Below are 144,179 nucleotides of genomic sequence, written 5' to 3'. Positions count from 1 at the left end.
AAGGCAGGGAGGGAGGGGGAGAGAAGGAGGGAGGGAGGGAGGGAGGGAGGGAGGGAGGGAGGGAGGGAGGGAGGGATTCTTCCCTGCCCTAAGATGTGGGAGATAGGTAAGGTGCATTCTATAGTAACACTGCCCAAAGTGCGGTCCACAGACTAATGCGGTCCACAAATAGGTGAGGACAGAAATTGAGAGCAAATATTTAGAAACCTTAAAAACAATTTGACAGAGAAACTATATATCCATTGAATCTAATAAAAAGCAGGCCTGTGTTTTGCATGTCTTTTTATTTCCTTTTTCCACCAATCTATTTTCATTGTGTTGCATAAAAGTATCAGTTTACAACAGGTTGAAAATAAGAAGAGAAAATACAGGCCCTCCCATACAGATGGTTTAAGGAGCACTGTTCTATAGAACCTTGTTCTATGATGTTTTGAAGACAGAAATAAAATTAGGATGGGTGACGTATGAGTAAGCAAAGGAATAGAAGTTGGCACAAAGGGAAATTTTTTTAAGTTCCATAATCCAAAAGAATCTGTGTATTCCTCTCTGAGACTTACAAAGAACATTGACTTAGTAAAAGCATTTTCTACAATATTATCTTGGAACCCTAAGGTTTAAAAGAATCATTCTAGGCCTCAAAACCAACATCCACCAGCTAATTTTCCCAGCTAGTTCCTGGCATTTAGTAGGTATTCAATAAATATTGGTTTGAATAAACCCACTGTACAAATTGGCTTCCATTCTCTTGCTACATCACAAATCCCCTCAAAACTTAGTAGTTTAAAATAGCAATGTTTCATGTTTCTGTGGGTTGACTGGGCTCAGCGGGGTGGTTCTCACTTGGGGTCTTTCATTCTGTTGCAGTTACATGGTGGCTAGGACTGTGGTTATCTGAAAGCTTGACTGGGTGTCCAAGGTAACTTCTTCATTCATATGTCTGGCCCTCAGCTGGGGTAGCTGGAAGAGGCAAGGAGCGACCACCTGGGCATTTCTCTCCCACATGGCTGCTCCAGGGGGCTAGCTTGGGCTTCCTCATAACATGGCGGTCCCAAGATAACTGAAATTCTTGCATAGCAGATGGCTTTTCCCCAATGCACGTGTTTGGAGAAAAGGGAAGTAGAAGGGACCAGGTTCCTTAAAGGCTTGTCAGGCTCAGAACTGGCAGGACATCACTTCTTCTATATTCTATTTTTTCAAGTGGTTGTGAGGCTCATCACTTCACCTCTCAGCAGAAAAGTAACAAATAGTTTGCAGCTATCAATATCTACCACTGCCTCTCTGGCAATAACACAACCCCCAAGTGGCAAAGAGCAGGGAGAACAATTTTGCAGATTTTTAATTATAATAATTATTATTATCATCATCACCATCATCACCATCATCATCACTTAATGTGTACCAGGCTTACTATACTTGGTACTTAGAGAATGGGGACAGGAGAGAGAAAGAGAGATCCATTTAATCCTCACAACCATTATTCTCATTGTAGAGTAAATGAAACAGGTTTAGAGAAGTTAAATAATTTGCTCAAGATCACACAGTCAGGAAGTGACAGAAATAGGACACAAGCCCAAGTCTACATGGCTGCAGAGTTCAGTCTTGACCCAGCATCTCGGATCCATCTCAATTATTCCTCAACCCCAAATATTGTTTGTTCACACTTCACTCATCCTCAGAAGACACCTGGCCTTCCTGGCTTTTCATCGTGAAGCAAATCTAATAGCTCCTCCATGACTTTTTTTTCTTCAAAACAATGCCTTGTTCATCTGCAATGAGTTGGGAATAACCTGGAAGCTCAAGAACTGCAAGTCATATTTCTGCAGGGAGCCCAGGAGGGGCTGCCAAAGGACCAGAGTGAGCAGGTAATTAGATTGAATCCACCCTTTGGCTCGGTTTCCTTCCCAAGTAGACCGGCTATTGAGCAATCCATTCTCCAGACATTAATACATCACCTGGGAGCACCGAACCATGATGGATGAGCTGGGCCATCAGCAGGGCCCACGATGGATGGGTGTCATTCATCACTGCAGGGAGCCGATGGAGCCATGAGTTACTCAGGCCATGGCACCTTCCACCCCCATTGGGGCCAGAGCCAGGAGGAGGACAGAGGTGGGGGAGGGTGGCACAGAGCTAAGAAGACTTCTCTGGGAGATATGCCAGCAACCATGGGCACATTTTGTCTGAGCCACTCAAAAGTAGGGAGATGTTTAATGGAGTTTGCAGCTGAGACAAGGAGCATATAAGGGAAGAGAAATGCAATAAATAAGAACACGGGTTTTGGAAATCCTACTTGCCTGGTATGTGTCTCTGTTCTCTCTTTTCCTTGCTTCATAAGCTCGAGCAAGACATTCGCCTCTCTGAAGCTCAGTTTCCTTCTTTCATTCCAGGTGGTCCTTCACTATTCTCAGCCCCTTGTAGTTAGGGAGGGCCGTGTGAAAGTTCAAGTTAATGAACTATACATGCAAATAGCAAGAGTCACATTTCACTGAAGCAATGAAAGACCCCATGAGATTCTCAGCCATTCTCTTCCCCTGCCATAACAGCCAAGAGGCCTCATGTTAAGATATCAGAACCACAGAATCAGAATAGGCTGGATGGCTGATAACCTGGAAGATAGATGCCCTGGAGGGTTGCACAGACTCACACTGACTCTGAATCTGTGAGAGATAAACATTTGTTAGGCTAGGTCACTGAGGATGCGGGATGTTCGTTATCCAGCACAATTTAGACTATCCTGACAAATACTCTGTATCAGAGGTCTACAAAGAGCCAGATAGTAAATATTCTACGTCTTGTAGGCCAGATGGTCTCTTACATTCTTCTTTGTTTTGTTTTGTGTACTCTTGAAAAATATAAAAACACTTGTTAGCTTGTGGGCCTATAAAATAAGCCACAGGCTGGATTTGGCATACTGGCTAAAGTTTGCCAAGCCCTTACCCTAAAGTGTAAGGCTGCCATGAGAATTAAATGAAATGTAAACCTAGCATTTTTAAATGTTAGCTGCTATTTTTAACAGTAGTAATAGTAATTATCTATAAGTAGTATATTTTTATTCTAGGCACTGCTCTGCATAGTGATGATTTGCTATGAACGCAACATTATAGAGCTTCCCTGGGGGCGAGTTGTTGTTGTTTGCTGTGGTGGTACAGACATCTTTTCTTCCAGAATGACTGCAGCAGCCCCTCTGGTCTCCCTCCTTTCCATCCTTCATGCTGTATCTATGGGGATCTTTGCAAAATGGAAATAAAACCATGCTATTCTCCAAAAAACTTCTCATTACTCTTAACAGAAACTCCAATGCCCTTCATCACCTGCGAGGCCCTGAATGGTCTGAGCCCTGCCTACCCCGCTCATCACATAGGGTGCCACTCTACCCCTTCCCACCTTGGGGCTTCGGCCAGTGCCCAGAATGACCTTCCTTCATCCTCCATGCCCAGCCCCTTGGAGGTTGTTGGAGAAGCCTTCACTGACCCCAACCCCATTTAAAAAATCCTTCTCACCCCACCTGGAATCTCATCACCATGTTTATTTCCTTCTTAGCACTTAGCATAAGCAAAATAGTTTTTTAATTTACTTGTTTATCTTTTTGTTTATTACCCCTCCTAAGCTGTGAGCTCCACAAGATCAGGATCTGTGTTCGTCCACATCATGACAGTGCCCCCATTGTTCAACACAGTGCCTGCCACAGAGTAGAAACTTAATAAATATTTGTTAAATGCATAACCCATCGCAAAAAAACCGCCCACGAAGGTCCACAAGCTCTCCATGCCCACATTAACATAACCCTGTCCCACCACCCACCCAGTCGTGTGCTCTCACCACCCACAACTTCATGGGTGGGTGGTTGTCACTTCAGCTGCAGCTCTCTCCCCACACTGACTCCTGAGAAAACTCCAGAAGCAGAGAAAGCGCCCTCTGTGCCTTTGTGTCCTCAAGGCTCAGGACAGTGCCCTGTGCCGGGCAGGTGCACAGGACAGGATGATGATGATGCAAAAACTCCACTTCAAAGCAGCATTGCAGACAAGGCTGGAGGGGGAGGGGCAGCAGAACCTCACTGATGTCATCTCAGAGTCACATGAAGGACCTTTAAGAAATCAAGAAGAATACTAGAGGAGCCAAAAGATAAATAATGTATTGATTTTCCAAGCAAAAGAACGTCAGATTCAATCTCAAGAAAAATTCTAGACCTTCCTGTTAACTGGTCAGTTGGCAACTAATTTACAAAGAATGAGGCAATTACCAAGATCTAATGTCCATCCCTAGAGAATGTCAGATGAAATTATTCTAATTTTCTTTTTGACAAGGTGCCCATGCTTAAACTGATAATATCTGTATTTCAGACAAGTATCCACTTAACAAATATTTATGGAAGGGACATGCTAGGCAGGCTCTGTGCTTGTACTTCAGACCCAGCATGAATAAAACGGGCAGAACTCATGTCCTGGTGGGGGCTGCACGTGGGACGAGGCTCAGCCAGCATACAGCTAAGTAACATCAATGCCAATGAGCTCACGGAGGAAAACCAAGGCAAGCTAAGGAGATTTGCTGATGCGGAGGTCAGAGCATTGAGTAGGGTGGTTTGGGGAAGATGTCACAAAGGGAACATTGTGGCTAAGACTAAAAAAGGTAGAGGAGGGAGCCACGCAGATACCAGACTGAAGGAACAAGGGGTGCGTACCAGGCTGTGTGAGGGGCAGCAGGCCATGTGGTTGAAGCAGAGGGAGCCGGGGGGAGGTGAGGGAGAGGCAGGTGTAAAACAAGAATTTGGCTTTAATTAAGAATATGTAAGGCATAATCAGAAAGGATATATGCATCCCTATGTTCATAGCAGCACAATTCACCGTAGCTAAGATTTGGAAACAGGCTAAGTGCCCATCAACAGATGAGTGGATTAAAAAACTGTGGTACATCTACACAATGGAATACTGCACTGCGATAAAAAAAGAAGGAGTTCTTACCATTTGCAACAGCATGGATGGAACTGGAGAGCATTATGCTAATGAAATAAGCCAGTCAGAGAAAGATAAATATCACATGATCTCACTCATTTGTGGAATATAATGAACAACATAGGCTGATGAACAGGGATAGATCCAGAGACAGAGAAGCAGCGATAAGACTGTCAAACCTCAGAGGGAAAGTAGGGGAGGGTGGGGGTAAAGGCGAGAGATCAACCAAAGGACTTGTATGCATGCATATAAGCCAAACCAATGGACACAAAGAACAGGGGGGTGAGGGCATGAGTGGGGGAGAGGGGTTTATGGGGAGAATGAGGTCACATATGTAATACCTTAATCAATAAAGAAATTAAAGATTGAAAAAAAAAGATTATGTAAGGCATGTAGCCTGGGTCTACCTAAATGCAGTAACTCGAAATCAAGCAAGATAGGAGAATGTGCCCCTTAAATGTTTCTTGGAAACATTAGTGAAGTAAATAAGTGAATGGGAGACTATGGTAAAAGACAGTTTTAAAATTCAAAGACCTGGGCCCAATACACACTCCTATGACCCAACAATTCCGGTCCTAGATATATACCCAACAGAAAAATGAACCAGGCTCACCAAAAGGCATGGCCTCGAATGTTCACAACAGCACTATTCATAATCACCAGAAATGCCCATCGGCGGAAGAATGGTTAGGCACACTGTAGTGTACTCACACTGTAGAAAACGCCACAGCAAAGAGAATGAATGCGGCACAACTTCATGCCATAATATATATGCATCTTACAAAGATAATGTGAATGAAAGAAGCAAGAGTTTTATACTATGATTCCATTTACATTAAGTTTGAAAATGGGGAAAACCAATATGCTGTTAATGGGGAGGAGGGGCTTAGTTCTTGATCTGGGTGCTGATTACGCAAGAAGGAACAGTTTGTGACAACTCATTAAGCTGTATGTGTATGATCTATGTACCTTTTCTGTGTGGGGGTTGCACTTCCAAAAGTTACTCATGAAAATAAGTAGTTTAGACAAAAAACAATAAACTAGCCCTGGCCAATGTGGCTCAGTTGGTTGGGCATCGTCCTGTGCATGGAAAGGTTGCCAGTTCAATTCCCAATCAGGGCACATGCCCAGGTTGTGACTCAATCCCCAGCAGGGCGGGGGGGGGGGGGGGGTGGTTGGGGGGAAGAGGCGTGCAGGAGACAGCAGATGAATGTTCAGCTCTCACATTGATGTTTTTCTCTCTCTCTCCTCCCTTCATCTCTGTCTCTAAAAAGCAATTTTAAAATCTTTTGAAAAAAATAAACTAGCATGACATTTAAAAAAGAAGACTTGTGTTGGTTCAAGTTTTAACACTTTTTAGCAGAGTAACTGGGCAAATTACATAGACTCAGTTTTCTTGTCTCTAAGAGGAAGGCGGTCAATAAAACCCACTGAGTCTAACACAGAGGTGATGTGATGGTGAAATGAAAAATACACATGAAAGTCCTTTAGGAAATAACTCTCGTGATGCTAATGCTGGCTGTTGCTCTAGGATCATGGAAGTCTACGGAAGTGGACCATAGGCTCAGCTCTTGCCATGTTCTATTATAAATTTGTAAGTTACTTGGGTGAAGACCTAGAAGGTGAATATTTCCCTTCCAAAGGCTGAGAAATAACTGAGTTGGCAGAATCGAAATGATCTCAATAAACTGGAAGATTAGGTCAAATTCAACAAAAGAAAATCAACAGAGATCATTCTAGTGCAGTGGTTCTCAACCTTCCTCATGCCGTGACCCTTTAATACAGTTCCTCATGTTGTGGTGACCCCCAACCATAAAATTATTTTCGTTGCTACTTCATAACTGTAATTTTGCTACTGTTATGAATTGTAATGTAAATATCTGATATGCAGGATGTATTTTCATTGTTACAAATTGAACATTATTAAAGCATAGTGATTAATCACAAAAACAATATGTAATTATATATGTGTTTTCCAATGGTCTTAGGCGACCCCTGTGAAAGGTCGTTCGACCCCCAAAGGGGTCATGACCCACAAGTTGAGAACCGCTGTTCTAGTGTCACACATTGAGGCTCAAGACATGCATGGCATAAACAGAGGCTCCAGCTCAGGGGGAAGAACCTGAAGCCCTGTTGACCATCCTGTGAAACGTGGGGTTGTTTGGGCAGAAATAGGAACATGGGTCATAAGACGGGTTCCTCTTCAGTCCTCCATGCTGCCCAGAGCACACCTGAAGCCGCCAGTTCAGGGGCCTACCCTTTCCTTTCCCAGCCCAAACCAATGGCAACAAAAGCTGTGTTTGGCAGAACATTAACAAGGTGTTAGCAAGTGAGGTGGGTGTGGTTTATACTGCTCTTGACCCCAAGCCTGGGCCCCTGAAGGTGGTGATGAGGGCATCAGGCTTCTCCACTCCCTTTGGCCTGAGAGCCCAGTCGTCCACCACCAATGCCTCAGTGTCTCTCAGCAGACAGGGGCTGGAGTGAGCCCCAGGGCAGACTGGGAAGGGGGCTGGTTCTATTATCAGCCTCTAGTTCCAATCCCCAGAAATGACTCAGGGCCAATATGGGGCAAGGCAAGAGACATTAGTGGCCAATACCTAGAACAACCTTTCACAATACAAATCCCCTCCCTTGGACTAAATGTCCAGCTATTTTCACTCATGGCCATGTTTTTAGGAAGAAGTGAAACCTGAGTCTGCCTTTGAGATACACCTGCTGGAGGTTATCTCCAGACCCAGACACTCACAAGAGAGTGGTAACTGGGGTGGGTTCAAGCTTGAGGCTTGCTGAACCTCAGCAGGAGGCAGATGGGGGAAAAAGGAGGCTGGGCCTGGGGAGGCAGAAGGCTGTCCACCTGGCTGTGGCCCTGGCCCCGGAAAGTGAGGCCCGCAGCCCAGTGTCCAATGCCCAATGAGGTAGAGCAAATTCAGCTCGACTCAGCCTAGGTCAAATCCAGATGGGTCTAACCCAGATCCAGACACCAGATCTTACCTGGGGACAGAGAGACAGGGTCCAGTGGGATGAGCAAGTGCCAAGAGAGGGCCAGGAGTCAGGGCCCAGCCAAGCAAAATGGAGTTAGAGCAGGATATCAGCACTGGAGCTGATCCCTCCATCGGCTGGTAAGTTGTGAGTGCTGCCACAGAGAGATGGTGCTGTCAGCATCCATCAACTATCCAGGATAGTTGAGGAAGGCGAGGGCCTGGCAGACATTAGGTCACGCCAGGACTAAGGGCAGCAGGCTTAAGGCCAGGAAACAGAGACAGCGGTTCTCCTATCAGCCCTGTTCACATGGAGCCACGACCTGGGTGGGACCTGCCAGGTATGGCAAGGCTTCTAGAAATGGCAGGGACCCTGTCTCTGGTGGTGCCCACTACCCACCACCTAGCTATTGAAACATTGCTCCAGGAAGCTGACGGTTGCAGAGAAAAGCCGAGTTACATCTGTCTGCCAGGGGGAAGAATTCCTATGGCAGGAATCTTGGGAAGTCACTTAAAAAATGGTATTTCTTATAACCCCCCAACACACCACACACACACACACACACACACACACACACACACACACAGAGCCACCTGCCGCTGGCTCTCAGCCTCCCCCCCCCCCCCCCCCGACTCCAGTTCTCTGGCACCTCAGCCAATGGTCACTTTGCAAGTGATCCCAGTGAAAACAGAACTCTCCAAATGGTGGTCCATTGAAACCGCTTCTGGTGGGTGTTTTCATCCCAACTCTAGGACATTTCCAAAACTCAGCAGACTTTTCCACATCGGTTGCTTCTGACCCAGTTTTCCAGTCGCCCAATCAAAAGGGAAAACTCAAGACCCAACATCTCCCCTAGACATTAGGATTTGGGTGCCAGGCTGCTCGCCGGGAGGCGGACTTTGCCGCTGTGTTACTTCTGTGCACAATAAAATGTTCAAAATCATAACAAAGGTTGGCTTCTGTGGTTCCGCCTGCTGAGGCCTCACAATGCTTGCTGTCTTAGAGGGGCTGATTACCTAACTCCATTTATCAAAGTGTCACTTCTCTGACAGGCCCTAATAAATATCCTGCCAGAGACCCCGCACCTGGCAGCCGTGCCACTCGGCAACACGCCGCTAACCTAATTTGCTAATTGCTGCTTTCCCCATTAATTCTAGTCCTGTCTTGTTTGGTGTTGACATGGAGGAAAAAGAAATAGGGTGGAAAAAACAGACAAGAATGAAAATATCTCGGGGTCCCCCAGCATCCAGCCCGCCCCCCAACACCTTCACAAAGCCACTCACACTCACACCTAAATACCAACTTCCTTGCCCTCTTTTGCTCATCATGGCTGGAGGATGCAACATTTAAAGGTGCAGGGTCCAATTTTCCAAACCAAAAATCAAGGCCCATGCCAGATAATGGTTTAGGAGGCTGACAATGGGGCAGTCATAGAATTACAAGGGATCGATGGTCACTGTTCCTGGTCATTCTAATCAATATGATGTTTTTTGGTAGAGAAGAGATCAAATAAGGCATCAAGGGGTTAATGAGTCCAGCCTATAAGTTCTTGAATATGGCCACATCCCAGAGCCCTCCAGCCTTGACCCCTCATTCCAGCCTTTCTCTGTGTCACAGGGGAACTCTGCCTCCCTCTAGGTGTCATTCTAAGCAATGATGTCCAAGATCTGGCACAGGATAATGCCTATGGTCAGACCTTCTCAACCAGGACTGACTCTCCCAGCCACCTGGGCAAGCCACACCCCTCTTCCTTCAGCCCTTCAACTCCTGCTAGAAGCCCCCAATGATAAAGAGGTTCAGTGTGGGTTGTTTGATCATAGACCATTACAGATGAGCCCCATGGGCTCAAAGTCCTGTTGGAGAGGCAAGGGCAGGAATGGAGAAGATTCTAGCCACAGCCAAGGAGGATAGAAGGCACACTATCTTCTCTGAGATGAACCAGAGTTCCCGTCTGAAAATGAGAGATGGCTGTCTTACTCACCCAGCGGTCTAAAGATGACCTCCTTCTTGGTACGTGTGAACCTTGGGCATTCAGCTGGTAACCTAACTTTCAGGAAGTAGCTGCTAGAATCAATAATAGAAATTGTTCCCAGATGCAAGGCTATGTGACAAGTGAATAGCGCAGCCTTCCGGGTTCTCACCTCAACAAGTGTGAGTGAGCTCTCTGAAAGTTCCTATCTGGCTCCAGCCTGGATAGCGCACCCAATTCTTTGTCTCCTGTTCACAGCACAGACCATGTATCCTGGCCAAGAAGGGAGGATGGGCTGAGAGAGGGGAATGGAGCGGAGGATGGGTGGGAGGGGGCAGAAACTAGGGAGAGGCCACAACACAAGAGTAAGTCAACAAGTCCTTCATTTCTGGGCTCCATAGCCAGGTTATCACTGATGCGGTGGACGAAGTTTAGGTTACACACACTGTTGACAGAAGACCAAGGACAATATCCACCCATGCAGGGGTTGCATGTGTATATGTGCACACTCCAGGCTCAGAGTATCCACAGATGTGTCTATGTATATATGTTCAGCTGTGTGCACAAAACTGTGTGCCAGGCATGTGTGCTGGTGAACAAAGCTAATGTGAGTATGTCCCAGAATAGCTCTGTCCAAGCATGTCTGTGTAATTATCCATCTACATAATGACACGTGTTCCTGGACAGAGAAATGAAGACATATGTCTTTGTATATATGAGCAGACTTATAACAGCAGACATTAGATCCGGGTACCAACTTTTATGAATGTTTCCACATTCACACACTCAAGTCTCAGAGCAACTGCAACTACATCAGGACTGAGGCCATAAACTTGGAGTACCCTCAGCCTTCTGCATTCATCTAGAAAACTTCTATTCCTACTTCAAAGCCCAATTCCTTTGTCCCCCTCCTTCCTAATTTGCCTCCATTGAAGAGTCTATCACAGGACTTCTGTTCTATCATAATTTTCACAACACATTCCAGTTATCTGTGTGCACACAATTCCCTCTTACTGGTCCATGACATCCTCCTGTGTCTTACTTCTTTCTGTGCCACAGCATTCAGTTTCTGACACTCAGCAAGTGGAGTAAGAATTTGCAGATTGAGTTATTAAATATGGTTCTCATACCCCGGTTTGAGCACTGGGGTTACATGTCCTTGAATCAAATGCCAGCTGCAGTATAAAGCAAAGACATTTGGACACTCCTAATTCCACTAGGTCAGTGGCAGCAAGAAGAGAGGGAGGTGTGTCTGAGCTTGTTTGATCAAAGAGGCAATAAAAGCCCCTGGGGTCTCCAAAGATGTCAGTCAGAAGCCATCTCCTTTCCTTTCATCACAGTCTAGAGAATGAGGTGGTGGCTAACTGTTTCTTCAAAGGCCACATAGTAAGTAATTTTGGCCTTGAGGACTATAGGATCTCTGTGGCTTCTACTCAACTCTGCCATTTGAAAGCAGCCATAGACAATACATAAATAGATGGGTGTGGCTGTAGTCCAATTAAACACTATAGTCTACCAACTTCTGGTCTAGAATTCTGAAGTAAAGGGAAGAGAGGCTCAGACCCCACCAGTGACAGCAGTGGCCTCTGCTTACCAAGAGGACCTAACCCATTGGCACACATTCTGGGAACCACGTAGCCACACCCCACCCCACATTCAACATCAGGCTAAAGCAGAGACCAGCTAGGGGCTGAGGACAGGGCTGTGTGTGGTTGCCCAGGCCGTGTGCTGCACAAATCCATGAGGTACCATTCATGCAGACTGGGACATGAGTGGTGCCCTCCTTGAGTTGGACAACCTCACTGAGTGCCAACCCTGCCTGAGGGTCAGCCAAAAGCCCCAGATTTGTGTGGAAGATTCGCTGGCTGGTGGGGGCAGCATGCATGCTTGGGCTGCTATTTCACTGGTTCAAATACTTGATCGACAAGATAAGGGCTGTGAGCCACTGCTTCTTTGGGAACAGTTTGATGGGGGGCTTTCACGTTGCATAGACAGTTTGAGAATGGGGGGTGCCAGGGCTGGAGGAGCAGTAATATGGGGCGCTATGGGGACTAAGGATAAGCTGTTTATGTTGAAGGTTAAAGGGCAAGTGACTTGGGGACACAGGGCTGCTTGGCCCAATTGCCTATGCTGTGAGCCTTCTGCTCTTGGCCCAGGGTTGCTCAGGGAGCCAGGATCAGCAGAGGCCTCTGGAAGCATCCAGCCCCTCACCCACCTAAGGAACATGTATCAGGTCAGCGGAGGAGGTGAAATCCCCTGGCACCCTCACAGGCTACAGGGCCCAGCCCCTCTGAACCAGCTCAGGAAGCACCCCAGAACTCAGCCCACCCCAAAAGGCCCCCAAGCTGGCCACAGCTGGCCCCAGATCCTTCCCAGGATTAGCCTGCTGCCCAGATCTCAGCCATTAAACATCGCTGCGCTTCTTTCCAATAGCTACAGATGAACAAAATATTGCCCTGCTCCCAGTTACGTTAAAAGGACCTAGTAAAGAATAATGGCAAAGATGCTCGCAGCCAAAAGCTGCTCTTGATGGCCCTTTAAGCGAGATTTACGGCAGGCATTTAGCAGTGTCCCTGGAACATTTGCTGGCACCGATCGGTGGGAAGGATGTGCGTGGCGCCTCCCCGGGCCAGCAGGCAGGGCCATCCTTCATTCTGGGCAGCTCTGCCTGCCCCCTGCATCGTGCGGGCTCCCCCACAGCCCTGCCCCAGCCCATCAGGCCCCTGTCTGGGCTGCTTACTGATAATTCTGGCTGTCCGGTGCCTCAGGATGAGGCCAGCTAAAAACTGTTCTGACACAGGGGCTGGGGGGCTGGGAGGCTGGGAGATGTGCTGGGATCTGATAAACTGAGGCAGGAACAGGGGAGAACACATAAAAGGTAGTGTCAGGGGCAGGGCGATGACCTGGAGAACAGAGGGCCCTATTAACTTGCTCATTCAACTATTAAGCTCCTACTATATGCCAGGCAAATTTGGTAGAATGCACAAAACTAGCATGCTTGTTCTCTGCGCCTATGAAACATTACCTAGAGGGGAAGAGAACGATTAAGCTACCAATAACAATCAAATGCGGTCATTGTTTCGATAAGGAGAGCCCAAGGTGGGAGCAAATATGGCTTGGGGCCATTCCTAGGATGCAGGGTTTTTCTAAGACATGGGCCACGAGCCACATGTGGCTATTGAGTGTTCAAAGAGTGACGCCTGAAAACTGAAATGAGCTTTAAGCATAAAAGGCCCACCACATTTCAAAGGCTTCAAAATATGAGAGAGAGAATACGAAATATCCCACTCATAATTTTATATTGATTACATGTTGAAATGAGAAGATGGGGTATATTGGGTTAAGTAAAATGTATTATCAAAATTAATGCTACCTGTTTCTTTTTCCCTTTTATAATATGTCTACTAGAACATTTTAAAATATTGGACACCATAATCGAAATGATGAATAAGGATTAGCCAAGTGCGGGGATTGGAGTGCAAACCAGCAACTGGAGGCTTAGTCATAAAATTCACCCTATTAAGAGAAAGTCAAAAGTCTGACCCCAACAAATAAGTTGAGCTCCAGCAGAGAAACTGAGGCAGGAGCCCCATTGCCAGCTTGAGCAAGTATATTCATTTCCCAAATACAAAGAACATCTAGAACAAAAATATCAAATAGCTTTTATTTTATATGTAACCTCCAATAGATTTGTAGTGGCACCAAAGGCACTGTGTTGAGAAGGATTCAGAGGTACAACAGAAATGAGTAATCATGAGTGATTGCTATCTGCCGTGGAAGCATGTTTTGCTTGGTATTTGCCATCTGATCCAACTTTAGATCTAGGTTTGATCTAGATTTAGATCAAATCCCATAACCACCAGAAGGCAGTGTCCAAAGCAGACCCACATCCTGGAGCTGAATTTACATAGTCAGCAGCTCATGGGAGTATGCAGGGAACTCACTTGACAGCAAGGAGACATCATGGCATATCCTCAAAAAATATACCAGGATCTCAGGCTGCACTAAGGGAGGTTACAGGGGAGAGTCCTGCTGCTCCATGCCAATCAGACCACACCTAGACTACACACTTCTAAGGGACATAACTATCGGGTACACTCAGAAACTCATTGCCAGCTTGGAGAGGGGTCACAGAACTGCGTTGTGTGTATGTCATTAGGATGAACAAGTTGCTGAACATGGAGACCCAGGCGGCATGATTATTCTCTCCAGTATAGAACTGACTAGTTCAATAAACATTTAGTAAGCACCTACTATGTGCCAAGCACCAGGCCAGATGCTGGGCAAACAACAGTGAATGTGGGCTATCTTCCATCAGCACCTCCATGTCACTCACTCCCTTCTTCCTCCCCCTCCCCCCACAAGGATGACCTTAAGGAAATGCACCAACAGACTCCCTTCCTCTCTGGCTTCAAGTTGGACTCAGCCAATAGGAGATAAGAAGATAGGAGAGCAAGGCCATAGTATTTGCCAAGTTGCTTCGAATTGGCTCTACTGAGGACCTCAGCTCATGCCAGGTGGCCTCTCCTCACTGCTCTCCTCACTAACAGTCCCTCCCTCTGCCCTCGAGTCATTGGGTTACTAACAGCTTCTTAATGCTGCTAGCCCTGGGTGCTGCACCACCCTTTACTGATTCCCTTAAATTGTCCACGCCTTTGTAAATAGTCCCTTTATTGAACTAAAACAGTGGGATTCAAGTGTGACATCTATTTCTTGCCAGAAACAAAAGAGGCTTGGTCTCTGCCCTAGTGGAGTTCAGGCAGGTGATAAACAGGAAAACCAATTGTGATAAGTGTCATAAAGATAACAACTTGGAACCATAGGCAGAGGGGGTGGGGGCACCAAGCAAAATGGAATGGTCAGGGAGGCTCCTGAGGATGTAGCATTTAAGCTGAGATCTGAAGGATGAGAATTACCTGAGTAGAGAGCTGTTCTGATGTAATCTAGAGCCAAGGAAATAGGAGTGAATTTGGCCCCCAAAACTTCTCTAATCTGGAGTAAGCAGCCTAAGGAAATGACAAGCTCCCCCTCAGAGATGCTCTTGTCGAAGTCAGAGGGCTCCTTGGTGGCAGTGACACCAGAACAAGGATTCATCTCCTGGTGTCTGTAGCCACTTGTCCTGGGAGGCTCTCCCCACCCCTCTCGTGCCCAACCCGAATCTTGGTGCAATACCACACTCCTGCCATGAGTTGGGAGAACAAAGATATGAGTCCTAAATTGTGTGTGAGGGAAGGCAGGCAAAATTACCACCCTTCTACATCAGTTCCATGGAGGCAAGGGGAAGAAATGAATGTCAAGTCCATGAGTAAAAGGTGTTTTAACACACAGTAACTGTCTGGGATCTGCCCCAATCACTAAGACTTAGAGGGAAGAACAGGAAAATTCTGCTTCTATTGCAATAAGGAGAGGACGACAGATTCCTTTCTTCCTCCGAAGCTGGAACCTCAGGGATCTGTGGTTCTCAGCCCTGGACGCCCATTCAAAGAATCTAGAAGACTTTTGGAAGTACCAATGCCCCGCCTCAGAACCCCTGGTGTAATCGATCCAGGATCTAGTGTAGTCCAGATTGAGAACCATGGCTGAAAGCAATTGAAAGGGCTGAAGCCAGTAAAGACCAGGGCATCCTGGGGGACCATGGAATGGGGTCCAGCTTAAGGGCATTCTCTAAGTGATTGTCAAACTTCAGAGTGAATTAGAGTCACTTGGGTGCTTGAAACATGGATTCTCAGTCTTTACTCCCAAAGGGTCTGATTCCATCCCTTTTAGATGGGGTCTAGGAATGTGCACGATTAATGAACTCTCAAGTGGGCTACTTGGGAGAAAGTGCTAAATACCCAGAGTATCACCAGGTATCACCTCTAAAACTGAAAGCCCCACTTGAAAATTTGAGGGGAGTCAGCACCTGGGCAGAGAGGACAGCTGGGTAGGCACCAGCCTGGAGTCTTTGGTTTTGGAAAATAGAACCATATGAGTAGAGCGTGTATGGCAAGATTGAGGAGAAGCTTAGAAACGGGAAGAATTAATTCCTGGTGCGCAGAAAGGGGCAGAGTTTTGGAGGAGGAGAATGAGAACTTTAGAGTGAAGAAGTGAGGTCAAGGGGAGGAGGATGTGAAAATTCTTGCTTTCACCTCATTGCAGTTGTATGTGGAAGGGGAGGGAGGAAAGGTGGACTTTCGTCCTTGAAATACAGAAACAAACCAACTCTGAGCAGTTATGTTTTATGGGCATTTTAGATTCATGTAATCATGTAATTATCAGGACAACATGTGAATAAATCAGTATCATTTTCAAATTATATGAAAGACAACCGAGGCTCAGAGAAGAGCACTGACTTACCCAACACCACACTGCCAGGGCATGGTGGTACCCAGAGGTCTTGAGCATAGAGGTGGCTTGACTACAGGACCAGCACTCATTCCAGTACCACAGCCCCTCCCAAAAAGAAAGAGGGAATTTGACACCATCACTGTAGGCAAGGAGCCAAGGGATCCGAACTCCATAAAAAGAACTCTTCAGAAGAAGAAAAGACTCCATGAAGGATAGACTAGGAAAAGTCGAGGGAACTATAACTAGAAAAAATGAACAGAGGGACTTTCTTCCTTCCACAAACAATTGAGTGCTTAATATACGGTATTCCAGACTCTCTCTTAAACTTTGAGGACACAAACGTGAACAACTTTGAAAAACACAGTCCTTAACTTGATAAAGTTTACATCTGGACCAGGATGGCAAATCAATGACATTCATGCCAACACTTCCTGTCCCTGCATCTCTGACAGACATCACTAATCAACCACAGCATCACTGGCCCTAAATTTCTTTTCAGGTGGCTGCTGCCAATCAATTGAGGGCAGGCATGTGAGATGAAAGCTCTTTGCTATCCCTGGTTTGGACTTTAGGATTTCAACAAGGATTTTCTGAGTACCTACCTGATGTTAGGCACTCTAGGAATTTGTAAAGTGTGACGTCCCACGTTACAGCTGAGGAGACTGCTGCCCAGAGGCGACCGTGCAAGCAGAACTCTGTAACGACCCAGGTCTGCTGTATGGAGCCTTCATCAGCACTCGGAGCACAGCAGTATGAGTTTTGTTGGAGGGTTCTTCAGCTTTATGAAGGAATGATTGACAAATAAAATTGTAATGTCTGAAGCCAATGTGAAAGGATTCCCACCATCTAGTTAATTAACTCATCCATCACCTTTTTTATTTATTTATCCATCTATTTGTTTTTCTGGTGATAACATGTAAGTTCTACTCTCAGTACATTTCAATAACATAATAAAGCATTATTAACTAAGGTCACCGTGGTTCACATTAGATCCTCAGACCGTATTCATCTTAGAGCTGAAAGTTTGCACCCCTTCACCCACCTCACCCTCTCTTCCCCACCCCCAGGAGGAGCAGGAGTTTTAAAAGCCTGTGAGAGATCAGTGGTGAGAACCTGCTCTTCAGTCTCAGTGGGAGCCCTAGGGCCACGCCTCCCGGGCCAGGCTGTGCCTCCTCCCACCTCTAGCCTCTGCCCTGACTTCTCTGGTCCCACACTCCTCTGAGCATCTTCAGGCTACATGGCATGAGAAGGGAAGATGGGTTCCACTCCTGCTGTGCCCACCCACGTGGAGAAGAGGGCCCCTGATCAGGTGGGCTCAGGCCTTCCTAGCCACTCGCCAGGCTTCTGGGGGAGCCTCAGTAACTCCCACCACCCAGCCCCCAGCAACTGCCCTCAAACTGTGCTGCATGTGGGGGTCACCTGGGAAGCATTGAAAACTGCCATACCCCCAGCCCCATGCCAGACCAGGTACATCAGAGCTCCTGGAGGGAGTGGAGCGTGCCAAGTCTGAGACCACTGTCCTGGCAGGACAGGGCTGCCAGCAACCTGCTCAGAGTCGAATCAGCTCTGCAAGGTGGAGACAGGCAGCCAGCCTGCCAGCTGCTCACCCTCCAAACCCCAACCCCTGCCGGGCTCAGCGCAGAGCCAGGCCAGGCCTGCTCCCCAAGGCGCCGGGTCCTCCAAATAAAAACAGGCGGCCAGAGTTCAGGGCCCCTGGCGTTCTCCCGGTAAGCACCTTTTGTTCCAGGCTCAGAGCTGTTAATTAGAGAGCCGTGATTAATGAGGAAGCGCTCCTGGTCCCCATCTAGGATGAGAGGTCCTGGGGATGCTGACTTTGCTGGAAGAATCTGCAGTCGGATTCCAACTGGAGCTATTTATAGTTCAGGCTCGGGTTGGGTTGGGAGGTAGGTGCCCCTCCTCCTCCTCCTCTTGCTCCTCCTCCTCCTGTTCCTCCTCCCTGCTTCTCTCCATCCCCCCTCCCCCACCACACCAGGATGGAACATGAAGGTGGAAATATTTATTGAGGAAGAATTTTTAAAGGAGTAAACCTTAGTATGTATGCATTCATATTAATTCATCCGAAGATTCATCCCCCCAACATATATTTATTGAATGCCTACTAAGCGCCGGGCCCCAGGCCAGCTGACACGGTTGCAGCTCTGATTAAAAGTGGCCCGTCCTCTGTTCTGGTGGTTTCCACTCCAGGGGAGGAGTTATTACCATGGAAGTCTGCAAGTATGTGGACAATGGTCAACAGAGGCAGTGTTCGCAGGAGTGGACCACGGCTCCGTGCGAGTGTTAGAAAGGATTCAGTGACCCTCACCACGGAGCTGACCAGCAGACCACCACCATCCTCACCTTTAATGAGGAAGCAGGCTCAGACGTGCTGAGTCAAATAGAGTGTGCCAGGGCTTCCCAAACTCATGTCCTCGTCTTCCTGGGCACATGGCTGGGGGACATTTCCCAGTCTCCTGGGCTGACACCGAGCTGCGTGGCGGAGTCCGGGCCCACAGAATGAGAGGAGTGCTGTGCCCCACTCCCTGGGTGGTCCAGGCCAAACCTCCCCCCTCCCCCGCCCCCCCCCCATCCCCCGCCATGTGCTCTGGATGATGAGCTCCAGGGTGACCTTGGAAACCACGTGTTGAGGATGCAGATGGCTTTGCAGAGAAGACCCTCCGCCACCCTTCCACCAAGTGGGCTTCATTGTGCTGGAGCCCCGGAGGGGTCAGGGTTTACCGGTTACAGCAGCTAGCAGTCCCTAAGCCAGCGGTTCTCAACCTGTGGGTCGCGACCCCTTTGGGGGTCGAATGACCCTTTCACAAGGGTCGCCTAAGACCATCAGAAAACACATATATAATTACATACTGTTTTTGTGATTAATCACTATGCTTTAATTATGTTCAATTTGTAATTGGGGGTCACCACAACATGAGGAACTGTATTAAAGGGTCGAGGTATTAGGAAGGTTGAGAAACACTGCCCTAAGCTAATACGGCAGATCTGCTCCAAACACTGGGTCTACTGCCCCTTAGAAAGAGTCACTGGCTCCCAAAACACTTTATGAGTAGGCACCTTCACTGGGGGGTGAAGGGCGTGGAGGATCAATGTCCCTCACAGACACCTGCTCAGTGGGGTCTTGCTCACAGGTCACTGCAAATCAGCCCTGAAAGGCCCTGCTGCCCTGACCCTCTCCCCTCTTGCAGCTGGAACCAAGGTGGTCCATCCCTGCACTAGCTGGGGACGGAGGGGACAGAGGCGAGGGCAGAAGAGGTATCACTGGGCACTGCAGGGGGAGGGGCAGCCTGGAGGGGAAGGAGTCTTGGAATTAATTAGAGGAATAAGACCTGGCACACCTACTGGGGATATAGTGGGGGGTGGGGTGATGTGGCCTCAATTCTCTCCTCCATAAAATGGGCACCTGAAAGGCCCTGGACACAACGTCTGACACATGAACGACAAAAAGCTTTAAACCCACCTGCAACCAGCAAGTAGATGGGAGTGGGAAGTGTTTGCAGAAGAACCTGTGATCGTGAATAGCTGCTGGGCCGCTGCTGGATCGGCCAATTCCAGAACCAGTTTATGTTCAGACTTCTCATATCCAAGCCGATAAAGTCTCCTCATTGCCTAAGACAAGTCTAACCGAGCTTTTTGGTACTTGTAACAAAAGCATCCTGACTCATCTATAAAACCAAACACGTAAGGTCTCTGTGACTCTATTTCCTCAGCTGTAAAGTGGGAACAGGATTCTTGGTTTTTTTCAGTGGAGATTCCTACTAACGGGATAATCATAATAATCATGCCCACCATGTCACGAGCCTGCATTTTAAAGAACTATTCCAGCCTGGCCAGTGTTGCTCAGTGGTTGAGCATCGACCTATGAACCAGAAGGTCACAGTTTGATTCCCAGTCAGGGCACATGCCCGTGTTGGCTCGATCCCCAATGGGGGATGTGGGAAGCAGCCAATAGATGAGATTCTCTCTCATCATTGATGTTTCTATCTCTCTCTCCCTCTCCCTTCCTCTCTGAAATCAATAAAAATATATCTTTAAAAATAAATAAATTACTATTCCCATTCCAGAGCAGTTTGCAAAGCTACCTCTCTCCCGACACAGCTGTCAGTGACCACGGAGCTGATTTTGCTCTTTTATTTTACTCGTCTTTTGTAGACACCAGACTCTGCTGATGTGAAATGATATTCAAAAGCCAGTGAATGTAACGGGATAACAGGTTTGCTATTTCTAATCTCAGACGTTTTCTGAGGACACGGGTCAAGAGGCCGCCTCGCCCAGCTTTGTTCTGCTAAACTCTGTGCCAGGGTGGGTTAGGTGAGGGTTGGGGTTAGAGTTGGGGTTGGGGGTAGGAATAGGATTAGGAATTTGTGGGAATTAGACCAGAGAAGTAGAAACAGGAGGAGCTGTGTTTGATCACAGGCTGCGCACTGTGGGTGTGGCCTGCCCCCAGCTGTGATGGTGAATTTTGTGTGTGGACCTGACTGGGCTAAGGGACCCTCAGAGAGCTGGTGAAGCACCATTTCCAGGTGCGTCTGAGGGTGTCTCTGGAAGAGGTTAGCATCTGAATCAGTAGACTGAGGAGAAAAGGTGGCCCTCACCAATGCAGGAGGGCATCCTCCAACCTGCTGAGGGCCTGGGTAGAGCACAGAGTGGGAGGAGGGGTGGACTCACACTCTGCTTCAGCTGGGACATCCATCTCCCTCGCACATCCTCACGCAATCTGAGGGAACATCTCAGACAGGCAGAGCGTGAGAGTCTATGGGTGGAACCAGAATCGGGGAGGACACATAGGCAGGGCACCAACAGCATCTACTGGGCTCCCCTCCTCCCACACCAGCCATCCTGGGCCTCCCAGAGGGTCATCCATCCATCCTCACACTCCCCTGAGGCCCTGCCTTTAAGCTCATGGCTGGGAACCTGGACTCAGAGGCACACTGCCTGGGTTCACAAACCGCACACAAATGCCGTGTGACCTCCAGCAACACGCGGAGCCTCGGAGGCCCCCATTCCCTTCTCCGTAACCCGGGGTTAATGGTCCCGGGTCATACAGTCGGTGTGAGGGTTGGATGAGACACAGCCTATACCGCTTTAGACAGAGCCTGGCACACAGTGAGCACAGCCGTGTAGGCTGACCCCTGCAAGAGGGCACCTGGCTAACAGGGCGTCAGGGGCAGCTGGAGTCCCGCCTGGGCTCGACCCCCCAGCCACCCGCCTTGGCTCAGAGGGAGGAGCACCTCTTTCTCATTGGCCACCCAAAGGGGACCCTTTTAGCATCCATTTGCCTTGAGTTGGCGCCTTTTTCTAAATCTCATGAAGGTGCTGTTTGAGCTCCCTGTGGCCCTGATGGTAACTATCTCATGATTACTGCTCTTATTCAAAGTTCATTAATTCATTGAGTTCCCTTAAAGTGTAGGAAACATGGGCCCATGTTCAGATAACTGCTTTGCCTGACCTGAGGCATTTCCCTGGTGGGTCAGGGCAACTCTAGAAATTATCTTGGTCAAGGCCCCCCAGGCTTCTCTAGGGCAGGGGTCACGGCAGATCCACCTGCCTCGGGCCCTGAGGGACCCCCCGGAGCACTGGGGTCTGTGACTGCGTGCCACCCTCAAGTCCCAGCATCCAGTGGGGAGGCCAAGAAAAAGGCCATTTAGTGAGCTGCCAAAGAAACACTTTACCTGGGACTTCTGCAGAAGTATCTGCTCTCTTCTGGGACCTGCGTCTTTGGTTTCTAGTGAGGAGATGGGGCCCGGGGACTCCTGGGAAATGACCTGCACAGTGGAAGAGGGAGAAGGGACACATGAGCTGATCAATGCTTTCACTGTGCCAGCTTCTCCGTCAGTGCAGCTCACCATCGGCGGGCTCTGTCCACCCATGATGCTCTGTGAGATCCCAGCCCAGCCCCAGACACAGTCCGTCTCCTCTCCTGGGTCATGGAAGGCTCAGCACTCCACCCTCCAATCTCTCTATGTCCACCCGAGCTTGCCCTAGAAACCCCTGTTTGAGGGTTCAAACAGACTGCACTAGCTCTGCCAACTTCACCTTTTCCTTTACACCAGCGTGAGGCCCTGGGCTCATCCGGGATTTAAAACTTACAAATTCTGTTTGGCAACTGAAAGAGACCTTTGCAATTTTCTTCCCCTGACCCCCAAAAGCCTTCATGAAACCATCTCCATGAAATTCCACTGAGAGCTTCCTGAGTTCCCCTCTGTGTGCATACACGGAAATATACATCCCTCACCCGCCAGCTCCCAGCCCCAGCTCTGCATCACCCAGGAGACCAGAGCACAGAGCAGGAAGCAGTGAGCTCACCCTGGGAGGACTCATGCTGTCCCCATGGAGTTACCTGTGCCCCTGATCTGAGCCAAACCTCCCACTCTGCCCCTGGCAGGCAGGTACAGCACAAGTAAATGAGGCATCGGGGCAAGACCGAGCCTCTCGCTGCCAACCACCCACCCCACAGACCACCCCCAAAGTCAGCACACTCTCTCCTCCCTTGGGAAAAGCCTCTGAGAGCCCAGTCCAAAAACAGGTGCCACCTGGCTGGAGCCCTGTTGGCACATAGATGCTCACACACAGGAACACATGCACACTTGCATGATGACCAGGAACCATACACACACAATCACCAAAGGCCTAATAACAGGGAAAGGGAAAGAATTCTATGAGCTTCCACACAATGACACCACTAACACACATGTATATTTACCCACATACATTCATATGACCATGACTACACACGTGTGCCTGTTCCCAGATACCCACCTGCACACAGAGAGAGGCACAAACAGAAGTGCAAGACCCTGTCCCTGTACATCTGGCCTAGAGACACGGGGAGATAATGCACTTGTGTTGCTTTAAGCCACTAAATGAGTGGTAATGTCATACAGCAATAAGAAACTTAATACAGTAAGAATTTACCCCAAGATGGTGATGCACCAGGTACCTATTTTCTTTATCTCATCCATACATGTGTACATGCATGCACCGGGCTGCACACACAACCACCAACACTCACATGCAAGTGCATGGACACAGCCAGGTGCACACATACCTCCTGGGCATGCACATACCCAACCACACTCACGCGCAGCTCTGAGAGCCCAGGTGACCAGGGAGTCCTTCTCCAGACCGACTGGGGGCTGCGGACACTCCAGTGCCGTCACAGTAATTAGTTCCTTAATTACTAAAGTCTTCTCGCCACTCATCGGCCACAAGGACCTGCACACCAGCACTGAGTTTGGATCCTGGGCATCTCGGAGGCTGCAGATGGGCCAGGAGACACGGCCCGGAGGCTGGGCCTGGGTGGTAATTAGGGATGGGACTCACTGAAGAACTCCCGCCGACCAGCCGTTTCATTTTTCTCTTCCAGGGAAGAAGGTCTTGCCAACTCCACAGCTCTTCCTCTCCATGTCCTAATTATGCCTCTGGCTCAGGCTCCCCTCAGTGCTCTGCCACAACCCGAATCCCTTACACACACACACACACACACACACACACACACACACACATATACCATGGAAGGCTGGGGGTCAGGGCCCTAGGCCAACACAGGCCTGCAGTTCCCATCACCATTGCCTGGCCCAGAGCCAAAATGGGAACTAGCAGGAGGACCTCTCCCCCACCCTCAACCGCCTGCCCAGTCCCAGCCCCCCACCACCTCCAAATCAAGCCTCTCCCTCCACAGCACCTCCAGGCAGCCCCTTTGCCTCCAGCCTGTCTGACATTGGCTGGGACTGCCATCACAAAGTACCGCCCACTGGGAGGCTTCACCACAGTCTGGAGGCCAGAAGTCCAAGGTCAGGGTGTCAGCAGGGCTGATTCTCTGGAGGGCTGTGCAGGGGGCGCCTGCTCCAGCCTCTCCCTGGCTTCTGATGGTTTGCCAACAACATCGGATGTGCCTTGGCTTCCTTGTAGATGTATCACCCGATCTCTGCCTTGATCTTCACAATGCATTTTCCATGTGTGTGTGTCTGTCCCAAATTTCCCCTTTTTATAAGGACACCAATCATATTGGATCAGGGCCCGCCCTAATGATCTCATTTTAACTTGATTATGTCTGTAAAGACCCCATCTCCAAATAAGGTCACATTCAGAGATACTGGGGGCTAGGACTTCAGCATATAAATGATGGGCCCAGTTCAGCCCCTAACACGGCCCTGTCCTTCATCACACATGCTCACACCTCATGACCCCATGCATGGCCTTCCTGCCACACGTTCTGGCCTTCCTGAGCACGTGGCAATGTGGCTTTCATTCCACAAAGATTTTTCCAGGGCCTGCTCTGTGCTGGACACTGTCTAGGGCACTGGGGTCCAGTGGTGAGCCTGGGGCACACAGCCAAGTGGGATGAATGATCCCACTCCCCAGGGGGCGCCCCCAACATCTACACTGTGAGCCACAATCTCTTCTTTCTCTGATGAACACCCCTGGCATGGGTCTCTTAGAATCTGCATTCGGGGGCCCCAGAAGGACCCTTTCCTTTCCCTGCAGCAGCTCCAACCCCTCAAGCAGAGATCCTTTTGATATGGGGACTTGTCTCGTCAAGATATCATCATGTCTAAATCGAGGCTGTGTCAGCAGGCCCATGAAAATGAATAATGGCCGCAATTATGACCCATATAACAGCCCAATAAAACCTAATTAAAATGATCCACATCCCATCTGCCAAGTGCAGGGCAAAGCAGCCAGGAAAGGATGAAGGCCCAGTCAGTTCAAGGGGAGCAAGTAATGTGAATAATAATCATACGTATATTATAAGAAATATATTATATAATATTAACTTATAATAATGTTATTGTTGCAGCTAACATGTATTATATGATCACAGTGTGGCAGCACCTGTGGCAATAGAGGCTGTCCCTGACACCCTGGATATGTATCATCCCATTTAACAAGTTAAGTGCTACCAATATCCCCATTTACAGAGGAAGAAACTGAGGCACAGAGAGATTAAGGACTTGCTCAAAGTTACACTGCCCGTAGCTAGTAGAAATGGAAGGTCAGGCTCTGGTGATACCTGGCCTGTAATAGGTGCTCAATACATATGCGTTACATGAATGAGTGAGTTTGGCCAAGATTCTATGTCAGGCAACCCCAGATGCCACGCAAACAACCAACACACAATTACTTGGTACAAACTAAATCAAGGTGTACTAGAAACAAAGTGGGAATAAACAAAGCCAATCATTGAACTATGATGTGATTATTGCTCTAATGGATGCATGTACACAGTGAATACATGGGCGTGGAGAGGGCCTTTATTCTCCTCAGGAAATCAAGGAAGACTTCCCATACGTGGCAGAACCAGAGCTGGGTCTTAAAAGATGGATGAGAATTTGTTGGGCAGGTAAGTAGAGAAAGGCATTCCAGGCAGAGGGAACAGCATGTGAAAAGTTGTAAAAGGCTCCGAGACCAGCATATTTGGGGCATCTCAGTTACATAGCATGAAGGTTGCAATGGCATAGTCTGGTTGGAGTATAGCATGAGAGAGAGGTGAGTGACAAGAAGGCCAGCAAGGTCAGCAGGTCAAGCACTCTTCAGGCCAGGCTCAGGAATTTAGATCGAGCCACGGGGAGCTGTTGAAGACTTGAAAGCAGGGGGATGATCTGGTCAGACCTGCTCACTGGAATGGTCCCTCAGATAGCTGGGCAGAGGATATCTTGGGAAAAGCAGGAAAGCACAAACCCTGGGCCATTTGGACATAGCACCCCCTGCAAAAGCACTGACTGCCAAACCTTTTCATTCGAGATGAACCTTGAGACAGGCCCAGCCTGGTCAGATGGGCAGCTGACCACCCTGGCATGACAGCCAGAGCTGGACTGAGGTCTAATATGAGAGCAGAACACTCAGACTATCTCTCAGGGGTTTTCCATGCACCTCCACTGCTCCCACCCCCGGAGATGATGACTCTTGTGTCCCGGGTGCCATCACAGGTCCCTACGCCCCAAAAGAATGGCAGGATGGTTCACGTTGTCTCCTGCCTGAAGTTCCTGAAGTTCAAGAAGGGCCTGATTTCTCCAAACAAATGGTCTTTGAAAAACCAAGAAGTACAAAGTCACAGGCATATGAGAGATTGGTTTTAAAAAACTATTGCTGTCTTTGCCTTTGTCATTTTAAACGATGCTGCCCTTTGACCCAGGAAGAGGTTCCAAATGCATAAAAGGAGCAATAATCTCCAGCATCAATGTTTTGATAAAATAAAGGGGGGATACATATTATAAATGCCACCTCCGGGAAGCACAGTCAGAAAGTTATTAAACATTCTGTCACAAGCTTGAAGACAGCACTGTCCACCGCACCCGGTTCTGCGCTCCTAATAAAGGCGGCGTCTTGGAATTTGTCAGTCTTGGATGCATAATTCACTAGTCCAAAAGCAGCAGTAGTACACTGCACTTTCATAAGGGGCTCTGAAGCCATCTAATTTCCCTGAGTCTCGGGACAACAGGAGGCTGTGGCCGCTCGCAGAGGGCCCTTTATGCATTATGGATAGAGACTTTGCAATTCAAAGTGACAGCTTAGCTTCCCCATCCCCTGCCCCAAAACCCCAGATCATATTGGAAGGCCTAGGGCCTTCCCCCAAAGCCTACAGCCATTTTTGCCCAGGAGAGAGAGAGAGAGAGAGAGAGAGAGAGAGAGAGAGAGAGAGAGAGAGAGAGAGAGAAAGTAAGGGGGGGACAAGAAGCAAAAATTATTGCCTGGGTCTCACCAGACATCATCAGAAACCAGCCTGACCTGTCACTTGATAAAATACTTGCAAGACAAGGCAAAGCACAGGTTAGCAATGAGTAGATGGGACCCATCACCCTGTGACCCGTGAATACCACCAATGTCTGCCTCAGACCCAGAGATTACACAAACGCTGGCTTCCCTGAAACCTGTTGGTATAAAACACTATCAGGCCTCCTTCCTTCAGGGCCAGTTGTCAATGGACAAGGCCTCGGGTGCCAGAGAAGCATCCAGACATCCAGGTAGCTAGGTCTCCACAATGACAGGTGTGGTCAACTCAGTCAATATGATGAGAAGTGAAAAATATCAGTGACAACATCTGAAAAGAAGAAGAAGAAAGAGAAAATATCTCACTTTAACCTTATAATCATCCTTACAAGAGTGAAGCTGGTTCTATTCATCCTCTCTGCTCTCAAGAGGTCCCCAGTGCCTTGGGGGTGACAGACAAGCACCCTAGAGTAACAGAGGAGAGCACCTCTTCACAGCTAGCACCTCTGGGAGCAGGGGCAGACCTACTTGGTGAAAGGGCCTCAACAAGTCACTGAGATAGACCGTGAGGACCCAAGGGCGTGGCAGGGAATCAACAAAGAAAGTAACTGAACTTCTCTTCACATGACAAGGAATGTTTCTTACTATTGAGAGGAAAGGGTAGGAGGAGGTAAGAAAGGGAAACAGTTGAGAAGGGAGGGGATAGAAAGCTGGGAAAAAATGGCACCCTGGGACATTGGCTGAGGCCCTGATGATGGAGTGGCTTGAAGTTAATTTAAGAAGAGGTTTTCCTGTAATGGCCAGTTTTTCTCAATGGTTGGAGTGTCAGCCCACAGACTAAAGGGTCATGGTTTCAATTCTGGTCAAGGGCACATACCTGGGTTGCAGTGTAGATCCCCAGCCCTGGTTGAGGTGCATGCAGGTGGCAACCAATCGATGTGTCTCTCCTCTCTCTCTCTCTCTCTCTCTCTCTCTCTCTCTCTCTCTCTTTATCCTCCCTCCCTTTTACTTTCTCTAAAAATCAATGGAAAACATATCCTCAGGTGGGTGAGGATTAACAAAAAACAAAAGATGTTTTCCTGTAGTGTTAACCCCCAGCCCCAAAATGCATCTTCACTTAAATTCGACAACACTTGACTCACTCATGGAAGGAATGGGGCTGTTCATGGACCTCAAGGAAGGGACTGAGTTTCCTAATTAGGTTCACCTGTGTTTAATCAAAGACCTAAATCCTGAAAGCAGGCGGCCTAAGGCGGAGGTGTCACTGAGAATGTAAGACCCAGAGGGAGAGGCAGAGAATCTGGGAGGGTGTGGGATAAACTTTAGACATAAAATAGGGGCTCTGATCAATCATATCTAGAACATGAAAGACCAGCAGAGGCCAGCTGACATCTGGGGTCCACGAATTACCTCCATCCTGAGTGTAGTATGATACACACAAGACTCAATGGGACCCCTAAGGAAGGAACAGATAACTGGTGATGTGCGCCTTGACAGATGAGTAAGAAATTAGTCCACATGGCCATTCATTCAGGAAATGGCATATTTCAAAAGACAGAGTTATGAATGGACATCATGTTTAAGAATGGTGACAGGTGCAGGGACCTGGAAGGCTGAAAGAACACATGGTGAGTGGGTAGACATGGAAGGGGGGCAGGCCAGGGGAGATCAACATCAGCCTTGCAGAGGAGTCAGATCTCTGACCTGGATAAAGTGAGGGGTCCTTAAAGGACTTTCAGGAGTGGCCTGCAGTGGTCATATCTGTGCTACAGGAAGTACAGAAGAACAGAGAGTCTGACATGCAGAGGCCTCACCCAGTCAGCATCCTAACAAACAAACAGCACAAACAAAACAGACAAGGACCTGGACAATCAATGGTCAAAACAGAGCACCAATGGCTAAGAGTATCTGGAAACATACTCGGTGTCATTAGTCACCACAGAAATGTGAATAAAAGCCATATGTGTGTAGTAATAGGATAAAAACCACATTGGAGTGACAAGCACTGGCTTCCCGTCCCGGATTCTGAGGGATGAATCTCCTCTCTGCTTCATCATCAAAGAGAGTGAAGTGAACTGACAGGTAGCAGGGACAGCAGGTGGGTGCTGACGGCTGGTACATGTAATTTCTGGTCCCCAAATGCCTGGCTGCACAGAGGAGCCCATTGCCCCTCCAGCATTCCTGCCCTAGAACCCAGCCTCGGGTCAGCCCATCCAGGGCTGCAGATACCTTCGCTGCCGCTGAACCGGCCTGCCCCCAGCCGGGTCGCCCTGCAGCATCTCCATATCCAGCAATGGGTCTCATTGAAGAGCCAGTGACTGGACAAGAGGCAAGAGAACATTTCAAATGCCCCGACCTCCAGGGATGGAGAAAGGGGACGACCCTGTCCTGTAGCCTCAGACCCAACAGGACGCACAGAGGAGGGGGCATCGTCTGAACCACCTTTGCCTCCTCAACACCTTGTTTCTCAAAGTGCGGTCCCTGGACCAGCAGCCTGGCCATAGCTGGGAGCTTGGTGGAAAGGATGAATCTGGCCCCTCTTAGACCTACAGAACCAGAATCCGTATGTACCAAGATGTCCAGATAACCTGTGCGCACCTGCAAGTTTGAAAAGCATTCTCCTCACACATCCCAACTTCTTTCACAGGCATTAGAAGCAGGAAGGGGGCAGGGGGGAGAGAATTACCTCCCTCTGCTAACAAGCGCAGACATTCTGAGAGGGTTCATGAGGCCTCAGGCTTCCTCCCCCCTGGTAAGCGTGGACACTGCCGGGACCCTCGGGGTCACTTCCCCGTCCTCCTCGCCATCACTTGGCTCAATGATCCCTGGCCTGCGACGATCTAGGTGGGAAACTGCCTTGTTCTTACCACCAGCCCATGCTTCCCGCCAGCCCGCCTTGGCTTTCGGGCTTCTCGGGTCCCCAGCCCCCTTCTGCCTAGAGCATGGGGGCCTTCCCTCCACCCCAAACTTTTGTGTCTTCGTAAAATGTTTAGCGAAAAACTGCCGACTATGTAAATCAGAGATCATTAGAGGTTGGGTTTTTCCTTAAAGAATGGATTCAGCAAAATGCTGTTTTCTCCCGGCGCTGGGTCTCTATTTAGGGGATTGGAGCGCTGTTTATTTATTTATTTATTTATTCATTAGCTGGGCCCACAGTCAAGGAGAAAGGAACAGGGCTATTAATCTTTCCTGTCATCCATTCACAGATGTGGAGTTCACACCACAGCAACTGTGAAGTCAGCAGTACACAACCACAAGGTGGAAATTTCAAGAGAAACAAGCTTGGAGGAATAAGAAATAAGAATAAAGAGGGAGTGGAGGCAGGGAGGGGGGAGAGGGCGACACAGCCAGGGAGCGCGTTTCAAACCCAGCCTCTGTGCCTCCCTGGGCGCCTGGGTGTGCCTGAGAGCAATCTTGTTCCCAGCATGGAGGTGCCATTGATATGTTAATAATAATTTTCTTTCCTCTTCATCCTAAAGAAATGAAGTTTGCCAACTGGTCCTGATGAAGCACAGCTGACTGTGTGTGTGTGTGTGTGTGTGTGTGTGTGTGTGTGTGTGTTACACAGAGACTGAGATGAACAGACACTCACACACACTCCCTCCTCTGCCTGTTATGGCATCTACTTAGATTCTGGAACTCTCTATGGGAAGACAAACAGTGAAAGGCTATGACAAGGTCTAAGAGAGCATTGTTGTCCCTTTGGGGAGTGGTGTGAATGCCAGCTCCTGGGGGTGGGCGAACAGTGGCCAGGCTGCAAGAGGCTTGCACTTTGTTGGTGAGAAAACCCAGAAAGTCACAGTGTTTCCCGCTGGGGAGTTCTAACCATAGGGATAGCCACTGTCCAGTGGCCTTGGACAGTGTGAGGTAGATCAGAGACCAGCCCTCAAGCTTTCGAGAGCTGGAATCTTTTAAAGCCTGGAGAGACGGACCGGCTACTCCCTGCCTCAGTTTCCTTCTTGCTTCCCTCCTGCTTTGGAGGCTGAGGCCCTGACACTGTAGCTATTCACTTGTCAGCTCTCTCCCCGCTGGCCTGGCATGGATGGGTGGCAGAGCCCCCAGCGTGCATACCCTATTGGAGCGTTCCAGAGAGACCCGGTGCTGTCCCCATGGCTCAGGCCAGGCCCACTGTTCACTGCTCCCAGCCTGACCCAAACTTGACTTCATCCTTTGCCTTGCGGTCTTGCCATTCCCCAGGGTCCTCTTTTCCTCCCCACCCACACCCCCCCTCCCCCACTGGTCCAAGATGCTGAGTCCCCGGCCACACAGCCACAGGCTGGGATGGCCTCATCTCAGATGGGAAAGGCTGAGTCCAGGTTTGTGTGGAGCAGACCCAGTACCGCCCTGAACCACCACAGGGGAAGGCTGCCATTCAGCCGGAGCCGAAATCAACTTCTCTCATCAGAACGTGACTCCTGAGGGCGTAGAGACCATGTTTATTATCCCTGCTCCTTGACACTTGGTGGATGCTCAGTGAACACGTGTGGAATTGTGTGGAATTCTGGAGACTGGCTGCCTGGGGGGACCTGGGGTTTGTGTGGAAAGTAAGCATAAGCTAAACCTTCTCTTCTGAGTTAAGGAAGGGATGAGATGTATGCTGGCTGGTCAATGGAGGGCTGTTCAGCAGGATTCTAAGGCTGTGTCAGGACTTAATGGGAAAGTTTGGTGATCCCGTAGCAAGTCTGTCCCGGGTGCAAATGGGAAAGTGATGATGCTGTGGTCACACTTAGGCACTGAAGGTTGGCTGCCCTGAGTCACAGAGTTTTTTGCAAATTATATTGACCCCAAAATAGGTAGGCCCTGAGGGCAAGGGCCACAGCGTTGATGAGGGAAAAGGAAAGTGGGTCAGACCTGGAGCTGGTCCAGCAGAACAGGGAGCCCTGTCCCAGCTGCTAACCCCACTGGGAAGGCTGAGTGCGGGCACAGGATGCACAGGAACTGGAATACTTCTTTTCTTTTTCTTTTTTTGAGAGAGAGAAAGTGAGAAAGGGAGAGGGAGAAACAGAGAGAGAAGCATCAAGATGAGGGAGACACGTTGATTGGTTGCCTCCAGCATGCTCCCATACCAGGGCCAGGGATTGAGCCTACAACCGAGGTATATGCCCTTGACTGGAATCAAACCTGGGACCCTTCAGTCCACAGGCCAACGCCCTATCCATTGAGCCAAACCAGCTAGGGCTGGAGCTGGAATATTTCTTGAAACACTTATCACAGGGATCACCAGTCCGTCAAGATCACTCGGCAAACTCAGAGGCAAGGCCAGGGTACAACCCAACTTTCTAGCCAGAGCCCACTCCCAGCACTCAGAGGATGTGGCAAACACACCTGAATCATCTTTCCATCCACCCGCCTCCATAAATGCTGGTTCCCTTACTGCACGTCCATGTGCACATCTGCAAACTGGAAACAATAAAATCCAGTCCTAAGAGGAATAAAGAGTAAAATGCACTCATATCACTAGCTTAGTGCAGAGCACACCCCACTGCTGATCAACACCAACTTCCTCTGTGGTGATCAGACCCCAACATGCTGCCAGAACTACTTGCAGCCTCTTCTCTTGGCTCCCACCTCGCCCCAGGTTCCACCTGCACCAAGCCCCAAACCCCATGTTCTCTCCTACCTCTAGCTTTGTTCATGCTTTCCTCCACTAGCCATCTCTCACCCCACTTTTGCCAAAAGTACTAAACTCATCCTTTAGGTCTCAGATTAGACATTGCCTCCTCCAGGAGGCCTTCCCTGACCTCACACTACACCCCAAACCCATGAACTTCTATCTGTCACGGGATCATGCTATATTACCATCGACTATATTACCATCGTCTTTTTCACTAAACAACAAATTGGCAAATATTTTCTGTAAAGAGCAGATAGTCAATAGTTTAGCTATCACCGGCCAGACGGTCTGTCACAACCACTCAATTCTGTTTTTTGTCCTGTGAAAGCAGCCATACACAATATGTAAACAAGTGAACATGACTGTTTCCAATAAAACTTTATTTACAAAACATATGGTGGGCCAGATTTGGGCCACAGGTCCCAGTTTGTCTACTCTAGACAATGAGCTTCTCAAAGCAGGAAATGCTTGCTATTCAACTGTCCCAACCATCGTGCCTGGCACAGAGCAGGTCCTTGATACTCCAGGAACAAAGGAATGGTGTTGAAAAGGTGTTTGCAATCCCTGTCAGCACCTGGTAGGATGGATTAACCCATCATATTCCTAACGTCTGGGAGGGCTGCCTTGGCTGTGGCTGCGACCATATCATGAGCTGGGGAGTGTTCCAAGCCAGGACTGGTGAACGCAGTTTCCATGTTTCCAAGGCTAGACTCCAGGAGGGCATGAGCCCCCCACCTATTCCTCCATCTTTAATTTTATCTTTCTCTACCCATCAGAGCCTGCCACTGCAGACAGGTGGGCCCCAATGCCCTTTCCAGTGGGTACCATTGCTTCTCCAGGACACTGTCTCTGCTGCCACTGGGCACTGCGCTGTCCTGCCCTGCCCCCTGCCCAAACAGCCGCTGCAGACACCCTGGGACCTCTGGGCACTGCGCTGCCCTGCCCTTGCCCCCTGCCCAAACAGCCGCTGCAGATGCCCTGGGACCTCTGGGATTCAAAGCCCTGCAGTGAAGGACTGTGATTTGAGGGAGAAAGCCCCCCCTCTCCTTCCTGTTAAACTCACAGCAATGCTGCGTGGGCCCCAACTTCTCACCGTTTGATGGAAATAAGGACTTCTTCCCAGGAACCATTCATGGGTCGATGGCGGGGAAGGGGCTAGGCAGAGGAAGAAACCAGAGACATCCATCATGCTGCAGCCAGAACCACCCCTTCCTGAAGGACTGCGGCTTTGTTACTTGGATAAGCTCCTTGGCCCAGCTCTGTTATTCCAGAAGGAGCTCACCTTCATAAGAATGCTCTACTCCTCCTGCAAAAAGCCTCCTGCTGATCCAGCCCAACAGTTTATGAAATATTCTTAAATAAATATGAAACTTCACCTGCACCGAACTTAGGTTTGATCCCAATCCCCCAGCCTCAAAGCCCCTCTGGGTAAATATGGGAGATTGCATTGTTAGTCCCAATTCTTACTCCACCATATTATCATCTTAACCTTTGCCATGGAACTTTCAGGCCCCTCCTACTGAAGGCAGTTTATGTCTCTACCTCATTGATGTTTGGCTTGGACATGTGACCCACTTTGGCCAATCGAATGGCAGCAGGCATGGCCAAGCACATTGCTCAAATGTGCATGGATGGGTCTCTTGCCCTCTTGGATCCTCCCATTCTCCATTAGAAGACTATGCTTTGGAGCTGCTAGCCCAAGATGCTCTGTGGAGTAGACCTGAGCCCAACCCATGTCCTGAAATCCAGCCTGGCTGAGCCAAGACCAGCTGAACCCCAGCCAACCCACAGACCCATGAGGAAGAAAATAAATGCTTGTTGTTGGACATGGAGTTTGGGGTGTTTTGTTATGCAGCATGATTGTAGCAGTACCCAAAATAATAAAGGACGCTGTCTCCAAATCTTCCAGATTCACCTGCAGGGACTGATCTACAGGTAGATAGAGTGCTTGGCAGTGCCTGCTTCCTCATGCATCCATAGCAACCGCTCTGACCATTTGACTTCTTTTCTCAATCTTCACCTGAAGATATTTTTCCATTGAGTTTTAGAGAGAGTGGAAGAGAAAAGGAAATACTGAGAGAAACATCAGTGTGAGCGAAACACATCAATTGGTTGCCTGCTGCACATGCCCCGACCAGGCCTGGGCCAGGGAGGAGCCTGCAACTGAGATACGTGCCCTTTACAGGAATCAAACCTGAGATCTTTTGGTCCACAGGCCAACGCTCTACCCACTGAGCCAAACCAGCCAAGACAGCCCTGAATCTAGCTCAGCCGTGGGCAAACTACGGCCCGCGGGCCGAATCTAGCCCGTTTGAAATGAATAAAACTAAAAAAAAAAAAGACCGTACCCTTTTATGTAATGATGTTTACTTTGAATTTATATTAGTTCACACAAACACTCCATCCATGCTTTTGTTCCGGCCCTCTGGTCCAGTTTAAGAACCCATTGTGGCCCTCGAGTCAAAAAGTTTGCCCACCCCTGATAGCTCCTATATTTATCCAGCTACTGGGAAAGCTCTGGCCTTTGGTCTTTGTTTAGCTTTGACTTGCTTTATGCAGGCTCCGGCGCTCTGTGGAAGCTCCCTGGTCACTGTGGGCTGTGAGCAGAGGGTCTGGTTGCATCTTCTAAAGGTGATTAAAAAGCCTATTGTGCAGTGGCTATCGTCAGCAGTGCAGGGCTCCAGGGACAGGGCTAACCTTGAGTCAACTGCTTTTGGCAAATGAGTGAGGAATTAATGGCCTTGATTCCGTGGTTGCCAGCACAGTCTAGTCTTATAGGTATGAACCAGAGCCTCTGAAACTTACAAACTGGGTGAGCCCATCAAAGTAAATCTTAAATAATGTAAACTTTTGCTATCTGATAGGAAAACTTGTTGAAGAGTTGTTATGATAGATTTTTGGGAAATGGTGGTAATTACTCACTTCCCCATATCCACATCCCTGTGCAATTTGACTTTGCATGTCCTCCCACCAAAAGATAAAGGAAATTCCCTCACCGTCTGAATCTGCACGGGCCTGGTGATTTGCCTGGACCGAGGGAATTCAGAGCGTGTTGTGTAGTGCCTCGTCTAAGTCTGGGCCTCAAGAGAGAGTGTGCACTTCAGTTTGTTCCTCATGTGAGCAAGCCTGGGCCGGCTTATCGAATGACAGGTGGCAGAAGCACCAATGAGTCATCCCAGCGGAAGTAACCCTGGACCAGTTGGCCCTGCAGTTATCCCTGGACATGTGAGTGAGTCTGGCCTAGAACAGAAGAGCCACGCCTCAGAGCTAAGCCCATTTTGCCAACTTGGAGAATCTAGAGCAGTGGTTCTCAACCTTGGCTGCACATTAGAATCACCTGGGAATCTTTTTAAAATCCTGATTTTCGGGCCTCATCTTCTGAAAATTCTGTATCTTTGTTACTAATGTTGTGGCCCCACCCCATAGCAAAGAAACAGAATTTCTGGAGGATGAGGCCCAGAAATCAGGATTTTAAAAAGATTCCCAGGTGATTCTAATGTGCAGCCAAGGTTGAGAACCACTGATCTAGAGCAAAGTGAATTGTGGTTGTTTTAAACCAACCACTCTCTCGGTTTTGGAGTTATGCAAAACTGATATAGTTGTTATGCAGCAAAACTGATATCGTTGCTATTGCTGAAAATGCCACCTCACACCCATCAGGATGGCTATCACAAAAATAATAGAGAATAGCACATGTTGGCAAAGAAGTAGAAAAACTGAAATGCTTATATATTGTAGATGAGAATGCAAAATGGTACAGCAACTATGGAAAACAGTCTGCCAGTTCCTCAAAAAATTAAAAATAGAGTGCCTCCTTAAATGTTATGCCCCAGGCCCCTCTCTTGCCTCACCCTCATGCCAGCCCTGCACACTGCATTAGAATTACTTAAGGATCTTGTTAACAGCATAGTCTTGGGCCAAACCCAGCCCCAAGAATCAGAATATCCACAGGCGGACATGGGACTTTGAGAAGTTCTCATCCCCAGTGGCTCTTCTGTTCATCCTGGACCCAGGCTGAGGACGGCCCTGAGACTAGGCTGTCCTGGGTACTGATGCAGGGTTTGCAGAACAAGAGGATTCTGCAGAGATGGGCCTCCTCCACGCCCCCCACGCCCCCTTCATCATGACACTTTCACATAGGATGCCATTTGTTAAAAAGAGGTCTATGGCTTAAAACAAGAAGTTTGGTACTGTCTGGGCTAGAAGTGGAAGCGAAGAACTTGAGACGCTTGTCAATAATCAAATGACCAGGCTGCCCCTCCCTAGTGACAGGGAGCAGGGAGCCAGGTCCTGGCTGCCCCTGCCCTCCACCCTGCATGCCACCTCCTGGGTCTGACCTGGGACAGCCTGAACTCCGCCTCCCGGGGGCTGGCCTCACTCAGAGCCTCTCTGGGCTGGGGTTGGGCTCAGGGCAGGAAGGAAAGCTGTACCCTTGTCTCCCCCTCCCACTCCAGAAGATCTGCATCCCCAGTTTCTGTGGGGAGTCCTACTTCAGGATCCAGCGGTTACAGGAGGAGGACAAATTCTGGGGACGAGGGAGGTTTCACTGTGAGCCTGCAGGGCCCACCCCAGCCAGAGACCTCCTTCAGGTCCCTTCTCCGCTGACTTCAAAAGCCAAGATTTAAATGTGATCTCATTTTTTTAAAGTAGTTTTCTCATAAACTTAGAAATTTCTCCAAATTTCCCTTTGAATTATTCTTTAAAATGTGTTAAAATATATTATTTCAATGTTTCTAGAAAAACGCTATATTCTTTCTAGGACCTCATTTTTTTTTCTTTCGTTTAATTTTTATTGATTTGAAAGAGAGAGAGAAACATGATATGAGAGAGAGATCAAACCCGCAGCCTGGGTGTGTGCTCTGGCTGGGACATGAACTGGACAACACTCCAACCAACCAAGCCACCGGCCAGGGCTTCAGGACATCGTTTCTGATCTCAGTGCTGCTGATTTTGCAGAGCGTGGCTTCATTTCTGCAGCTCGGTGATGCAGCCCTGGAGATAAATAGCTAAGGACTCTGTGACAGGGAAGTTATTGTTTTGGTTTGGTTTGTTTTTTAAGAAATTAACCCCCAAAAAGCAAAGAATTACAATGGAGAAATGGCACCTGCACGAGAACCAATGATGAATGAATGTCATGATCACACAGCTCCATTCAAACACCAGAAAAGGAAAGATCGGCTCCAGAAGTGCTCAGAAACCACCCGTGGCCCCCACCAGCCACAGCCTCTAACACTTAGATTGCACTGCTTTGTTTTGTTTTTTCATATTAAAACAGAAATAGATTATATCTCCAAAGGAGACAGGGAAATGATTTGACACTGTGTATATAATCTAATTCAAATCATGGGCCCCTAATCGACATTTAATTGATGCAATAATGTTTGTTCATGATGGTAAATAAACAAAATATAGAAACAGAAACATCTTCTTTGATGTTTAATGACTGCTTAGCAGCTATTTGGGTCAGAGCTACTGAGCTCTAGTAAACAAATGCTTAATAATCAATTGAAATGCATTTCTCTGGTTATTGCCTTATTAAATCAGGACCCAACTCCAGCTGCGGAATATTCCTTCCACCAGGAAGAAAATGGTTAGAAATGGAAGAGGCTGCAATGGAAGAGACAGGTCCAGTGTTAGCTCTGAGTTAAAACGAGGGGTTCTTCCCTCCCCACCCTGCAATCACATAGAGCTCTCCAGACAGGTTTGCACATACCCGGGACTTCCCGGAGTTAAAGCCAAGCCTGTCTCCTTTCCAGGCTTGACTTTACACTAGAAATCCTCTTCGGTTGCCTGCCTTGTGGTATAACCCATGGAACTAAAATAACCCACAGGAAGCTCTTAGAGCAGTGCCTGGCCGAGTAAACACACAGCAATGGCCATCATAGTCATAACCCTGACTGCTCACTGCGCTTCTGAGCATGTGTGAAATTCACTCTGTCACCTCTTGCCTGAGGTTTTGGGTTTTTGTTTTTGTTTTTTCATGAAATAAGTGTCATTCATTGGAGCCCAGGTCAGGCCACACCCTGCTGTCTCACCTGACAGGTCCATCAGCTTCCGAGCCATGTCCAGGGCAAGGCCACAGCTGGCGGTAGCTGGGTCTGCCATCAGGGTCACTGCCGACTAGAGCCCTGACCTCTTCTTGCTCCTTCTTATGCTCCTGGCTGCTGACGATTTTTGTGTCACCTCTGGCCCTCACGCTTCTAGAGGTGGGGCCTGTGTGTGGGACCTGAGCCAGGCCGTGGATGTGCCTGGACATGAAGGTCATGTTTCCAGTTCCTAAAGATTCCTCCAGAGCCCAGCTGCAGGGCCGAGCCCATCAGTAACTCCAGACATCCCTTCCTTATCGCAGCAGCCTCCCTCGAACCTCTTGACCAGCCTCCCCTTTCTCTCTATTCTTCGCCCCTCTTCTCCTCTCTCCTCTCCCCTCCTCTCTTCTCTCCTCCCTCCTCTTCTCTCCCCTCCCCTCCTCTCTTCTCTCCTCTTCTCTTCTCTCCTCTCCACTCCCCTTTTCTCTCCCCTCCCCTCTTCTCTTCTCTCCCCTCCCCTCCTCTCTTCTCCTTTCTACAGAACCAGCCATATGGAACTGGAGTGTCTGCCCAGGGGAAACAGGAGTCAGCTGCCCAAGTACCAGAGACGACGAAGGAGGAGGGAAGGGAGGACGACAACGATGAAATCAAGTAGAGACCATTTGATGCCCGTTGAACTTTGAAGAGAGAAAATACGCTCCCTGCACCCCAGGGTGTGTGACAGTGGACTGGAGACCCATTGGATGCACTAACCTGTGCTTGATGGTCCCAGGGCGCCATCTTGTGGCCAATCCATGTAATGACCAAAGGGACCCTCTAGTTGTGATGTGCTACCCGTGGTCGGCAAACTGCAGCTTGCGAGCCACATGCGGCTCTTTGGCCCATTGATGTGGCTCTTCCTAAGCCTTAGGCGTACCCTAATTAAGTTAATAACAGTGTACCTACCTATATAGCTTAAGTTTAAAAAATTTGACTCTCAAAAGAAATATCAATCGTTGTACTGTTGATATTTGGCTCTGTTGACTAATTAGTTTGCCGACCACTGCTAGACTCCTGCTAAGATCCCTGATCCCTAGCCAGGCTCAAGTTGTGTCCAAGCCCTTCCTTAGACCTTAGAAGTCCGACTCTTCACCCTCTGGGAGGGATGGTAATAGAGGGAGAAGCATAGAGGAGAAATAGAAGACAGGCTCCTGAAGACAGGATACAAGAGAAAGAAAGTCCCACGTGAACAGAAAAGGCACCGCTACAAGGGTGGGACCCACGTGGCCTCTACTGGACACTGCATTCCCATCTGGAGAGAGGGCGAGCCACATTCGGGCGGGGGACAAAGAGCTGCTCCTCCTCTGCCTCACCCCACAGTCTAGGCTGATGGGTGGCAGGAGGCTGTAGGGCCTGGCCCGTCTCCCTCTCAAGACCCACCACCCCTGCACTCATGCCATGGTCCTGCCAGGCTTGGGCAACCCCGTTTCACTGATGTATTCCTTTCATTCCAAGTCCACCTGCTGACTTTTAGGGGTTGCTACTACACACTCAGTCTTGGGAGTCAGATGGCCTAAGCTGCTATCTCTACGCTACACCTTCACTGGCTGTGTGACCTTGGACGACCTCTCTAAGCACCCATTTCCACATCTATAAATCGGAGAGATGATAGTGCCTCTTCCAGAGTTGTCACGAGGGTTAAGTACGTCGTGTTAGGTACTTACACACAAGAGCTAAGTCAGTTCCGAAAACACCCAGGGGCCATGGGCACCATCATCCCCATTTTAGAGGTGAGAGAGCTGAGGTTCAGAGAGGCTGACAAGGCTGGCCAGGGGCCACACTGACAGTAAAAGGCAGAGATGGGACTGGAACCCTTGTGTGTCCAATCTTAAGATTTGAATGAGAGTTCAAACCTCTTGACCAGTCAATGACCTCATTGACTCTCTGCCCCCATCAGACTGTGAGCTGTTTGAAGGCAGATATTTCATCACGACCTTCTTTGTCCTCCCTGAACTTTGCTTGGTGACTAGCACATGTCAGGGCTCAATACATATATGTTTATTGATTCATCATGTCAGGATGGAGGCGCCAAGTCCACCATGCTTGCTGGGCAATGGATGAGTGAGTCCCGAAGCCACCACTGGCTCAGGACACCTTAACCCCTCAGCTTCCTCCAAGACACCAAGCCCTTTCCTGTCTCCCAGCCTTTGCACAAGTTGTTTCCTCTGGTGGAACGCCCTTGCTTCTTGCCGCAACCTGCAACACCGAGACCCAACACCGAGCCCTCCAGGTACAGCAAGGCTCCGAGGAGAGCCAGGCAGGCCTTGGCTAGGGTGCGGAGCACATGGCAGGACCCTCACCTGTCCACCCCACCCCACCCCCACACTAGGCAGAGACCCCCCTCAGGGACAGGTAGAGTCTCTCTCAGGGTAACTGTGCAGCTGGGGCACTGGGGAGTGAATGTGGGAGGGAGGCTGGAGGAAAGGGCAGGAAGGGGAAGGAAAGAAGGTGGAGAGGAGTGAGGATGGACCAGAGGAAGGAAGGAGGGAGGGGAAGTTGGGGAGGAAGAGGGAGAAAAAGAAAAAAAGGGAGAAGGAAAGGAAGAGAGAGAATGGGGGAGGAAAGGAGAAAGAAGAGGAGAGGAAGGAAGGGAGAGAGCAGGGGAATATGGAAAGGAAGGATGGAAAAAGGGATGGAGGAAAGGAGGGAAGAAGTGATGGGAAGGAGGGAGGGAGGGAGGGAGGGAGGAAAACAGCTGCCCTACTTCTAGCAGTCACCTTACGGGCCTCCCTCCTTGGCAGAGAGGAGGGGTGCTCCTGGAGGCAGGGAGGCAGGGAGGCAGGCGTGGGCCCTCCAACCAGCCACCTGGCCCTCGCCCCGAGCTCCCCTCCCACCAACTCCCTCCTGCACCAGAGGCGAGGCGAGGCGAGTGCGGGCGCCTGACTCGATTCTCTCCAAGTCGGCATTTTTCTTCCCGAGCTGGCACCGGCCAGGCTCTGGGAGGAGCACACCTGCCTGCTGTGCTGACACCGCTTTTCAGAAATCGGGGAGGGAGAGCAGCCGGATGCTGCTGGGTGGGAGTGGTCCACCCAGCTCCCCGGGCTGGGAAAGGGGGTCCTGAGGGTGCTCTAACGGTGGCACCGAGAGAGGACGGGGGTCCCCTCCACTAACCCCTACCTACCCACAGGTCTCTCCTCCTGCCCACAGAGCGCAGTGAGGATGCTGCAGGCGTAGGTGCTGGCAGGACAGACAGACAGAGCGAGGGGGCCATGGGAAAGAAGCCCTGGGCCCCTCACTGGCACACATGACAGAGCCATCCCTTCTCACCTGCAAACAAACCTTCCAGAAATATTGCAAACAAATGGCAGCCAAAGTTCACTGGAGCAATTTGACAAAACAAAATGCCCTTTTAAGAGCATTCTATTAGCCTGCTGGTCCCTCTGCGGGTGATTTATTTGGGTTTTGTTTCTGCTAAAGCAAAGTTGGTGTCATCTCTTCTGAAGAGATGAGGGAGAGCTCAGTTCCGGCAGCTCTGAGGGAGGAAAAAGAGAACAGACAAGTCCCCAACCTGCACCCGACCCGGACCCTAAAACTTCAACCCAAATCAACAAGGATGAGAGGCACAAGAAGCAGCCTTTGCGTACTGAGCTAAATACTTATGTGTGTGACCCTCCCGCAATCCCAGCAGGAGGCTGCTATCCTCTGCAACAGCTCAGAGAGGTGAGGTACCCCTCCCAGGGCACCCAGCCGGTGAGGTGAGTACGAGATGGCTCCGGAAATGCACGCAGCCATACCTGGACCCTGAACACTCTGGTTTTCCTCTTTTCCTCTGCGAGAAGTCCGCTGGTGGGAGTTGGCCAAGCCGGGACAGACTGAACAGGATGAGGAGGGCTGGGAGGCACAAGGAGGAAAGGACCGACTAAGCCCACCTGGAAGCCACGGTGGGACAGTCAGGCCATCGCTGGCTGGACTGGTTCTGCATCAGGTGTGCCTCACCCCAGCTCCAAACCTGCAGCCCCTTGACTCTCTGCAGCCTGGGGGCTGGTGGGGAGCCGGGGTGGGCGCAAAGCCCCCGAGTGATTGCCTCTGGGGCAGAACCCACAGTGCGGTCAGAGCAAAGCAGAGGCCACGGACGGGGGCAGGGCCAAGCTCGGGCCTCCCAGGTGGAGACCTGGAGAAGGATGTGACACCCAATGACACTGACGATAAATGGTGGCCTGGCCTAAGGGCCCCGGAAACCTTTCTTCAGCCCTTTCATCAAACAAAATCATGAAAACCAACACATAAAGGTGGGGCTGCTGCAGATGAAGCCGATGAGTCTGCAAAGCTGCTCCGGTGAGGAGGACAGGGTGGGTCTGCACATGGACAAGCACCTGTCCAGTAGATGAGGTGACTGTGCACTGTGGACAGGGCACAGATGCGCCAAAGTGCTGACAGCATCATCTTCATTCCCCACAGGCTGAGCTGGGTCTCTGGGGAGGCAGGTGGCTCAGACACTAAGAGGAGACAGCACCTGCTCTGGGCACAAGACGGGAAGTGTGAGCTCCCAGACCTTGGCCCAGCCCTCTCCTTGCTTCCCCAAGCTGGGACCTCCAGTGCCAGAGAGCAAATGCCTGGACTGCCTCCAGCTGGTCCAAGTCCACTCTGTCCCCTCACACATCACTGGAGGTCAGAGGGGATAGAGCTCTCAGGAAGCTACTGTGAATAAAGGAGACTGTCCCACAGGACAACAGAACATTAAATCCACTGTTCTTTACTATCATCATCACTATCACCACCATCCTCACCATCATTATCATCATCACCACCATCCTCACCATCATCTTTTTCATTGCAGTAATTAGCATCATCCTCATTATCGTTGTCATCACTGTTTCTGCACCCACTGAAAATGCCTTTCTCCATAAATTTTATTTTGGGGTGTTTGGTCTTTCCCTGTAGAATACTTTACCAATTTCCCTTTTACTGCTAACATCTTCTCCACAATATACAAGATATTCATATTTGTGAACCATTGTTCTCTCTCCTTTCTGGACAGGATTCTGCTTAATTCTGAGATCATATCCTTCCCCAAGTTTTTGCTATTAAAACATCCTTTCTTTTATGAACCAGTAAAAATGGTGGTTGCTGTTTTGTAAATGTCCTCCCTTAGAAAAGACATGGCCTCCCTAGGTCCCCATAGCACATGAGTGTCATTGAAGGATGCAGGGAACTGAGAACCCCGAGGCAGGCTGATACCTGCGTGGGATGCTCAGAGAAGGGAACTACATGTAAAGGTAGCTCTCGGGACAGACAGGAACGGAGTCCGGGGGGAACCTGGACTGAGGTCTGCATGCAGTGGCCCTGTGCCAAGCTGCCTAGAGGAGCCTGAGCTCCCAGGAAACCCCAGGCCATCCTCCTGCCCGACCTCCCAGGGCTCAGCTGCCTCCTGACCTCCCTCTCCTGTCCCCTCCACCAGGCAGGGGTCCCACACGTCTCACCCACCCTCTTCCCACACACACCCTACACATCAGGGCTGGGATGATTACAGCGAAAAGCCCTGTGTAGCTCAGAAGGAAGAATCCCTTTATCTTCCCTTGCTAAGTGATCTGTTGAATCTCAGTACGGAAGGAAGAGAGCGAGGGTATTGGATTCTCCGTCTCCTGAAACTCTGATGAGATGCTGAAAAGGTCAACTGACCCCCCAAGCCCCACCCTGGGCCTGAGGCCATGAATAAGGAAGCACAGCACAGTCCAGGCGTGGCAACAAGGTGTCCAAGGGCATGGCACCTGCTCAGAGGAAAGAGGGGACACTTGAGGCCAGACACCCAGCGTTCCGTTCCATTTGGTAGAAGCCTGGAAGGGGAGCAGGGAATTCCGGGAGAGGGAACACACGGGCACTGGCCTGGAGGCACAAAAATTGCATGTGGAGCTGGCATAAGGCCATTGGGCAGGTGGAGGTGGCTGCCAGGGAAGGAGTTGGGGTTCCCTGATCCTCAGGCCAGGCCAGGCGCTCCTGGTCAGCACCGGAGTGGAGCGTGGGGGGAGCGGGAACTAACCCGTGACTACCTGCAGCAGGAAGCACAGAAGCGATGAGCAAAATAAACAGTGACCACAACCCTGAGCCCAACTCCACCTCCAGCACCCAAGGCCCCCTTTTCCTACTTCCAGGTGGTCTCCTCAGCTCCTTCCTCCCAGCCACCCGTGCCTCCTGCTATGCTAGGGGCACCAAGAGGGATGTCTATGCCCTCTGCCCCTCACTGCCCCTCCCACAGACCCTGTCTCTCTTCCTGAGGAAATCCTGCCCCACAGGCAGCCTGGGGAGTCAGTAGGCTGGCTCTGGTAAATGACATCCCAGGTCCCCGTGAGCATGGAGAACAGTCTCTCCCCTCCCACAGCACTTGAGGGGCCTCAAACAAGCCAGAGCTACGAAGGGGTGGACAGGCGGCCCCCACTCACCCATCCTGACTCTGGTTCCCAAGCCCAGCAAACCCCTCCTTCCCCACATTAGGGCTCCAGGACAGGGAGGGGGTGCTGAGAGCTAAGAGCCACACTCAGGAAAACGTTAGGCCAGAAACTTCTTGATTTGGGTACAGGGGGGAGGGGGGAGGAAGGGACCTGCTGGCTTCCCGGGTTCTTAATTTGAGGCTCGGAAAGGAAGAAATAATAACAACAATAACCACCCGGCTGCAGCCACAGCACTTCCCGTGGTGGAGGCGGCGGAGAAAGTGCTGACAGGGACGGCTGACAAGCCGCGTGCATTGTAATTCACACCATAACAGCATCTCCGGGATCATGGATTTCTCATTGAAAAATTATGTGATGTCTTTTTGGAAACCCAATACTGAGTTATTGATATCGCGGAGGCAGCAGGCTCGCCACTTCCAGCTTATTAGCTTTATACTTTCTGAAGGACTTTTTTCCCCTCTAATTTTCAACTCCGTTTTCCCTTTTCAGTTTAAATTGGATCATTGTGCTTGAGTGAGTGGTGGGGAGTGTGTGTCTGGGGAGTGAGCGCTGTTTACCTGGGGGTGGGCGCTCTCGCAAGCACGTCAAGACGTGTGTGTGTGTGTGTGTGTGTGTGTGTGTGTGTGTGTGTGTGTGTGTGTTTCTGGGCGGTATAAGTGAGGGGGGGTGCATGTGTCTCTGTCAACTTTGCCTGGGGGGGAGGGACTTCCTGTGGGCATGTCCATGTGCAAGTGCGGGCCCTGTGTGTGTGCCTTCATGTCTGATAGCCATGTATGTGAGTGTATCTTCATGTATAGCTGCAGGTGTGTGTACAGGCAGGCATGTGTGTAGGTATGTATAAATTGGTGCATATGTAGATATATGTGGACTGTGTCTATATCTCTTTAAATCTTGTAGCCACATGTATATTGGCGTGGGTGTCTGTATAGTTGCAGGTGTATGTGTAGGTGTGTGTCTAAGGATAAATATAGGTGTAGGCGTATATGGATGTACACGTAGGTGTATCTTTATATCTGTGCAGCCATGTGAATGTGGGTGTGTCCTTATGTCTGTCCACATATCCAAGTGGGTCTCTGAGTTTTTACTTACCTGTTCATATATGTAGACCTATGTGTGTTTGTGCCTGTCCGTGTGTGTCTGTGAGAGGCAGGATTGCCATGTTGTTGAGAACAGGGCTATGGGGTCACAAAATTTGGGGACCAATACTAGTTTTGCCTCTGGCCATCTGGTTGACCCTGGGCACCTTTGTAACCTCTCTGGGGCTCAACTCACCTACGATGAGGGGATCATGTAGCCTTACAGATGGAGATGGGAGGGCTAAGTGAGCTCGTGCAAGTGAAGCCTGCAGCCCCGTGAGCGCTCAAGTCACGTGAGCCATTACATGGAGACTCTCAGCACACGGCGGAGGTGGCGGCCCTCCTGGGGGAAATGGGAACTTGTTACCTGCTCTTACCTGCTTGAGCTCCAGGATGTGACCTGAACCAGCTTCGTGCCTGGGACCGTCACACAGGGCCTTTGCGAGGAGGCTTCTGGAAAGGACAGCCTCGGCTCCCTTTGAACCAGCTGTGGGTGACACGTGCCTGGCCCTGCAGACAGGGACAAAGGTGAGTCCGGCAGCGTGCAGCTGCCCAGGAGCTTACCGGCAAGCACAAGGTCTGGAGTGAAACCTACAGGGTAACGTGTTCTGAGAGCTCACGGAAGAAACCTTCCACCCTGACCCTCAGAAGAAGTACCTCATAGAAGCACTGGCTCTCAGGCTGGGCCTCCGGATAAAAGTAATTTCTGTAGAAATCCTGGAGGCGGGGAGAGGGGGGCTTGTATGTTCCCCCTGGTGGCTTTTTCTGCACCTTGGAGGTGGGCAGGCTCTGGGAGCTCAAGGGTGAGCAGTCAGAATCCCAATTTGAGGGTTTGGTGGGGATGTGACTGAGTTTAAGGATTTCCGTGGCCCAGAGAGGAGAAAGAATCACTCTGCATGGCTGAGGTTGGGTTTCTCAACGATGTAGTGGCCTCTCCATTAAATCCAGGAACAAAAGAGGTGTGACACTCAGCTGCTGCACCCACAGGCATGGAGCCTTCACAACCTGGCTTGTACTTTATGCTGACAGCGCACCCCAGTTCCCACTTCAAGTGCTCAACGGCCACATGCAGTGAGCAGCTACTGTATTGGGCGGTGCGATTCCAGACTTCCAAACTCAGTGGCCTACTTACCACGCAACTTCTCCAGGCCCCAAAAGGCCAATTCCAATGTCGGGGCTCCACAGCAGAGGGACAGGCCCCTGAAGAACCACGCTGGCTTCCTGGGAAGCAAGAAATAACTTTCCTTCTCTCCGGCCAAGGCTGCAGCCGCTTGGCAAGACCCAAGTTTAGGGCTCAGTGCTGAGAACCCAGTGGCTGCAGCAAGATGCAGGCCTGGTAGGGAGTGGGGAGCTCGGAGCAGGGGAGGCGGGAGGGAGCTGACATCCTGGGCCGGACAGCAGTGCTTGAGGTGGCATTCGGAGACTATTCAATTCCTGGGACTGGAGAAAGCAGGAGGAAGAGGTGGGGAGGGAGGGAGACAGCAAAGCCAGGTGGGAAAAACCTACTGTGTGCCAGGCTTTGTTTAAAGCAGCTTCCTACAGATTCTCTCACTGAGTTCTCCGAGCATCCTTATGAATCTGCTATTTTCACTTGAAGGGGCTGTTGGGGAGCATGTGGGGATCTCGGGGTGACTGGAGAACACCAGTGGCATGAAGGGTGGGGAAGCACCCTGCCAGGCGAAGGAATAAAACAGATTCTCTCACCTAAGATGCCAACAGCGTGCCCCACTGAGAAACACGTTGAGAGATTGGCCTCATTTTACAGGTGAGGAACCGGAAGCTTGAAGAGGTCAGGTGAATCCTAGGCACAAGGTAGATTTTCAATAAATAATTGTGGAATAAATGAAGGAAAATGTCTTGGGCACTTATTTTGACCCCTGGTGACCTCCCCAGGGACTCCAGCATCCAGAGGATGCCCAGGTCTCTGTGCCCCTTGACCTCCTCTATGCTAACAACCCTCATCTCTACTCCACCCCACGATCACAACTGAATCCCAAATCCTCTTTCATCCTCCTGCTAAGGGTAGAGGGGCAAGGAAAGAAGTTCTCAACTTGGAATCTGAAAAGCTGGTCTTCTATTGAAAGTCAGCCCTCAACACAAGGGTTTGTATAAGAAAAAAAACCAAAAAAAAAAACCAGAAAAGCTGGCCTTGGGAAAAGCCACGCATTCTTTCATTCATGCTTTCATTCATTCATTCACTTATTCACTCGTTCGTCCATTTATTCATTCACTGCATATGCAAGCGCTTCAGAGTGAGACAGTCCCAAGCGAGGTCCCTGCTCTGTCGCTTCCTATCTGGTGACCTTGAGAAAGTTCCCTGACCTCTCTGAGCCTCTCCTATAAAACAGGGTAGTCGCAGGACATACCTCCTCACTGCACCGGAGCAGGGGTTCAATGATTTGCTCCAAGTGATGCGTTCAGCCCAGAGTTCATCAGTCTGCTGGGCAAGCATTACCTAGGGAGTGCCTGTGGGCTGGGGGTCAGCATGAACAAGACGGCACAAGCCCCCCGAGGAGCTGTCAGTCTAGTGGGAGGTGGGCAACCAAATAACCACCACGTGCCCGCCACACGATGGGAGCCGTCCTGGGAGCCGTCCGTGCCCGGCTCCCTCTGCTTCCTCTCTTCCTTCCCTCGCTTCCTGTGACAGGGGGAATCCCATTGCCTTCACCCCAAATGGACTACAGCAGCTGGAAAGCAGGCTCTTGGGCATGAACCTGAGAGACGTGTCTTGGAGTCAGGAGGTCAACAGTGTGGTCAGCCCTCAGGATGGACACCCAGTCCTGCTCAGAACCCAGGCGGATGGACCTAGACACAGCTCCAGGGTCTGAGCTGTGAGCTTACTTAGCGAGGGGGGGAGCCAACCCCCCAAACATTCTTGAACCAGTGGCTGCTCCTGTACAATGATAACACAGCACCCCCACCAATAGGGGAAAAGAAAAATGTTCTTTTTATTGGGTTCCTGAAGATACCCCAGATGGGAGCACACACACACACACACACACACACACACACACACACACACATTATTCTTTTTCATTTTCCTTTTTTTTTCTTCTTACAGAGAAAGAGAAAGGCCCCAAGCATTCCATCCCAACCCCTTTCCATGGCAAAGGTATTCCATGCTGTGCCCCAGTAAATCTGTGTGACTGAGTTGAAATGTGTTCTTTTTTTTATTATTAGATGAATTGCATCATTAAATTACATTATAAAAGCTAAAAATGCACCATTAATTTTCAAAAACAATAGTAAATACATCTCATTTCTAATACATGATTCTGCATTTAATTTTTGCCCGGGGCCTTGCCTTTTTTTTCCCCCAGCCTCACTGTCTCCCTTTATGCAGACTATATAAATGGAGCTAAATTGCCAAAGAAATTTTTGCCAAATGTCCGTAATGTGAAAATAAATGAAGTTCTAATTGGCTGTTGCAAAAAGAAAAATTACTTTTTGATCTCAGCTCAGCCAAGCAAAAATCTACCTAGCTGGAGGAATCAGACGCAGACACATCGCAGGCAATGAGCAGAGAGACAAAGGGCCGGCAAAGCGACTCGGAACGAACCTCTCCTCCCTCCTCCCGCCTTTCCCAGCCGCCCAGGACGTCTGGCCTGGAGCAAACCCAGAGGGGCCAGGCCCGATCCAGCCTCCGGGAGCCCGGTTCTCTGCCCGAGCATCACTCCACGGCCCCTCTGTTCCTTCTCTCTGCCACCCTGAGCAAGTTCCTTGGCCTCTCTCAGCCCCCGCTTCTTCGTGTGTAAAATAATCATCATTTCTGTGTTTTGTGGGGTTATCAGGAGGTATGATGGGTGGAACTGTGTTCTCCCCAAATTCCTATGCTGAAGTCCTGGCCCGAGTGCCTCAGAATTCGACCTCATTTGGAGAGAGTCTCTATAGAGGTGATCAGGTTAAAACGAGGTCATTGGGGTGGGCCCTGACCCAACAGGACTGGCGTCCTTAGAAGAGGAAATGAGACACAGAGACCCACCTGGAGGGAAGACCATGCGAAGAGACGCAGGGACAGAGCCTTCCTTCAGGGCCCGCAGAAGGCACCACAGCCACCTTGCTTGGGGCTCCCGCACTGCAGGAAAGTGAGTTTCTGTTACCGAAGCCACTCTGTCTTGGGGCTTTGCAGCAGCCCCAGCAGACCGCTACGGGAAGTTCGGGAAGTTCGAGAGAGTAACAAACATTGCAGACACATGCCAGCCAGGGTGATAGCTGGCTGGCTCTTCCTGCCATTATGACCCCGAAACAGGGATAGAGGGATTTGGGGGTTGGGTTCACGGTTTGAAATGGACACTTGGCTTTGCTTTGCCGCCAGGATCCAGTGTCTTGGGAGAGGGAAGAGCCCTTGGAAGGTCACCTTGTCCCTCTCGGGGCCTTCTCTGGGCCCACCCCCGAGCACCACACCTGACCAGGTCCTTCCCAGCCCTGGGTCAACCCTCCCAGTAACTAGCCTGACATTTTAACCCCTTCAGGTCCAGGCTTTGGACACCGTGTCCGCCTGTCTCCTACGCCCACCCTCCTGCAGCACACCCCAGAGGTAATAGATTTTTATACATGTTCCCTCTTTCCTTTTTCTTCTTTTTTCCCCCTCTCCTCCCCCCTGCATTTTGAACCTATACCCAGAGCCTCGTATATGTCCCTGCTCTGGGAGTTGTTGTCCTCCTGGTTTTGGCAACAAGCTCAGAGCCATTGGAGAGGGACCCAGAGCAGGAGTGTGGGAGGCAGGTGGGAGGCACAGAACAAGACCCCAGGCCCTTTGTGGACAAAGACGGGCTCTCCGGGTGAGAGGAAGCCATGGGGTTCAGGGACGTCTATGAGCTCAGACAAGGAGGACATCGGCCCACGGAGAGCAGATCGGAAGACTAGCCCATTGTCAGGTGCCACCTGAGTCCCAGGAGGGCAGGGCCTTGGGTGGGACAAGGTGTGTCAGCAGACAGCAGGGCCTCGAGGCTAGAGGACAAAACAATCGGCAGCAGTGCCAGGCGGGAGGTCAGTACATGACGGCCACATCCCTGACTGTCCCAGAACCCCTCTGGCCCAGGCACACTTGATGTGGGATCTGGAAGGCTTAGCTCCCTCAAGAAGCCTCAGAAATAGCTATTGCCCCCTCCATCCCTTGGTGGGGGTACAGGGGAGGCTGAGGAGAAAGCACACAGGGTTTGCACATCGATCTTCCATTGTTGAGAACTTGGTATCCCTTCAGAGCAGCTTCTTAGCAGGTCCAACTCTGAGGACGCAAGGCTGAGAGACATGGTGGTCCTGGGTCCCCATCCCAGTTCCTAGAGCCCAGGTCCCTGTAGGGTCTCCTTCGGTCCTGGGAGCTCTGTGGTCTTGAGTTTCTGTAACTTGCAACCAATGAGTTCTGTCCAAACTCCACACTTGAGTTTCATATATGTTCTGCTCACCCCCTTGCTCTTTTAACAACCCCCCACTACTCATGCTGCCTTGAGGGGTTCTGTTTATTACTGGCAATGCGAGAGCTTCAGCTCAGACCCCAGACTATTCCCCCGCCTCAAACCTCTTCCCAAACCCCTTCCCAGCAGCTCCAGCCCTGGGACCTGACACTGGCCGGGAGCTGACCTGCGGGCCCCAGAATGAGCCCGAACACTGAGCCATAAACCAGGCAGTTGGCAAACACAACCTCTTCTCCCTTTAGTGTGCATATTAATTACCCTGAAACAGGTGCAAAATCAACCTCGTTTATTATTATTTCTTCGAGCCTGTAATGGCAGTGGCTGTGGATAAATCCTGCGAACCCAGGGAAAGGATTTATGACCCCAAATTTACACCAGTCACTTAATCATAGCACCTTTGCCGCGGACAGACTTTCTCGAGAACAATTTGCCCCACGATTTGTCAGAGAGAAAATGGCCTCATATAAACGTTGGGAGGAAATAAATGCTAATCCAAAGCTCAGTCTTTCATTCTCCTAATTGCCCAGGGAATTTAAAGGAGACAAACTTATTTACTCGCAGCAGGAAGTGCGCTGTAATAAAGCATCACCACTGTGGGCTGACATCAGTCCCCACGGGGCGGGAGGGGACCTGGGGGGTCACAGGGCAGGGAATGGGTGAGCGCGGCCACTGGCACGGAGACAGGCGGTAGCTCAAAGACTCTCCTGCACTTTAAAGGGGTGAACTCCTACAGCTGAGTCCGTTCAAAGCAGGTAAATGGCTGGGCTGACATATTAGTCCTCCCCACACACACACCCTGGCCTCCCTGGCCCCCAAGTTGGCCGCAGAAAGGGTCCCTGGGAAAGGGGCAGGTTAAGGCCTCTTCCCACCCCTACCCCCCCCCCCCACCCCCGCTGTTCTGGGGGAAAGAGGAGGGAGACTCAGAAGCCAGCAGGAGAGCTCGCAGGGAGCGGTGCCCACAGGGCGGAGGCAAGGCCCCTCAGCTCCACTGTTGCATGTGGGGACTCAGCCTCCGGGCAGCAGCGATAGGTGGGACCCCAGGAGCTTCTGAGCAGGCAGGTGGTGAAGGAGAGATGCCAGAGAGCCTGCTGGGGGAGACAGGCCCACACTCCACCTCCTCCTTCCTGGGAGCTCAGTGGCTGCTATGGCTGGGCTCTCTCTGATCTCTGGTCTCTGCAGGGGCCCAGGGGCCCTGTTCCAGGGTGAGAAAGACTCTCCGTGCCCCATGGCATCGTAGCCAGGGCTGCAGAGAGGTCCTCCCACCCCATAGAGTTTGAGCCCCATAACCCACAAGGTGCCCTTCTCGTGGACCAGGTGAATGACGCCAGGTAGAGCTGGGCCATGTCAACCTGGGCAGCTGCTACCATGCACTCGTCAGATGCCGTCTGGGGACAGAGACGTGCAAGGACCCTCCTACCCAGTCTCCTCGCTGTCCCTCCAGTTCCCCTGGGCATGAAGGTACCTGCCAAAGGCATTGAGGACAGGGAGGACAGGGTCCCACCTCCAGACTCATACCCCCCTACCCAGCCTCTGGACTTGTCTCCCTCATCCTCACTCAGCTTCCTCTCCCCAGCTCTGATTTAATTATGTTCTTGCAGACCATCCTCAGAATGGTAGAGAGCCTCTGGGTTTGAATTCAAACACAGCCACCAGCCAGCTGTGTGGTCATGGGTACATTAATCAGCCTCCCTCCTCCATGTTCTCCTCCGGGCCAGACTCTGGACTGGGTATTTTTTTTCTTAGCTTTTAACATTTTTAATTACACATTTAATGTGTGAATATATTTTTATCATTAAAAAATACATAATACAGCCCGGCTGGGTGTGTCTCAGCAGTTGAGTATCGACCCAGGAACCAAGAGGTCACTGGTTCGATTCCCAGTCAGGGCATGTGCCCCGGTTACGGACTCAATCCCCAGTAGGGGTGTGCAGGAGGCAGCCAATCAATGATTCTCTCACATCATTGATGTTTCTATCTCTCTTTCCCTCTTTCTTCCTCTCTGAAATCAATAAAAATATTTTTAAATTTTTTTTTTAATATATTTTATTGATTTTTTACAGAGAGGAAGGGAGAGAGATAGAGAGTTAGAAACATCGATGAGAGAGGAACATCGATCAGCTGCCTCCTGCACATCTCCTACTGGGGATGTGCCCGCAACCCAGGTACATGCCCTTGACCGGAATCGAACCTGGGACCCTTCAGTCCGCAGGCTGACGCTCTATCCACTGAGCCAAACCGGTTTCGGCTTAAATTTTTTTAAAGAAAAAAATACCTAGTACAGAGATATATAGAGTAAAAAAATAAAATTCCTTCTCATTCCATTCCCTTCCCCAGAGTTAAAGCCCTACTTTCAGTTTTGTGTGTTTCCTACCAGACCTTTGTCTTTATCTTCTGTTCTAATGATCTTACACACACACACACACATACACACACACACACACACACATACACACACACACACACACACACACACACATCTGTGTAGCCACAGGAGAATCTATGGTGTTGTTTGTGTGCTTATATTTTAACACAAATGAATTCTTACTTCAAGTTACCATTCAGCAACGTTGCTTTTCTAACCCAACAATGTCTGGGAGATATTTTCATCTTGATGGCAATAGATCCACCCCATTGTTAAATGCTAGGAGGCATTCCACAGTACGGATGTGCTGCTGTTTATCTAACCAATCCCCGGATGACAGCCCTATGGTTTGTCCTTGAAATTTCCCTTCACTTGGGAATGTGCCATCATCGCTTCCACCACCTCCTATTGGTTAAAGCCAGTCCCGAGACCCGCCCAGTTTCCCAGTACGGGGACATAGACTGTACTTCTTCCCGGGAGGGACTACACAATACTGTGTCAACGGTTCTCAACTCACCATAGTCCACTCTCTGCCACAATTACTTCCATTTCCCCCTCATTCAAAGTGTGCTCATTCTCTCCAAAAAATCATCCCTTTATGGCTTCCTGCTCAGGCTTAATGCCCATGATCTTATATTCTTGTCTCCGGCTGCTCAGGCTGCCATAACAAAGTACCACAGCCCAGGCAGCTCCAACAACAGGCGTTTATTTCTCACAGCTCTGGAGGCTGGAAGCCATGACCAGGGCACCAGCACAGGCGGCTGTGGTGTGGGCTCTCTCCCTGCCTTACAGCCTCCCCTTCACCGTGTCTGCACGTGGCCTTTCCTTGATGTATACACTTGGAGAGGGGACAGACTTCTCTCTTGTTTTTAGAAGGCCACCATTCCTACCAGATTAGGACCACTGCGTTTCCCACAATCCCATCATCTGACAGATTCCTCTGTGGGTGGACTTGGCTGGGAGATAGACTCTGGCTCTCTAACAACCCTCACTATCTGGAGCTCTAAGCCTCATCCCAAGTCTCCCAGGGTGACCTGGGTGCATGAGGTCTGCCCCCTGGGACTGCATAGAGCACAGCAAGAACAAGAGAGAGGAGTGTAGTAAGTGCCCTCTGTAGTGCAGCAGGAACCACTGGCGCTAAGGGGATCTGACATTGGCAGGTGGTTCACAGAGGGATTCATCAACAGAGGTATAAAGCAAGGAGGAGACAGTGTAGCCCTTGCCCTCCTGCGTGTGCTAGGGACTTGGCCTTCTGGTGAGAGAAGAGAAAATGGCATCCAGAGAGGAACAGATGGCCTAGATGGGTTGGAAATAGTTCAACAGGAAAAGGGACAGCTAAGGAGACAAGATCCCATTGCTCTGTACCTTAGCTGCCTTTGTTTTGGAACTAGTTAGGTTAGTTCTTTCACTTTAAGCTGTAACATACACAAACAGGCTCTGTGCTTTGTACCTGCATCTTTCCATTTAATCCTTATAACAAGCTGGATGATTCAGGGTTCTCAGAGAAACAGCACCACCAGGACATGCCCATAGAGAGAGACATTGTTAGGAATTCGAGCACACGATTATGGAGGCTGACCGGGAGCCAGGGGTCATTCGATCTGAGTGCTGAGGCCTGAGCACCAGGGGAGTCGTGGTGTGGACCCAGTTCAAGGGCAGGAGAAAATGAGGTCCCCCTCCACTGAGGGGACCACCTACTCAGTCTGCCCATTCAAATGCTAATCTCATCCAGAAATACCCCCCAGACACACCCAGAAGTAGTGCTTAATCTGGGCATCCTGTGGCCAATCAAGTTGGCATAAAATTAACCATGGCCCACGCCTAGGAGACGAGAAGCCTGGTGGCCTCAGTTTAAGGGTGAAAATTGAGGTTCAATGTCTTCATGGTTTGGGTTCCCCCAGAAGAGAGACCCGGAAACAAGGGTTCAAGTGCAAGTTGATCACTATGGAAGACGATCCCTGGAGACACTGATGGGCGAGAGAGGAGGTGAGAGAGAGAAGGAAAGGACGCCATAGAGAAAGAGAACATTGCTGAGCAGGTGCAGTGTAGGAGCCATGGAGTTTCCACGCGCATCATAGACATCCCACACCCGAAGGTGGGCAGCGGGCATGTGCCCACCACCTGTCTGCCGTCGCGGAGGGCTGCTTCCAGAGCGCATGTCTCCAGTACGTCTGACTTCCTTTGCGTCCTGAACACCCAAGGCCAAGAAGAGCTCTGCTGGACTCTGAAGCACTCATCTTGTCCATACTGTTGGGAGTTTCCAGCCTGGGGTGCAGGAGGGGACAGGGCCGCCAGCAGCAGGGCGGACCCTCAGTGGGGCTGTGCTGTGGGAGTGAGGCCGGGACTACTCCTTCAGAGCTAACTGGGAACAGAGAGACCAGCATCCCAGGCCTGGCCAGGCCTGGGTGCTCAGTTTAAGTCAGGAAAGAGGGGCTCCTTCCTCCCCGCCCAGTCACCAGCCCCACTCAGCTCCCAGCCCCTGGTTGCTCTCCCAACCCTTCAGCCACCCTCCCTTCTCCTCCTCCCAGAGTCACTCACTTCCCAAGACAAATGGCAGCTTCTCCCTGCCCATCCATCACTGCTCCTGGGCCCATCCATTAGCGGCCGCTCCCCCATCCCGCCCCCAGCCCCACCGTCCTTGCTCAGGGAAGGGGTCCATTGATCAGAGGCCCATCTGCTGCTTGTCACATCCTGGCAGCCCTGACAGCAGGAGACAGAGCTGTTGCTGGCCAGGCCAGCCTGAGGCCAAGGGAGCGATGGAACTGCCCACCCCCAGGATGGGGCTAAGGCCAGGGCCCGCCTGGGAGGGGCAGGGAGAGGGGGCAGGGTGAGCGCTCCCCAGCCTGAGGCTGTTGTCGGGGGTCCTCGGGGCAAAGAGGAAAGTCAGTCCACAGGACAGGCTTGCAAAGGCTCCTGCAACCCCTTTTACCCCGGCTCTGTTCCAACCTGGTTGTGCAAGGCTGGGAGGGACCGGATCAAGATGCTGAGGGCCCTTCCCCTCTCGAATCCAGCTCTCCCCAGCCTTCTCCACCTGCCTCAAGTCCCCAGGCCAGGCCTGAACTTGGCGCATTCCCCTCACCTGGCCCTACTCCTTTCTCACCAGTAGCCCCCAGTCTGGATGTAGCCACAGGCCAGGCCCTCTCGCCAGCCTCTTCCCCCACCCCCTGGGAGAGACTGCATAAGATGGCCCATGTGACTCCTTGACCCCTGGCTTCTGGCTGTTTGGACCCCGAGAGGCTGGAGACCTGGAGGAGGGAGGAGAGGTTGGGATTCATCCCCTGGTTCCTGCTCCCAGGCCTCATCTGACTGGGTCGCTCCTTTGCTCACACGCCTGCCTCCCCGTGGCCCAAACTGCACAAGTGTCACTTTTCTCTCACATACAAGACCTTCCCCAGGAGCCTGGGCCCCTCCCCCTCCTCTCCATCACCTCCTCTTTTTGCCCACGTGGCCTCCTGTTTCAGGGCCTTCCTTCACACTGTTTCCCCATTTGGAATGCCTTTCCCACATTTTAATACAGGCCATGGTCTACCTGGTCTCATTAGGAAGAAGAGGAGACGAAGGGGGGGGGGAGGGAGTGCTGCATGGGACCTGCTGAGAGGCAGAGATGCCTAATGCTCCAGGCTCCTGTCCTAGGGACCCGCCCCTGCGGCTGCACCAATGCCTCACCAGGGGGCAGAGAGGAGCCTGCAGGATTCTCAGGCCTCTGGCTTCCTCACTTCACCCAGCCTCCTCAGACCTGCCTCCGAGACTGGTTCCTTGAGCAAATAGGATGGCACCTGCCCTGCCCTGCCCTGCCCTTCACACTGTGTGTCCCCAGGGTCAGCTCCACTCCTGGCCTGGGATCCTGCCTGGCTCTCACCCAGTCTCACCTTCCACACGGGCAGTCCATGGGACCACGGGGTCATGCCCCCTGAGAGCCCACCCCCTCCTCCCAGATCACATTCCAGGTACCTGCACCCCAGAATTCTCTGCCCAAGTAGCCCCAAGCTCACTCCCAGGGTCTACACAGTCCTCCTCCCAAGAATTTTCTCCCAAATGGCACCACACCACTGCCCTGGGGGAGGAGGCCCAAGCAGCAGTTGGGGTGGACAGAGGTCAGACGTGGGGCTGGAGTATCCACACATGTGCACACAACACGCTCCCTGTGCAGGGAAGAGCTGGAGGGGGAGGAGAAGAGGCAGGCAAGACCTTGTTCAAAAAGCAGGGAAAATGTTCCACTGAAAGTATTCAAATATAAAACATTTCCTTTCTTCCATGGTCCCTTCTCTGTCCTGGCCTGCCGTGGTGTTTTTATTTGCTGTTTACTGTCACGCTCCTTCAGGCACGGGGACCCTCGCTAGGCAAGTGCAGACCCTCACGCACACCTGCCCAGCCCGCTGGGTACCAGGGCCCCGTCCTGCAGGCCTCTGGACCCACACACCATGTGCCATGGTTGGGGGTGTGGAAGTCAAACTCCCCTTCCCACAGTCCTGCTGCCTTAGCCCGCATGCAGGCAACATACTGGAAACACTAAGGACTCAAAAACTGTTGGCAGGTATTACTGTTGTTGTTTGCTGTAGCTCAGTGGTTTCCATCCAGGGACGACTCAGCCCCTGGAGGGCATTTGGCAAAGTCTGTAGACATTTTTGGTTGTCTCGCCTGCAGGAGACATGGAGGCTGTTAAGCATCCTGCCTTACAAAAGATAACTCCCGCCCCCAACTAGAATTGCTTGGCCCAAAAGGTCAATGCACAGAGGTTGAGAAAATGCGGAAATGGATACTATTTAAGCTCATCGGTTCATTCGTCTATCCAAGGGGAAAAAGCTACCAGCTCCTAGTCCTGCAACTCGAGTTTCTACCACAAGGTGGCGTCTGAGCTAGCGTGTCTGAGCTAGTGGATAATTCAAAGCCTAGATTTAACAAAGTATTCTCTTCAAATTACGCTTTTTTTTTTTTAAATTGAAAGCCATGCCCTGTAAAGTAGCAATCCATGCTTCAAAGAGCCCTACGAGGCTTCCTCTTTATGCAGCATATACAGAGCACCTCCACCCTCTCCTCTCCTCTGTGCCTCAAAACGTTTCTGAGATTCCCACTTTACAGAGGAAGAAACTGAGGCTTGTAGGAGCAGTTCTTTCAAACCAAGTGCCTCCCTAATGGAGGTATCACCTTGCTGTGTGTGGGGGGGGGGGGGGGGGGGGGAGGCCTTCCTGGCCTTGGAGCTCTGGTTGCACTTGATTTGAGGCCCTGATTTCACAAACTCTAAGAGTCTAGAACCGTCCCTGTGTTTGGGGAACCTCCCAGAGATGGCCCCCTCTGGCCTCTCTGTGCCCTGCAGGCATCCCCCTGGGCACTGGAGGCTCATCCCCTGAACTAGGTGGTTCTCAAACATGTCTGCAGATTGGAATCCCCAGGGGATTGGGGAAAGTGCAGGTGCCTGGGACTGTGAGTTCATCTGGGATGTCCTCACGTCTCTGATGTGCAGGTAAGCCTGGCAACCAGGGCCTCACTGGTCCTTTAAAATCAATTCCATTCTTTCACTACTTTATAAATTTTTCTGAAGAGTTGAGGGTCCGAAGGAGCAACTCTTCATCTCTGGGACCCACACGCCCACACCTGTTTCCATCCCCCTTTTCACACCTGTTTCCAACCAGCCCCATGTCCTGGCAGAGTGTTCACCCACTTGCTGGCCCTGCCATGACAGGTCTACCGCAGGCAGGCTTATCAAGGAAGTTTGTGGGGGTTTTTCCCCAAAAAAAATTCTGTGCTCTTCCTGAGAAGACAAATTCTGACTAACCACATGTCTTCATTTTGTCACCGTTATTTATAAAGTAAAACACCGTCCAGAAAGGAGGTCCTTAAACACGGCTGCGCGGGAGCATCACCTGCTTTTAAGAAAACCCAAGGCCCCAGCTCATCAGAACCCTGGGCACAGTGTTGTCAACGCCCCCGGGGGGCTCAGTGAGCGGCCACGTTTGAGAACCGCTGGTCCAGACCCTGCTGCTCTAAGTGTGGCCCCTGGGCCGGCGGCATCAGCACCACCCCGACCACATCAGCATCTGCATGTTAACAAGACGACACCTGTGTGCGTTCGAATTCCGAGAGCATCACTCCAGAACCAGAAGGAAGTGGGAGCACACACCTGGGCACACCCCGCCCTTTCCACAGACCCTCAGCCGCTAACACTCCCAGCCAGCCCACGCTCACCTCCCCCGTCCCCCTCATGCCCGAGCCGCTCCTGGAAACAGCATTGTCTAAGGATCACTTGTCCGTGGGAGCTGCGGCAGGGGAGGTGGGCTTTTCATAGACACAGCATTTTCCAACCATTTTATCTCATTCATTTATTCTCGGTCACTCCGTTTGTCAACAAATGTCCCAAGCGCTGTGCTGGGTGCTGGGTGCTGGGTGAGCCACAGTGAACGGGACAGAGACCCCTGTCCCCGCGAACCTTACCTCCTGATGGATATGCTGGCAAAACACAAGTAAACCGCCAAAGCAACTCTAAAAATCACAAGCTGATGAGCGCTGAAGGGAAAACAACAAAAGACTGGGATAAAGAGTAAAAGGGGCAGCCCCTTCGGTGGTGGGCGGGTGGCGCTGTGCCGGGCAGGGTAACCTGGAACCTGGCGGTGAGGAGGAACCAGCCTGGGAGGCCCGGCAGGGAGCGCGGTGGAGGCGGCAGGTGCGGCTCAGGCAGAGGTCCCGCCCCGGGTAAGTGCCGGGGCCTGGACACATGCACAGGGCACTGTGGCTGGAACAGCGTGACCCAGAGGGCAGGCATCACAGGAAGATGAGAGACGGGCCAGGAGCAAGCCCTGGGCGGAGTCAGATATGCAAATACGGGAGTGAGGGGAGTTTCTGGCAGGATTGCCTGAGAAAGCTCCTTTGGCTGCTGGGTAGAGAACGGGCTGGAGACCACCGGTGTCCGGAGAGAAATGGCAGCGTGGCAGGCTCCCGGGGTCCCCGTGGCAGGGCTCAGACCCTTCCCGTGGACCCCGTGCTGTGATGCGCACACCGGCACAGGTGAGCAGGCTTAGGGAGGGTCAGGAAGACTGGTTTGCACTCTCCAAGGGCTAACTGAATGTCTGCTCTGTTTTTAAAATGCTAAGTTAGCCCTGGCCAGGAGGCTCAGTTGGTTGGAGCATCGTCCTGTACACCAAGAGGTGGCAGCTTCGATTCCCAGTCAGGGCACATACCCAGGTTTCTGGTTCCATCCCCCGCTGGAGGCAACCCATCAATGTTTCTCTCTCACATCCATGTTTCTCTCTCGCTCTCCCTTCCTCTCTCTAAAATCAATTTTAAAAATCATTTAAAATGCCAAGTTATCAAAATGAAAAGGCTGCCTCCCTGGAGCCTGTTTCCTCCCTGAGACAGATGGCCACCATGGAAGACAGGTGCCCATTTACCTGCAAACCGTGGCCAGGAATGCTGGTTAAAAACCTACTTGAAAAACCTACTTAGGACCTCTTCTCCCTAGAGCAGTGGTTCTCAACCTGTGGGTCGCGACCCCTTTGGCGGTCAAACGACCCTTTCACAGGGGTCGCCTAAGACCATGCTGCATATCAGATATTTACATTACGATTCATAACAGTAGCAACAATACAGTTATAAAGTAGCAACGAAAATAATTTTATGGTTGGGTCACAACATGAGAAACTGTATTTAAAGGGCCAGCAGGTTGAGAACCACTGCCCTAGAGCCTCACCTCCACCCTACCTCCAGGCAAATGCGTCAAAAGCAATAATAAGGAGGGGCCTGCAAGATCCCGGGGTTTCTAGCAGGGCAGGGAATCACTCAGCAAGCATCATTCACATGCAAGGCCATGCCGGTGAGTCCTGTGGTGGTACACTGGGAAGACAGGCTGCTGTGTTTGACGACTGATGGCAAAGAAGGGAGAGGCACATCTTGAGAGAAAGAGCCTGGACTGTGAGAGGGGCAAGGGAGGCCGGTGGTTTGAGAGGTGGTGGGACCGGAGAGAGGCTTCCTTTGCGTTGGGAGAGGCTTGAGAATGTCCACATGCTGACGGGAGGAGCCAGGAGAACCCTCAATAAATCAAGAGGCATGAGAAAAACTAGCACATTATTGACATTTAGTCTTTGATGCCTCGTGTATTAGTCAGGGTTCTCCGGGACATGGAGTACAGACATATATGTATAAAGCAAGGTTTGCTCTCAGGAGTTGGACAGGTGACGAGGGAGCTGTGCGGGCCTGGGATCTGCAGTCAGCTGGGTGGTGGAGACCAGGAAAGCCATGGTGTGGGGCTGGTCTCACAGCCAGCAGGCTCAAGACTCGAGAAGAAACGATATTTCAGTTCAAGTCCAGAGGCAGAGGAAAACCTATTTACCAGCTCAGAGGCAGGCAGGAGTTCTCTGGTGCCCTCAGGCCTGCCCACGCCTCTGCCCACAGCCCCTCCTTACGTCTCCTCAGCTGAGCGTGCTGGGACAGGTTTCCTGAGAGCCCCCTCGGGGATCCTTCGGGCAGCCCAGCCCTGAGATTCTATGGTGGACTCTCTCCCTCCCCCAAGTGTGTCTAAGGCTTTGTGTTCTGCAAAGGCGCCAATCAGCCCATAGGGGTCACCCTAAGCTAACCCCACCCCGTTTCATTGCGATGATAAATCTGGGCCCTCAGTTGAGCCTGGGTCACTTTTTTTTTAATTGACTTTAGAGAGAGAGGAAGGGAGGGGGAGAGGGAGATAGAAACATCAATGAGAGAGAAACTCTAGCGGCTGCCTCCTGTGTGCCGCCTACTGGGGATCGAGCTCGAAACCCAGGCATGTGCCCTGACCGGGAATCAAACCGGTGATCTGGGTCACTTTTTTTGACCGCCTCTTACTAATGTGTGATCCGTGGCAAGGCAAACCAGGTGACCTTTCTGGGCCTCACTTGCCTCATCTGCAAAGTGGGTGTAAGACCTTGCCAGAGTCCACTCCCCAGAGCTTACTTCTACCCAAGCAGCGGACTGTTTCTGGAGGATAAAGTTCCTTCATTCACTCTCTCAGGGACCACCCGCCCCCGGCTCCGCATGCTGAGTCCAAACTGTGCTAGACCATCACCACCAGTTAGAGCAGCTTCCCTCTCCCTTCTCCTGTTTTCCAGTCTAGGGATTTTTAAATCAAGTTTATTGAGGTATAACTTACATAAAACAAAATGGGCACATTCTAGGTTTATAGGTGACTGACTTTTGGAAGATGTTAAGCCCGTGTAACCCCCACCCCAGTCAAGACCGCACACCTCTGTGATCCAGAAGGTTCCTCGAGGCCCCTAGCAGTCTCCCACCTGCCCCCACCATCAAACAGCCCCCGATCGGATTCCTCTTCCCCTCAGTTTAAGTCTTCATTTACTTTTGTTTTTGCTGGTATGTTTGTTTGTTTTCCATTTTCCTTTAGAACAAACTTCTCCTTGGTAAAAACAATATTCATTTTTCTACCACCTCCCTCCGGCCACCATTGGTGATAATGGCTGATACCATACATGTCCACAAACACACACCTATACATACTTACGTATTTACGCACCCACACTTTCACACACCTCATGCAACACACAAAGTAAATTACATATGTGTTAGGTTAAGGAAACTTTTTCAAGGCTCAAAAGGATATCGGTCAAGGTAAGGCAAAGAAGAACAGTTTTGTTTTTAGGGAAACCCTTCGTGTTGGTACACACACACACACACACACACACACACACACACCAAAGCCCAGAACCATTTGCTGCCGCCTCCTGCTCCCCTGTCAGAGTCAGAGCGAGAGGAGAAAAATCGGGATTCTTGTCCTGTCTCAGAAGTAAAGGGGACAAATTAGTTTCTTGTCAGTGCACTGCAATAAATACATTGTCATTTTTATCCCCCCGTGAATCATGGTCTCCATTTCTCCCATAACTATTATACAGTCTGCTGGCACTATATCATTTTTTGGTAATTTTATTTTCACCAATTGTTTTATGAAATTTTTGAGTTTTATGGACACTAAAACAAATCTAGCCTGCGAGTGTTATAGCCCTTTAAATCATCGGCAGGAAAGCTCAAGGTTCCTCCAGACTGTGGAGGAAGGCGGCTTTGGGGAAGAAAGATTGCCCCTCGCTTATAAACTGAGCAAAAACCCAGAGATAAGTTTGTAAAAGGGACATAGATCACGGAGGAAGAAACCTGGGGTGTAAAACATCTCCCTGCTCAGCTTCTATGAGAATAAAAATGGACTTTTATTTAGCGGAAACACTAAAGTAGTTGGGGAAGGAATACACAGCCTGACCAAGCTTTCGCCGCCAAAACCGCTCTCATTCCCTGTCGGGTCCGGCCGCCTCAGGGAAGCCAGGCATGTCCGTGATGTACCCACCAAACAGCCCCCTGGGAAATGTCAAGGTCACACCCCTGTGATGGCCAGTGGGAAGAGGAAGGAACACTGATTCCAAAGCACATGTGGAAAATTTTTTAAAAACCCAACACGATGAGAATAGCTAAGTCAATTTGGGAGGAGGCTCGCCTTAGCCAGTATTAAAATGCGTTATAAAGCTACAATAATAAAACCAGTCTGTTCCTGGCATAAGACTCGACAGACAAATCGATGGGATGAAACAGTCTTGAGCAAGAACTTGGCGCATGAAAAATGAAGGATCAATGACGAGGGATGGATTATCCAGTAAATGCCGTCTCTAAGTCAGGTTATTTGGAAAACAGTCCACTTAGATCTTCATCTCATTCTGGAGCCCAAAAATAAAAACCAGGTGGGTGAAACAGTGGAAAGTTTCAAATAAAAACAATAAAAGCCTAGAAGAAAGTGTAAAAAAGGAAATTATTTGATGTCTGGATGAAGTGGGTTTTGTCCATGACTTTGGACAAAAACTCCCAAAGGGAAAGACGGACAGACTTAGCTTCCAAAATGTTTACTTGACTGTATTTCAAGACAAGGCCCCCAAGTAAGGTCAAAAGTCAAACTGACAAAACCTTTTTGCATATATGACAGTGAAAGGCTAATGCTGATAACTTTTAAAGGAAATAACTGGCACTTAATAGAACGAGCAGAGGATAAAACAGTATTATTCATCAAAGAATAAAACGAAGTGTCTTTTCAGCACAGGGAGACATTTCCAACCACTCACTGTGATGGTGAATTCTATGTGTCAACTTAGCTGGGTCATGGCAGGGGTGATAGAGGGGGTGGGGGGAATTGGGGTTGCCCAGATATTTGGGCAGACATCATTCTGGGTGTTTCTGGATGAGATTAACATCTGAATTGGTAGGCTGAGTGAAGCAGATTGCTCTTCTGAATGCGGGTGGGCCTTGCACAATTAGTTGAAGGCCTGAGGAGAACAAAAAGGCCGACCCTCCCCAAGGAAGAGAGAAAGCTTCCTGTCTGGTGGCCTTGGCATAGGAACATCAGCTCTTCCCTGCCTTTACACCACCCAGACAAACCTGCCCTGTCCCTGGTCCTGCGGGCAGCGAGCACCCAGAGCCCGCCAGACCTGTGACCTTGCCAATGCCATCTCACCCCCTGCCCACCAGCCATGCTCCCAGCGGCTCTGGTCCCGGCCTCAGCGCCCCAGAATGGAAGGAACCTCCCCACCATCGCCCATGATGGAGTCCTCTGCTCTGCCCACCCTGCTCAGAGCTGGACTTGACCCACCACGTCCTCACATCTTGACCAACTCCCAGAGGAAGGTATGAATCTCCCCATTTTAGAGGTCAAGCTCATGATAATAATAACCAACAAAGAAATCAGATAATCCCAGCTGACCTTTGTGGAGTTCTAGTGGTTGACCTGGCTTGCCAGGACCTTCAGCGTGGAACTCGCGGAAGCAGGGAGAGGTGTGAGGCCGCCCTGGTGGAGCAGTCACCCTCACCAGTCCTGCTCCACCATCAGGGGCCTCGCAGCCCCGAGAACCTGGAAGGAACAGCAGGTGGGCCATAATGAATCTGAGGGCAGTGGGCTGTCTCGACCATCCCAGGCCACCCGTGTCTACATTTCTCCCATTGCAACCATCTCTCCTGGAGTCTTGAGTGGCCCGAGAACCTGGGTAGTGGAACAAGATTGGCACCTACCAGGCAGCATTACCCGAGGTCATGGTGCTCAGAGCTACAGCCGGATGCTGGAGCTGAGCCCATTTGTGCCAGGGCCATGAGGTGGAGGCCACGGCCACGCCCTGGGCGAGTGGAAACCAGCCAGTGAGCAGCCCCGCCTGGGAAGCAGCCCTGGTGCGAGGCAGTGTGGTGAGGAGAGGTCATGCTTGGCCTTGGGGCCCACAGTGTCTGGGTTCAAGTCCTGCTGTCACCACGTACCAGCTGTGGACCTTGGACATGACACTTACGCCCTTGCCTCAATTTCCTCGTCTTTAAAATGAAGACAGTAATAGTCCCTGTATTAATCGTGTGTGTGTGTGGGGGGGGGGGTGTGTGTGTGTGAATGTGTGGTGTGATGATGCTTTGACGTCTAGTGGACTTGGACTTGCAGATGCAGGGAGGGGCTGTCTCTCCCAGGACTAGCTAAACAACCTCCTTGAGTGCACGTTGCATTTGCAAACTGACCAATCGAAAGCCCTGCCCCAACCATCTCCTTTGCCTCACCCTGCAAACCAATGTACCACCCCAGGGCCAGGTACAGGGACCAGACAAGGAGGACACCCCTATAGCCTGGAGCCATGTCCATTCCTTCCTGTGAAGCCACAGTAGAGGCTCTGGCCCTGCCAGCCCCCCACCCTTTGCCTCCTGGTGGCCCTGGCGCTCTCCTGCATGGTGGGGTGCGCCCCTCTTCTTGGGAGCTGTGAGTAGTTAACTCTTCTTCCAAGGCAGTTGCCTTCATGTCTGTCACCGTACCAAACCCGATTATGATAAAATCCCCGGTACATTTAAAAACAACCCATCAGATTGTTGCCCGGATCAAATGACAACTTTTCTGAAGTGCTTACAGCACTGCTGGACACCTGGCGGCTGCTATTATTATTATTACATCTCCTCTGCCCGCTTTGCACCAGTGCGCCTAACTAGGGTTCCAGACAGAGTATCCTGAGGCTTGAGGAGGGACAGTGCGAAGGGTGCACACGCAGGCAGATGTGCATGGGTGTGTGCACACACAGGCAGGTGTGCTCAGGAGTGTGCACACACAGGCAGGTGTGCGCGGGTGTGTGCACACAGCTTTGCAGCTGTACTGGGGAGCACACATAGCCACACCCACCCACAGGTGTCACGGCTCTGAGAGGTCTGTGAGCCAGGCACGCACGGGCGCACACTCCCACACCAGGAGTCCACGTGCACACGCCTTCTAGGTGTGTAACTCCCAACCCTTGTGTGATTACACAAACACACAAGTCCACACGGGAACTGTTGAGTTTGTCTCCACTGGGCTGTTGTCTGCTTCCAGGAAGATAAATGTCCTCCTCTCAGAGATGAGCTGCCGACCCCACAAATCACGGCTCCTCAGCTCCTGGCCCTCCCACCCGACCCCCTCCATTACTCATCCAAAGGGGAAATGCAAAGAGTAATAATAATCAGACAAGGACAAATCACTGGGCTGGGTGGGAATGGCTTCACTCAATAAAGGGCCGTTTCCCTAGCAACCAGGACAGGTGTTGTGAGGTGGGGGTGGGAGGACCCACAATGGGTAGGTGTGGGGAGCTGCAGGCCAGGGCTCAGCCCCTGCGCCTTGTCCAGAAAGAGAAGTTTAGGGAACCTGGGATCTAGGGAAGCGGGCGATCCAACCCCAACCCCAGGCACGCTCATAAATTTCATTTTCAAGGCACACGGGCAGTGAAGGGAGATTGATGACCACCTGTCAGGTCTGGTAGTCTACATTAAATGGTGCAAATCTTAGCATTTTTTCAAAAGCTTATCTTTCGCTTCTAAAGAGTTGAAATTTCCAAGGAAACTATTTCCGTTTTAAATATGATTACATGTGCTAGATACTTGTTTTTAAAAATCTGAGCATCTGAAAGTATATAAAGTAAAAATCCCCACTTTTTTTAAGTCCAGCTCTACTCCCCGGAGGTAGCATCATTTCCCGTTTCTAGAACCTTCTACAGGCGCATACACACAGAGATACAGGCAGCAGGGAGCTCATAGGTCTAACGCTTACATAGCACTGCGTGCCACACACTGTTCTCAGCACTTTATGTCCGTTTGCTCCTTTAACACCCCAGTAACCCTGTACAGTAGATACTGTTGTGTGCTATGTTTCCGATGAGAAAGATGAGGCCCAGAGTCCAGTGAGTAGCAGAACCAGGGTCCAAACCCAGGCAGTCGGCCCCAGAATCCAAACCTTTATCTGCTACCCTCAGGGGCCTCCTATAATCCCTATGATGCTAACTTCTATCTTGTTCCCTGCCTTTCTGTGTAGAGCCCTTGAGAGCGCAGAAGGAGGGTGCGGGGCGGGGGGGGGGGGGGGGAGTGGGGTGGGTCCAGGCTTGCTGAAGAAGAGGGGGGCAAGGGAAGAGGGACAGAGAGCTACCACCAGGGGTGCTGGGCCACCCTCCCTGGCAGCACCCAGAGACGCTGGCATGAATGATGTTGTCCTTTAACCCAATACATCTGTTGCTCCCACAAGCCCAGTCTCAATACGGTGGCACATTTCCTAACAGTCCAACAACTGGAAAGTGACCGGAAGTCATCCTACTCTTCCTCTGCCCGGATCTCTGGAAGAATGTCAACAATGTCAAAGCCATTACCCGTCACACCTCCTCTTAAGATCCCATTAGCGCATCATTTTATTCTTTCATTTTCTCACTGGCAGCTACCCCGCCCCCCACCCAGTGTCTCTCTCCCCTCCTGACCAGTACACTCGACCTCCTACCCGCACGGGCCTTCGCTTTGTCTCCCCTCCTTTTCCACATCTGCTCTCCTGCTGCTGCTGTCCACCCAGCCGCTCAGACGCAGTGTGCCAGTCCCACTCCTCCCCACTCCCCGCGGTAATCATGGCTGTCATTACAAATGCTGCATCTTTGGGGCTATAGGCGGACTAAACGGTGAAGTTAGTGAAAAAATGAATAAGGAAGAGTCTAGCCCACAAGCACACAGACTCATCCCTCAAATGCAAATGGTGTGTGCTGTATATATGTGTACATACATGTAAATATGTGCACACACATGCCGTGTGTAAGTGGTAGTGCTGTAGCACATGCATATATGTGCACACATGCCATGTGCAAATGGTGGTGCTGCAACAAGCACACACACCCATATACCAAGTGGGCTCCGGGTTCTGTGGCCCAGGCCTCGGTCAAGCCAAGAGCCACAGGCCAAACAGCAGGCAGCCAGGCTCCCCAGCCAGGCCTCCCTCCCACTGGCCTCAAGAAACAAAGACAGTTTAGCAAGAACTCCCCAGCTAAGCGGTTTTTTTAAGACCTTCAGCCAGCAGCCGCTGGGCTGCGCTGAACGTCTCACTTTATTAGTGAGTTTGGCCTTGGGTGTCTGGCTGTTTGATCAATCCTGCCGGGGGTCAGTGATATTTCCTGCGGCCCCCACCCCCGCCCCTGCCTCCCCGCGCACCTGATGAACAGCGGTGCCCCTGGACCGCTGATCACCTATTGATTTTTGCGCAGGAGGCTGCATCCGCCGCCAGCTGCCATCTCCAGCCCTGTCACCGGGACCTCTTGGTGACTAACTGATCCCCCAGGCCCCTCCCAGGCCCCCCTCACTTCAGACCCAGCTCCCTCCCTGCTGGCCCATCCTGCCGGGCTCACTTTCGCTTCGTGGCCAGTCCCTGCCTGTCTCTCAGGGCTGAGTGCGGGAGCCACAGACACCCAAGTCAGAGTCGTTTCCTGGTGACCTGCCCACCCCGCGGTGACCTGCCTTGAAATCCCAGCTGTGTGGCCTTGAGCACATCACCTCAACCCCCTGTGCCTCAGTTTCCTCATTTGTAAATCTGGGGCATATTAGAACCTACCCGTCCTGTATATAAGACACATTTTCCAAAGTATGTTCTGAGTCCCTTCCCGAGTGTCCGTAATCATTAAAACTGTGCTCATAAAAATGCGAAGATGTTATTTGCCTTTTTCACTTAGAATTAAAACTGGGTTATTTTCACTCTCGGCGGAGTGTTCCAGAGGCTACAGGCCATGTGCTATGCACACACCTGCGTGCAGAAGCAGCTACGGAAACCAGCTTTCTATGAAGGCTGACACTGTGGAGACCTGCAGAAACGTAAAACATGCACACTTCCTTCTCCCTAACTGTTTTGTGTGGGGGAATATAGTTATAACTCATCAGATATTTATGTGAGCATGTGATATGTTTATTATTTTGATTTTAAATAAATTATCGACAAATATCATTACAGTTTCTCAGCTGTAGATCCGCCAGTGGAAACCAGTGACAGACCCGCCCCGCGTGGCCAAGAGCACTTTGAGATCCTCAATCACTTTTAACTGCATAGAGAGCTCTTGAGACCGACAAGTTTGGGAACTGCTGATACAAGAAGCTAGCACAGTGCCTGGTAATTATTATTCATTATAGCTAGGAGTAATTATCAATGGCGAGTTCAATACGTGAGCTGGGAGTTCTCATGGGTGTGGGCTGGAGACCCTGATTAGGGATTGAGTTCCTGAAGCCAATGGCCAAGGTGGGGACCCTTCTGCTGGCTTCTAGAGCCCTCCCTGCTCTGCTCCTGGCAGCCCTCCCTGCCTGGCACTCATTGTCAGCTCGGGGTTCCAGCCCCAGCGCCAAGGGAAGGGCGCACCTGGCCGACCTTCAGCCAGGCACCTGGCGTGGCTGCCTCATGCTGTGTGCCTGCTCAGGGTCGCCCAGAGGAGGCGGTTGGTGCAAAGCGGGCAGAGGAGATGTAATAATAATAGCAGCTGCCAGGTGTCCAGCAGTGCTGTAAGCACTTTAGAAAAGTTGTCATTTGATCCGGGCAACAATCTGATGGGTTGTTTTTAAATGTACCGGGGATTTGATCATAATCGGGTTTGGTACGGTGACAGACATGAAGGCAACTGCCTTGGAAGAAGAGTTGACTACTCACAGCTCCCAAGAAGAGGGGCGCACCCCACCATGCAGGAGAGCGCCAGGGCCGCCAGGAGGCAAAGGGTGGGGGGCTGGCAGGGCCAGAGCCTCTACTGTGGCTTCACAGGAAGGAATGGACACGGCTCCAGGCTATAGGGGTGTCCTCCTTGTCTGGTCCCTGTACCTGGCCCTGGGGTGGTACATTGGTTTGCAGGGTGAGGCAAAGGAGATGGTTGGGGCAGGGCTTTCGATTGGTCAGTTTGCAAATGCAACGTGCACTCAAGGAGGTTGTTTAGCTAGTCCTGGGAGAGACAGCCCCTCCCTGCATCTGCAAGTCCAAGTCCACTAGACGTCAAAGCATCATCACACCACACATTCACACACACACACACACACACACACACACACACACACGATTAATACAGGGACTATTACTGTCTTCATTTTAAAGACGAGGAAATTGAGGCAAGGGCTAAGTGTCTTGTCCAAGGTCCACAGCTGGTACGTGGTGACAGCAGGACTTGAACCCAGACACTGTCGGCCCCAAGGCCGAGCCTTGACCTCTCCTCACCACACTGCCTCGCGCCAGGGCTGCTTCCCAGGCGGGGCTGCTCACTGGCTGGTTTCCACTCGCCCAGGGCGTGGCCATGGCCTCCACCTCATGGCCCTGGCACAAATGGGCTCAGCTCCAGCATCCGGCTGTAGCTCTGAGCACCATGACCTCGGGTAATGCTGCCTGGTAGGTGCCAATCTTGTTCCACTACCCAAGTTCTTGGGCCACTCAAGACTCCAGGAGAGATGGTTGCAATGGGAGAAATGTAGACACGGGTGGCCTGGGATGGTCGAGACAGCCCACTGCCCTCAGATTCATTATGGCCCACCTGCTCCTCCTTCCAGGTTCTCGGGGCTGTGAGGCCCCTGATGGTGGAGCAGGACTGGTGAGGGTGACTACTCCACCAGGGCGGCCTCACACCCCTCCCTGCTTCCACGAGTTCCACACTGAAGGACCTGGCAAGCCAGGTCAACCACTAGAACTCTGCAAAGGTCAGCTGGGATTATCTGATTTCTTTGTTGGTTATTATTATCATGAACTTGACCTCTAAACTGGGGAGATTCATACCTTCCTCTGGGAGTTGGTCAAGATGTGAGGACCTGGTGGGTCAAGTCCAGCTCTGAGCAGGGTGGGCAGAGCAGAGGACTCCATCATGGGCGATGGTGGGGAGGCTCCTTCCATTCTGGGGCGCTCAGGCCGGGACCAGAGCTGCTGGGAGCATGGCTGGTGGGCAGGTGGTGAGATGGCATTGGCAAGGTCACAGGTCTGGCGGGCTCTGGGCGCTCGCTGCCTGCAGAACCAGGGACAGGGCAGGTTTGTCTGGGCGGAGCAAACGCGGGGCGCCGGCGCCCCCTGCCGGCCTCCGCGCGCAGCACCGGCCCGAGCGTCCCGTGGCATCCACCGGGGTGCTAGCGACAGCGGATCCCGCAGCCCGGGCTGGGATTGGGGGCAGCGGGGATGTCCGTCCTTGCCCCCGAGCAGGCCGGCCCGCGGGTGAGAGCACGGACAAGCCTGGGGTGTGGACCCAACGCGAGCTGCATCCTCCTTGGGCAAAGCCTCAGTTCCTCCTTGCAGGAGACAGAGAAGGGGGGGCTCGCCTTTCCCCGCGCCGGTGTCTCCTCAACCTCTTCCCCAACCGCGTCCCTGCGTTTCCTCCAGTTCAGTCCAACCCCTCCCACCACCACCCGCCACGGGCGTGACCCTTTCTGCAATTCCAGTCACACTACGCTGCTTCTCTGCTTTCTTAAGACCCTTAAGGCGAAATGGTTGTTGCATAAAACGTTGCTTCACTATTAGAAATAAATCTGGGTCAGACAGACCCAAAGAGAGCTGACCAGGTCAGCGCCACCGACCGCCCAGGAGTCACAGGGGACGGAGGCCCCCTGATCTCCAGGCTGGTTACCCAGAGGGGCCAGGGATCCTCCCAAGATTACTGTGTGGGTCCCAGTTCCAGGCCAGGCTTCAGAAGCCCATTAGGCCACCACGGCCCGAGTCCGGTGTGGTGGGCTGGGCTGCTGTGCCGGGGGCTGCAGGGCAATCCACCCCAAAACTTGGTGGCACAAAAACCACCATTTTATTATGCAAACAGATTCTGTGGGTCGGTACCTCAGACGGCACCGTGGGGATGGCTTGTCTGTGTCCCTGGACATCTGAGGTCTCAGCTAAGGATGAGTCAGAAGGCTGGGGTCTGGCAGGTTTAGGCTGGAGGAAGCACCTTCCAAGATGCGGTCTCCATGGGCATCCTGGCCCCCAGCTGGGACTGGGCTCCACGGGGCTCTTGGCAGAGCTATGCCCACTGCCCCTCCTCTCCAGCTCCTGGGCCTCAGGGAGTCGAGTCGGCCTCCTTCAGGGTCAGCTGGATTCCACCTCCAAATTCAGGCTGTGGGTCCCTCACTGCTGCACGTGTAACGACTGGGGAGGGATCCCCTGAACCAGTTGCAGTAGCTGGGGGTCAGGAAGAGGGGCCATGGGAAGGGGTGCTGCAGGAGGCAGTTTTTTTAAAATCATGACTTGGTTCAACTGTCACTTCAAATCCAGGTACTTACAGGGAAGCAGAGTGGGGCTGCCAGATATAACAAGGAGATCGGGGCTCAGGGGGAGAGTCCCTCACACTCCCCTGCTCCTCCGTGTTTGCTCTGCCACGTTGCCAGAAGCAAGGGACCAAAAGCACCCACCTCGGCTGTCGCCTCAACCCATTGCCAGATGGGACCACCCAGTCTGGGAGTCACTGCCTCCATATGGCCAGCAGAGGGCAGCACAGCCCCGTTCTGCTTCCTCACCAGCTGAGCAGATGGGCAGGATGGAACTCAGGGCCACACCCATTACCTCCATCTCTCTGGGGTGAGGCCTGAGTATGAGATCGGATCCTCTTCCAGCAAGTGAGCTTCAAGGGAGCAGACTTGGTTGTGTTCACTGCCGTCTCCGGGGCCTGGTACACACATGATCAACACATATGTGAGTGCCGAGGTGAGAGGGACTGTGTGTGCTGTCCCAGATCTGAAAGTGCTTCTGGGGGTGTCAAAGGTCAGTGAGTCTGTCTGACCTCACAGGTCTGGGGGTGTCCATTGGGTTTGTTCCTGGCTGGGTCGGAGTGTGTGTCCAACTGTGGGTCTGTCCCTGATGCCCCCACTCACCTGGAGTGTCCAGCAGCCCTGCACACCCTCTGCTCACACTCACTCCCCTGGGAAGCCCCAGTGTCCCCAGCCCAAGGCCAGGGAGGCCCCAGTCCAGGCCTGTGTGGACGTCTCTCAGACATAAACCTCCTGCTCAGGCCCCAGGTACCTCTGTCCATGTGGGACCCTCATCACTGCATCCGGTTCTTTGGGGGTGGGTGTCTTCATATGCCTCATTTAAATACTAATAAAAGGAGTCCTTTGTGAGGTGTCAATCATGGCACCTGGGAGGCTAGGGCAGGTATGGAGGGAGGGGCAGCAGGGGGCCTTCTGTGACTCAATCGGGCTGAGCAATTCCTGGGTGCTCCCCAGTGACACTGACTCCAGCACAGCATGCTCATGAATGAATGAATGTCATGTGATTATTATCCATCCTCCCTTCACAGATAAGAAAACTGAGATAAGATGGAAGTGGTATCTTGCCAAGGGTCACAAAGTTATCCAATCCTCTCCTCCAGACAGAGGAGGATATTCTGAGTGATTCCATTGATATGAATATCTAGAAGAGATAAAACCACTTTGGAGTGAGGTAGTGATGCCTGAGGCTGGGAGTGGGGGTGGGGGTTACTAGAGAAGATGAGGAGTTTTTGGATGGAGTGTTCTGTATTTGATTTTGTGATCATTTTGAAAAGGAAAATGGGGGTGGGGGGGGTGGGGGGGGGAGGTGGCTTGCAACCTAGTTCAGTATCTGGTTAAAACTGCAGTCTTACTTCCCCACTCTGACTGACTTGGGCGGAGCTGCAGAGCCTAACCCCAGGGCCCCGCCACAGCTGACTTGGGCTGAGCTGTGGGGACCCTCAGGGGCCGCCACAGGAGGAGATATATAGGTCAGAGCCCCCCCCCCCCCCCCCCCCCGCCCCAGGTCAGTTCAGGCTTTGGATCCGGAATTCCCCTGGACTAGCAGATCTTCGAAATAAAGGTTAAACTTTCCTCCCTCAGAGTGCTGGCTGATCGTTCTCCCGTGCATTCTGCCACAAAAACAATTTGTGGCGTATATATTTGTCAAAACTCATTGAACTATCCAATTAAAATGCATGCATTTATTGTATGTAAGTTATACCTCAATAAGGGTTGTTTTGGGGGGGTTTTTGTAGTTTTTAAATCTGGTCTCCTGCCTCAGATCTCAGTGCTCTCACCCCCATCAAGGAGGAGACACTGGATGTGTTATCACTAGGTGTCCGTGTGGATGCAAGTTATTCATGGCACCCAGTGGGTGTTAGAATCCCATCTGGGCACAAACCAGGAGAGGCTACGGCAGTGCAGGGACGTTTACCCTAATTCTGGCTGGAACAACGGATTAACCAGTTGGCAAAAATCAAATGTAAAAAAATCTTACTCCACCTGGGTCCACTCAGACCTGGGCCAGGCATGGTCAGTCCAGGAAGCTGACCTTGGTTTATAAATCGGGGAACAGGAGGCCTGCCCTGTTTCCCTTGACGCTGGTTTCCACGACCCCACTCACCCCTGGGTCAGTCACTGTTCCAGAATCTGCCCTCCTTCTGAGTCCGAGGCCCATGCCAGGCTGATTTATAATACCTTTCTCCGAGCAATGAACATTTTAGAGTAAGACTTAAATTTAACAAGTTCCCTGGTGGCCTCTTCCAATTTGCATGTTGCCTCAGCAAACACAGCTGAAGTTTATAGGCTCCCTGGGTGGTAAAAGATTACCCAGGGATTTTCAAAGCCTTGGCATATCCTGTTCTTTTTAGCCTCATAATGATCCAGGCCAGTGCTGAGGGCAAGAAGGTTCCGGAAGCACAGTGCCATGAGCTGAAGTAAAGGGACCACAGTCCCCGTGGGTTGAGAACTTGAATTCCATCTTAAGGATGCCGATCGGCAGGAAGGACTCACAACGGCATCCTCTGTCCTGCACGTCCCTGTCTTGGAAATCCGGATGACCCGTGTCCAGATAAATCCCACGAGCTACCCACTTTATTTCCTCTCCTCACTCCCATCCTCCCCTACCTTCTCCAGGCAACCCTTCTACTGTGTATCTGCGGGTTTGTATGTGTTTTTGCAAACGCATTGTTTCTTATGTGTACATATTTTTAGTGTCTGTAAATGATAGTGCTGCATCTTCGTTTTTTACTTTTTTTGAATATATTTTTTTTATTGATTTCAGAGAGGAAGGGAGAGAGATAGAAACATCAATGATGACAGAGAATCATTGATTGGCTGCGTCCCGCACGTCCCCTACTGGGGTGGATCGAGCCTGCAACCCGGGCATGTGCCCTTGGCCAGATTCGAACCTGGGACCCTTTAGTCCACAGGCTGATGCTCTATCCACTGTGCTAAACCAGCTAGGGCCGTTTTTTACTTTTTTGACTCAGCTGTTTTTAAGGTCCACGGTAGATGTCGTCTGTGGTACTCCATGGCGTCAGCCACAGGGTTTCCCTGCACATTGTCCCAGGGGTGGGCTTTACCCCACCCCTCCCACAGTCACACTGGATGAGCATCCTGATACACGCCTCCTTATGGACCCAGGTGAGAATTTTGTTGGGGACATTTACCCACACGTGGAATTCCTGGTGAGTGGGTCAGGCACATCCTTCATTTGCTGAGTTGTATCAGGTAGCTTTCCAGGATGGCCACAGGAGCAGAGCACCGGAGTCCCTGTATCCCTGCCGACACTGGGCATTACCACCTTTAAAATGGGTGCTCATCTGATGGGTACAAAATGAAAATTGTTGCTTTAGTTTGTGTTTCTCTGATGATTGAGTTTGAACATCTCTTCACAGACTTGGTAGCTCTTGGGGTCTCTTTCTATAACGTGTTCATTCCCTTCGCCCACTTATTTCTATTGGGGTTTTCTTTTTATTGTTGATTTGTAGGAGCTCCTTATATATTCTTGACAGTTAATCCTTTGTTGGTTTCAACCATTGCAAATATCTTCTCTCAGCTCCCACACCTACAGGTAGGCCTTTTGCCAAACATGAACACAAAATTAAACACACTAAGACATGAGAAGGGGAGCAGTGGAAGTAAAATGAAATGGGAGGTAAATGTTAAGATTAATTTAAAACTAATGTATTAAATAAGAAAATAAAAACAATGAAAGAATTTATTTACAGAACAACAAAACTAAATGAGGCATCATAAGTACAAAATAAAAGTTAAAAAAAAATAAGTAGTGCCAAACCAGTTTGGCTCAGTGGATAGAGCGTTGGCCTGCAGACTGAAAGGTCCCAGGTTCGATTCCGGTCAAGGGCATGTACCTTGGTTGCGGGCACATCCCCAATAGGAGGTGTGCAGGAGGCAGCTGGTCGATATTTCTCTCTCATCGATGTTTCTAACTCTCTATCCCTCTCCCTTCCTCTCTGTAAAAAATCAATAAAATATATTTAAAAAAACAAATAAGTAGAGTGTAAAAAAAAAAGGACTTATTAAGGTAAACATACTTTTTGTTGTTGTTAGTTCTCACCCGAGGATATATTTTGTCAGTTATTTTTAGGGAGAGTGGCTGAGAGAAAGACAGAAACATCAAGCTGGGGAGGAGCCTGCAACCAAGGTACGTGCCCTTGTCCGGAATCAAACCCGGGACCCTTTTGGTCCACAGGCTGATGCTCTATCCACTGAGCCAAATCAGCTAGGGCTAAAAATACTTTTTAAAAACAGTATAAAAAAGAAGCAACTTCATGATTTAAAAAAAAAAAAGAAAAGGGAAGTGTGGGGGGGGGCTGGTCTTTGTGGCCATTTTGGGGGCATCATCCTGTGCACCAAAAAGTTGCCAATTGGTTTGTTTGTCGATTCCCTGCCAGGGCACATGCCTGGGTTGTGGGCTCAATCCCCACAGGGGGCGTGCAGGAGGCAGCCCATTGATGTTATGCTCCCAGACTGATGTTTCTCTTTCTCCCTCTCCGTTCTTCTTTCACCAAAAATCAATAAAAATATTCTTTTAAAGGCGGGGAAAATAATGCAGAAGTCAAAGAGGTAAAAATAAGGGATGAAGGATACTCACAAGTGGAAACAACAAAACACAACAAAGAAGAGCTAAGAGTAAACACAGTAACTATGCTAAGTGAACCCAACTGTACTTCCAAACAGAAAACAAAGCAAGTGGGAATGGAGCGAGAATAACCGAGTGAAGGCGGACTGCAGCAGGGTCCAGACGCAGTAGTCCAGAGGCAGGAAGGGGCCTGTGCTACCTTTGAATCATGTCTGGTTTCGCCCATCAGTCTGGGGCCAGACAGGGCCTGGCCAGCGCCTCGGTATTCAGAGGCGCTGCCCAGGCCCTGGGGCAGCAGCTGTGCTGGACCCTCGCCTGGCTATGGAGACTCTGGGCATCACCACTGAGCCCTCCCCACCACACCCACTCCCTCCTGGGCCTCCCATCTCCTTTGCTTGCTCATTGCCTTCAGTAGAACCCGCAAGTGGGGGCCAAGGCCATAGGCCAGGGGAAATGCTGCATCAGGAATCTCTTTGGCAGGCAAGGAGGCAGCCGTTTGAACAAGTCCAATGCCACCCAACAGTGCACCAGGTACCAGCTCCGTGATGCGCCAGGGATGGCAGAATGTGGTCTTGTCAGAGGGAGCAGTGACTGAGGACCCAGGGACAAGCCCTCTCCAGGCCTACCATGCAGACTCCAGCTCCTCCCAGAGTGGCCAGCTGTGTCCCAAACGATGTAATCGGTTGTTACCAGTTTCAATGACAGAAAAAAATAGATTAAGCTGACAGGAAATCCAGAGTTCCCTCACCTCTTCAGCACAAGTTGGAAGGCCGAGGAAAAATCCAGATGAGTCATCGGAGAGTGGAAATCTTAGTCTTACCTAACGGGACAGTAAGGGATAAGGGGCCGAGTCCTGCTCATTTGAGTCCTTCCAATTATGCAAAGACGAGAGTCCCCCAGCTGCTCCCGCTCGCTGGAATTTCAGGTGCTTGGCAGGGCAGACCCACTTTCCCGGCCCTGACGCTTGGTGCTGGTGTTGCCAGCTGGCCCCCAGTCCGCTCGGCCCACCACCCCAGTGGTTCCCAGACTTGGGGATTTCATCAGCCAGGGTTTGTTTTTGTTTTGATTGGTTTTTAATTAGGAGACTGATGTAAGATTGTTAGTATTTTATTGTTCCAAGGAAAACATTTTTTTAACTACCATCATTTTCTAAAAGAAAGAACATTTTCAAACCAAAGAGACTAGATGGTCTTTTAGGTAGAATAACTTTGAGCCTCATGAAATGCTCATTATCCAAGTTCCTCATTTGGACAGGAAAGTTGAGAAAAAACGGTGCCCACCACCAGGACCTCCCTGGAGCCAAATTCCAACCACATTGCCATTCACACAGCTCCCTGGCAACCTGTCCTGTTCTCAGCTCCGCTTTCCAGCCATTTCACAGGGTTGATGGGGGAGGCACAGGGCTGAAGCCCCTAAGTCAGCATGACCCCAAGGCCGGTCCTGGAGCTACTGGACCAGGCCTCGGAGTGGGAGGGTCTGCCGCTTGCAAAGCTCCAGCCACTCGGTTCTAACATGGTGGCTCAGAAGCCACTGGTGAGGGGGACGGGACTTGAAGACGCGAGGACATCAAGACCAGGGAGGAAGGTGAGCCAGCCGCTGGGAGGGTAGGAGGAGCATCAGATTTGAGTGACAGTTGATACATCTGTTTTTGCACCCTACCTCGTGCCTAGATCTCATTCCAAACCACTGTTCCCCCAAGGGACTGTGATCAGTTCCCCCATCACCCGGGGCGGTGCTCTCAGAGGTGGATGCAGGCAGATGTGCTCAGGACCAGACACCCACAGGCAGAGGCGGCCAGTGCCGCCGGGCTCCCCCAGGCTGCGTCCCCCACCATGGCCTCTCGTTTTGGATCTCTGGTCTCACTCAGAAGGTGTGGCTCCTCCACACTTTCCTCCTTCCACCCCAACAGAAGCTTATGGGGACCAGCCCTGGCCCTAAATTAGACTTTCTCCAAGCAGGTACTTCAGACCTCTCTACAGGAAGACCCCAATCGAACACTGGCAAGAATTCTTGGGACTTCACTTAAACCGTGTTCCATGGTTTGCTGTAGTGAGGCCTTGAGGGCGTGTGGTCATGTGACTTGCTGGGTGGGCTTCTTTGTCTACCTGACCCCTAAAGCCGCCGAAAGCCACCGCATCAGGTGTCTTCGCTAATGTCAGGCCCTCACTCGGGAGAATGAAGTGGACCGTCTTAAAACACAGACCATGAGAACCGGGGTGGGAGGGAATACATTTACTTTAGGTATAAAGGTTTGCTATTATTAACAGGTTATCACTATTATTAACATGTTTACAAAATGGAAATAAAAATGGCATACACGTTTGGTGCCAAAGTGGCAGGTACATACTAAGATCAGTATAAAAATAAACTTTCAAACTACATGTTCTTAAAATAAACGTCATTGAAACAGGAAGGTGACCAAATCTGGACAGGTCACGTGTTGAAATGCCAACCTCTCAGCAAAGAAGCCTGGGCAGCAATGAGACCAGTGCCTGCTGGAAGAGCCGCCCGCGTTCTCGCAAGAACCCGGCAAACGAACAAAAACAAATGCATAAGTTCTGTTCCTGAGCTAGAGAAGCTGAGAGTCTACGCTGCTGGGAGCTCCTGCCGCAGAGGGTCCCCGGTGGGGCTGAGCTGATGGGTGTTCACGAGTGCTCTGCTGGTGGCAGGGGACGTGGTATCTTACTTCTGTAACAAAGAACGGTGCTTGAGTCCTCTCCGTCATCACCAATCCTTGTGAGTTTTCTGGCCGTAGATAAACAGGGACGTGCGCAAAAGGGGGAACCAGAAGCTGCTTGGTCCGAGAGCCCTCAGTGATTTTGGTGGAAATCACAGCGTTTCCAGGGTCTCTCCCTCCGGAGATACACAGATTCCCATCTGGCCCTCACTAGTCGACACAGCTGTGCCCCGCAGGAGAGAACAAAGCCAGCCCAGCAAACCCTCTGTGCACTCGACATGGTGCCTCAGCCGGCAGTGGCTCCCTTTCCTCCTCCGTCCCCATTAGGCTGGGCCAGGACGGCGTGCCTGTGGGAAGTGGCAGGCTGGGTCAGTGAGGGTGCTGAGTGACCAAAGAGCAAAGCCCTGCCAACCCCCGCTCTGCCTGGTTGCAGCACGGCAGGGTGCCTGCCCACGCACAACTCCTCCGGGATCCCAGCGAGGAATGCAATGCTGAGGAGAGCGGGAAGAATGGGCAACGGCCCCCATCAGAGCAGCTGAAGGTCCACATGAGCCAAGGACAGCTCACTGCGCCCCGAGCTGGGGGCAGCAGCATGGAGGAGCGGGCCCCAAGCAGCCCACCTCTGCTCACTGGTCTTGGACCTTGGCCCTTTTGGCTTTTAGGGACAGGTGCTGCAAGAGAAAAGAGAACCTCGTAAGTGGGGTTGGTTAGACAAAGAAACCAGACTCCAACAGCAGTCCCAGAGAAATAACCAATCAGAGCTTCCGTCCAGTTCACACCTTCTCGGTTAGTGCCGTGCCCCTCAGGCGTCTTCAGGAGAAAAGCACAAGCAAGCAAGAGGGAATGCCTGCAGCAAGCCGCACGGCCCGAGGCCCAGCCCGCCAGCACTCAACCTGGGCACACAGGCTGTGAGGATGCTGTCAGTGAGACGCGGTCTCCCTCTGCCCAGCCCTCAGGACAGCACTGCAGCCAAACACCTGTGCCCAGGGGACTAGCTCAGGCTGGACATCACCTCGTTTCCATGAAATCCTTAAGAATGGTCAGGGACAAGGTATCGTCTCCCAAGGAACAGGAACAAGGAGACACATTTTACCAAGTGGCTCCGATGCAGGCACCTGTGCTCCAGGCCCCGGGAAAAGGGTACCTCCCAGTGACAGGTTTTTCCTTCAGAAATGTTGCTCTCTACCAGCATAAATAACACAGAAAGCATAACATGATAACCATGGGCATCAGATAATAGGACTGACGGAGATAAACATTCTAAGGCAGCGATTTTCAACCTTCTGCATCTCCTGGTAACTTTGCATCTCTGAAATTCTGCAGCACATCAAAAAATATAATTTTTGCTGATCTAACAAAAAATAGGTATAATTTTGATTCATTAACACCAGACAGCTATTGTGTTGGCTGCTGTCATTTTTTTATTTGACATTCTAAGGGAAAAGAGGTCAGTGCACCTGACTAGTCAGGTATCGTGTGTTTTGGTTGTGTTTGTTTTTAAATATACTTTTATTGATTTCAGAGAGGAAGGAGAGGGAGATAGAAACATCAATGATGATAGAGAATCATTGACTGGCTGCCTCCTACATACCCCCCACTGGGGATAGAGCCCACAACCCAGGCATGTGCCCTTGATCAGAATCGAACCTGGGACCTTTCAGTCCACAGGCCGACGCTCTATCCACTGAGCCAAACCGGCTAGGGCAGGTATTATGTGTTATTAAAATTCTTGCAGCACACCAGTTAAAAACCGCTGTTCCAAGGTAAAGCCCAAAGTGCTAGAAATCCTAAAATATGCATTTACGACAAAGTGTATAAACAGAAGTTTTAAATAACTTCAGTTCACCAACTGAGGCATCTCTGATACCCCCTTAATAATCATAAACAACCAACCAAGAGATACCTAAGGCACGTCACCCTAACACGCGTGAGATCTTCACTGGAGGAGTTCTAGCCCTGACTGCCAACAGGGCCGGCCTGTCATCCCCCAAACCCCAGGTTCAGTGCCCGAACCCCATTTCCCAGCACACCCACTGACTCAAGACAGCGATCCCCATGGCCGACAGAGAACTAACTAACTGCGGCCCTGGAGAACGCAGGGTGCCAAAGAAGACACAGCACACCAGTGAGCACGACAGAGAGGACTGTGTGGATAGGACACCTGTGTGAATTTCTAACTGCTTATGCCCAAGAAAGGACCAGTGTAGGCTCTTGCAAAGGTGCTGGTTTAGAGGTTTTCCCGAGACTCCAAAGCTATTTCTAAGAATCAGGGGGAAAAAATTAAAAATTAAGGTCTGAAAGGCAAATCTCTGAACAGGTCACCCTGTTTTTCTCCCTGGCTGTGGGTCTTGTTGAATTTTTCTCAATTTTCTCACTTCACTTGATGTGACCCCTACCACTAACGTTAGACACTCCACAGCCTTAGCTTGGGAATGGGAGATGACATCACCGTGCCTGTGGACCATTTTTGGTGCTCATTTCTGGGAAGAATGTTGAGTCTAAACAAAGCCGACTCTGGACCATTTCAGGCCTCTTTACAAGGGGAGAGTGACACTGAAAATCAACGGTAATGGAAAGTCACCTACGGTGCCAGGAACAGAGCCGGCGGGCATGTGGGTGGGCCCTGGGCAGTCACGAGGTGCTGCGCTGTGTTCAACAGGCGCATCTACCATCCATGGGCACCACTGAGGTCTGCAGGGCTCTTGGAGAAAGCAATTCATTTTGGACTAAAAGTTAACAGCGGTACCTTTGGACTGTCTAGTCAGGAGGGGCTGCGGTTCTTGGGGAATTTCAGGGCCTCGCCTGTCCAGTAAGGTTGGTGAACCAGGCGATTTCTAAAGGTCCCGGCCTCTCTAAAAATAACTGATCACACAATGATCAGAGTAGAGCTGCTGAGCTGAAAAGCAGGCATCTGGAGAGAAGAGACAAGTGTGGAAATTCGTGTAGTCACTTTCTTTAAACTTCTGGGGCTATTTGCTCTTTAACTTTGTGTCTCTGAGCTGAGAAGGGAAAATGACTCAGCTTCTAGGTAATTCCGTTCAGCAGCAGCCTTGGGCTCTTTAGGGTTCCCCTCTAACTGCTTGCAGCTCGTCCCTTTAACAAGCATGTGTACAGCTGTCCATTCTTCCCAGCTTCTTTGCCTTTCTAATCACTTCTCTTGGACTTTCCATCGGAGAGGTTTTAAAGGAAAATACTTTCTTTCACTTTATTTTATCCTATTCTGTCAGCCCAACTACGGAGACAACACATTCTGTGCCGTTATCAGTCCCTGCAGCTGGTCTCATTTTGGACTGAAATATCTTTATGAGGAAATGCTTGAAATGTTTTCTTGTTTAATTGGATAAGATTTAAATATTGTAAGAAAATATTAAAAAGACAATTGCCCTTTATATTGCAAGAGAGATAGATGAGATTCTTCCATTTACAGCAGTGGTTCTCAACCTTCCTAATGTCACGACCCTTTAATTCAGTTCCTCATGTTGTGTTGACCCCCAACTGCCGGGGTCCAGCCCCAGCGGGTCCAGGGGTCCCCAAAGGTGTGGACGGAGTCGGCGAAGAAGGAATGACATGGAGACAGCGTTCAGTTGATCAGCAGCCTAGCCAGGATCTCTAGCCAGGATCTCCAGCCAAGTTCTGGTCTGGATCTCCAGCGAAGTTCTGCTTAGGATCTCCAGCCAGGTTCTGTAGCCATGTTCCCTCGCTAGGTTCTCCAGCCAGGTTCTGTCCAGGTTCTCCAGCCAGGTTCAGTCACCAGGTTCTAGTCAGGTTCTTTTGCCAATTTCTGTAGTCAGGTTCAGTCCAGGATCTTTTGCCATATTCTCTCCAGCGAAGTTCTTCTGTCTGTAGGTTCTATGTAGGTTCTGTCTCTCTTCGTTCTGTCTTCTTACATCTGTATTTATACCAGTTGATTCCAATCCTATCAATCTCTATTTCAAAGGTTAGGGCGTTTCTTATCTCCATTCCAGGGAGTAAAGATTATGTAGCTTAAGCATGATTATTCGTAATTAAAGTGATTAATTACCCACCTGGCACTTAGTTAAGAGGTTTTATTCCCTCCCTAACTTCAGGGGAAAATCCCTACCTGGGGAAACAACCTTTCTCAGAGACCTTGGTTAAAACACATAGTGCCAGAAGGTGAGCAAACATATTAAGAACAGTATGCCATATATGCCAGGTCCCTTGAAACAGCAAGTATGGACCGGCTCCCAGCACCCAACCATAAAATTATTTTCGTTGCTACTTCATAACTGTAATGTTGCTACTGTTATGAATCGTAATGTAAATATCTGATATGCAGGATGTATTTTCATTGTTACAAATTGAACATAATTAAAGCAGTGATTAATCACAGAAACAATATGTAATTATCTATGTGTTCTCCGGTGGTCTTAGGCGACCCCTGTGAAAGGGTCGTTCAACCCCCAAAGAGGTCGCGACCCACAGGTTGAGAACCACTGATTTACAGGGTCACATCTCAGATGTTCCCGGGAGCTGAACAAGGGAAGCCAGGGCTGCGCTGTGATGCCTGGAGGGTCCTTCCTGGCAGGCCGTCCTTCTTCAGGCCCTGTTGTTGCTGCCACGCAGACACCCAAGCTCCATGTAGGCAGATACTTCTGCTTTCAAGAGAAACCTGAGGTGGGACCTCATTTTGATTTGCATCTCTCCATGGACACAGGCAATAGGGGAGTGAAGGCCTGGGGTGAGGGGGCGGGGCAGGCTGGGAGAGGTCAATGAGGGAAAAAGGGGACATATGTAATACTTTCAACAATACAGATTAAAAAAAAAAAAAGGAACCTGTAATCTACATTTAATGTGAAATCTCCGAATTTTTAAATGTACCAATTTTGGGTTAAAAACACTGCAGTCTGGTATAACCCTGATGAAGTTACAGGTTTTGGACTTTCCGTCTGAGGTAAATGATGGTAAGAACCAGATAAAATATCCGATGCAAATGTTTTCAGGCGCTGGGCAACAGACCGCACAGGGCTATAATCCTGCAGAAGGAGGAACTCAAGGTGAGCTCCATGTTCACCCCAGGTCTCTGCCTGGCTCTGCAAACCCTGGCACACAGAAGTATGTACATCCTAAATAGAGGACAGTGTGCGGGAGGGACAGAGGAGACAGGTGAGAAGAGTCCAGGAAGCCTGAGACAGCTGGAATTCACGGACCAGGTCATAAGAAAGGGAACAGCTCCAGAAATCTCCATGGGGCCACCCTTGAGTCTTTGGCTAAGTACTAAGCTGCACATGTACAAGCCGAGATTCAATAAGGCTGGCCAACAAAAGTGGTTGGGAGTTGTGAGCTGACTGGGAGAGTCTGGAGGTCTGGACAGTGTGGAGACACTGGAGTTCTGACCACAGTGCAAAGACCTCATTAAATACCCTAGGCATTCAGTTGAGACATCAAAGAGTCATCATGTCATGGGAGTATGGCTACTTTAGACCAGTCCTACTAAAGACTAAAATCAAGCCTCACTGAAAGTAAACTATAACCAAGTACTTTACCCAGAATGGTCAGAGGATATGGTAATGGCCATTTCACCTTACATGCTATTAGGGGGATAATTTCAGGCAGTGAATTGGGGAATAAGTGTGTGTCTAAAAATATGAAGAGGCAGGTTAACAGGCAATTTTGGGGGACAGACTCTGTTCATTCCTACCGTTCCTTGTTGATAAAAGTGTGGAGCCAGCTCCAACAGCCAAGCAGATTCAATAGCAGTGACATCTCTCATATAATACTTGGAGGTTTGTATAACTTCATTGTAGATAACCCTGAAACAGGAAAGAAACATGAGCTAATTTCCTATATCTTCTGATGAGAGTCAGAAATCACCATTAGAACTGATCACCTTTACTAGGTGTGTATCCTATGTGCCAGGCACTACATTCACAAATGCACTGTGAGTAAGAATGTGTCCGTTTCACAGATGAGACTTAGGTCCTACATGATTTATGAAACATCTCAGCCATCCCTGACTCTCCTTGGTACAGGAGGTGCCAACCTCAACTCTTCATGCACCCCTCTATCAAAGTCCTTCTCCTAAGACACTGAAATCTGTGGTGTCTGTCTCTCCAAGATAACTAAATTCACCTGGACCTGAATTCATCTCCACACAGCTGTGCTCAGTGCAGGGTTTCATATGTTTGCTGAATGGATGAGTGAGTACAGGACCATCACCATTTGCTTAAGGGGCTCTCTGATAGAGCAGAAATTCCATAAACGACCCAGGATAACAAAGTCAATAGCAAAGTGTCCCGGGCGCCTGTCCCAGGTGCTGTGCCAGGCAATAGGGGCCCAGAGATGAACAGAACTGGGCCTCTCCTTCGACACATTAAAGGCTAAGAAGCAAGAGGGTGGCTTACCAGCGAGGGGGCTTCTCTGCATAGAGGACTGACGCAGGGTGGATGTGTAGTTCATGATCGTCACGGATGGTCCTTGTAAAACAGAAGAATTTTATCTGGAGCACATTATAAATACTTACAGCAAGACTCTCTGAGAGACGTGTTTAATATTATTAAAAATGCATGCAGATTGTACTTCACAGGAACACAACTATTCTTTCCATCTTCTCTTATGTCCATCAAAGGCACCTCCCCCACTGCCACCCCAGGAGTCAAGAATAAATCATGCAAACAAAAGAAGAAAAGAAAAGCAACACGTGGACATTCAGAAAAAAAGTTTAGAAATATATGGCTCTGCCAAAGCTTATGTTTGTCATTTGTAGGTTTTCTTTCAAAATAATTTCCTTGGAAACAAATAATATAAATTATTATTTCTATTAAACAAAGCTAAATACTAAAGACTATGGGGGAGATAATAAGGAAACAAGAAAGCTCAATATTGAAGTATCCATTTTGCTGAGAAAATATTTCAAATTCCAACTCAGATTTGACTCAATTTAATTAAAAAAAACTTACTGAGCACACAACTATCAATAAGATCCAATCACAAGGGAGCATTCACACATTCATAGATTAGGATGTCACTGCCTGAACCATAACCACAGTTTCTGTGGGTGCCAGGGATCTGTGTGTTAGGCAAGTGTTTCAAGCACCAGGACCGAGCTCCCCTCCAGCACCTGGGGTCCTAGCTGTCCTACCAGGTAGTCTGAGCTGACCGACACTGAACTTCGTCACAAAGGGACTCAGGACTGTGAAGCCTCCTCTATAACCCATATTTTTGTTGAGGACACTGGAGAATTTTTTTGAAATGCTACTAGAAATTGCTAATTAATACGGCTGAGGAGAACGGGGCAATCAAGGTGACAACAAAGTAATGGTGCTCACTGGAGAGGCTCATAGGCCTCTCAGCATTGCCTCCAACATGGACAGCTCAGCGTTGGGAGAGGAGCTCCTGTGATGGGCAAAGAATCATGATACTGACAAACTAGACTACTTGGCCTGGAGTGGCAAAAAGAACATAGCGGAGATAAATGTAAAGTGCTATACTTAGGTTCAAACTGATACTAGATGGAGACTTGGTTTCCAAAAATGAAAAAGGGGGGTCGGGCGGGGGGGGGGGGGTTCAATGCAACCCTGGACTTGTTAATAAAGCCCAGTATCCAGGGTATCACAGCTGACCTCAAGGTAACAGGACTGAAATGACAAACTAATATATGAAGGGAACCCAAAGAAGAGCTGGGGAGAAAGCCTTTTGACTGCTCCCTTATTAAGTAACAGATCGTTATGGTCGCCGCACTTTAAACGGGCTACAGAGAAGTTATGAGACCAAAATGAGCTGAGAGGAAAGACAGACTAAAAGGAACAATTCAAAGTGGAATGATTTAGTTTGGAGAAGAAAAGTTAAGCTATACATTAACTTTTACTATATTTTAATATACTAAAGGCTGTTAGGTGGGCATCAACCACCAGTGATATTCTTTGCCTCGAAGCACAGGCTGCAGTCTGTAGTGGGGGGGCAGGTCCAGCACGTGAAGAAACACTGGCCAACATCCAAAGACCCCAATGCGGCCACAATGCACCGGGGTAAGTGGTGGCTTCAATCCTGCAATTCTCTAAAATTATCTGAGCTACCCAGTGACAAAAGAAACTCCTCTAGCAGAGCATCTTCAATGGTTCTTTCTAGTCCTAGTATTCTGCTATTGGAATGGAAATGTGACAGCCTCCTGACTTGTAAATTATCATCCTTCTACAACATGTGGACTGAATATTTGAGAATCATTTCCATAAAGTTAAGAGACTTTGCTTAAAGCTATATAGCTAACAACTCACCTTTGGATAGAAGCACAATATAAATAAGAGAAAATCCTTTAGTTTCTCTCCTTTTTCTGTACATCAGCTTTCTATGTGGTTTGGACATTTTAAAGATTTCTCCTTTAATAAATGACTTCATAAAGTATCATGTTACCTATAAGCTCCAGTAGAATGAAATCTTGCGGCATTGGCAAAGAATCCCGAAACGATGCACCTCAGAACCGGATCTGGATCACCTACACAAAGCAGCCAACAGAATGATGGATAAGACCCTCGCCTCTGTATACTCTGTGTGCTCACACCTGTGCCGCAAGGCCCCACCCCAGGCTGCTTCGAACCACCTGGCAACCTGCAATGGCTGCTGAGGGAAACATGCTGAACTGTGCTGTGCCTTTAACCTGGGACCCAAACCCTCCTGGGCCACAGATGCCCAGACCAAGGCTGGGCACCAGAACTTCAGAGAGCACTCCGCTGGCTGGCCAGTGACCTCAGGAACTCCTTTCTAGGAGAGCAGCTTGTGGGAATGATGCTCTTCTCACAAGACACAAACTGGGATACACACACTACATTATTTCTGTGGTTATAAGCTACAGTGTGTAATTCTTCAATTTTCAAATTCCATTTTAATGGGTGTCTGTATTGCTACAGTAAACATCCTCCAAGGATAAAGACTTCCATTTATTAGATGATTCCCAAAGGATACATCCCAAGTTTTTGTGCAAACAGTGTCATTTATGTGTCTACTGACATACCATATTTCATCAATTCTAAGACTCACTCTTTTTTTATACTTTAACTCACTGAAATCAGGACAGCATTTTATAATTATAATTGGTAGCATCATTTTTCTTCCTTAGTGGCACATAAAATAATGGCATGCCTTATTCATAATGGCATTTAGATTCAATGAAATACAGTTTGTTGATAAATAAGTACACAAAAAGGTAGTATAATTTACAAAATCAACAGTGAATGAGAATATCAGTTTCACTGCATTTTTACCAGCAATGTTTTGACAAAAAAGTACCTCTTCTTTTTAGCACAGAATTGATGAATCTCAAATTTATACCTCTAACCACAATCTGATCCGAGAAGCAAGCCCTTGTTTCCAACTGGCCATGAGACATTTCCATGTAGAACAAAAGGGGTGAAAAAATGGTTCTTGGGGACCAAGTGGGAGGAAATCTTGGATAGTACAGTACTTAAGGCCCTCAAAGTTCAATTCTTCCCTACAAAATCTTATTCCTTAGTGTTTAATTTCTCTCATTAGGAAGAATGTAATGTAACTTTTCTCTCGGGAGAGGGGTTGATCACGAAAAATAGGTTAAGAAACACAGACGCAGAAGACTGCAACCTCTCTGCTAGGTGACAGGCACTCAATCCCCAAGACACTCGCTGCCTCCTGGCCTCATTTTTCTCATCCATAAAATGGAGGTAACAACTGGATTGTTGTGCACATTAAAGGAATTAATATATGAAAACACTCCGGACACTGCCTGGCCCATTACAGGGAAGTACTAAGGGTGCTGAGAGTAGACCCCCAGAGTGCCGGGCACACTGTAGGTATTCAAAAGACAACTGCTGAATGGAGGAGTGCACGCGTCACTTCCTCAGAAGTGTAGCTTCTGAGCCACACACAGACCTCCCCTGCTGTAACCAATTGTGTCATCCTGAACTTAACTTCTCCCCAGGACTTGACATCTCATCTGTAATATAAAGTTTGGGTAATAATTCCCACACCTCGCAGAGTGGGAGACTGAGAGAACTGTAGGACCTCTGTCACAGTGTAATGTAACCCAGTGTGTCCCCACTTCATGGTAGTCACTGCCACTCCAGAGGCCAGAGACTGTGCCTTACACAGCACTTCCGTCTCATCCTGGTGATGGCCCAGGTTAAACACACAGCACTTGCTTTAAAAATACTGTATTTGAAAGTAAAATGTAACTTATATGTCATAGCCATAAGTACTGTCCACTTAAAAGTAATTCTTCTTACAAAGCCTCCAGGGGAAAATTAACTATATAATGTGCAATGATCTAAAGGTTAATGATTCTTTTTTTTTTTTTAATAATACATTTGTGGTTTTTTTTTGTTGTTGTTGTTGTTTGTTTTTTAATATATTTTATTGATTTTTTACAGAGAGGAAGGGAGAGAGATAGAGAGTTAGAAACATCGATGAGAGAGAAACATCGATCAGCTGCCTCCTGCACATCTCCCACTGGGGATGTGCCCGCAACCCAGGTACATGCCCTTGACCAGAATCGAACCTGGGACCCTTCAGTCTGCAGGCCGACGCTCTATCCACTGAGCCAAACCGGCTTCGGCGGTTTGTTTGTTTTTTAAATATATTTTTATCAATTTCAGAGAGGAAGGAAGAGGGAGAGAAAGATGGAAACATCCATGATGAGAGAAGAATCATGGATCGGCTGCCTCCTGCACATCCTCTACTGGGGATCGAGCCCACAACCTGGGCATGTGCCCTTGACCGGAATCGAACCTGGGACCTTTCAGTTCACAGGCCATGCTCTATCCACTGAGCCAAACCGGCTAGGCAGGTTAATGATTCTTAAGTGTTCTCAAGGCTTATGAAAATTTTTTAGCAATAACCCTCGGACATAAAAATGAACCTCCTTAGAAAAAATATGCTACTTTTACACACAGCTTTTCATCGACACAGGTCCAGAACACACTGCACAGCCTCAAACTACACCCAGCATGAGAACCCTAACAGTGCAGCTACACCGAGCAAAGAAAGGAACATCACCAGCAGTAGCAGCTTATTCTTACCTTCACTCGATTTCTTGGGCACTTGAAACTTGACAAGAAGCTTTTTCAACTGTTCTCTTACTGTCGCAGCTCTGACAAGACCCTTGTAATTCAGGAAATGTTCCTGACACCACTGAGAGTTCTTGTTGTGCTACAGAATAATCCAGAAGGGGGGAGAGTGAGGAAACCATAGACAGGTTCTTGACCACAGCTAGACTGTGAAGATCCTCATTTTCTCTTCCTGCACTTGCTCACTCAGTGGGACAAGATCTTCAGACCGCAACTGGCCCTTTTTTGGGCCAGATGTTGAGAGGCTGGCAAGCTCACCATCTGACTGCTCTTTAATCTCACTCTCTGCTTAAAGGGCAAATGAGAACTTAATGACAAGCAGAGTTGTCAATCTTAATGACAATCTTAAATACCTTCCTACGTGAGTGGCAAACTACCAAACAGAATCACTTCCCTACAGTTCTTTGTAAATCAACGTTCCTTCCTTTGTTGGCAGTGCTTGAACTTATCATTTTATGGGACTGCAGGCAAGCAATGACACTTGCCAATTCAGAAATAATTTCCAAATTCCTATTTGTCCTGAAAGTACAATTTTTCTATCAACAGAACTTAATTCTTAATTCTAAAGAATGATCATTATATCTTAGATCAATTATTGCCATGGGAATGTACCTTGGAAATTATAGTATAAGCCAGGGAGGAAAGCGTTTTAAATAAGAAAATGAAAACACAGAAGATTTCCCAGAAAGCGACCACAGAATAACACAATGAAGACCTGTTACTGCATTCCACTGGCAGGGGGAGCTTTAGGTTGGGGATGATATACTGCACATATACAAACAAATCTGAACTGATTTAATCCATGATTAACAATCTCAGTAAGAGATCAGTTTTTTTCTGAAAACTGAATAATCTCCCTTCAGATCGCTAACATAAAAAGTTAGTGTTTCTCTTCTGCTAAAAAAGTATTTAAAAAACGAATGAAAGATATTGAAAATCTGAAATATCTCATCCCCCCTTATATCCATCCTTTCCTTTATATGAGAGGTTTCTATTTTCATTGCCTTCATCATCTTTAGATCTCTCTTTTTAGAAATTTTTAGTGATAACTTTAAGCTATATTATTTGCTTACTTAAATATTCTTACTTCTACAGAATATTAAGAATAATAAAAATGAACATCACCTAAGGCTAAATACAGGTCGGGTACGTGAATGTACATGGATCCTCACATAAATGTCTTCCCATAAGCTTGTCTGCTGCTGAGAAGAGGTGGCTGTGTGCAGTCTCAAACTCACATAAACAGCTCTGAAGAGTCAACTAAACCTACAGGGACACCTCGCCTCACTAATTATTTCCAGGAAATGCCACAGAAGTTCCTATTCAAATGCTGGCAGTGTTGTGCAGCAACACTGGGTGGTGAGAGACAGAGTGAGGGGAGAGGGGCGAGGAGGGCCTAGCGGGCAGCTTGCTGCTACAGGCCTCGACTCTAGGCAGAAAGGAGCAAGATTCCTGTGTTCTTTCAGCAAAACTGCATCACAGTCTCAGGCAGGGGCCAACCCATAGATTAGAAGTACTGGCCATATCTAACAGGAAAGTGAAGAGGTCTCCTGGCCATTCCTTTATGAATGGAACTTCTGGACTCCTGGCTCCAGAGTGAACAGGTGTGTGGAGGGGGCCTTTCAAGCAGTGGCCGTGCTTACTTTGATAAATGCCTCGTACACGTTGAGCATAGTGAGATGATCACCTTCCTCCACAGCAAATTTTCGGTGCGCTCGAATCTGGAAAGAAAAAAGAAACACTTAGAGGTTGGCTCCTGTGAGCTTCTCGTACTGGGAGGTAACATACAATGAATGGCTCATGGCTTGTAGATCCAGAAAGACCTGGTTTGCACCATTCTAGCCCCGCCATTTCCCGAAAGACCTCAGATTGGTGACTTAACCTTTCTCGGCCTTAATTTCCTTATCTATAACATCAGGATATGAAGCCTATCTACCAAGCTTGCTGAGTAACTGAGATAATTCACTATGAAGTTCCCAGTACAGTTATTAGATAAATACTAGTGCTCCTGTCTCTCTCCTCCTCTGTGCAGGCAATATCATCTCTTTCAGAACTCTTCCCAGCAACTAATGGAATGTAAGCTCCAGGCAGGGGCCAACTGTCTGGCACATGGTAGACACTCATGTGTCTAGGCTACCACTCAGAACCCATCCCTAAATTTTTCCTTCTGTAACATCCTGGGCAATGCCATCTGCTCCCATGGGTTCAAGGAGCAGCATATACAATATAAGTACAAGTACACTCATACTTATTCACTTCAGAATTTTCTCCTTGTATCAAATACCACATAATTAATCTTCCTTCTTCCTTCCATTCATTCAATAACATATATTTACTAAGCACCTACTATAGGCTAGGCACCGTTTTATGAATTTGGGATATAACAGCAAATAATATGGTGGTGAGAAAAATATAATAAACAAGCAAAATATTTTGTATACTAGGTGGTAAGAAGTATTAGAGGGAAAAAATAAAGCAGGGGATGGTATATAAAGGGGGAGGAGGAATATGTTGTAATTTTAGACAGAATGATCAGAACTTCTGTTTCTTCATCCTGAAAATGAGTTTGCCTATCCTGAGGTAGGATTGTTAAAAAGGCTAATAGAGAAGCAAATAAACAGAAAATGGAGAAAACAGACAAAACCACCTGGGCATGGAGGCAGGAAAACTTCGTAATCTGTGGTTATATGACTGTCAGGGAAGATGACAAGAATCCACAAGGAAGGTCTCTCCTCCCAACTACACATCCAAAGGCAGCCTCTCCGTGCAGAAGGCTGCCGCTTCTCTGGCTCTTCCAACAGCAGCCAACTTTGAACGCATCACTGACCTGCCTTCATCGTATGCCTCACCTGCATGGTGCTCTCAGTATCACAACTTTCCTTCACAGTCTTTCCAACATTCATGCTTTCAGTCAATGGTGCCTGGGCCTCAGGCAGGGCCTTGTCATTTCCGTGGCTTGTTTCCAACATGATCAGAATCACCCTGCTGTGCCTTTCGTCACTAATGTGCCCACTCATTTGCTCCCAGAACAGCCTAAAGGACAAATTTCCTTACGGGAAAGTCAGTAGGACAATGGTTAAGACTTGCGGCTCTGGACTGTGCAAGGCAACTCCACCCTGGCTGTGCAACCATGAGTGAGTCACCTAACTTTCCTGTGGCTCCATCTCTAAAAATGATTATAACAGCATCTACCTCGTGGTTTACGGTGAAGATAAAATGAAATAATGCACATGTCAGGCACACAGCAAACACTCAAATGCAAACTGGGATTTGCACAGCTCGACTGTCAGCAGTTCTTAGTCGTTTTAATAAGGAAAGCCCAAAGTAAAAAAGACTGGTATGAACAGCTTAGAAAGAACACTGGACTTACTGCCTGAGACTTCTGGTTAGGGGGGACCACAAAGATATTCTGGATCTGCATCATGGCTGCAATGCTGAGAATTTCCTGAGAACAGCCGAAATTTCCTATAAAACACAAAGCACCTTTGATTTCAAACATGCAATGTGTCAACAAGAAGTGAAAGACATTTTCTGATGTTTTCCTTGTACCACACTGCAAACTAAGATATATCCATATATAGCTTGATTTTTAAAGTTTATAATTCATAAACGCTTCGCCCTGCCAAATGGAATGTCCTACACCTGGCCTGATGCCTGGAGGTGCTCATTAACTCTGCAGCTGTAACACGGAGAGTGTTACACTCCCTGTGAGCCATGGGGAGCGGGACTGGCCCCACCACTGAGGACAGGTTGGCTCTACATCTGCTCCCAGCTCTCTTATGTGGACGCCTAGAATTCTGGCAGAAAGCCGGAGAGAGGAAGGGGTCAGGGAATACATGGTTGTGTCCCTTCTGCTGTTTCTCTGCTCCTGGACCCTTCTCTGAGGTGGCCTGTCTGTCAGTAAGGCTCTGGCACCTGGAAAACTGGACCAGGGAAGCACTCTGTGGGCTGCAGCTACTGCTGCTCTGCTGGCACCTGGGACCAGAGTCTGCAGCAATCAGCCCTCCAAGACATAGACAGTGAGGGCGAACTGCACTGCCTGTCCCACTGCCCCCCAGCTCCCGGCCTCATGAGTGGCACACTCCCCAACTCCAAACTTAGAAACCTGCTGCTAAATGTAAGGCTAAGGTCACGTGGTTTTCCAAAACACAATTATAGTTAACTTTCACCATGCTTAGTTTGACATACAACTTTGTAGATTGCCAATTAATGTAAAAGTTAGATAAAATTAAGAAAACATTTATTTACTTTCCCAGGCCGAGAAAACTATGCTCTCTAGATGATTTTGGTTTCTAAGTATGAGAAGATCTTTAGATGATACACTTTTATCCCTTAATTCATATCCTCACAGAAGTCTGAAGATGTCAGAGAAGTTGGAACCCTTGTGCGTTAGTGAGGGAAATATGAAATGGTGTAGCCGCTGTGGAAAATGGTATGGTAATTCCTCAAAAACTTAAACATAGAATTATTAGATATTCCAGCAATTCCACTCTAAATATATACCCAAAATAAGTGAAAGCAGGGACTTGAGCAGATATCTGTACACCCATGTTCCTAGCATTCTTCACAATAGCAAAGGTGGAAGCTCCCTAAGTGTCCATCAACAGATAAATGGGCAAACGAAATGTGATCAATACATACAATGGAATATTATTCAGCCTTAAAAAGGAGGGGACATATTGACATGTGCTACAATATGGATGAACCTTGAAGACATACCAAGTGAAAAAGGCCAGCCACAAAAGAACAAATATTGTATGATTCTACTTATATGAGGTTTCTAAAATCAGAAACAAGAAGTAGAATGGTATTTGCAAGGTCTGGGGAGGAGGAGAGAATGGGGAGTTAGTGTCTAGTAGGTACAGGGTTTCATTTTAAAAAGATTAAAAAGTTCTGGAAATTAATAGTGGTGATGGTTCAACAACAATGTGAATGTACTTAATGCCCCACAGAACTGTACACTTAAAAAATGGTTGAAATGGTAAATTTTGTTATGTATTTTTTTACCACAGTAACATCCCTGTTTAAAAAAAAATTCTAAAGGTATTCGTGCTAGGCTCATGAGAAACAAACAGAAGTGCTTACTGAATTAATAAAGACTGACACTGAATCACAAGTTAGCAACATACCCCAAACCCAACAGCGTTAATCAATAGCTCCTTCACTCCCCTAAGTATATTGTACCCTCTTCCCCAGGGTACACAGAATCCAGGGAAATAACTCCTCTGACAGACAAAATAAAATCAATGAGAACCGTTGGTCTCCACCCACCTGATTCAAGCAGCATTTTTGCAAACATGGGATTCAAAGGAAACTCTGCTATTCTCATGCCAAGTGGTTCAGTTAGTCGACAGTCTTTGTCCAGACCTGCCATGAGAACAGCCATCAGAAGGCATGTACCACTGTGTTGAAAGACATACAGTTGTTAAAGATGATGTATGCTGAAAAAAGGTATCCAAAGGATGAATCATGCACTACCACACTCAATCTGACACCTGAGCACCATTACATTACAAGAAAAGATCTGCTTTCAGTTCCTGAATATTTAATTTAAAAAACTGATACTTCCCATGACTTCTATTCAAGGACTTCATTATAAGGAAATGGCCCTGCAGCCTCCTCTTGCTCCCTCTCGCTCCTTGCCCACAGCAGGCTCATTCTGGTCCCATATTCTCCACAGACTGCTCTTTCCAAGGGCCCAACAACCACATAGTGCGAAATACAAAGGGCGCTTCCGGAGGGTCTGCAGCAGCCTTTGACTCTGTAGACAGCTCCTTGGAAGCACTCTTCCCCGGCTCCCAGTACCCCCTCCCCCCTCCTGCTGCTCTGCCACCGCTCCTGCTACTCCCTGTCACCTCTGGATCTTCTTCCATGTCCCATGGTAGATGTCCCAGGATGACATTCCATGCCCTCCGTTCTTCCCTTACTATGTGAGCAATTACAGGCCATGATTATGAATCTAAACACCTGCCCAGGTCTCTCTCTGGTGCCAACACCAGAGCTGTCTGTCCAGCTGCTTCCTGGGCAGTCTACTGAGCCAGGCAGGCAGACTCCTTCAATTCCCCACATCCCTCTTTGCCTCTTTGCCACTGGCCAATATCCAGAAACTGAATGCCCACAATGTAGACTATTGTTTAGACTAGTCCCAAGATGTAGCATTAAAACAAATGATTCTTTAAAGGTGATAATTCCGCTTGAAACTAAATTAAGTTGGGTGTTTCCCTCTATCTTTTCCAGTTAATTTAGGGCCATGAAGAAATAGAAAATATTTTAAATGTCATGCTGATTGAAGGAAAATTAGTCCAAATGAAAAACTTCTATGCATTCAACGTTCTCCCATCCCCATTACAGATAATCCAGGAAACCTTGCTTTCAAGTTCCTATTACACCACCCACCCCCCTCCTTCCCTCCATGCCATTCTCTCTAAAAATCAATGGAAAAAAATATTCTCCAGTGAGGATTAACAAACAAACAAAACGTAAAACTTTTGTACTGCAAAAAAGTGAAAAGCCAGCCCTGGCTGGTTTGGCTCAGTGGATGGAGCGTCGATCTTTGGACTGAAGGGTCCCAGGTTCGATTCCAGTCGGGGACACATGCCCGGGTTGTGGGCTCGATCCCCAGTGGGGGATGTGAAGGAGGCAGCCAATCAATGATTCTCTCTCATCATTGATGTTTCTATCTCTTCCTTTCCCTTGCTCTCTGAAATCAATGGAAATATACTTAAGAAGGAAGGAAGAAAAAAATAAAGTGAAAAGCCAACCCACAGAATGGGAGAAATATTTATAAATCACAGGCCTGAGAAGAAACGTGTACCCACACTATATAAAGAACTCCTCCAACTCAATAATAAAATGACAATTCCCCAAAATTAAACATGGGCAAACATTTCTCCAAAGAAGATATACAAGTAGCCAATAAAGGTGCCCAACACCACTAGTCATTAGGGAAATGCAAACCAAAACCCAAGATACCACTTCCTATCCATTAGGATGGCTATAATACGAAAGATAATAACAAGTATTAGCAACTTTTTATTATGTGAAGAAATTGGAAACCACCATACATTGTTGGTGAGATGTCCATCAAAAACTTGTATACGAATGTTTATAGCAGCATTATGTATATTAGCCAAAATGAGGAAACCAACCCAAATGTCCATCAACTGATGAGTAAATAAGAAAAATGTGTGGTATATCCATACAATGGAATATTATTTAGCAATAAAAAGAAATAAAGTATTAATATGTGCTCCAAAACAGACGAATCCTGAAAACATGCTGAATGAAAGAAGCCAATCACAAAAGACCACATATTATATGATTCCATTCATATGAAATGTCCAGAATAGGCAAATCTATAGACAAAGAAAGTAGATTAGCAGGACCCACCCTGGGAGGAGGAGCGGAGAGGGAATGAGGAGTGAGTGCTGATGGGTACAGATTTCTTTCTGGAGTGATAAAAATTTTCTAAATATTCTAAACTTGTGGCAATGGTTGCACAACATTGTGAATATACTGAAAACCATTGAATTGTACATTTTAAATGGGTAACTTACACCTCAATAAAGATGTTAAAAGCAAAAAAAATAAGCTAAAACCTCCACTGAAACATACTACCAAAATGGATATTATATTAACTTGGGGCAATATTCACAGGAAAAAATACGTATTTCCTGAGGTGGTGAATTTAGGTGACAATTTTCTCTCTCGAGGGAAATACTACATTTTCAAACAATGAGAGAATACAGATTCCCCCATAACATAGTGTTTCCTTACCCAGGCTGGATGCTACCCAAATCTCCACAGGGAACGAAGGCTGAGCCACAGACTTCAGGATGGGGGGAGGGACAGAGAAAAAGGTTTGGAGAGGTGACACCTGAAATACTGGTATAAAATCTCCTGGATGTCTTTAGGAGGGGGCTTGGCACTGCTGATGGTTATGAGTAGCTTTTAATGTACTGATATGCTTTATTAATTCATTGTCAGGAGTAGACGTCATGTACTATTAATCACACCTTCCTATTTCTATAAAGCTTAAGAATCCTTAAGAGGATTATTTATGTGTGGAGAATCAATGCCATTCCTGAAAATACTAAGAGCCCTAAAGTGAATACAACCTAACATCACATATTAGTGAACAGCTCAGAGAACATATACTAGTAATAATAGATAGGCATACCTCCCAGGGCATAGAGTAACTCCAATGCTTGAACCATCGACTGTGCTGGAGGGGGCTGTAAAAAATATAAAAATTAATTAATTTCTTCAGGTGACAGACATAAAAATGTGACTATTTCCAGATCGAATCCACTCTCCCCTCCACGTGGCCCATACTTCACCTCCATGCTCCTATACATAATGCTGGTGCCCCTTAACATATCCTTTGTATACCTCTCAGCATCCTTAACACTGCTTAGCCTTTAATCTCAGCTTAATTAAACCTTTCCCATGGAGGCCCTTCCTCATGCTTCCATCAGAAGTGGACTACCTTGAACTACTTCCTTGTTTTTCCTAAACTCACATCAGACAGTTCTAATTTTCACTGCCTAGTCTCAATCTTCTACTACCCAAAATACCTCACTACTGGTTAGCAACTGATCTTTGCATCACCCAGAGCCCACTCCAATCCTTGCCTATAAGTGGTAACTGACATGCAATTGAATTTGAAGTCCTGAAAATAATACAGAATGCCAGATAACCTAAAGTTAAACAAAGCTACTAGTAATATTGTGACCTTCAGTCTGATCTAGATCCTCACCTCCTTCTTTCCTTCCACAAATCTTTTTTTTGTTTTTTAATATATATTTTATTGATTTTTTACAGAGAGGAAGGGAGAGAGATAGAGAGCTAGAAACATCTATGAGAGAGGAACATCGATTAGCTGCCCCCTGCACATCTCCCACTGGGGATGTGCCCGCAACCCAGGTACATGCCCTTGACCGGAATCGAACCTGGGACCCTTCAGTCCGCAGGCCGACGCTCTATCCACTGAGCCAAACCGGTTTTGGCCCTTCCACAAATCTTTACTGAGCATCTACTAACTGCCAAGCACCATTACTACTTACTGCTAAATGACTTCATTTATAATAAGCCAGGTAATAAAATTATAATAGTTTTCAAACTGTGTGGTTTCTTTTTTAAAAAAATGTTTTTATTGATTTCAGAGAGACAAAGGGGAAGGGAGAAAGAAACATTGATGAATGATCGATCGGATGCCTTCTGCACACCCCCTGAGATCAAGCCCTGATTGGAACGGAACCATGACCTCCTGGTTCATAGATTGAAATTCACTACTGAGCAACACTGGCTGGGCTGGTCTAAATGCATTCACATAACAAACATATGTATCTCACTGTTTTAGTTCAATTTTACAGGTGAAGAAATTAAAATCAGTAAAAGACATTTCAACAGGGTCAAGTAGGCAGCTGATGGATGGCAAAGCCAGAAACTGAACCCAGGTCTCACTTTTTTCACTCTACCCCACCCACTGACAGCCAAGGAACAACGTTGTACTTTTAAAAGTTGTGATGACTATACACACACACTTATGACGGTAAGAACTAGACCTAATTCACTACACAGAGGACATTCCACACATCATGGTTGACTAAGTCATGGAATTGACTCACTAGCCTTTCCTCAGTGCCTCTGACATCCGACGTTACAACAGAGGCAAATACACAGCATCTGAGTGGAGGAGCCTAATCTCTCTGGGATCTTTACCCTGAGATTACTGAGAGCTGACAACAGGAACGGCAAAGCACTGAACTAGGTTTTGAATACGTACAGAACAAAACTAACGAGGTCCTTTATGAGTCCTTCTGATCTTTGATCCTACTTCTAGTCAATCACCAAGTCACCTTTTAATTCCGCTCTTTGAATTTATTATCAATCAACAAAAAAGAACAAAACCTCTCTCCTCACAGCCCTAATATTTTCACCTAAATACACATCTACTACATTTACCAGCATTTCTCTATGGCCTCATCTGGTTTGGGATCATATGCAAACAGTTTTAACATAGTTGGAAGGACTGGGTATGTATAATTTTAGCTGTTTTTCCTCACTGTTAGATTTTCTGTTTTCATTGTTTCTTGTACCCATAGGAATTTCAGTGATTACTTGGGAGAGCTGAGTAACATTCCATCAAGGCCATACATACTCTGTAAAATATGCAATTTTCTTATTAGTGGGCAACTAAGTTGTTTTCAGTTCTTTACTACTGTAATTAGCACTGCAAAATATACAAAATTATATGAACCCCGTGATTTCAATAGTGAAATCCAATGGTGAAAAACACCATTTCAGGGGTAAATAACTGGAAGAGACTACATGAAGATGAATTTGTATGTATTTTCTTCATTTCTCAGTTGTCCAGAGTTTATGGTTTTCATCACTTATATTTTTTAATCTAAAACAAAGTGATGCTATAAATATTATAATACATGGACTTTTTTGTCTTTTTTTGAAACTTTTTTCCAGGAAAAATTTCCCTGAGAAAATATCAGGCCTTGCTCTGGCTCATAAAATAGTATCAGGAATGCCTCCATGAGGACTGAAACACAGGATGACACCACTTTCCCAAACTGGGTCAGCTCTGGCTCTTACCATCTCTCCTTGTGTTTGATCATTTGATTAACTTGAAGTGGACTTTACAATTATTTCAATTTGCACTTCTCTCTCTTCTAGAAAAGCCGAGCATGTTCTGACATTAGTTTACTGTTTGTGCTATTTCCTTTCCTTTAGCTTTTTTCTTCAGTGGACATTAGATTTATTCTACATGATGTAGTTACTGAGATGTTGATCTAACACTTTTGCCATTATGTTTTCCTTTAATCTTAGATGTGAGTTTTTAATAGCTTTTAATTTGCATTTACTTTTCATCTTTTCTTTATAATTTCTTGTACTATACACCAATAAACAAAGGGTTCGTTTTCTCCACACTTACGATAAACCATAATTAATTCCTTTGGGAGGAAGAGTGCTATTTTTCTATTCCTTCATTTGCCTAGTTTATGTGACAGGTGTGACATTAGGGATTTTATTATCCAAGAATCCAGACCTGCCATACCACATAACAACACAGGTAGGACAGAACAAAGAGTTAAAATGCAAGTCTTCAAATCATAAAAATTCAACAAGAAAATATGAGTAAATATTTATTAACTAACTGAACTAGATATGAGAGTTTCATAAGCACAGTAACAGAAGCCATAGAGGCAAAGGCAGAAAGACTTTACTGTGGAAATGTTTAGAATGTCTGCACATTAAAAAATAATAATAAACTTAAAAACAGTAAAATACAAGTAAATAGAAAAACTGTTTGCAAGTAATATTGTGGACAAAGGTTAATTTTTTTAATAGTTAAAGGACTCCTGAAAAACACTAATAAACGCTAATTCTAAGAGATAAATGGCTTAACAACATAAAAGTATAAAGTGCACAATAAGCTTATTTTAAAAACTATCTTCCGAAAATCAAAATAATAAGGTACAGATGGTATTTTTTCTACCTTCTTTCTCCTTCTCCACCATCAATCAAATTAGCAAAACTCTAAAAGAAAGTCATATAGTATGATAGGAGCACTATGAGTAGGGCATTCCTGTGCTGCTGGAGTTTATACCTATAAAGCAACTCGGCCACATGTCAAGGACCTACAAAAGGACTATGGCCCTCTGACCCAATAATTTCACACCTGGAAACCTGCCTTGGGGAATAAGGTGAGACCAATCATCCACAAGACCCTTCCCTGCAGCTCTACCAAAGCCCTCTTGGCTCCCCCAATCATAATATTCTCACATGCAGGCCAAACATGCTCACTGTCCTGCATCTCGCTCCCCCTCCCGAGCTGGTGAAATCCCATGAGTTGCACATTTCACCACAGGCGTGACTAACTGGGCTGGGGGCCCTGCCTTTGTCTCTCCCAGCACTGGGCACATGCACTGTGATAACTCATTACTTGTCTCTGTTCCCCAGTGGACAAGGACAGGAACTGGTCTGGCTGTATTCCCCCTGTAGCCTACACAAGGCCTGGTACAAAGCAAGCACACAACATAGGAGCTAAATAGAAAGGAAGGAAAGGAAACAGAAATGGAAAAGGAACAGAAAGGAGAAAGAAAGAAAAAAAAGAGAAAGCAAGCAAGCTGACATGCCCTATAACAATGTCCTGACATTCCCCTGAGAGCCTTCCAGCCTCCCCTGGCCGCAGACAGAAGGCAGGACTCACCGACATGAAGTGGAACCTGAGGACATTGTCAATTCCCAGTGCTTTCAGCTGCAGGATGACAGGTGCCAAGTTGCTCCGCTGCATCTCAGGAACGGTGGACTGAGGCAGCTTGTCAAAGGCTTCCTCTGAGGATAGGAAATCAGAACTGTTTGGGATCAAATGCCACAATCAAATGCAATCATTATGACAAAGGGACAGTTTTCTTTCTCTAACAAGAGGCTCTAGGATTCCCGGATCAGATGCATATATTATGATATAAAGTTATTTCATGTTGCCAAAGCCGGTTTGGCTCAGCGGATAGAGCGTCGGCCTGCGGACTGAAAGGTCCCAGGTTCGATTCCGGTCAAGGGCATGTACCTGGGTTGCAGGCACTTCCCCAGTGGGGGATGTGCAGGAGGCAGCTGATCGATGTTTCTCTCTCATCGATGTTTCTAACTCTCTATCTCTCTCCCTTCCTCTCTGTAAAAAATCAATAAAATATATTTAAAAAAAAAAAAGTTATTTCATGTTTAAGAAAGACCATTCTACTTAAATACTTAAGCAATTTATATCTTTATAAACAATACATCATTATGGAAGTTTATCCTCTTATTTTTAGGATACTTCTTTTAGAATGTGTTTTTTGTCAGCAAAATATTAAATCAAAGCAACAAGTATTTGCTGAATCACTATTGGTGTCCAGTTACCATACCTCTGCTTGGGATAGAGTAAATCGAAAGGCAAGAACAGTACATATAAACACCAAAGAATAATTTCAAAATATATTACCAAGTAACCAGAATACAGTAAATGACCAAATCTTATGAAGAGCAAAAACTGTCCAAATCTAACTCTTCGAATCAATGAGCCAAGCGCACACGTCACACTCATGTCCCAATGGCTGTCCCAAGTAGATTAATGAATGCTTACGTGCCTGCCCCACCAGGAACAAAAGGTGACCTCTCAGAGGAAAAAGCACAAGGCACAGAGGTGCCAAGATGGGAGGGGCAGGAGAACAGGGAGGGAGGGAAAGAGACTGGGAGGCCTTCTTATAAAAGCTAGACAAAAAGGTGGGGGAAAGAGGGAGAAAGAGATTAAATCCATTTTGTTCATATTCAGAAAGCTTATGGATTATAGAGAGAATGCTCCACCCTCAAAACCCTTCCACATCAGTCAACATTTTAGCGGTGAACACCCTCCTTTACACAGGGTGGCCCCATTTCCACCGAGACCATAAAGCTGCAGTTAACTAGAGAAAAAGCAAACCAAAACAGCTCTCTCCCTGAAGAACTTCATAAAAGTCGTCCCTGAGGAAACAGCCAATACTCTCTGGAGTGACTGATATAAACTGTCAAATGCCTGGGTCTAACTGGAAGGTTCTGGATTACAGGCAACAGCAGGAAGTTCCAAACGGGATACCGCCTTTGTGTTTCAACAGCATTTTGGGGATAGCTTTTTGGAAGAATAGCCACATTTCCAAATACCGAGCTGACCAAGGGAGAAGCAAAGTATCAGATAAGAGGACAGCCCCCTGAGAAGACACTCACAGGCAGTTAGTGCTTCCTAAGAGTTGAGTGACACCCAATTAAACACCACTGAGGACTTGAGTGTGAAGCATTGGGCCAGGTGCTGTAGGAGCCATAGGCCAATGGTTTTGAGAAGCTTCAATGATATGAAAGGGCCTGGGACAGGGGTGGGCAAACTTTTTGACTCGAGGGCCACAATGGGTTCTTAAACTGGACCGGAGGGCCGGAACAAAAGCATGGATGGAGTGTTTGTGTGAACTAATATAAATTCAAAGTAAACATCATTACATAAAAGGGTACAGTCTTTTTTTTTTTTTTTTAGTTTTATTCATTTCAAACGGGCCGGATCCGGCCCGCGGGACGTAGTTTGCCCACGGCTGGCCTGGGATAAGACCAGAAACAGTGACCTCTGAGACAAGGTCCCAATGAGCGGTCCTCCCAAAGGAAAAGGGAGACTCAGGGAAGAAAGAAGCACAGCCATGGAAAGAAAACTGAGGTTGCTTCATGAGGGAGGTGCCATTTGAGAGAGGATGTGAAGGATACGGAGAATGTGATGTGCTGGGCAGAGGAAACAGCTCAAGGAAAGGCATCACAGGAATGAGGTGGGTGTGGGAAACAGAAGGCATGTCCAGGAGGCGTGTGGTGCAGCTGTGATGCAGCGTGGGGAGGGAGGTGGACTGAGGAGACGGTAAGCCGAGAACAGTTGTGGAAGGCTCAGAGAGACTCCTAAGGGCCTGAGCAGGCAGCATGCTCAGAGCTGTGCTTTCTGAAGCTCGTCTAGTAATGGGTTAGCCAAGAACGCTGAGAGGCTGGGTCAAACGCACCCCATTGCTGTCGACTGGCCTTCCCAACCCCACCTCTACTAAAACTGCTCATGCTAAGGAAGACAAATATACCTGCTTGTCTTTAGTCTGTACTCTACTATTAGATTTCTTTAAAGCATGACATTATGCTAACCATTTCCTCAATGGAGAGTAGAGGGGAAGAACATTTGTAATATTTTCAAAATAAAGATAAATTTTAAAAAAACTTAAGTTCCTCAAAGTTAAGACACAGAATTATTAAATGACCCCACAATTCTACTCCCAGGTATATACCCAAAAGAACTAAAAACAGGTACTGAAACAAGTACATGCACACACATGTTCATAGGAGCAATTATTCACAATAGTCAAAAGGTGGAAACAATCATCAGCTGATGAATGTATAAGCAAAATGTGTTGTATCCACACAGTGAAATATTATCTATATATGTAATATATATATTATTGATTTCAGAGAGGAAGGGAGAAGAAAAGAGAGAAACATCAATGATGAGAGAGAATCACTGATTGGCTGCCTCCTACACGCCCCCTATTGGGGATCGAACCTGCAACCCAGACATGTGCCCTTGACCGGAATTGAACCCAGGACCCTTCAGTCCACATGCTGAAGCTCTATCCACTAAGCCAAACCAATTAGGGCTTATCTATATATATAAAAGCCCAAGCAACCTGCTGACCATTAGCTATGATGAGCACTGACTACCAGGGGGCAGACGCTCAACGCACAGGCATGGAAACATGGAACAGAATGATGAATCTCAGAGGGAAGGGGAGAGGGCAGAAAGAGATTAACCAAAGATCTTATATGCATACTAGAGGCCTGGTGCATGGATTTGTGCACTGGTGGGGTCCCTCAGCCTGGCCTGCAGGGATCAGGATGAAATTGGCAGTCCAAAATCCCCCAAGGGGTCCCAGATTGCAAGAGGGAGCAGGCCAGGCTAAGGGATCCCACCGTTGCACAAATCCATGCACTGGGCCTCTAGTTCAGCTATAAAAAAAAAATGAAGTACTGATACAACATAGATGAACCTGGAAAACATTATGCTAAATGAAAAAAGCCAGACACAGAAAGTCACATATTGTATGATCTCATTTATTTGAAATATCCAACAGATAAATCTATAGAGACAAAACAAAGATTGGTGGTTGCCAGGGGCCGGGAGCAGGGAGGAATGGAGGGAAACCACTTAATGAGTAAGGGCTTTACTTTAAAGGAATGGAAATGTTTTGAAACTAGAAAGAGGTGGTGGTTACACATTGTAAATGCCACCGAACTGTTCAGTTTAAAATAGTTAATTTTATATTATGTAAATTTCCCCTCAAAAATCATTTTTTAAAGTAGCTTGAAACTTTCTCCTCCTCTGAATTTTAGGATGCATTTTCCTGCCTTGGTTTTCTCTTTCCACTCCAACCATTCCTTCTTAGTGCCTTCAGGGGTGGAAGACACTATATCTCTGGCCTCAGGTTCTGCCTTTCCCTCCCTCCCCTGGCTACTCTTTTCCCCTTTCTTCCCCACCCACGTACTTGCGCATTCCACTCCCTCTGCCGGGTGTGCTGAAATCTAATCTCCACTGCTAGCCCTTCAGTGGATAACTACTGGGCCGCCAATAAAATCAGGCCCAAATACTCGATTTTGAAGTCCTCCCCAACAGGATAACTCTGATCTCTGCTTCCAATGCTCATTCCTTTATGGCAACCCTATCGCACAATATGTCAATCTGATTGTGGGTCTGCCTCCATCACCAGGCTGTCAATGACCTCACGTGGCCAAAACCATGTCTCACCTAGCCCTAGATCTCCAAACCCTGGCGCCGTGCTTGGCTTTGTAAACATTTGCTAAAAGAAAGAATGATGTCAAGGACTGAGCAAGGGCAACAGTAACCAAAAAGGAAAGAAGAGATCTGGTAAGTGACGGCAAATTATGTGAAAACCAAGTCTGGACAATTGAGAGAAATCTTAGTACCATCCCTCACACAAGAGAAGTGCAGAGAGAGAAAGAGCAGTTCTGGGATATCACTGTCTGTAGGAAGGCTGTCTTCAAGCTGGAGAGAAGACTCCTTAAGGCCAGAACAGTCCTGATGGTATTTATTTTGCTCCTTTAGAGTCTAGCATGGTGCACAGTACAGAGCAGTAGACCAACTATTTGCTGTCAGTGAGATAGATCTTGCTATTTTAGCTCTGCAAAGATGCTCTGACTAGAGCAAAAGGTGGGACCCCCTACTGGGGGCTCAGGGATTCCAGAACAAGAAAACAGCACACTAATAGGCCAATAGGGACTAGTAGCAAAGAAGTACCACGTTTAGAGGAGCAAGGTGGCGGGGGCCAGATTACAGAGGGACATGTGAGGGAGGGCTGGCTTTTGTGTGAAGTCTTGCCCATTGAGGGTAAATATAATGTTCTCCAATGTCGAGGCTGACAGAAAATAAAAAACCCTTAGAAGAAAGCCACACTAACCTGTATAAAGACGGTAACATTTTCCAGAGCGGCTACGGCCACCACGTCCTGCTCGCTGGTTGGCTGATGCCTGGGACACTGGGACCACCACCAAGCACTCAATAGCTGTCCTGGGATTGTAGGCTCGGAGTTTCATGAAACCACAGTCGATCACATACACAACCCCACTGATTGTAATGGAGGTTTCTGCCACATTGGTGGCCACTATCACCTAAGTTCCCCATAGAACAAAGAGTAAAAATAAAAGTTATTTGGTTCTTTTCATTTTTAATAAGTTATTTAGTTTGGTATCCTGCAAAAGCATAAGTTTTAGGGACAGAATATCTTGGTTTTGAATTCTTCCAGAGCATGTGATGTTAGATAAGTTAATTAACCTCCTGAGCATGGTTCCTCATCAAAATAATATTTACTCCCTTCCCAGTGTTGGGTTCTAATCCTGATACTTGGCCCATAATAAATATTCAACAAATGTTAGTTTTTGTCTTTTGTACAACTAAGATAAATCACCACCCTGCGCATGTAATACCCATTTATTCACTCACATTTTAGCTATTTTCTGAGGGTTTGTACTTTGCCAGGCACTGTGCAAGGTGCTGGGGATGTATGATGAACAAGAGAATACAATACCCCTGCTCTCCCAGAGTCTAGTGTGAGAATGAAAATACAACAGAGCATGAATATAACATTACATAGTATTTAAGGTGTTTATTATATATTATAATAATGGGCTGTGTTAGTTTAGATTGGATGGCCAGGGGAAATCTCTCTAAAAGATGATTTTGAGCTGAGACGTGAGTAACAAGAAGCAGCCAACCCTGGAGATCCAGGCAGAAGAAACAATTGAAAGAAAGGAGAAACAGCCAGTGCGGCCAGAGTCCAGAGTAAGTACAAGATGAGGCTGGAGGGAGGCTAAGACAGATCATGCACAGTCTCTGGGACACTGTGAGCTGTTTGTATTTTATTCCAAGTGCACTGGAGCTGCCCCTGAAGGATGTGAAGCAACAGGTCATATATAGATAGCACTCTGAACTTTCTAAAGGCACTTTTATATCTATCATTTCATAAAAATCTTCCTACCATTTTTATATAGCAGACATATGCTATAAAACCATTTATCTATTATTAGTTATGTTTTACAGCTGAGAAAACCTGGCCTTGAGGTTGAGTAATTCATCCCAGGGCAGGGTGACTAAGGAACGGAACCACGGCCTCCTGACTGGTTGGCCACAATTCACATTTCACTGGGAAGATTCCAGCTGCTCTCTCCCAGTGGCCGGAAGGCTGAGCACATTCTTCCAAGTGGTTCAAAGTAGGAGCGGATTGTCAGACCATCCCCCACCTACTGTATTCTTTGTCACCTGCTCATGAGTAGCTACTACAAGCGACTTCAGACCAGTCCTGGGTCTTCCTCATCCAATGGAAGGGAAATGGGGTAAGGCCCAGGAGGACAATGAGCAGGAAGCAGAATGGCCGCCTGCCAGCTCCTTCAAACCAATGCTTCCCACCACACCCTTCCCCACCCCAATTTCAATGCTAAATATTTTTAAGCCACACCTTAAACTAATTAACTTAAACTTGGCACTATAGGCAAAATGATGCTTCAAACCAATGGCTTAGGAACCACTAGTAGTAATATATCTATTGTTCCCACTGATCACAATCCACCAACTCGGTCCTGCAAGCCAAGGTAGTGTTGTGTTATGGGGAAATATTAGGCAGGCAGGAAAGAGATAAGAAGTCACCTGCTCTGATAATTACTGTCAGAGTGACCCTTCTGTGGGGCAGGTTCAGAAATCTTTGCAACACATTATTTATTGTGTGCTTTTCAAAATACTGCACAGAAACATGGAGCTCTTAAAGAAACCTGCCTGTATAACAAGTTTCACTTCAATGTTAAAAAACAAAACAAAACCTTTCCAGTGCACAGCAAAAGGGCCCCAAAATGATTGTAGATGTCTGCAAACACCCTTGGTCATCAGGTTAGTCTCACCTTTCGGACACTGCGGGACACCCTTTCAAACACTTTCATTTGCTCAAAGGAAGGCAGTCCTGCATACATGGGGAGGATCCGGAGGTGTCTCTTCATCCCAGTCCGACCTAGTGCTCGAGCCTGCTCGATCAGCAGAGACACGACAGTTTCTACCTCTTCCTAAAACATCGAACCAGGAACCAAAGAAACCAAGATCAATTTGAAGTTGAAGCATGTCACTTTTTCATATGAAAGATACAAAAGTTTGGATCAGGATTTTAACTGTGGTCAGATTCATGACTCCAGTGTGATCACATTCTACTCTGGGGCGGTATGTAATTAAATGCTACCCAACAATGGTGCCTGTGGAGTGAAAATTTGCAACCGTCAGATTAATAAACAAGAAGAATAACTATTTAACTCAACTCTGAGGTACTGTGACAAAGCAATGCATACATATGAACAAGCTGTGGGAGATAAAATCGCTATACACGTTTCAAGAAAAGATTACTGAACTGTGGAAAATGCTCAACAGTGGAAAAGATTCTAGCTAGAGGGTAATTCTGAACAGTGTTACAACCCTGAGTGAGCACTTGGGCTTGTTCAATTGTCTTTCCAGTGATGTGCCCACTTAGCACCCCCAGGATAAGCTGTAAAGGTGTCACTGAAAAAGAAGCCTGCAGCAGCAACCTGCACATATAAATGCACCTGATGCAATATTAAATTCTAGTAAACAGCTTATGGAATGAATGTGTAATATACTTTGGAATCAGCTAATAAATTTCAAATACATTTGACCCTCTGCAGACTGAACAGGCAGGAGCCAGTGACTCTCTGACTATGTAGTCAGTAGATGAATGACGTCAAACCAAACAATTTTTTTTTTTTGCAATTAAGTAACCACAAAATACAATAAAACATAAAACAAACAGCTAAGCAAAGTAACAGCTTCTGTATTAATTCTGGTGCTGCCTTAACATGTCTGTTTATTACAGAGAAAAGGTCCATTGGAATTACCTGGCCAGTAAGAAATGCTAATATGTCTCCATCTCCCTCTGTCTGGTGAATTTTCATCACGGTTTCTACAGTTGCTTTGATGTAATCTGGAACAGGACTGAAAAGATATATGAGTGAAACTCATCACTACAATACACACTAGTTATAGATCCATTACCCTGGTAAATCTGGCAGCAGAATCTCATGCTTGGGCCTGCCCAGCAGTAATCAGTATATGAATAAATAAAATAAGTATTCACTTTTTTATTTTTTTAAAATGCAACATTTAAGAATAATTCATAATTACATGTCAACTATGATTTTTTTGCTTTATTTGCAAAGAAACAAAAACAATAAACCCATGCAAATTTATGTGCTATCTTTAGCATGCAAAGATGTCTGGCCAGTGAAAACAGAGGGCTATTCCCAGTGCTAAGTCCCACTCTTTCCATTTTCCCTCCTGACTACTGGCAGCATGTCTGAGGGGTGGACGGAGCTGATGAGTGCATGCACTGTCCAGCCAGAACAATTCAGAAGTCAAGCCCCCAACTCTCTGTATTTGTCAGCCACTGTCTGTCTGTCCAGTGACTCAGTATAGGGATTAGAATGACCCTCTTCCTGTCCAAGAGGGCTCCTCCCAAAATTGTCAACCAGGCTTTTTGCCAGGATGTAGGGAGCTGAAAACCAAATGATTTAAAGATATATGAGTGAAACTGACAGCCATCTGGTAAACCTCAGTTCTAAAAACTATCAAACTGTCCTTCCCCTAACCTTGTTACCACTTTGCTCTTTCCTACTGAGCTACTAACTAGATTCATAAAAACTTGCACATTAGTGTCAAGAGTTTAAACTAAATTTGGTAGTGATATTAAGCAGGGTTCCAGAACATCCTATCAATGACAGGAGATACAAAATAATGACAGGAGACAGAATATACCCCTCCTCACCAGCCTGTCATATCACCCTTGGAAGACATGCAGTTGCTTCTCATTCCACAATACAGGACTAGACTAACTTTCTAGGCACCATCATTAAAAAAGCAAGTATCATCAAACCTTTGTAGATAAAAGATATCCACAGGAAATGTCCGCCCTTCCACTGTAAGGATCACACATGTATCCCTGGTTGGGTCGCTGGTTTCATTTTGATTAAAGAAATCCCGAAATTTCTAAAAAAATAAAATAAATCAATTCTTCATTCCTTTAAAAAAAATAATTCATAGTAATCCATGGAAAAAAGAAAATAATACAGAAAAAGAATACGGAGCAGGGAGTTGGCAGTAGAAATTGGATATATAGAATACAGACTATGGGTTGCAAAATAGTTATTAAAAACCATATGTTTATTATTGCAATTTTGAGGGATCGCATTTCAATGACAGACTCTTTACTAAGGTTTGGTAAAAATAATAAAGGTTAGATTTCAAAACTGTATTTGCTGATACTCGCCCAGCACCCTGTTGAGAGAAGTGGCTCTCAGCAGTTCCTCCCAAATAGGTAGCTACATCCTCTTCAATGGCACTTGATCACCAGACTGGTAGTCTATAGGGAGGCCTGGAAAGAGAGCTCTGGCCAACAGGAGACACTACCAAAGATTCCCCTCTTAGGGAATGTGCCCCAAGACACATAAAGAAGCTGAGCCTGAGAAGAGCTGAGTGACCAAACCAGCTGGACAGTGAGCGCTGGGGCGCAGACACCCCATTAAGCGGTGTGTGTCAATATGTCAATGACCTTCCTGTTCCCCAACTATATTCCAGTTCCCCGGAGGCCTGCTTAGGCATGAGTTTTTATCCTCCTGGGAGGCCTAACTACGTGATCACAGTCCTGTCCTTACTTCCCCAGGTGTCTTTAATAAGCATGACCATGCTTGCTCCTGGAATCTGGGAGCCCAGGGGTACACTGAGGAACTGCATCAAATACAAAATGAATGGGCTTGGGGGAGTGCTTCTAAACTGGATTTAACCACCAAAACCTGGGATACTATACATTAACCTCAAAGTTGTGTTTGAGAAAAGTAGGCACAGATTATAAAAGTGCCTCGTGCCAACAAAAGAACTACGTTGTGTTATGAAGAACCATAAGGCACTATTCTTCACTTGACTTTTGGGAAAATTCCCTGAGTAATTTCAGGCTTTCTGTGTCCTATGACATACAGAGCACAGGCATGCTAGAAGGATGCACAAGCAAATGACAAGAGACACCCTGATGCCCCAAAAGAGTAAATAATCCAAGTGGGCAGGTGTGCCAAGAACCAATCACAGCATGAACCGAGGCAGAATGACTAAATAACCAGAAAAGAGCTGCAAGTTACAACTGAAGAGAATGCGAGGTCAATGACTGGCTCTTCAGGAAGGCAGCATGGAGAGGCAGTCTCCCTGGGCTAAGCCTTAAGGATGACCAGGAAGAAGAGACACCCCTTCCCAGGATGAGAGCAGAGTGGAGACTAAGATGTAAAGGGCCCCTGACAGAGCACAGAGTCCAAGGTTTAGGGCAGGCCAGCCTCAGCTCTGAGTAGCCCTCTTGTCTACAAAATGAACAAACTGCTACCTACCCTGCAAGACTGTTGTGCGGTTCAAATCAAGTGTGACTAGAGTGAGTGCACAGGACGTGGCTGTGTCATCACTCTAAAGGGGCCCAAATGTCACGCTACACGGGCGCTTTATTAGACAAGGAAGGGCAGTGAGGAGGGCATATTATCAGACCTGTGCTCTGGGTGCCTGGCTGTGGTGGTCATTTTGGAGAAGGGCAGGTGTGATAAGAGAATGGAGGCCAGCAGACTAATTAAGGGAGGTGCTATGATAGTTCAGAGGAGGGAATGAAAGCGTGGACTCAGGCAGGGCCGTTTGAAAGCAAAGCATTCCAGGGGTAAAGACTGACAGGACCTGGCAGTCAGGGAGTGTGAGCACATGCCCAGGCAAGCTGGGGAGGGTGGAGTTCTTACCCAATCACATCCCCAAGCAATGAAGTCCTGAGCCTGAACGATTACAATGAGAAAGGGACTGCCACAGAGAAGCTGAGTGCCAGGTGGGTAGGCCCCAGGTCTCTGAGTTTCGGTGGTCTGGCAGCTCAGGCTAGAGTGCAGAAGTACAGTCAAGTTCACCTCCAGCTCAAAGGAGGTGGGCAGCCTGGAGAAGGAAGAGCGGCCAGTAAAGCAGTCGGAGGGGAAGCCATCAGGGAGGCAGGAGCTGCCCGCGGAGGAGGAAGATTTTAGGAAGGGCTCAACAGATGCTTTTTGGAGCAAAAAGGCAAGCAGAACAGGGAGGAAGTTGATGCCTTAACAATGTTGTTGGAGTGGGCAGCTACCCCTTAGCTGCTCAGGAATATGTGTGTTGAAGAATAAAGATGGGAAGTTACTTTTTCAAGAAATAAAATTTAGCATTAACTGAGAAGGCATAAGATCTTTTTTTTTTTCTTCAAATGAGAAGATGACATTTATTGGATTTCATTCCAGTAGTCTACACTTCCAAAACAAGAGGTATTCTTATTCACTGATTCAAGATTTTAAAGTTAGAATAGTAAGTTACAGTAATGTAAAAAAGCATTATAAGCACAAAGTAATAACTTAAAGTAACGAAACACTAATACATCACTTAAACAATAAGCATGCAGTGCTGTGAAATGAAAATTGTATGCTTTTGAAATAAATTCTGGATTTGGAATATTCTGGAACAATCATATTAAGTTTCACTTCCTGGCTCCACTTTTGTTTTATTTTAAAACATTTGCACTTGCCTTAGGTAGTGGGTATGTAATGCAACCACTATACTCGGGTATTTATTTAAATTTAATTTGCTCTAAAGTTCCCTTCATGAGACTATTGGAAAAATCAATCTCAGTTATTAATAGGGACACACACACACACACACACACACACTCACTCCAGGATTATGCACAGATTCTAGTAATCTTACTAATGTAAATCCCTGAGATGCTCATTTAACCCTGGGCTCTAGAAATATGCTTGATTTCTGCATGAAAGTAGATCTGTTTCTGTACAAAATGAGACATTAGGTTCTATATTAATGCAAAGAGCTGTGGCATTTAGGTCACAACATATATATTCCTGCTATTTCATTGGGAAAAAACTACCTTATCACTTTCAGGAACTTCTTACACATCATTTTCTTAGTCTTGGCATAGACACATAAAGTTGTACTCAAAACCTGGACACTCAGTTTCTTAACCCCTTAAACCACTGTGCCCATCATCTCTTCTTGGGTTGCTCAGCTATGTTTTAAAAGGAATACCTCTTATGTTTGCTGAGAAGATAAGGGTAGCCTCAGGTCTCCTAGATTCAAAATCCTGCTTTTGTTGGTGGAGCTGGCATAGAGTAGAGTGGGTATTTTGCTTATTTTTTCTACCCATTTAGATTCCCTGGAAGGCACAAGATCTTAATCTTTAAGGTCTTTTATTTTTATTTGGAAAGATAAAATGCACACAGACAATTACAGGCTAGAAAGCAAATAAATATAGTATCAACAGTGTATACATTTTGAGGCAGAAGGACAGAAAGAGTGAAACAGGCTCAACACACCTCGAAAAGGAGAGAGTTTGAGTCAGGTTTGAAAGGCGGGGGGGGGGGGGGGGGTGTCGCACTGACATGGACATACGGTAAGAAACATAAAAATGGCATAAAGGAAGAGGACAGCCTATGAAATGGAATGAAAATGATGTGGACATCTACTGGGTGGCCTTCCCAGTTTGCCACAGCTTCCTTCCCTGAGCACAGAAGTGGGCTTCCAGCAGCCATGTCCACCCCGGGATCCAACAGGCCTTGGCCCACGCAGATTAGTCCCAAGTGGGTATCTGACCCCAGCTGACCCTAAGTTCCTTCTCCGGGAATCTGGAGAGGGAAACTAGTCTCTTCCCAAGTATCTGGACCTGTGACAAAAACTGGGGGAGTAATCGGCAATCCCATTTTCTGCCACGTGGATAAAAGCAAATAAAAGAAAAAGAATAGCACGTGACATACTACTGGTCAATAAATACTTCGTAATTATACCTGGTCATGTTTTCTGTAATTGTTTGCTTAATTAGGCTTATATTAACAAAGCAACTAAACAATCAAGGCAACTATGTGACCAGCCCAGTCATGCTTGCCCCTGCCTCCCAGCTGCAGTCACTGCTGAGCCACCTGGGCCCTGAGCAAAACCAGAGCAGGTGGCATCATCTACCCCTCCAGGCAGTGGGGCTTGGAATTAGTCTGTCACCCACAGATCCAGCAGCTGGGGGACCAGGGATGAGTTCTGGCACCTCCTTGACCTCTTGGTCAAATGCTACCTAAGCCACACCCTTTCCCACACCCACGCCCACTCCTATTCTTCCTCCTTCACCCTCTTCAGCTCACTCCATTCCTCTTCCTCACTCACTCTCACATGGGAACTCATAAACCACACCCCACATGCACCCACACTCCCACAGAACTGATTCTCTCCCTGAGGTCCTCTCCTCATACACACACAGACAGACCTCACCTCCATCCCCAGCACGGGGCAGAAAGGGATAAAGGGGTGAATGGCCCTAGCCCATCAAAGGCCCGGCTAAACAATGCGGAGGTCCTGGCATGCCTGCATCATAGTATTCCCACAGCATCACAAATTTCCTACATTCATTCTACTTTCCCACTTAAAGAAATCACTTCCAGAAAGTCCATCTGTATCAACGACTGTAGGCAGAACTGAAAGAAGCTATTTTTTTAAATCTCTATGTCACATCAAAAGACTATGAAAGGCAATTATGAGCAATAAGTATTATTTAACAGTCATTCTAAGAAAAGACTCAGACATTACAGTTTTCAAACATAACGAAAACTGTTGGGAATCCTTTTTACAAGGGGGGATAATGAAGATAAGAGGTAAAATAGAGATGTTTTGTGCAACTTAGCCACGGAGGAGGTAACAGAAGAGGTCAGGTATGGTCCTCAAAATAGCATTCTAGCAGGTATTGTGGGTGAAGGATATGAGAACTAAAGAGGGCAACCAAGGAGCTTTGCCCCAGAAGTTATCGTGGGCAGATTTAAGACACCAGACTCCTACGGCCTTGTGAGAAGGTCTGCAAGCAGTCTGGGCGCACATGCAGACACCTCTCTTAGCCTTGCTGGGTTTTTTCTCTCTCCAAGTTGTTTGGATCTTCCACAGCGAGGCCAGGCCCTTTTCAATTGGATTATAAAACTGGCCTCTTAACTGCTATTTCCACAACCCTCTTGTCTCTTCTACACAGCACCAAAGTGCTCTTCCTAGAATCAAGTCAATATGATCAAGTCACAAACCTCACACCCTCCCAAGGCTCCCGACCAGGTGCTGGATGGAGTTCCTCCTCTGGTTGGCTTGTAAGGCCTTCCATCATCTGACCCCTACCAACCTTTCCATTTTAATCTCCCATTGCCTCCTATTCAATCAAAATTTATTCAACCCACAGCACCTACATTATGCCAGACACTGTTGAAGACATTCAAAGCCCCAATCATCAGGGAGCTTACTTTTCATGATGGGAGACACACAATAAACACTCGATATACACCTAATGATAGTGCTAAACAGAAAAAAATAAGCAGAATAAGCAGCTGGATAGCAACTTTAGGCAGAGTGGTCAAGAAAGGCCTCTCTGAGAGTATAATACCTGGTCAAGACTGGAATGAAATGAGGGTGGAGCCATGAAAACATGTGAGGGAAGAATGGTGTAGAAAGAGGGTCCCTCCCAGAGCAGAAGCGTGCTTGGGTTTTTTGGAAGAACAGCAAGGGGACCAGTGGGGTTGGAGTGTAGTGAACACTGGAGAAAGGGGAAGTCAGAGGCAGATCACCCCCATAGCAGGCCGTACAGGTAAGACTCCCACCTTACACTTGACTCCCAGCCCCATGCACACATGGTTCCACACCCCAGTGCTCTGGGCATGCTCAGGATGCCCTTCCCCACCCCTGCCCATGACAAACTTCTGTGCATCTGTCAAACCCAACCGGATGTCCCTCCTCTGTGAAAGCTTCTGGACACCTTCGAGCCAGCTGGAGTTAGGAACTCCCTCCTTGGCTGTCTCAGCACCTTGAACATACTGAACTGTAAACACCTATTTATTTTATATATATGATGACAAGTGGTCAAAATTATTTGTTGAGTTGAACCGCTGTGTGAACTTAAATATTAGTTAAGAGAGAATTACAATATAAACTTAGCCATAAAAAAATTATAACACGGACATTATATGTACAGTAAAAACTTCAATTGTACAAAAATTCTAAATGTAATGCTAGCCATAAGTAAATGCAAGAAAAATAACCTCATACTAAGAAAAGTAATAAAAAGAAGCTGCCTGTAAGAAGAGAAACAGTATGTAGAGAAACAAGACAAGTAGGTATTATGAACTCGATTAATTACAGGTTGATTTCCACCTACAGGCTAAAAAGGAGTATCCTCTCATCCCCTGGAATCTAGGTCATCAGATGGCCCCATAAGGGAGGTAGGCCATTCTGCCAAAGATAAGCTCTTGCTACAGGTAACTTCCCACAGTCATGGCCAATGATTCCAGTGTTTATGGGGGACAAGGAAAGAGGGGAAATGTTCTTACCTCTGCATCCAGAGTGGCTGAAGCCACAATCAATCGAAGATCCCCTCGCTTTTTCTGAATCTAAAAACGAAGGCATCAAAAAACAAGAATAACTATAAAATTTATGGATGAAATTTGATACCTGAAATTCGTAATAATTTAGTGTGTGTATTTTTTGGGTTAAGGGGGAGCTTACCGATGAATTAAGACTGACCACAAGTTGATAATTATTAAAATCATAGGTTAAAATAGGGTTTATTATTCTATTCTTTCCAATTGTACAAAATTTTCCAAAATAAAGAGCTAAAACAATTTAATATAAAGTAAAAAGAAGCTTTAAGACTTGAATTTGAATTTACTGAAAGTAAAACTATTTTTCCTGGCACCTGGGTCTCTGGATAGTCAGAATCTGTGTATACAGGTTGGGACAAAACCTCACCCTGTATATAGCTAAAGTATAAAAAAGTACTTTAAAAGCAAATAAACAATAAACGATAACACCAAGATAGAAATATGGGCAAAAGATATTAACAGCTATCAGAAGAAAAAGATGATCAACAGGCATAGGAGAAATTATCAAATAAACTATAGCAAATACATATAATAACAACTAGAGGCCCGGTGCACAAAAATTTGTGCACTCGGGGGGTGGGGGAGAGTCCCTCAGCCCGGCCTGTGCCCTCTCGCAGTCTGGGACCCCTCGGGAGATAACAACCTGCTGGCTTAGGCCTGCTCCCAGGTGGCAGAAGCCAGGCCCAATCCCTAGGTGCAGCCCCTGGTCGGGCTCAGAGCAGGCCGATTGGGGAGTTGGGGCGCCGCCCCCTGTCATGCACAAAGCAGGGCAGATTGGGAGGTTGCGATGCCATCCTCAGTCATGCTCAGGGTAGGGCTGATTAGGGGGTTGGGGCACCGCCCCTGTCACACTCAAGGCAGGGTCGATGGGGAGGTTGCGGCACCACCCCCTGTCATGCACAGAGCAGGGCCAATCAGGGGGGTTGGGGCTCCGTACCCTGTCATGCACAGAGCAGGGCCAAGCAGGGGGGTGGGGCTCCGTACCGTCATGCACAGAGCAGGGTCAATCAGGGGGTTGGGGAGCTCCCCCGTCACGCACAGAGCAGGGCCAATCAGGGGGTTGAGGAGCTCCCCCCGTCACTCACAGAGTAGGGCTGATAGGAGAGTTGGGGCACCACCCCGTCACACTCAGGGCAGGGCGGATCAGGAGGTTGGGGTGCCGCCCTCTATCACCCACAGAGCAGGACCGATCAGGGGGTTGGGGCGCTGCCACTGTCACACTCAGGGCAGGGCCGATGGGGAGGTTATGGCTCTACCCCATCACACACAGAGCAGGGCCCGTGTGTGTGTGTTGGGGGGGGGGGGGTTGGGGCGCCGCACCCTGTCACACACAGAGCAGGGCCGATCAGGGGGTTGAGGCGCCGCACCCTGTCACACACAGAGCTGCAGGGCGATCAGGGGGTTGGGGAGCTCCCCCCTATCAGGCACAGAGCAGGGTTGATCAGGGGGTTGGGGCGCCTTCCCCTGTCACGAACAGAGCAGGGCGGATAGGGAGGTTGTGGCCCCACCCCCTGTCACACACAGAGCCACAGGGTGATCAGGGGGTTTGGGCGCTGCCCCCTGTCATGCTGATCCCGGTGCCGGGAGGCCTCTCAGCTCCGCTGATCCTGGTGCTGGGAGGCATATTACCCTTTTACTATATAGGATAGAGGCCTGGTGCATGGGTGGGGCTGGCTGGTTTGCCCTGAAGGGTGTCCTGGTTCAGGGTGGGGGTCCCCACTGGGGTGCCTGGCCAGCCTGGGTGAGGGGATGATGGCTGTTTGCAGCTGGTCACACACCCTTCAGGGTGGGGGTCCCCACTGGGGTGCCTGGCCAGTCTGGGTGAGGGGCTGAGGGCTGTTTTCAGGCCGACTGAAGCTCCCAACTGCTCTTTTTTTTTTTTTTTTTTATTCTGGGCCAGCTTTAGCTCTGGCTCCAGCTCTGAGTCCTCTGCTGCTGAAATCAGGTATCTAGTTTGTTTGTGTCCTATAATCGAAACAATGTATAACTCCAGCTCTGAGATCCCGGGCTCGCTGAAAGCAGGTTTCTGGGGTTTTGTTTAGCTTCTATATTTGTTACAATGTTTCTTAAACTGCAAGCTCAGAGGCCAGCAAGGCAGGCGGGGAACGCTGGAGTCCTCGTCACTGAAGCAAGCAAGCCTCATGTTAGTTTCAAGCTGCCTGGCTGCCGGCCGCCATCTTGGCTGGCAGTTAATTTGCATATCGCCCTGATTAGCCAATGGGAAGGGTAGCGGTCGTATGCTAATTACCATGTTTCTCTTTTATTAGATAGGATGAGATTTTTTTTTTCACCTATTACACTGGCAAGGATGTATTTTTAATACTAATATTTAGTGTTGGCAAAGACTCAGTGCAATAAGCCCTCTTACTATACTGTTTCTAAGAAGGTAATATAGGATAAGCCCTCATAAATATCAAAGTCTAAATCTTTGACCAAGGAATAAAATAATAATCCAAATAATAATAGCAGCTAACAAACACCGAGTTCTGTACTATTCCAGGATCCTGGAGTACAGCTGTGTAGCGTGCGCACTGCACAAAGACGCCTGACTAAGGAGGCCGGGGCATCTGAAATCCAACGCACTCTCCCCTCACTTGGCTGGGGAAATCCTCCCAGTGGGGACATCTTTTCCTAATTTGCACAAAGGTGTCTTACAGTCTATTTGTGACCCTAGGCCAGATGCCATCCTAAGAATTTTACACTGTTTATTTAAGCCTCATAACAAATTATGATAAAGAGCAGCTCTGAGCTAGAGAACTCTCCTCAGTATGGAGGTTCTATCCCATGCTGTACCCACTCGGCACATGTGGCTACAGCACCCTTAAAATATAGCCAGTATGACTGAGGTACTGAACTTTTTATTTTATTCTATTTTAGCCAATTTAAATCTAAGGTGGTTAGTGGCTACCATATAAGAAAGTGCACTGCGCACATACAGGCACTTGTATTATCCCCATTGTAGATACGAATAAACTCAGCAGTCAGAATTTGAACCCGGCAGTGTGACCCAGATCAATGCTCTGCTCTACCACCACTTTCTAGAATCCTGTGATGGGAATTTATCCAAAGAAAACAATCAGAAAAATTTTTTTAAATATATTTTATTGATTTTTTACAGAGAGGAAGGGAAAGGGACAGAGAGTCAGAAACATCGATGAGAGAGAAGCATCGATCAGCTGTCTCCTGCACACCCCCCCAATGTGGATGTGCCCGCAACCAAGGTACATGCCCTTGACCGGAATCGAACCTGGGACCCTTCAGTCCGCAGGCCGACGCTCTATCTAGTGAGCCAAACCGGCCAGGGCGACAATCAGAAAATTTTTAAATAAGAATCAGGAATGGGAGAGAGGATGGAGGTTAAGGTAGAAACAATAATAGCCATGAGTTACAATTATTGAGACCAGATGATGGGTATATGGGGGGTCATTAAACCCTCTCTTTACACCGGGGTATGTTTGAAACTTTCTATAATAAAAAGTTTTAAAAAATAAAAGAAAAAAAGCAGGAATGCAACAGATTTAATTATAAGGATGCTCACTGTGACATTCTTTAAAATACTTCAAATCTGGAAACATAAATGCCTCGCAGTAAGGGAAAAACCAAATACTTTATGGTAGAGATACAGTTATACAGTCATTAAAAATAACATCTTCAAAGAATACTTAATGACACAGAAAAATGACCTTGATGTAATGTTAAGAGAAATATGCAAGACACAAACTAGCACATACAATCTAATCCCGATTATGATTCATGTACACACACGAAGAACACAGAAAAGAGAAGAGAACATACCCACATTCCACTAGGGACTTTCTCTGAATGGGTAGGATAAGGATTATGGATGATGATTTAAAGTTTTTTCCTTCATATTTTGTTGGATTTTCCAAATTTCTACAATTATTTTCCTCATCAGGCAACAAAACAAAAACAGAAGTCTGGCAGCGAAATCATACCTTTTTCAGCAAGCCAATGGCAATGTCTGTGTACAAGGTCCTCTCATGGGCTTCATCTAGCATGATGGCACTGAAAATCAGAAGGAAGATCTCTATGAGGATCCAGACAACCCCTCCCCCCCATAACCCATCCAGATCATCAAAGGGACGTCTAGGTATTTAGCCCCCATGCAATCACCTTGTATCAAAATAAAGCAAATAACTCCTCTCTGACAAGGAGGAAACTCTTAAGCTAATAAAAATGGTGACTTCAACATATGCTGGTGAAGAAAATGGTGTATCTATTGCTCTATTTAAAAAGTTTTACCACCCACATTGGATTCCAAGAGGATCTCATACATGATTTTAAATTATAACATATAACCCCACAGAGCACATACAAATTGGAACAAGGCCAACCACTTAAAGACTGTTAAGCTGAAGAAAATAACACAAAGGGCCACATGATCACAGTTGTGTTGCATGTGTACCAGGAGTCAAATGTGACATCCTTTCCCAGAATACCAGAGCCTGAATGGATAATTTTAATGCCTTGAGTGATAAAGACACACAAGGAGGGAGAAAGTGTAATTATTTGGACTCTGAGTATTACATTCAACAAAATGCTGCCCAGTTCTGTACTGCAACTCTGAAGACACTATTAATCTTGGCACGTAACAGAGGCAAGATACAAAGGACAAGTCCACAGACTGTTCAAATAACATCAGGGATTTTAATTTGCCCTTTCCTGTCTGTAAATTCTGAGAAAAACATCAAGGGTCTAAACAGCCAAGGTAAGGACAAAAGCTTTAGGGTAGCTGAACACGGACGTGAACCTCAGCTACTAACACAACTGCCTTTTCAATCTACTTATATACTGTACTTCTGAAACTTTAGGAAAGTTATCATAAGAAGAAGACATTTACCTATATTTTGTTAACAAAGGATCAACCATCATTTCCCTGACCAACATTCCATCCGTCAGAAACTAAAAAACAAAAACACAAAAGTTTTAGAAATAATTCTTTTATACTGTATATTAATGATTTTTTTTCTAAAAAGTTCAAGTGCAACTAAACAACCTTTTTACCAGCAAGTGTACAAGACAATTCCCGCAAAGGACAATGAAGAAATGCCCCAGCATTTTAGTTATCAAGCAATGAAACTGCTCACAAACAGGACTTCAAACACGAGCTCTCCAGCTGGGGTCTGCAATTCTTTTAGCTGAATTTCACCTGCATTTACTATCTGTGCATTGGCTAAACCTCACTTCCTCTGGCAGGCACCACTGGCACTGCTGAGCAGGCAGTAAAGACAAACCTATGCCTGCCCAAGGGAATGCCATGAGTATGGCATAACTTGTTAAAATGTCCCAAAAGCTATGGACTTGCAGCTCTTGAGGTGATGAACCTCAGCTTCAACTGATTTTATTTGAGGGAGGCCAAAAGGGACTGTAGTTAAGAACATGGGCTGTGTCAGACTGCTGGGGGTTCAGATCTTAGTTAGCTCTCTTACTAGCTGGGTGAACCTTGGGCAAGTTACCCCCTCTCTGAGCCTGATTCCTCCTTTGTAAAATGGAAATAATAAAAGTATCTACCTCAGAGGGTTACGGTGAGAATTGAGATAGCACACATAAAGTGTTTAGCACAGGGCCCAGGACACAGTGTTCAGGAATGTCAGATATTATCATTTAGGATTAATGAATGTTTACAAAATGCTTTAGAAATATGCAGCAAGAATTAGATATTGTGACTCTCAACCAAACAGTTCAGGATTTTAACAAGGCTAACTATCTCCCTCACATGCTATATCTTAGTGTTTTTGCTTTTTGTTTGTAAGAGCAGGATATATTCCCATAATTTTTTTCTTAGAGCTGGTACAGCTGCCACATAAACACACTGAAGTGAAACTGAGAACCTGCCACCAATGACAGGCCACCAGTTAAGAAATGAGTGCCTTGAAATTATGACCATTCGGTTACATAAGTCACTGAAATTTATCTAAAAATTAGCTAGTTTAAATATATTTAATGGTACCGAACAATATTCCCTTTACCTAGTAAAATGAATGTAAAGGTAACAAAATACAGAAATTTGGAAAACAAGGTCTCTATTTTTTATAAATTACTACATTGTTCATTTAACTATTCTCATTATTTCCAATTTGCCTCTGTTGCAAATTGAGAGGTTAACTGAGATTCTAATAACCTATTTTCATTTCATCCGAGCATTCTCATTCATGGTTTTAGAGTACTATGTGATTAAACTTTGATTCCAGCATAGTGGTATTCAGTAGATACTCTGTTGAGTTGATTGTATGTTAATTACTACTGATACTAATTGTTTTAATATTAGCATGTAGGTTAAAAAAATACACGTAAAATCCATTTTCATGTAAAAATTAGAAAGGCCTAACTAGTAAAACTAAAGTCTACACTTTATCAATTTATACTACCTTGTCCCTGTCTTTAGGCCTTTCTATAGGCAAGTTTCTGTATTTAGACAGCTATGTGGATCGTTGGAAAATAGTAAAAACACATGAGAAAGGACAGCTTTGAGTCCTGGTTCTATCACTGACAGGCACATGACATTAGGCAAGTTATTCAAACTCCCAGGTCCTCAACCTCTTCTTCTGTAGAACCAAGGGCTTCACCTTCCTTTCAAGGTCCTTTTAAGGCTAAGAGTCAAGGCTCTGTATCTCCCAGCAGACTAAATTCCCTGAGAGCATGGTATCGGCGTCCCATCAGCAGTAATGTAACATGTTTCTAATTCCCCCCCAAATAATCATCTTCCTTATTCACACTAGGAAAAGCAGCTTGAGCACCTCACCTTAATTCTTGTAGCCAGCGGGTCAGTGCAGTCATCAAAGCGGATGCAGTAGCCCACCTCATGGCCCAGCACTGCACCCCTCTCGTCAGCTACTCTCCCTGCAACCTTTGGGAAGAAAGATCATGCTGAAAATAGAGACATAGAAATTACTGCACAGAGCACATACTAAGGAAAATATAAAGGTCACTTATTTTTAAATAGTATGTGAACACAGTGGAAAATGTAAAAGGGCAGGTTATTAGAGAACAAGTGTGATAACCTTTGTGATTTATTAACTTTATATATCTCACCTCACTCTATAATCAGCTTGAGGCAAATTATAAGAACATACGCAATAAAAACAGAATCCCATAAAGATGTCACAGATCATGCCCTAGCCGGTTTGGCTCTCTGGATAGAGCGTCGGCCTGCGAACTGAAAGGTCCCAGGTTCGATTCCAGTCAAGGGCACATGCCCAGGTTGTGGGCTCCATCCCCAGTGGGGGTCTTGCAGGAGGCAGCTGATCCACGATTCTCTCTCATCGTGGATGTTTCTATCTCTCTCCCTGTTCCTTCCTCTCTGAAATCAATAAAAATATATATTTTTTAAAAAAGATGTCACAGATCAGGATCAAAGAAATGACAGATTGAATTCAAAAGATCAAGGACAATGAGCAAAATTTAAAAACATAGATATGCCAGTTATTTAAGTAGAGCTACAAATTCAGCTCTAGATTTCTGGTGGCCAAATCAAAAAGGGAAGCAGAAGAAATGACAAGATTCACTCTGTTCCTAAAGCCTTCTCTATTCTTTCATATACCAACCGGGCAAAAATTTTCATGTCTTCATGCCTTGAAATAAAGCACTTTCCACTGGACCATGAAGGCAGGGGAACAGGAATGATCAAATTCAATACTGGGCCAAATTCATTTTCCCTTTGGAACAAAAGAGTAATGTTTCCAGAGCAAGGTAATCTATAACAATGTGTAACAGTGTCCCAGCTACCAAAACCATTGAAAGGGGAAATAAAGACAAGAATGCAGATTAAAAAGTAAAAAAGGGCAGATAAGCCAATGAGAAGATTAACCAAGAATCCAAGTTAACATAATAAAGTAAAGCTAGAAAACAAAGTACATAATATATTATGAAGGCCATAAATTATTGGTTGATTTTTTACCCACCAATATATGACAAAAGGTGAGTGTAAGAAACTGAAAAAAAGAATCCGACAGCAAGATCTCCTACCTCTCCAAGGACAGTCAAGTTATTCTTATTAATAGAAAATATCTGGTGCTCGCTTCGGCAGCACATATACTAAAATAGAAAATATCTGAAATAATGAATACATATAAAAGTGAAAGAGCAATGTTTAAAATTTAGTTTAAAAGAAAATAAAGCGTGTAACATTTGTTATATAAATTACCTAATTGAAAAAAAAACAAAGGGAAGCAATATTACAGAGATTCCCTGGGGACCTGAAACATCTACCCAATGTGACGCCACTTGCCCATGTAGTCCCTGAGTCCTGGGCTTGGAATGTGGGCGGGCACAGGTGTCCGGAAGCAGAGTTTACTGCTACAGCCATTGGGCCACAGCACCCTCAAGCTCAGGAGCCCAGTGTCCCAGCACGTAGCTCCCCAAGCCACGCACACCAGGAGTTATCTGGCCATCAGTGTTTAAGAAATTGGAGAGCAGATGAGGATCAGGAGTGGCTCTGCCTAACGACTTGAAATTACAGATCTGGAAGGCCAAAACAGAACCAATCATCCAGCAGCTGGTCTACACCTCACCGTCTTTCAAAATATCTTATGAAACTAGAAATTCATCCTAGATGGCTCTACCTCCGCAGGTTGTATTTCCCGATAACCAGTATTTCACCAGGATGGTTTTGTTATTGTTTCAATTTCAACCCTATGGATCATTATACAATAAATCTCAGAAAATGGCACAAATGGAGAATGTGTGCATAGACATACTAGGAGTTGATGGGGAAAACAGGCGTATAAGAATAAGCATAAATGAACCAACCCTCTCCAAAAAAATATAATCTACAAGGAAGAAGCCAAAACTATTTCGTCATATTATTTCACTGTTTATATATTTTCTATTAAAAAATATGTATTTTGTTATCAAACTCTTTTTTGTTATTAATTTTAGAGAGAGGGAGGGAGGGAGGGAGGGAGGGAGGGAGGGAGGGAGGGAGGAAGGAGAAGAGAGAGAGAGAAGCACTGATTTGTTGTTCCACTTATTTATGTATTCATTGGTTGATTCCGGTATGTGCCCTGACCGGAAGATCAAACCCAAAACCTTGGTGTAGCAGGACAATGCTCTAACCCATTGACCTACCCAGCCTGGGCCTCAAACACTTTTTAAAAAATTTTATTTATCCACACCATTTAATATTTGAAAGGTCATAATCTACTGGTTTTTTAATAGATTTTTGCCTCTATTAAGTTCTACTCCCAATAAGTTCATCTATTGGACAGGATAAATATTTTTTGACAAAAACAAATAAATAGAGGGAAAGGGATATAAAAAAAAAAAATCACTGAGCACCTACGACCTGCCATACTGTGTCCCAAACTTTCACAAACTGTGTCTCATTAAAGATGCACATAGCCCATGAGGTGGGTTAGATACCCTAAGAAGAGAAAGTGAAATAAGATAGGCTTAGAGCTTGTCCAGAATCACAGCTCAAGGCAGGGCCCAGCCTTGAAGCCAGACCCAGACCATCTGAGCGCAATAAACATTCTCAATAGTAACTGCCTCTCACAGAGATCTAGCAACTGCTTATGCAATCTGTTCTAGGCTCTGAGATTGTTTTCAGATTTCAGTCTGCACACAAAGTACTTTTTGAGATGTAGCATTTCAAACCTGACAACTCTATTAATATTACACGGTTACTTTATACACTTTTGGTTCTTTACAGAGAAAGCATGTGGTTTCATGGAAATTATCCATGGCTACAAATTTGGAACTAAAATCCAAACTGATTAAGAGCTGGGATCCCAAACCATAAATAGGAAAAATTTAAGTAACTGAGTCATCTCTTGTAATGTAAAAGGCTAAGTGGTTTCCAAACTGTTATCTCTTTTTTTACACACACATAAGACTTGGGAAATGTTTACCAGTAATTTCTAACCTGAAGACAATTAGAAAATGAACTTTGGGGAAAAGTATTACACAGTAATTAAAACTCGGTACACAGCAAACATAACTCAAGGAAACAGAATTTCTTGTCCAGGTAAAGATGGCCCTTTCTCAGAGCTAATTTATAACCACAAAAGAATAAAACATACTACCAACCCAAAACTCCATCTTCAATGAAAGAAGGAAACACCAGGAGCCCAAACAATTACTTAGGAAGGACACTGCCAAATACTGTGAGGTCTGGACTGAGAAGCCCCAGCCTCCTCACAACCAGAGCAGGCTGCTGGCTCCCTTAATGTGTTGCCACCCTAAAGGCAGGCTGACAATCCTGTATTAGGAAGACATAAGCAGCAGTGTATCCAGGCCCTGAAGACATACAAAATGTCTCAGTGGGAGACCCACACTGAAGGCAAAGAATCACAAGGGAGAGGAATTGAGGAGGAAAGGCAGGCAATCAGGAGCAGGAAGCAAATCCCAAATCGGAGAGCCCAGAGAATTTTACCTGAGCCATTACAGACCTTTTAAACCATTAAGTAAGGAGTGTACCGCAAGATCCCCATCCGATCCCCAAGCAAAGGAAGATAAGAGATTTGGTGAGAGGCTATTCATTATCCAGTACAACCTCACAATTCTGCAGTCATTAAAAGTACTAGCACAAGCTAGCCGGTGTGGCTTAGTCGGTTGAGCATCGTCCCAGGGACTGGGAGGTTGCTGGTTCAATTCCTAGTCAGGGCACATCCCGGTGTTGTGGGCTCAACCCTGGTATGGGGCGTGCAAAAGGCAGCCAATCAATGTTTCTCTCCCTCTCTCTTCCATCAATAAAAACATTTTAAAAAAGACTCTGCCTAATTTAAAATACTAACACAAGCCCATTTCCTTAAAGCTAATGAAGAAAAAGGAAAGAAAGGAACACAAGCAAAAAAGCAGTTTAAAAAGAAACTTTAAAAGTATTACCCAAAAGAACAGAAGGAAATTTCAGCCAAAGAAATCCAGTTTCAAAGAAATCACAAGCTTAAGCTAAAAACAGTGTAAGGAACAGATGCAAAGTCAAAAAAGAGTCAAAGAGAAACAAGGTCTCAAACATACAGACCAGAAGCCAGTCAAGACACGAAAGAAACTGGGAAGGCTTTCCCCAAATTTGAGAACAATCCCTAAAATTTATACAATGCTATAAAAATAGCCAGTTACAAAATTAAAGGAGCACAGTGTCAATAATAAAAAGCAAATCTGAATCAACCATGCTGGAGTAGCACTAAAATACTGCTCTACTTTCTCTGTAGGAAAATAACAGAAAATCATCCTATATAACAAAAGGCTAATATGCAAATCAACCAAACAGTGGAACAACTGGTCACTATTAAACGCACTGACCACCAGGGGGCAGACACTCAAGGCAGGAGCTACCCCCTGGTGGTCAGTGCACTTCCACAGGGAGAGCTCCGCTCAGCCAGAAGCCGGACTCGTGGCTGGCAGGTGGTGGGAGCCTCTCCTGCCTCCAAGGCAGTCGGACATCCCCCAAGAGCTCCCAGACTGCGAGAGGGCACAGGCCGGGCTGAGAGACCTCCCCCCAAGTGCACTAATTTTGTGCACCAGGCCTCTAGTTGTCATACAAAGAGGTAATCAATGAAAAAGCAGTCAAAAATTGCATGGAACCAGCCTAAGTGCCCATCAGCAGATGAGTAGATTAAAACCCTTTGGTACATCTACACAATGGAATACTATGCTGCTGTAAAAAGGAAGGAAATCCTACCATTTGCAACAGCATGGATGGAGCTGGAGAGCATTATGCTAAGTGAAGTCAGTCAGTAAGAGAAAGATAAATATCACATGATCTCACTCATTTGTGGATTATAATGAACAACATAAACCAATGAACAAAAACAGATCCAGAGACAGAGACGCATCAATCAGATGCTCAAACCTCAGAGGGAAGGTAGGGGAGGGTGGGGGTAAGGGGGAGAGGTCAACCAAATAACTTGTATGCATGCATATAAGCATAACCAATGGACACAAACAACAGGGGGTGAGGGTGAGGGCAGGATTGGGGGGGCGGGAGGGAATGGGGGGATAAGCACACATTTGTAATACCTTAATCAATAAAGGGGGGAAATATTGCATGAAAAAAAATTTACAGAAATGTGTCAGTCAGTTAATTAATAAAAACACTGTTATTTTTCTTGATTTTTAAAAAATTTTGTGGTATTATCTGCTTTTTAAAATTATAATGTATTATAATATCTCCTCCCATTCTAAATATTCACTTCTCTATCTATTAAGAAAAAAATAATCAAACAAATAATTATGAGACCTACGTAGAAATATAAAGGAATCAAAACAGAATAAATTTGACTACAAACAATCATGAAAATTGTGGGCTTAAAGAAATTTCACATTGGGGGGATAAGGACACATTTGTAATATCTTAATCAATAAAGGGAAAATAAAAAAAATAAAGAAATTTCACAAAACAAAGTGGAAGAGTACGTGATTCCAGAGATGGTGATAAATACTAAAAATAGACAAAGGAGATCTAATATATACTTAATTGATACTCTTAGAAAGAGAATAAAATAAATGGAACAGAAAAATTTTCCAAGATATAATAAAAGAAAATCAGCTTGATATAAAGAGATGTAAACCTGAAGGTTAAAAGTTCTTCCATATTTAAGAAAAAATGAGACAGCAATCAGCATCAAGACATCCTGGTGCAAAAACAATCTTTAAGGCATTCAAGCAGAAAAAGTAAGCCAGGAAGTAGGGGGGGAAACCCCCCGATGGACCTTAGACTTCTGCATAGTGATCCTCCATGCCAAAGGCAAGACAGCAATGTCTGCAGTTTCCAGGGAAAGACAGCGGAATCAAGAATTTTATATCAACAAAAAACACAATCAAACAATCCTGGGCATATAAAATTTAGCCAATCAAAAAATGAAGCAAAATGAACAATTCAAGATTGGCAAAACAAGAAAGTACTTAGTGATGAACATTAAAACTAACTAGAATTAAACCCCTGTGATAGTTATGATTACAGAAAAGAATCTATATTTATAAATCTTGAAATAAGAATTATAGAACTGCATCTATAACAAATGGAGGAGGAAAAGATGGAAAGAATAAATGTGCTAATTTACTCTTTGAACAGGAAACTACCTATCCCATAGTTTCAAAATAAGTAGCATCCTAAAGCTTTTTTCTAATCTTTTTTATTTGTTTTCAAGATTTAATAATCTTGTGGTGAACAAATATTGATCCAAAGTTCAATATATAACTACTCCTTTTCACTTCGGTTTCCTCTTCTGTTAAATTCAACAAAAGCAAATATATGGCTATGATCCCATTTTTATAAAATTACTTCTAGCCATCCAGCCAAACATTCAACTTTAGTGAACATAAAAGAGAAGCTTGGAATAATGTTCACAAATGTTTACAATCTTTTTGCTGGATGGTGAGATTTGGGTTTTTTCCTCTTTATTTTTTTGTTTTTTGTTTTTGTTGTTTAACTTACTCTGTACTTTGTTACTACTTTAAAAAATTCATAATGTGCCCTGGCCGGTGTGGCTCAGTTGGTTGGGGAACATGAGGAGGAAGCAAATGGATACTTCTCTCTCACATAAATGTTTTTCTCTCTCTCACTCTCTCGCAAAATCAGTAAAAAATATAAAATTAAAAATTCATAATGTACAGGTGCCAATCTTATAAAAATAATCAGGTCATAGTTCTTTTTAAACTTAAGAATTAAATTCTTAAGGAGTAATGTCATTTTCATTTGGAACTTTTAGGAAACAACAAAAAATAAGTCACTGAAATAGAAGACACAGATGGAGTCTTTGCAATACAAAAAGAAAAAACAGAAACTCACCGTAACAGCAGCCACTCTTCGAGGCTGGGTCACTCCTACAACTCTTCCTTCAGCAGTCCAGCCAGCTTCTGCAAGGTACTACAAATAAAATCACATCTAAGTATACATGTGACACCACTTCTCCAGAAACCGTCTCCCCGAGGTCATGCTGTATTGTGTTAAAATCACTGAGAAAAGAAATGACAGATGGTTCTTGTTCCAACAGATATTTTGGAAATTATTTTGCAAATGATGGTTCTGAGGCTTGGAAATGTTAGGCAAATTGTTTACGTTCACATCAGAGATGATAATCAGAAGAATCAAGGCAGAATTCAACATTCTGACTCCCCAGTCTTAAAAATTTTCATGTACTACGGCTGCTTCAAGGAATAAAACCTTTCCATGAGTCACTCAGAACAGTGATAAAAGGGGAAGGGGGGAAAAAGGAACAGAGCTAAATCTGCAGAACAAAGATTTTTAAAGTACACACAGGGATAGCTCAATGTAAATATCAACCATACAAATGTTTTAGATTAAATAAAAATAATTTGATTTTATATACATGCATATACGCCATTAAATTATATTAGTATACATAAAATTTGACTATATGCATTTATCTGATTTATTTATATACTTATTTGCTACATATATTTATTTGTTATGTGTTTGATTATATGCATTTTAAAAATCCAAAATGAATATTAAATATTGTTTAAAGTGATTATTTTATGTAACATTTATTATAATACTTCTCACTAGCTTTTATTATTACTAATTATCATTATTCTCTGATAATCTCTCAGTAATTTAACATGACTACCTCTTCACATGTGTTCCTCTGTAATTCTATAATAATCAATTTTTATTTACAACTATAGCAACATTCATTTTACCCCTCCTCTCAACTACAATTATTTGAGGATTAAAAACTATGCATTACACCTCTGTAATTCAGTCCCCATTGTTACTTTCAGAATATGGCTATTTAATTATTGTTATGGAATTATAATAAATCGAAGACTGTTACTTCAGTACTAATCAGAGAAATGGTGAGTTTAATAAAAGTTTAATAAAAATATGTCCAGTTAGGCTGAATATTTCTTCTCTGAGAGAAAATAGTAAAAATGCAAACGATTAAGTAGAGCTCTTGTTACAAAACCCTTCCAATCAAATCGAAGTGCAGACACATTTAAATACATACTCACTTGTGGGATCTGCGTGCTTTTCCCACATCCTGTTTCTCCAACAATCACCACTGTTTGATAGTTTTCTATCAAGTATAATATATGATTTCTAAGCTGAAAAAATAGAAGCATACATTGTAAAGAGCCATACATTTTCTCAAAAGATCTAAACAAAGACATTTAAACATTATGAAATGAGCTGTTCATTGCAAGAAAGTAAATTTTTAAAAGAACTATCAAAATCTATTTCCAACTCTTAGGTACTATTGGTGTCAGTATAAGCTAATACAATTCCAATTGAGTATAAAGTTATCCAAATATACATAATGCATACACATTAGTCCCATATTATAGATAAGAAAACAGAAGCTCAGATAGGAAAGATCACACAGCACACAGATGATGTGTGGGGTTGAACTCCGCAGTCCAGACACTTCCTCATAGCTCAAACTGTGTCCCTCAATGGTGAGGAAGCAACAGTGAATCTACAAGCTCATCTCCTGAGGGTCAAACTGTTTTACATTCACACATACTGGATGAGGTTAACCACCTGAGAAAGAAATCCCGACTGTCAGTATGTGCTTAAATTTTTTGGGTCACCCAGCCAGAGCCAAAAGGCTTATTTCTTTGATGCAGCAATAATTCATACGAGAAAACAGGATAAAGACAATAGAAAATGGGCAAAGAACATAATAGTTCACAGAAAAGCGAGTTCAAATGGTTGGTAAAGTTATGAAAAATATGTGAACCCATTCATAATAAAAGGAATTACAAAGAAAAAAAATATTTTGGGCCATGTAAAACTCTAATGAAATAGCCCCTTGGCTAAATTAAGAAGGCTGCCATTTTATATCCATTTGGGAAAAGAACATATTAATAAAAGAGGAATTAGCCTGGCAGGTGTGACTCAGTAGTTGAGCATCAACCCATGGACCAGGAGCTCACAGTTGGATTCCCGGTCAGGGCACATGCCCAGGTTTCAGCCTCCATCCCCAGTAGGGGGCATGCAGGAGGCAGCCAATCAATGATTCTCTGTCATCATTGATGTTTCTAGCCCTCTCTCCAACTCCCTTTCTATCTCTGAAATCAATAAAAACATTTTAAAAATACTTATATAAGTAAATAAATAAAAGAGGAATGATTAGCAGTCTAGACGATGGAAATCCCTACGTGTAAGAACTTGGCAGCTTTCACCCAGCACTGTCCAGGTGAAGGAGAGAGAGTCAGGGGTGCTGGTGACCACACAACTTGGGTCACTGCAGAGACACTGAATGAGGCAGGTGTAGTTCATCACCCTACATCAGGGGATATTCAGAAAAAATATCCTTCGAATGGCCTTTGGCCCTGAGCTCCTTCCCAACTACAATATGGCTTCCCATATGGACTTGGCAACAGGGAGAAAGTGTGTCCATGGACTGGGCCCATCTGTACTGAAGAACTATGGCTCACTTTAAACAAACATATTCTGAATTCTTGTTTACACTTTGGTCTCTTGTGAGATGACAAGATACTAATGAAATCAACTGTCTGAAAGTGCACATGGTGCGCAATAAACACACCAAAATCCTGTCACTGTCTCAGTGGGAATTAACCTCTTCAACAGAAACCACCTCATATTCCAGTTAATCTTGTTTAAAGAAATAGCCTTTAAAAAGAAAGCCAATGCCCTAGCTGGTTAGGCTCAATGGATAGAGCATCGGCCTGCGGACAGGATCCCAGGTTCAATTCCAGTCAAGGGCACATGCCCGGGTTGCGGGCTCAAAAATTCTCTCTCATCATGGATGTTTCTATCTCCCTCTCCCTTCCTCTCTGAAATCAATAAAAAATGTAAAAAAAAAAAAAAAAAAAAAAAAAAAAAAAAAAAAAAAGAAAGCCAAAATTGACCATATGTTGGTAATCTGTTGAAGCTGGATGCATAGAAGTTCACTGTGCTATTTCCTCTATTTTTCTGTATGTTTGAATTTGCCCATAATTGAAAGCAAAGAGGAGAAAAAAAGAACATCATTCCATTTCATTCAGTTTTCAATATGGAAGATCTAAGTGAACAAAAATCGTAAGGACTTTCCAAATTTATAAGGTTAACTAACACACATATTTTGAAAAGATAATGGCTTCAGATAAGGGTGTCTCTGAGTTCTTTGTGCTCTAAAGAATCATTAAGAGTAAGAAGACACTATGCGCTTCAGTGCCAAGCATAAAGTTCTTGCAGACACTTCAGGTCTACAGACTGAGCATGCTTATTCAATGTACCTTGAACACTGGCAGCTTCTGCCTCTGCTGCTCTATGGAAAGGGCAGCATAAGGATTGTAAACAACGGTTGTTGCAGAGTTTTCAGCTAAACTTTGTCTCTCTTCAGAGATGCTGACACCTGGTCCCTCTGTACCTATAACAGAAAAAAATTTCAGATTCTCTGATACAGTGAACAGAAAAATATGCAAAAGTTATAAATTCAAAGGCTAAGCTATGCAACAGAAGCAATGCATTTGATCTCACACTACTAAGTGATATTAAACTTTAATTTCAGGAAAGCATCTCAAAAAGTACCTATGAAAATACAAAGCTTCATTCTAAGAACAAAGGAGATACAATCCCAGTGGGCTCCAAAATGGCCACACGCAACTGTATATTGCAGGAGACAATCTTTTTAATTCTGGCCTCCATGTCAGTATTATTACCCAGCACTTAATAAAAGTGACAGAAACCCAATGGGAATTAGCTGAGGCAAAGGATGAGTCCTTTTAACTGTAAGATGGCAGCAAGGTTCAGGGACAACAGTAATCAGGGACTCAAACACTATCTGGGCTTCCTCCTCCTCTCATCTCTGCAGCTCTCAACAAGTCCTCTCAGTCTCTTAGGGTGGCTTCTCTACAGGAGCTAAAATCAAGGCTGCTAACAGTGCCAGAGCGCAGGCTCACAGTTTCTTCACTAATCATTCATTCACTCACCCAACAGGAATGGAAGTGCAAGAGATACTGAATGAACACTGGGGAGGCAGGCACTCCCCACATGCAGCGTACTTGCTTCTTCTATTCTTCCCAATAGAACTTAGTGCATGACTGGTAGGGGAGGCTCTTTTTCTCTCAGCTTAGGTCCAATGCCCAGGACAACCCAAACAACCAAGATCAGTGAAGTGTGATGTAATAAATGGTAGATTCCATTTGAATCACAGAATTGAAAAGGTTGGATGGGAAGTGCTGTTTTAAGAAACCGCATATTCCACAACAGCTTCTTAGTAAGAACAATGGCAATCTGGTTCTCAGGAGGTCGAAGAACAGGGAAGCTATATACTTTAATGAAAAACTGTTCATGGATTTTTAGCCTGAAAAGAAAAATGCCTTAGGAGGAGCACTTTCATGATAGCTTCCCTAACTTTTTTTTTTCTTCTATAACTTTTCATGCCAATTCGTTTGTGTAGCCCAAAGACAGAAGTAAGAGTAATAAGTAAATGACACAGGGTTCAGAATTCAACTCAACATAAGGAAGATATTTCTAAAAGTTAGGACATGGTACCTCTGTGAATCAATAAAAACCCTCCCTAGAAGTTCAAACACTTGCTGCACAGCCTTTTTTTGGGGGATAATTACCCAAAACTATTATCTCGCAGGTATTCTGAACTCAGAACCTGTGATGGTATGTGAAAGTACCAAATTCAAAGCTGTTATCAATTAATATCAAGCATGTCTCCTTACAAAAGACTTCATCCAGCCAAACCAGGACTCATATGTAAATCCCCTTGCTTATTAACCTGCCACCTACCAATCTGGAACAATGCCTGCCTTTTTCTTTGGTCTCTCCCTGCCTCTGCTATGGGAGCCAGTGTCAAGTTTCACCTAAGAAGCTCCCCAAGAGGCTGCAACCCAACATTGCTGTATTGTTTCTGCCAAAATATTGACCTTTTTTCAACAAGATAAAAGATAGGATAGGAACTGGAACAAAGCCTGTGCTCAAAAAGGGCTTCCTTTCTTCTCTTGTTATACATGATAAATTATCATCACTATATCTTAATAATTTCTTGAAACCTTTACCCAAGAAAACCATTGCAAAGAATACCTTATCCTCATCAGCTCTGTTTATGTTCTGAATTCCCTCCTTTTCAAAACACATTTTAAACCTAAATGTCTAGAACATTTTAGCATTGTTCCTGCAAGGTCTCTTCTTCCCACACCAGGGTTTAACCCCCCGAGGTGTCTCCTTCACTACCTCACTTCTCCTGGTCCACCTCAGTATAATATTCTGTTACGAGATCTTTTACAAGAACAGCTGTTGTCAATCAATATCAAATATGTCTCCTCCTTACAAAAGACTTCATTCAGTCAAACCAGAACTGCTTCCCCCTTATGTACATCCCACGGTCCATTCTGGCTGCCTATGGTTGTTTTTCCCTTGGGAAAATTCTCTATGCTTATGTGAGTAACAAGTTTGTAATTCTTGCAAACCACAAAAGTCTTCATTTTTCCACTTGTAAAACAAGGATGAAAATAGCCCCCACCCCCAATCCAGCACTCCCTCTCACACAGTTTTTCATTTTGAGTGGTGACCCATTAGTGGGTTATGAGATTAATGTAGTGGATCATTACTAGCATTTTGTAATAATGAACTAGAAATAGAAGAAAAAGTTGTACATAAACAGTATTGCTTTCTGGGACAAATGCCTTCATTTGCTTTCTGAAGGCATTTATCCCAGAAAGCAATACTGTTTATGTACAACTTTTTTCAGGGGGGTGTGTGTGTGTGTGTGTGTGTGTGTGTGTGTGTGTACGTACATGCTGGATCATAGTACAATATATTCTTTACTACAGGTCAGGTAAAAAAAACCTCCAAAGTTATTGCTATAAAGTTTTTATCAGGCACATAGTTAGCAATCATTAAATATTTGTTGAATGAATGAAGAAAAATGGCAGGCCCTTCTGATCCACTTGTACTAGTCAAACTTTTCTACAGAAATCTTAAGCAGCTCATACAAAGCTCTTAAGGCAGAGATCACAAACTGGTAGAGATCACAAACTAAGTTACTCAAGGCCCCAAAACATGCCTTGATTAAAATGTTTGAAATAGTTCATTTAAAACATATAAAAATTTCCCATTCAAATCTGGATATTTGACTTAAAAACAAAATCTGGCAATTCTTTTTTTTTTAGTATATATTTTATTGATTTTTTACAGAGAGGAAGGGAGAGAGATAGAGAGTTAGAAACATCAATGAGAGAGAAACATTGATCAGCCGCCTCCTGCACATCACCTACTGGGGATGTGCCCGCAACCCAGGTACATGCCCTTGACCGGAATCGAACCTAGGACCTTTCAGTCGGCAGGCCGACGCTCTATCCACTGAGCCAAACCAGTTTCGGCGAAAAACAAAATCTGGCAATTCTGAGCCCATATGACACCCAATCATTCCACCCATCTGACATCCTATCATTCCACTCAACAGTGTCACTTATTTAGACTGTCTGAAAGGTGCTTGTAGCTACCTGAGCTTATGACTCCCAGCCTAGAGGATATATTCGTGATTCCAACATCTAGACATATCTGGCCTCAACCACATTCTTGACCTTCACCATGTATTTCCCACATCCTACTTTCATACCTTGAACTTCAGTTTCTTCATCTGTAAAATGAGAGTGATACCAGATGATCCAAGTAAAAGTGACTAGCATAAAGTTAGGGCCCAATAAGTACAGTATGTTCTAAATCCATTCTCACCTCAGTTAATGATAACAGTTTACCCATTCCTAGACCAGTGATTCCCACACTTTGATATATGCTGGAATCAGCTGAGAAATCTTTAAAAAATACTAAAGCTTGGTTCCTAACCCTCCTGACTTCTGATTTATTGCCATGAGGTATGACAGAACAGCAAAATATTTAAAAGCTTCTCAAGTGATTCAACTACACAGCAAAATTTGAGAACCACTTACCTGGTCACCTAATCCAGAAATGAGTCATTACTGACTTCACCTTGCCCTCCATCTGCCTCTAAAATGTCTCTCCAATAAGGTCCCTCCTCTCTGCTCCCATGCCAAAATTAAGGCTTTTAATATTCTTCCTCAATTTTAATAGTACCTTCTCTTAAGGGTGCCCCTGACTCTAATTTCCACCCCTGACCATTCCACACAACACTGCCAAAGTTATATTTCTAAAATAAACCTGATCACCCGGAAGATATGGCTCAGTGGTTAAGCTATGAACTAGGAGATCACCGTTCGATTCCCAGTCAGGGCACATATCCAGGTTATGGGCTCCATCGTCAGTGTGGGGCGTGCAGGAGACAGCCGATCAATGATTCTCTCTCATCATTGCTGTTTTTTTCTCTCTCTCTCCCTCTCCTTTCCTCTCTAATATCAATAAATATATACTTAAAATAAACCTCATCTTGTCATCCCTTGCTTAAAAGCAATGAAGTCCAAATTCTTTAACTTGCCATGAGAGCTCTCATAGTGAGGCCCCTGTCTTTCTAGCTTCATCTTCAGCTATACCCCAAAATACAGGGTGGAGGAAAAGTAGGTTTACAGTTGTAAGTATGGAAAACAGTTTATTCTTGTGTTATTATTTATTACTAGTAGCCCTGCACATGAATCCGTGCGCCAGTAGCTCGATGCCCCCCCCCTCCCCTCATAGCTTGTTGCCCTGCCCCCTCCTGTAGCTCTCCACTGCCTGCTTGTAGCTCACTGCCCCACCCTCCTGCTGATCTGTGATCCGGTTGTGATGTGGTCATCGTTACATAACGACTATTTGCATATTACATCTTTATTATATAGGATTGTATTATTTTCCATATGAACAACTGTAAAGCTACTTTTGCCCCACCCTATACACCCTACCACTTAACACTATCACATTACCCAATTATTTTGGGGTTTGGGGGTCATAGTTAAGGCATGCATCCCACTCTGCCTTTGTTCATGTTGCACCCTTTACCCAGAGCTCCATTTAGACAGTCTCCTACCTCTCTGTGGAACAAAACCTTATTTGTGCTTCAGTGTCCACCTCAAAAATATCTCTCTTTATGAAATACTTCTCATCCCCATATTCAATCTTTCCCTCTCCTCTATAGTACTTGCATATAATTACAATGGTTAATATGTGTCCAGTGCTAACAGCTTTACATGTACTCTCATTTAATCTTTAAAACAATCCTTGGGTAGATGTTATGCCCAACTTACAGATGGGGTAACCGAGACTTTCAGCACTTAAGTGAATTTGCCAAGTGTGGGGTGCGGTTACAGTGTTTTGGCCAGGTTCAAGCCTCAGACTAATGAAAAGACAGGGTCCTCTCATTGCCACGTGCAAGTCCCAGCTGGAGGGCAGGGCCCTCCCAGCACAATTATAGCCAACGGCTGTTGTTGTAAGCTTGAACCTATGGTCCGAACACGTACCCCACGTGCCTTGTGATAGAGTTCGGGTGCATGTAGTTAAGTGAGATTGAAACTCACGAGAATGCTGTAAACAACTTGATCACGCCCCTACTTTGCCTTGTGGCATCTGCTATAAAATAAAGACACGGCTTGTGGGCGCTGGCGCTGTCTTCTCATCAGGGAGCAGCGTCCCACCGAGACCCAGCTTTCGTTCTCTTGTCTGTCTTTTCTCAATCCTTTCACCCCCCCACTCAGGGTCACTGAACCAGGCTGAGCTGGCATGGCACATAAGGCGTCCTGGGGCTGAGTATGCCATAGCCGTGCCGGACCCCTACAGTCAAGTCACCAAGTTAGTAAATGGTAGTCAAGGATGGGCTCTGCTGCTTGACTCAAGCGCCCATTTTCCTTACCAACACCTTTTCGTGCCTCCTTTTAAAATCTCTTCTAAAGGGTACCCAACTTCATAGTATAATTGAGAGAATAAACCTTGAGAGCAAAGCAGAGCCCTGGTCTCCCAGATGTCTCCTGGCCACAAGATTTGGTGTTCATTAAGTATATTCTCAATGAATAAACTACATAATGGAATAAAACTCTTAGAGTAATCCCATGTTCTTTAACTAAAACAATAGACGGGTCTGATTTTCAATAGTTCATTCAGGCCTTTATTATACTTAACAGTCTGACCTATTATTAAAGGCCTGAATAAATAGAGGGTATCTCATTACTTAATGGGAGCTTAGTTTTGGCCTCAAGTAAGACTCAGGATGGATAACTGGCTGATGACCTGAAATGCTGAATCATAAAACTGTTAAGTGACAAACTACAGATTTTTAAAAAGAATGAGCACATCCCTTGCATGGGTTTATCTCCCACATCACTTATATGCCTGGTCATAATTTCAGGGATCCACTCTAAAACACCCTTCAAAAGCTTTCCTGCCGAAACCGGTTTGGCTCAGTGGATAGAGCCTCGGCCTGTGGACCGAAAGGTCCCGGGTTCGATTCCGGTCAAGGGCGTGTGCCTGGGTTGCGGGCACATCCCCAGTGGGAGATGTGCAGGAGGCAGCTGATCGATGTTTCTCTCTCATCGATGTTTCTAACTCTCTATCTCTCTCCCTTCCTCTCTGTAAAAAAATCAATAAAAATATTTAAAAAAACAAACAAAAAAAAGCTTTCCTTGTGTTACCTTCTCCGACTCATTTCATTTCTGCTGCAATATACTTTGCACATCCAGACCTGCAGAGGTGCAAGCGGTGGAAAAATGGAACTTTTGTTTTTCACTAGAAACTGACGGAAGGGGAGGAAGCAATGCATCTAGCAGGGTCTCGCGTGTATACATTCAGTAAAATGCTGATGGGGAAAATTAAAACAAAACAAGCAAAGCATCTTGGGGCTGAGATTCGTGTTAGCCTGCAAGAGGCGAAGCGCGTGGCAGCCACCATGAAAGAGTTCACTCTCTGGCAGACGCTCGGAGTGGACAAGAAGGACCCTAAGACAAAAGAAGGCACTTTCCCTTGTCGTGAGCACTGACTCTGTGCCAGACACGCGTGGTGCTCCTTATTCGAGCCCGCAAGATGTTATTATTCTGCCTGTTTCACAGGCAGGAGCTGAGGCTCAGATCAAAGGCGCTCGGCTGCGGGCAGAGCGGACAACCCGAACACAGGGAGTCTGACTCCATAGCGTGAGCTCCTAAACCCTGAGCGGCACCGCCTGTCCGGTCACAGAGTCGCCCCAGGGCAGTAACAGGACACGCGTGGGCGCTTTAGCGTTTCCCCATCTCGCGGGTTGGGCAAGACAGGCATCAGGAGTGAGGTCAACGAGGCCCGGAGGGGCTGAGAGACTCGAACAAGGTCACAGAGAATTTCCGCCCGGGCTGGGAGCGGACCCCCGAGTCCCCGGACCCCTGTGGGCGCCAGAGCCACAGAGCCGACCAGCACCGGCCGGCCCGCGAGGTCAGGCCTGCGAGCAGGGCCGCCGGCCCCAGGACACCGGCCGCGGGGCCAAGACCAAAGTCAGGCCGCCGCCTCTGCCCAGCATTCCGCTAAGAGCCTTACCCGGTCGCCAGAACTTCACCGGTCCCACGGGCGCAGCCATGCTGGGGTGAAAGGTGACAAGAAGGCTCCACCCCTCCGTCGCCCGCCGACCCGAGCCGGGGGGCGTGGCCCGCGGTGAGTCCAGGCTCCGTGGTTCCCGCGGTGTTACGGCCACGCCCCCCGTGACAACCGCCCCTCTGCACCACGTGACCGGAGGCTCGGCCCCGCCCCCAGGCCCACGTGATCCGTGATCCGTGATCCGCTCCGCCGCCGCGGAGAGCAGGGCGCGCTTCTCTGCTGTCTTCAGCTTTGCGGTCACTGTTCCAAGTGGCCTCTTTAGGAGCGTGGCGTGGCCTGGATGGCGGCCGCTCGCCTCCAAGGGCGAGCTGTGGGGAAAGACCCCTGGCACGTAGTGGGCACGGAGACAGTGCAATTAACGGCTAAATACTGATTATGTCGCAGGCGATCTCATATCTCAGCTTTACTATTGCTCTTTTACTCTCCTCCATATTTTCAGGTCGAAGCATAATAACTAACTACCTTGTGTGTTTGCTGGTTCAGTTAATTTTTATTGGGCGCCCGGATACTGCAGTTTTCAGTCCCTACCTTCGTGGAGCTTTTGTTCTGGT

The 144,179-nt window shown here is 47.2% G+C and overlaps 1 protein-coding gene across 5 annotated transcripts; it reads right to left on the bottom strand.

Annotated features, from left to right (window-relative positions):
* Positions 1-80,434: 80,434 nt before the first annotated feature.
* Positions 80,435-143,713, bottom strand: DHX35 (DEAH-box helicase 35). Of its 5 annotated transcripts, XR_004970013.1 has the most exons (23): positions 143,572-143,713; positions 136,413-136,546; positions 134,184-134,276; positions 132,997-133,074; positions 126,010-126,114; positions 124,108-124,169; positions 123,203-123,272; positions 119,196-119,255; positions 112,694-112,806; positions 111,660-111,756; positions 110,664-110,822; positions 108,674-108,884; positions 103,891-104,015; positions 99,844-99,898; positions 96,936-97,031; positions 95,035-95,129; positions 93,308-93,385; positions 91,617-91,746; positions 88,984-89,065; positions 86,979-87,050; positions 86,276-86,387; positions 83,363-83,527; positions 80,435-81,287 (listed from the first exon to the last, which is right to left on the bottom strand). XR_004970013.1 is itself a non-coding variant. In XM_036322762.1 (22 exons), exons 1-22 carry the CDS (start codon positions 143,609-143,611, stop codon positions 81,243-81,245), a joined length of 2,112 nt encoding a protein of 703 aa, XP_036178655.1. In that variant the 5' UTR covers positions 143,612-143,713; the 3' UTR covers positions 80,435-81,242. The 5 variants fall into 5 exon arrangements, 4 of the variants coding, with proteins under 4 accessions (XP_036178655.1, XP_036178654.1, XP_036178653.1 ...); XM_036322762.1 differs by lacking the exon at positions 83,363-83,527; XM_036322760.1 differs by lacking the exons at positions 80,435-81,287; positions 83,363-83,527 and adding an exon at positions 84,986-85,333.
* Positions 143,714-144,179: the final 466 nt, after the last annotated feature.

Source organism: Myotis myotis, unplaced genomic scaffold (genome assembly GCF_014108235.1).
Source record: "Myotis myotis isolate mMyoMyo1 unplaced genomic scaffold, mMyoMyo1.p scaffold_m19_p_9, whole genome shotgun sequence".
Taxonomy (NCBI): Eukaryota; Metazoa; Chordata; class Mammalia; order Chiroptera; family Vespertilionidae; genus Myotis; species Myotis myotis.
The sequence above is the reverse complement of the archived record's forward strand: the minus strand, read 5'-3'. Positions and strand labels throughout refer to the sequence as shown.

What these genes read in the sequence shown, in the direction of transcription:
- DHX35 (XM_036322760.1), bottom strand. Translation starts at nt 143,611, where the DNA reads ATGGCTGCGCCCGTGGGACCGGTGAAGTTCTGGCGACCGG. An exon ending in AGAAGCTGCCAGTGTTCAAG is followed by an intron (nt 134,277 to 136,412) that starts GTACATTGAATA and finishes CTATTTTTTCAG; the next exon opens with CTTAGAAATCATATATTATA. An exon ending in GAAGAGTGGCTGCTGTTACG is followed by an intron (nt 126,115 to 132,996) that starts GTGAGTTTCTGT and finishes TTCTTCCCAAAG; the next exon opens with GTTGCAGGGAGAGTAGCTGA.